Raw genomic sequence first — 144,179 nt, forward strand, 5'->3', positions numbered from 1 at the left:
TCTTAACTGTGGTCAAAACCTGTGGATTTCAATGAACTAGTTAACTATGCTAGTCAAGGGCCTTTTTAGAGGAGTTTGTGTGGAAAAAAAGAAGAGTTTAACACAATAGGTGTGATCAGAAATGCGTTAGTTTACTACCGTTGCAGTGTACTGAGGCCTGAGGATTTAAACAACAATAGTAGGAAGGAGACTATTGAAGAATACTTTTTTCCCTGCCTCACATGCAAATACTCTTAAAGGAGATACAGCTAGGATAATATATCTACCTATAGATTATAGTATCATCTATGCCAGGCACAGCACCAGCAGGAATGCTACATGAGAGGGGACAAGCCAAGAGTGACCACAGCCCAGGCAGTGCCTTCACCAGCCAAGGTGCAGTCCCACAGCAGTTAGGAGGGCAGGCTGCTGATATAAGGTTTACTGATAGTCTCAGAAAGACAAGCTGAGGTATTAAGTTGCAGGTCCATCCAGGGAGTCCCCCACTCAGGAGCAGCAGGAGATGGGGCCAAAGACAAAACTGGAAAAAAGGGCTATAACACAGGTCTGACTGGTCCCTCTAGGAGGCAGTGGCAGAGACATGACTGGAGATGGACACACTTCATCAGATACAGCCAAGGTCCATCTGGGAGACAGAATCAGGACTGGTGAAATCTACAGTATAGGCCAGACAAGGGTTGAAGGCCCAGGATGGAACTTAAATGGAGTTTCTGAGCCCATGGGCAAAGGGTAGGTGTAAGGGCCCCAGGTAAGGCTTGTCAGGAAAATTAAGATGTGTAGCCATATTTACCGTGCTGACACTATTACTACTAACTCCCTGGGACATAGAAATACAAAGAACAGACCTCAAACAATTTGATTTTCATAGTTTTTGTTCTCTTCTGTCCTTAAGACATCTGTCCTGGGTTACAGTGTAAAATGTGCCAAAAGGAAAAAAAAATATTCTATTACCATCTTCATGAGCTGTTGAGACCAGGTGGGGCGGTGCTCCCTGCCTCCCCCCTCTGGACTATCTCCTGTTACTGGGCACAACAATGCCTTATCGCCTGACCCATCGATAACTCGCTCCTGGACTATCTCCTGTTAATGGCCCATCAAGGAACTGCCTCACGACTCCCCATCCCATTGTGAGATGCTCCGCCCGGGGAGGGGGGGGGGGGGGGGAGGGGTGGAAGGAGCCAAGCAGTCCATGCCAAATAAAAACAGAGATTTTGAACACCCTAGCAGCCTTTCTTCCACTGGATTCCCAGAGGAGCTTTTCCCCCCACTGGAGTTCCAGAGGACAAGAGCTACCTACCGACCACTGGACCTTCGGAGGAAGACCAGACTCTTTTACCTGATTGCTGCTTCCACAGAACTACATCCATCACTTCAGGAGGACTGCAGCCAGCATCTTATCGGACTGCTACTGCCACCCTAACAGGGTGTCAGGTTGTATTTTCTGACTCTGTCAGTGTAAACCAGTGGGTTGTTTGTTTTTTCCCTGCCTTGTGTTATATATATATATATATATATATATATATATATATATTTATATATTAGTAAAGAACTGTTATTCCTATTCCCCATATCTTTGCCTGAAGGCCCGTTAATTTCAAAATTATAATAATTTGGAGGGAAGGGGGTTGCACTTTCCATTTCAAGGGAGGCTCCTGCCTTCCTCCACAGACACCTGTCTTTTCAAACCAAGACAACATCTCAGTCAACTCTTCAGTTTTTGTGCTCTTCATGATGTAGCTAAACTAGACACTTAGATTGCTCCCATCACTGTAGCGCTCCATTAACATAGTACTGTTGTCTTCAGGTTTCTGATTCTTCATAAGACCATGATAAGGACTCCAGTACATGTTACACCATTCTCTTGTTCACTTCAACGAGCATTATATAAGCAGATTGCTTTTGGCAACAGGTTAGCCTGTTTTCTAGTGCTTTTCACATACATCTAGGCAAAGCTTTCCTTTCATTGAGCCATATTTAGGATTTTGTGTCAGAGTCATTCTCTATTGTAAAAAAAATGGTGATGCATGTAGCTATTAAACAGTTCTTCCTCTTTTTTTTTGATTCTTCCCTTTTACTGTCAACATGTAGGAGATGAGAATAAACCCTTGACTTCAGCCATTGGTATGTTTGTATTACAGCAAAGCACTTGTGTAGACAAGGAAAACCGCATTCTGTCTCAATGAAACTAGTTCTTGCTTAAAAATAAGGTTAGGTCTATCAGTCTGAATCTTCTCAAAGGCTTACTGAGCTGCAAACACACTGGTAGCTGAAATGCAAATGAGATCAAAACATACACTGGCCTAAGAACTGTGTCCATTATCAATTACCATTTTGTCATCTTAATTTCAGTGAGGTGTATTGAATAATTTGTCTTGCCACTTTCTTTGTTTACTACCACAGAACAGTGCATCGCATCCTTCGCTTCTAGTCCCAGAGGGCATACCTTGTCTGTTTTGATACTGTGCCGAGGCAAGACCAGACTATCCACCATTTTACAAGGCAGCTTAATTTATTTTGGAAGGAATTGTGGTTATACAGTCAAGAAGGCAATTTCTATATCATCTCTGTGTGGACTATCAGGGCACTGGAACTCTTGTGATTCCCAAAAAAACTCAACACGCAAATGTAGACTTGATCCTTTCCTTCCCAAAGCGAGGGGAAGTATTCTATTGCGGGTGGTTGTTTGGTTTTTTTTTTTTTTTAATTTTACATCTATGATGCTATATTTGATCAAAGGCACAATCAGGGAAGACTGTCCTGTAGAAGAATTCAGAAAAGGGTGAAGTTTAATGCAGAGCGTAGAAGTTGTAACCCTTTATTTAAAAAGCCACATGCTTGCCTGCAAAACTGCTTTTTCAGAAAACAAGCATCATTTCTATGATGTACAACTTTGTTTTATCTGGGGTCAAGAACTCCTGACTGTTGTCTTTTGGCACTAGATAAAACTTAATTTTCTTCTAAGTTTATCTGAACTTCTCACTAATGAATGTCTCTTGGACAGTTCCTTGCTACACAAACTGTAACTATTTACCTTTATTTCCTTACATCAAAAAAAAATATAGTTTGTTAATAGAACTGTAAAAAAATTATCAAAGCATTGTCTTCATTATTGAATCATTATTCCTGGATCATTTTGCAGTGGATGAGAATTAAGTTCTAGAGGATCCATCTTTGGTTTCTCTATCAACATTAAACAAATCTACAAACCAAAGAATTTTTTTATAACCTTTCTGAGAGAAAAATACTCTAAGACACACACTCATATTTTCCTCTTCTTTTAAAATAATATCTGACAGTGAAGTTGAAATGTCAGTGACTTGTTTATGGGCAAAAATAATATATACTGCTTTTTTAAAGTGGGATAAATTTGCTATTCAAATGGCTGCTGCGATCAGTATATCTCCCAAGATATCAAGCCTGGCACATCAGCCTAATCTGAATTTTATGTCAGACTCACTATTAGAAATTGAGTAACTTAGTTTGTGAAACATTGAAATGTTGGAAAGACAGAAGGGATTCTTCTGTGTTGTTTATAAAAAGACATTGCATTGTGTTTTTCGGAGCATTTTTCACACATGCAAGATGAAAACAAATTAAATAGCAGTAGTTTGTAATACTTTTTAAAATGACAAAAAAGCTATAATGCAATAAACAGTCAAATTCCGAATGCATAGTGAAGTAACCTGGTGATATATCCCTGGGATCATGCAGGAAAATTAGATGCTTGTATTTTATTGCTTAAAATCATAATAAATCTCTGTCACTAGGCCCCCTGGGTCTTCCCTTTCCTACCTTTCAAAGCTTGGTGTCTCCCCCTCCCTTTCACCCCTCTCTGTTTAACATATATGGCTTCTGTAAAAACTTTTAGCTTTGCCCTCTACCAGCCTCGGAGCTCTGCTGGAGCCAGGCCAATTTATACCAGCTGGGGATTTGTTCTAACAGCCTTTTTGGGAGTTTCCTCACCCTTACTACCAGACCTCATACTGAGAGCCATGACTGACTGCCTGGCTATACTCTTCAGTTGTTGCAGTGAGCTCAGCTGTCTTTGTTCCACCACATTAACCACTCAGCAAATTTGACTGGGATACAATTGCTTAACACTGGATGTTGGGTATCTTCATCCCTTCAGATGCCCAGATCCTCTTGCATTCCCTGACAGTGCCAGTGAACACTCCATTGTATCCAACAGGACTAAAACGCTGCAACCAGATAAAGAAGCCACAATTCCAGTGGGCTAATAACAAAATGTGCAATGGTCTGCTTTCCTCGGGTACAAGCAATATGGATAGTAAGAACCTAGATTGCTCAAAGACGGAGTCTCAATAAATATCAAACATATTGTTCTGCTCTTGTCCCTAGTAGAGCACTGTAAATTGACTTGTCCAGTACTAACTAGGATAAGCCAGTGAAAACCCGGAGAATCCACACAATAAAATCTCAGGATACAGAAATTTTAAAAGAAACCAAGAAACAACAACAAAACTTTTACGAAGTTGTAAATATCAATGGTGCATACGGTAGATACTTCAAGTGCACTCAATTATAACACATCCGTGAACTGGCAATGGAAAAATCCGTTTCCAGCAGCAGAGATGACTTGCAGCTGCAGCTAATAGAGTGAGGGATGTGAATACAGAGAGCACTTATATGATGAAGGCAAGACCGGCAATCAGTTGTATGCTTCAAAGCAATAAAGCACAATCAATCTGACAACAGGGCCCCATTGTTAACCGTAGCTTTCTATTGAAAGGAGTTGTACAATGGAAGGGCCCTGTAAAAGAGCAGCCTTGCCCCTAAGCCCTATAACATTCTTCTATGTGTTGCGCTTTTTTTCCTGTACCCTTTTTTTCCCCTTTGCTTGTAGCTGAGATTTCCTCATTAGGGGGGCAATTCTTTAGCGTGGTTGTAAAGTTATAAATCGCCTTACCTTGCTTATATTTTGTTCTTCCTTCACATCAGTAGCTCAGGTCACAGAAATGACTCACTGAAGGCTGTGGCTGATAGCAAATAAAGCAGGTGCAACTCTGTAACATGCAATGGCATAATGCTGCCAGGGTACACTATATAATGGCCAGGTCAGCACGCAATGAAGCAGAAGACAGAAGCGTACTTTTCCTAGGTTTTGGTATGTATGGGCTGAACAGATGACTGTTCAGTTGTATTAAGAAGAATATGTTCTTTTTTACTTCCCAATCAGCAACTGTTCTGCCAAAACTCTTCCCCGTCTGTGCGCCTTCCCCCCAACCCTGTCCCATGGACAGCTAAATACTAACTTTCCTGGGGAGACCTAGCCCTTTTCAGCTAAGCTAGCTCTCCAGAATAGTCTTTTAAGTACTCTCCGTCCTGAGCAACAATGGCTACCTGACTGATACCAGCCCTCTTTTATGAAAAACCTTGACAGGTTTACATTAGTCCTGATTCCATTTTTGCAGCACATAGAGGCATGACAAACATTCCCAGAAAAATAATAATTATCTGCTAGCCCACGAGCTGAGCATCTCACTGTACAATTTAAACATGGACAGCAATACAAAGACTTGACAGGGAGAGAAAGAGCACCTAACAACCAGGGAAATGGTTACAAGAGGTTGAAATCACAACCACAAGATCAGGGTCCTTATTACATGGCCAGTGCAGTAACTTAAGTTGTGGTTCTGCTTTCACTGAAATCGATGGCAAAAATCCACAGTCTTTAATTGCAGCAGGGTGCAATGGGGGGGAAAAAAAAGGGTATATGAAAAAGGCAGTGCACACGTGAAAACAATCATAGAATAGTTTGTGTTGGAAGGGATCTTTAGAGGCCATCTAGTCCAACCCCCTGCAGTCAAGCAGGGACATCTTTAGCTAGATCAGGTTGCTCAGAGCCCCGTCCAACCTGACCTTGAATTTCCCAGGGATGGGGCTTCTACCACATCTCTGGGCAACCTGTTCCAGTGTTTCACCCTCATTGTAAAAAATTTCTTCCTTTTATCTAGCCTAAATCTGCCTAAGTTTAAGACTATTACTCCTTTTTCTACTGCAACAGGCCCTGCTAAACAGTTTGCACCCCTCTTTCTTACAGGCCCAAAGAAAAGAAAAGAATATATGAAAAAGACAGATACTACTATTCTGATTTGGGAAACTTTGTCATCTGCTTTAGACTCACTCATCTTGCAGTGTCACTGGTAGCTACACTGAATACAAAGTAAGTGAGAATTAGCTATTCACTCATACAGCAAGGACCTGAAAATGTTTGCCTTTACTGTACGTCTGGAGATGAGAAAGAGGGATTCAGTTTCTCTTTGCATTTCAGGAGCCTACGGAATTCTAAAAATCTTCATGCATCTGCCGTGAAAAAATATCCTTTAATAAGCAAGTAGTGAGGCACAGACAGCTGTAGAGATCCCCTCTGTTGTAAAATGCCCCACAAGCTCTGAAGTAGAAAGCTAAGGCAGTTTGCTTTGTTCGATGCATTATGGTAATCAAGCAGCTTATTTTCTGACCTTCAGAGATCTGGGTTCATATGAAAATGAAACTAAAAGCAATACAAATCTGTGTAAGGAGGCGGTTTCACTGAACCCCCCATGTCATGGTACAGAAGTACTAGAAGCCATGCAGACCCAGGAGGAAGGATGGATCAAGAATGGCAATGGTCATACCCATATACGTGTCTACGTATATCTCAAAACTCATCCAGCTAGGCACAAAAATTAAAGCGATTGATAGTTGATAATCTCTCTTTAGAATGGTAATTGAATAGTACAAAATGCACAGCAAAATTAAATCTTGTTATTAAAAACTTAGATTAAAAGCAAAATCTGTGAGGATACACAAGGACATATCTCTGCACGTGTCCTGTTTTATACATTGTCCCTAGACATCTGCTATCAGTCTCTGGATATGAGGACATTTGTTTTGACCCAGTAGAACCATCCTGTTTCTCTTTAGAATTTATATCGTAACGGTTTTTCCAAATCATGACTGAAAATTCGTAATTTTAATTACAATTATTTCAATCATTCTGCTCCGTGTGCCATTACAAGGACCAGACTTCAGAAATCTGTATTTATTGGCTGAACTTACAAGGACTTCGTTGCATTCATATTGAACAGAAGAATCGCTTTGGGCAAAAAGGAGGAAAAAAAAAAAAAAAGGTGTTTTCACTTAGAAAATTGTGTTAATCTAACCTTTAATCCACATATTAATATTTCCTCATTTTTGTCTTGCAAATCATATCTAATTAATTTTTTTCTTCCTTGCAGTTACTATTTTAAACTGTCAGAGAAAACCTGAATTTCTTCTGTTCAGGTAAGTGGGATTATGTTGAGTAAAATCATGGAGTCTTCAAAGTAGCATACTCCATTGGCATCTTGCATACATTATTTGCACAACTGGGCAGTTTGCATCAGTCTTCTTGTAATGTGCACCTGAACATGGTTTGTATAGACTGAAAGAAAATTGAAATTCCTGAGGAATGATTGGTGCACCATAGATCAGTTAGAGGTCATCATGTTATTTAGTATTTTTATGGTGAATAAATCAGATGCTCACTTCAAATCCCCCTTTATATGAGCTATAATACATTGAGTTCTTTATGGCAAAGGAGTGAATTTTTATGAACTGAAACTGAACCACATTATCCTGTAAAGTAATGGGGCAGCTACACATGTAATGAATAGGACATTGCTCATATTTTTTGTATTCTCTGCGTCACACTGAGAGCACAAAAATCTGAACTGAGTAGATTGCGACTCCCTCAACAGGGCACTTGAGGCAGTGAGTGAGGGTGGGAGTCTTCATATCTAGTTTGAATATCTAGATTAAGATGATTGTTTAGATTCTCTATGAAAAGAGAATCTATACAACCTTCTAAATAAAACCTGATCTAGCAATAAAGGAAGATACCACCAAAAAATGTATACTGGACCAACTTCCTAAAGAGAGGCAAGTAAATAGCTATTTACTGGCACCCAGACAACTTTCCTGTGAATGAGTATTGAGATGGTGAAGTCTTGGTCTTCGGAGCACATAGACAACATCCTTTGAATCTGGCCCTTGGCTTATGGCTCACGCTTTTCTGTTACATTCTGTGCTTAATACGCTTTGCTTTTAATTGGTGCAACTGTAAAAATATTCTATGAATATAATATATTCCAGACCAGTTATAAGTGAGTTACAGAGTAGAGTAGTCACATTAAACAGCTCGATTTGTTGTATATTTCAGCTACTACAGGCATTCATCCACAACCATCAGCTAGATACAGAGCAGCATGTGATTTATAAAAAATTTCTATAAAGTTATTAACTTGTTTGTTAGAATTTGTACCATAATTTTCCAGCTGAAATAGGTAAGAAAGGTGAGAAGGATAATTTCTTACCCCAGTTTTTGTTTATTTTACTTTAACTTTATGGTAAGATGATAAAATATTAATGAATAGATTTAATTTTTATAAGTAATATAACATTCCATAAGGTCAGGGATTATTTTTTCTCTGCTGTCTGAGATTTAGAACACCTTTTGGACTGATCCTTAAATAAATTTTGGTATGTGTTGTAAGGCAGCTATAAATGACTTGATTAATTTTCATGTGCCCATTCCAGCCTCTTATGCTTGAAGAGAATGAACATACAATTACCTTCATTAGCAATGTAACCGCTGATTGTTGCTTCAAATACGCATTTTGTTGTTGCTACTTTTCCCTGAATTTCCAGCTCTGAAGTGACAGGAAGTTAACGATACAAACTGGTCTGATGGAAAACTTCCATTTTGCAGCTTGGTCAGAAAAATTGCCAACCCTGATGCCTTCAGATTCAAAGAAGGAAGAACTAAGCTATGACTTTTTTCATAGCTTAGTGTAAAAGCAGCTAAAGGTGCAGACTAAGGGGGTGATTCACTTATCTTAAAATTCAGCTATCTGCAATTTAGGTGTCTCATCTAAAGTAGCTGTCTAGGTATCCTGCCAAGGGAATGGAAACAAATAAACAGCTCCAGAAGGCAATACATCTTATATGGGCTGAACAACGTCTTAGAATGGGCCTATTTCTCACTCTGTTCACTCAAGGCGCCGAGGCATCCGGTTAGACGCTGTGTTTAACTGGTCTTCAAAGAAAGTTACATTATTTTAGAAAACTGTAAATCTTTTACTTTCAGGCATTTAGCAGGTAATACCTAAGAAACAACTTTGGAAAAAAAATGTGGCTGCTGTAAGATTTATCACTTAGCTTTTCAGCTTTAATACTGTGTCAATGTTGGGGTTTAAAACAAACAAAAAAAAAAGATATTTTATAGATCAAATTTTGTTTTTAATATAGGCCTTAACTTGAGGCACTGTGAAAAGCAGATGAGAAATAAATGTTTTGGTCTTCTTTTATTACCCAAATTTAAAAGAAAATGTTAATGTTATTTCAGCTTCAAATAGGTTTAAATATCATTGGTGTAGAGAAAGACTTGCATCAGACCTTTAAATTAAAGTTTTCAGTTCTAAAGAGTCTTACTTGTTTTTTGCATTGTTCATTTTTTCTTTCCACTGGCTGTGTTTTAAGGATCCATCTATTAATAATATTTGCTCTTCCTTTCCACCTTATGGGAAATAGCAGGAATTAATTACATTTTGACAGAATCTTTGAGAAAAGAGAAGCATCAAAGGGCTAAAAATGTATTTCAGAGAAACAGTGCATTTAATACAAATTCGTTGCTGTATTTTTTTAAAAAAAATATTTCTGTGATTTGTATTTTTATTATTTTTACTGCAGCACCTATGTTGCTTGTATCCGTTTATGAGCTAATGTTTTAGATGTAATCTTTGCTCATTCCCAAATCAATCAAAAACCTGCGCATAACAACTCTCAATCAATGAATATAAATATTACAAAAGCAAATCAGTCAAAACAAGACAGACATAATAAAATCAAATGCATAGCAAACATATTTTTCTTAACTGGTTACTAATATTTTTCCTTACTGGATTTTCCTTGTTTTCTTATTTTGAGGGCATCAGGGAAGTGCCTTAGCATGAATGTTGAGTCCTGATTTACAGGTCTTAGTTTCTTTTAATTTCTTCAGTCTAGGTACAGGTATAGACTCTAGGATACAGGTATTGGTAGAGCCTCCTACATTAGAAATACCTGTACAAAATTGGTGGGAAGCGTTGTCATTCAGATAGTATTCACGGCCTTCCCTAGAAATTTGGTCAGATATGATAACAAGAAAGAAACTAAAGAGCAGCTGGCCTTGTAACAGTGTATGTTCAAACCTGATTTACCAATAGCACAAACAAGTTTAAAAAATGTTTGAAGACTATCATAGATAGAGGACATCAGCTGTCTCTGGCAGATATGCTGAAGTCACTGAAAGTAAAAATAAAAATATTTTTGCCTAACAGGAGCTTATAAAGGGTGACTTATGGGCTGGAGAGCAGGGGAAGAAAAGACTGAAAAATAAGTTTCAGCCTAACATGAGTAAGGACAGCAAAAATATCCAAGAACCACCAGAACCAAACTCTCCTATGGAGACCAATAAGATTGATTAAAAATACCTTCTCTGTAACTTAGCTCGTTTGTGAAAGGTGTAGAGCTAATTTGACATAAACTGTGGACTTCAATAATAAAGTCACACCTTTGATGACACAATCTGTTACAGCTTTTGTACTTTGAAGCAGTGTGGTAATCTGTAGTAGTCCCTGTAAAAGAGATTCCCCTGTCCACTACCTTTGAGGACCAGATGGTAAATGGACTAAATGGTTTCCCTCCACTAATTGAGCTTAACTTGTGAACTGGCCCTTAGCCAGCTGTAATGCACACACCAGTCACACTTTACAGTCATTTTTGGTGTATTTTCTTGGTCACCTCTGTCTCTGACATGAAAATTCTGTCAGCTGGGTCACCTCTACAGCAGCTACCACTGCTTAACCCCTGAACTCCACCTACTTGAGCAGCCTGACTTTTACTGTAGTTTAATTCTCCCAGGGCAGATTTGCTAAAGGATTACATGTAATTGACAGAAACTATGGTAAACAAGAACAGAATGTGGTCTTTTTTCCAGTAACACAAGAGGGAAAGCATTTTTAAAACCTGACTGCAATGGGTTTTGCTGTTTGATGAAAACTGCTCTGGGAGGCCCTGCCAAAATCTGTTACAGGCAAATCAGGTCCCCATCAAATTCATTGATTTGAGCTGGTGAGGTTAGGTGATGAAAATCATAGAAATCAATTTCCAGTCAGGACCCTAAAAGTATCAAAGATACTTAGTAAATCATTTTATAGTCACAGTACAAGCTACTCACAAAGAAAATTAACTTTATACCAGCCAAAACCAGTACACCCTGCTTTTGACAAATTGTGCCTCCTAACGGTGTACCAGGCCTTTGGTTTAAGATTCTGTGTTTGGTTTAAGATTTTGTTTGTGGTTTAGATGATCACCCTGATTTAACAAAACTCATCTGTCAGTCTTCATGCAACCTTGAATATTTCGGTCTAACAGATCATCTAACAAGAAACAGAGCTATACATTGAAAATAGTGTTGGCAGATTGATAGAGGCACATACAGAGATATCTTTATTTCATGAGTAGCCTAAGGGAGCACAAGTTGGTATAACTTCTGTTTTATCGAGGCCTGGAGGAAGTGCAAATTGCAGCAACTTAGATTCCTCTGATGTTACCCGCTGTGTCTAGATATAGTCCCAGCCCTTGAATATAGTGATGCCTGTGTCATGCAGAGTTGTGAGCGCTAATTGTCTGACACGATATCCAAAGACAACACTGAGCAAACATCTGTGGTGCTGTAACAGTGTTCTGATACACAGTGCCAGGCTGCTTTTCTGTGTTTGTGGGCAGGCAGCTACTGACCTCAGCAGCTGTAATGGAGGAACACATCTGAAGCATGAACATTTGAAAAGGAGGTGTAGCAAATCTTGTGTCATTGTAGTTTGTATAACTTAGAATCCTGAGATACAATTTCATACATAGCTCTGTCTTTCTGATAATTAGTGCTTCCACCAGAAGGAGAGGAAGTCTCCCATTCAGTTTATCTTCCTTAGTTCTGCTTCTCTATGACCTGCTGCTGAGCTCCCAACCTTACCTCCTGCCTTGCTCCAACTTCAGTGCTTGTTGGATCTTTCCATGAAGTCACTAGCATCCAATAAAACAAACCAGGTCTTTTTCTGGATTTAGTTTCTGCCAAATCAGTGGCATAAAGTAGCTCATAGAAGGGTTCCTTGTGTACCAGTATTTGCTGGGAGAAGGAGGGGATGGGGAGAGGGATGAATAAGAAGGAATTTCCAGTTGTGGTGATGGCGTTACTACATTGGCTCACCGTGTTTCATGGAATGACATTCTTAATGCCATCCACTTCTTGCAGTATGTATTACTCAAGCTATAACTTACAGTTTATAGCACGCTTTTTCTAGGAAGGGCAGACTCTCTCCAGCTTCTGTCTGGGTAGGAGAGCTAGTGCTGATAACCTCTTCAGGCAACAAATGCAAACATGAGCCAGAACTCACAGAACTGATGGCAATGGAGGAGTGAAACACTTGAGCTCGATGCTACCTGAGTAGGTTAAATTTATCAGTTTAGTTACAGCAGCACAGGTTTCAGTTCAGTTTATAAAACATTTCTGAAGCCCAGGATGGCTTAGTAGAGGCTGATTAGTGTGAGCTACTTGTTAGAACCTGGATTGATTATCTCTGCTTTCGACTGCAGGGTTTTCTCTGAACATGTTACAGACATCAGACATCTTCTTTGAAATGTTAGGCCAAAATTAAAGACTTTGAATTTAAACTTCATTTCACTTTGGGTACCTTACTCAAGGTTATAAATTCTGCTTTTAAACCAATAGTTAACCTTCAGACTCTCCCCAGCCAGGGACCTTAAGCTCAGTTTTTGGGATAGGTATTTTGCCCTGTTACTCTTAAAATACAGATTATTTTTTTTTTTTTAAGGGATAAGCTCTAGAAATGATGCTTAAATTTAATAGCTAGAGTTGGAAATCATTTCATATTTTGGCTTCCAAACACCTGCCAACAAAGAATTGCTTCCTACAGTATATTATGTTTTTAACTGTCAACATGAGACTCAGTGTCAGTGCCAGACAAACTGTGACACTAACTAGTCTCTTAAGTGCAAACTGGAATCCAAGTTAGGAAATTCTAAGATGAGGCTTCAAATTCACATTATAGCTTTATCCATTCATTTATTATTTAGAAAAAACAGCCTGTAATGTTTTATTTCAGCAAACAGAACTGATAGCTTTCAGCACTTCTGGAATAAATCCATACAGGGCTCAATTCCCAGTGAGTCACAAAAGATTTGCTTGATTAACATTTCCAAAGTTCTTCGTCCACCTCTTGTATTATTTAAGAAACATTCTTAAGCTAGTGATGTTTGGAGAATCTTTTAAGCAGCCTGCTCCTGCAGGTTGATGGATGTATTCACTTTCTTCTTACGTTGTCACACCTTGAGGAATCTGACAGCAGAACCACAGTAAGAAGATATGAAGAACAACTTGTAAACTAGGGAGGAGTGCTTTCAGTAGGGAAACCATGTTGCATCTTTCACTCTTCTCTACACATTTTGAGATGCTTTTATCCCCATCCTTATCTATTCACACAGGCAACAGTCAAGCCAGGTAGAGCATATGGGAGGATCTTGGTTACTTACTTATGCTTTACTGCAAAAGGAGAAGTTTCTAAACTTCTAGATAACTATTTCAGAACAGGAAGATGAAATAAAATTCTGCTTTTTTGAGCATTGAAAAAATGACACTTCTGCCTAGTTCTTAATACTGTTCATAGTAATACATCACACTTCATTGGCTTCTTTGGCTGCCTTTCCATGCTGATCCACCCGTTCTGGAAAACTTCAGTTGAAAGTTTAGCATCACGTATACATGTTAATCCCCCAGACATCTGTAGAGGTATTACTTTACTTCTAACTACATAAAACCACTTCTGCCACTTTTTTCATGAGTCACTCACTTGTATGAGGTCTTTTTGTAGTTCCTAACTCTCAGTGTGACTTTTGGTTACCAGAAAGAGATTACAAGCATCTGCAGATGTCTGTATTTCATTTTCTACCCATTTCTCTCAATCAGCAAGTTTGTTTAGACGAACAAAACTGCCTTCAACACTGTTTCCTGTGGGACACTTTATATGCCTTTTGGCTTTCCCCCATTCCTAGTTTAAATATTTTTGTAGGACCTTGCATAGGTCCGTTTGGATTGAAGATAACACTTCCTTCTCATACAGGTTCCTCAAATCCCAGGACAATTCCCAATTCATACTAAATTTAAGTTTCTCTTCACTACACCACTATCTCGTTACTGCATTGAGACTCTGGATCTCTGCCTGCCTTTAAGGCTTCATGTTTGACAGCATTGTGGAGAAAGCTAGCGTGGAGGTAATAGCAGCTTGAATATAAGTCCCAGAACTGCCCTCGTCTACTTTTCTGTTACTGATGCCAACACAGACCTCAGACACTGACTCCTACACTGCACATCTGTACAACTTATCCTGTGAGGTCTAATTCCACGTTTTCCGTCCAACAGCAGGTACATTACTATGCGGTCCTCTCACATGCCACAAATGCAGCTGTATCTGTGCACCTAATAACTGAATCTCCCATTCTTACTGCCCGCTGCTTCCTATCTCTGAAAATCCACAGCAGCAACACCCTAGGTGCAAGAGGGCACTCTGACATCAGCATGTCTTTTCTCAGACACTACATCCCCCTTTTTCAGCTGAATGCCCCCGTTCCCTGAGACTTACTGGGCTGAGTGTTTCCAGGTTTCACCAGGTAACAGCTATGGGACAAATTTTACAACAGGACACGTTTTCCTTTGCAAATAACATTTCAATTATCAGTTGGCTGTGATGCACTGCTAATACTGTGTAAGCGGTATCTTGCAAGATCAATTCCTCTTTCTCTGACAGATTGCATAGATTTCAGAAAAGAGTTTTTGTCTATCTCTATTTTAGGAAGTGTACAGCTTGCTTTAGGAGCTACCCCAAAATAGTATTTGCTCATATGCATGTGTTTACCTGTCTGCTTAGTGTTTTCCATCTCTGTGAAGGCTTTATGTGTTGTGCAGTAGCTATGGTACTTAATGCAGGTAAAGCTGATGTCTGGGGGATTAACTTATTTTTCACATAATCGCCTTCGTAGATATAGGCTAAAAAAATTTCAGCACTAAGCAACAAGAATTACAATTAGTTCTATCGGTTGAGGGCTTGTTGTATGAACGTCTGCAGCATCCAGTATATTATTAGTTTTCGTGTTATATTTCCTGACCGGTTGAAATGAATATAAAAGAGCCTTGAAGATTTCTGAACTGGAAAAATAAAATCTACATATGAAGATACAGACCTTCTTTTCAGTGTATCAATTTTGAACCAATTTTAAATCAATTTTAAATTGCTTATGCATATATTTCATATTACTTGTGAGTTTGATGTGTTATGGACTGGGCACACACAAGACAAAGAGATGATCACTTCCTGTTTAATTTGAATATGAGGTCAAGAGTCCGATAGAGTCTGACCTGATGACTCATTTGCAGAATATACTCTTAGTCCATTTTAGAACTGATGGAGAAAAACAGGCATGTGCAGGGTGTAACTGATCCTCCTACTCCCATCCAGACATGGGGTTGCATCACATAAATAAAACATAGATGGAAAACACGTGCTAAAATAATACTATATCAGGATTACATGTTACTTTGTATATGCTGATTAAATGTGGTATGAACTTGATTCATCTATATTCATATACATTCATGTACGTAGTTTTCATTTGGATTGTTGGATAATTTTTGGTAAGTTAATTTCCATTGGTTATAATTAGCTTTTTATTAAAAATTATACAGTGGGATCAAATATACCGTAGAATTTTGTCCTACAGATAAAAATTTAAGCTCCCAGTGAGTTCAATGATATTCACTTCGGATGTGTTGTAATGTAAAAGAAATTTCCACAGTCAACAGGTTGGGATGTAAAAGATGCTGTGTTCCTTATCCCAAGATAGTTAGAGTTACTAGCGTTGTCATTGTATCTCACACCTCCCTTAGTTAACACCAGGTTGTTTGCTGGTCCAGTCCATGTTATCGATATGCAGTGACACTGATAGGCCCTGTGACCATTCACCATTAAGGGCAGCTATTACTGATAAAGCTGATTGTTGCCAAAAAGATTTTAAAATAATTTCTAAGTAATTTTCCACCTTTGGGAAGTCTGAGGTTCTTCACTTTGCAGGAGGACAGAATAACCTTCAAGTCACGAGTAGCAAGAAAATCTCCCAGTATAAAAATAACTTTTGTTGTTCTGGGTGGGTTTTCCATACATGCACAGCAAGCTTTCATATGGAAAAACTTCAATTATAGATTAAGTGAATGAAAATACACAAAAGAACAAAAGTTAAATGCTCAGACACAGGCTACACCTGAAATTTAAACAAAATGTCAATGGAAATGGTCCTTATAAAAACTAATCAAACAATTATACTTAGTGGAAGTCTTAATTGACTCTGTGCATCTTTTAAAATTGTAAACCTTATCTCTTACTTTGTCTTCCTCTATTTGGTAAGTAGGTTAGCAATTAAAACACATGTATTTAAATTTTTGTACTGAGTGGCTGAAGAAAAACATTATGCACGGCATTTACTCTCTATTCAATTTTTTAAAGCCATTTTTTACTAAAAATTTTGATAAAAGAAAAAAAAGCAACAAAATTACCATTCTGAGTTGGAACAAATCATAATATTGTCTAGATGAAATCAAGCTTTGCTAATCCAATGAAAGGCTGCTATAATGGAGATTTAAAACAGAAGAAAGAAAATCTTTCCTTCTTAATATGCCCCCCCCCCCCCCCGCCCCCCCATATTTAAGCCTTTTATACAAGGTTAATTTTTTAAGAATCTGGACTCCTTCAGGCTTATAAATATATTTGTATGAAAATACATTCTAGTGGAGAATGTGTGGAATCTAGTGGATGAAGTGTCAAAATACAAATCCAGTAATTCCCATCCTGTCACTACCAGTTGTCAGTCCAAGACAGTTCATCATCTAAGATATTATCAAATCCTGTGCTCTGAATTATGATTTTTTGCCTTAGTGAAAGCCATAATATATAAATAAAAGCAAACCATTTACACCCTTGACATCGACTTTTGCTATGTGATCACAACGCATCCATCTTCATACCTCAGCCTGTGGGATCCAAATAGGATACAGCAAAAAACTTTTCTTGTCTGAGGGAAGAAACTGTATAAATTCCTACATTTTGGGAATGTTCATTGTCATTAGAAATACTTTAATACGAATAGAAATACACTATCAAACTGTGGCTGCATCGTATCCTCTGCTAAGCACCCAACACATCTCTAGGTAGAAAAAGGAGCATTCAATATCTGTTTCAGGAAAGGCTGCTGCACTTGCAAGAAACTAATTCAGGCCTTGAGGACCAGTAGACCAACGGGATGGCATGGACAGAAGCACACGAACGTATGTGCTGTAGCATATGTACAAAAAGCCATCCACTTCCTATGTGGATGTGCTTAGAGATGGCGCATGTGTGTGCTATAGACTACACAGCAACTTTGTCAGATCTCGTTGGAAAAAGATTTGTAAAGGGCTCCTCTGCACATGCAGTTGAGCATCTATAGGCAAATAGATGAAAGGGATATCTGTGACTGAATATTTAATGGCTATGTCTGTACTGATGGCTGAACTGGTCCAGTGTGTGGACTCAAACATTGGCATATTGTATAAGCCACTTAATGATTCATATTCTCTCTAGTTTTGGCTCATTCTCAGTCTCCCAAACCGCATGTGGTCACAGTCTGGTGCGCAGCACAAAACCTGCTCTCAGGCAGTCACTCTAGCTGAAGCAACCTGTTCTGGAGCGAAAGTGTTCAGCTATGTGAATGCCGTGACACTTTCTGTTAGGGCCAGAGAACAGGTAGAAAAGGAAATGACCTGTTTTAGTTTCTAGTATTGATGTAGCTAATAAATAATTGACCTCACCTTTTCTCTCACTTTTCACCCAGGGTCTTTCAGACTAGGTGTACCATTCATACAGGTTTGAACTTCAATAATGTCAGGGAAAACAAGCAATCAGTTCTAGACCACCTATATTCCATGTGTTAAATTTTCAAGGAACAATGCTACATTGTCATTAAAGTCATTAAAGCTACAGTATATGTCGGTTCTGAGACTGAACAGCATCTGAAGCAACTTCAGAAAAAGAGGCAGATCACCACTATCCCCAAACGAGTGCGTTATCTACTGTGGAGCTCATCTGCATGTCAGAAGTCTGCCTGTTTCTCAGCTGCGCCATGCTGATAAGCCTGTAGAAGTCCAAAAAAAATGGAGCCTGCTGCTTTTGTCTTTGCTTTTTAATAAAGTTAATTTAGAGAACATTTTTGACAGTTTTTGATCAGAATTATAAACCCTTGGTGATAGGAAGTTAATCAATATTAATATACTTCTCTTTGTAATGTCAGTGTCTTTCAGAAGGGAAAAGTACATGGTTAACATGTTCAGTGTACTCTTAATTCTTAGACAAATGTGAACACATACAGAACACACATGGAAATTCTGATATAGAGGTTAAACAGCCTCTATATCAAAAACTTATTAAATATACACATCCTGGAGTTACTCTTAACCCAAGCTAATGGAGAAAAATGTATTTAGAAATATTTGTATTAAATGTAAGTTAAATACTTAACCTTAAGTGTGCTTGATTTTGCATTAATGTTTTAAAGATTGGCATTTTCAGGCTGTCAATCAAAAAGCAGAGGAGAAAGTGGATAATCTCTATGGTTGAAAAGTTTAAGGAGAGAAATGCTTGCAAATCTTTTCCTATGTTAATTCTTTATTTCTGCTCTAAAATAGCACAAATGAATAAATAAACACAAAGCCACTAAAAAGTAAATTTGTGAGGAACAGACTTCCAGGTTATATTATTAAGGTCAAAAGATTAGCAATGTCCTAGAAAAGTAAGTAACTTATAGCTGTCAGCAAAAGGTATCTCAGGGGTATGAAAGCCTAATTCTTTTTGATGTAAACTGGCCACCAAAAGCTAGGAGGAAGAGGAGTTATGCCTTTATATGCTTATTCCGTAATAATTAATAGTAATTACCAAATTTTTCTGATCTTTTCATTAGATTTGAACTTGATGGACCAAATCAGAGTTCAGAGTGCTAGTCTTACACACTGTCACCTCTAAAGGTACAACTTCTGGTTTGGTTATCACCATGTATTAAGTTAGACCATCATCCTCAGCATTGTAAGAAATAGCAGTTTGAAAAGGGTTCCTTTTTTTGAAGAGTGTATTCTTCAAATAATGTATTTTACCCCCATCTTCTTATCCAAGCAGTCCCTGAGCTTTTTCCCAGTGACTGCTGGGAGGACCACTCATGATCAGGCATGATCAGGCATGTCAATGTTTATCTTCACATATTCAGAAGATTTATGTGTTCAGGAAGCATTAGATCAACTGTACATGCTCAGACTGCCTGATCACATGCATGGTAGGCCTATCCAGATCCCTGCCTGGGCAAAAATTTTCCAGGAATGATACCAAGCAATGGAGACTACTGCTAGCAGAGCTGTTCACTCTCAGTTGCCCTCTTTTCTGGTTGTTTCTCAGACCGAGTGAACCTGACGGCTCTGAGTGCACCAGCCTTTTCCTGATTGCTGTCTCCCAAAAGCTTTTCCGTGTTTTGTACCTGACCATATGAAGTGATACAGATGTCTTTTATCGTCTGTAAAACAGTGGCAGCTACTGTCCTGGCACCAAGACGTTATGTTGGAGGCTGACTTCGAAGCTTCCCAAGGAGGAAAGGCCACTTGGTTTTTGCTACAGACCAGTTGATCTACTTTCAGGCCTCTCATGAACCTTGGGCTGTAAATTAAGGAAAGTCCCCACGCTGCTGTTGTCTCTTTGGCTTACTGACACTTTAGGGACTATTAATTCTTTAAGTATCCCAGGTCTCTACTAACCCTGCAATATTTATTGGCTCACCTTCTCATCTGCTCACAAAAACTGGACTGTTCATATTGTTAAACTGTCAAATATATGTTTGACTCTGGTCACTGAGTATTCTTCCAAATGATTTCCAGAAGACTATGGGCTTTAGAAAGGACCAGAGATCACTTTCAACGGGCAGTTGGGATGCAGCCACTTTGATTTGGAGTCTGAAGAGTTCAGTAGCACAGACATAGATTGTACCATGACTGTTGCTCTGAATAACCAAAGAACAGTCCCAAAGACATTTAATTTTCTGTTACAGATGTAGCCATTGTGCATCACTGATAAACAGAACAGAACAGGAAAAATTGTCTACTGGCTTGAAGCTAAATAACCCAAGCCATGACTCTTTCTTTAACATGTATTGAATCACTCCCTTATGCAATGTCTCATGCATCTTTTAATCTACCTATAGAATAATTGCACACAAGTTGCACACAAGTTTCAGGCTGTAGTATCCACATCTATACTGTTCATGCTTTTTTATATTTTAGTGACATATTTGGGTATTTTCCTATTTTCCAGTTTGTGTGTCCTTTCTACTGAATGCCACGTATATCTTTTCTATCCAGTACCCCACAGATCTTATGAAGACCTTCATAGGTTCTTTGAACAAAAATCCACCTTTTTAGTCTAATAAGCAGCTCCTTCTCAGTTACTGGGTTAAGCTCATTATTTCAATCGAATTAAACTTCTCAACTGTTAAACTTCCATGGTACTTATTTCTCCCATGTACCTTTCCTGTTCTCTGTCTCCATCACCTACTTAAAAAATTTGGAGTAATTTTTTAGTCTGCTTTTGTGCGGTGGCTGGCCAACTGGATCTCTCTTTCTGCTTGAGCTGTATACCATATCGTAAAAAAAACCCACAAGATATCTGAGAGTGATGTTTTACAATTCTAACTCTTCAAAGAAAATGGAATTTACCAGTATTCCAGTCTTAATTGTTCTCTCTGCATTAACATTGCCCATGGCCATTTATAAGACTTCAGTGCTAATACTATTATACATTTCTTCTGGACCATGGACCTAGGAACTGCACTCCTCAGTTACGCAAGGAAATATCTGTTTACATTTTCTTGTGTCTACAGCTATGCAGTTGACTTATTTTACAGCACTGAGTTGTAAGACAGACAAGAAAGTAACAAGGGAACAATATACAAGAGACTCATATTCTGTTTAGTCCTCAAGTGTGAGATTATCTTACAGACGTTACTGAAGAGAAATCCTTGTGTAACAAATGTCCTGAAACAAACTTCCTGTGTCTCTGTATCCACTCACATATAATGTTATTACATAATCTTCTTAATAAGTACATGAAGCTTCCTTTTAAAATATTTACATTTTTTAATCAAATACTTCTGCTGTGGGACTTTTCTGGAAACTCACAGCTTCAGTGACTAGAGAGGTTTTTGTTTCAAAGTGAATGCAGTCGTGGTGAGTTTATTAATTTCTGTGCCAACACTGTTGTTTAACTTCTTTCCATATTTTTTACAGTTTATGGTTTTGTAAACCAAGTTTTACAGAAAGGCTGTGTTTTACTAAAGTTAACGAAGCAAATCCTGGTTACATCTCAGACTATTTAATGACAATTCTAGCTGTTCTTGTCTACATTCGTCTCAGTGGAGAGATTTATGATGTGAAGGAACAGGTGGGGGAAAATGTTGCAATAATCAGGATAGGAGCTGCTAATAAACTGGTTGAGAACCATACAAAATTGTATGTGGAGATGATAGGGGGATAATAACACTCAGAGCACAGGCTCAAAGGTCAAGATTATTTTATTGATATAGGGGAAGAGTACAAAAGCAGGAGAGGTAAGATAATAATTCAGTTGTTTTAGCAAATACAGAAAGTCAAGGAAGAAAAAGAGGGGGCCATAGCCAAAATCCTTCAAACACTAAAAACAGGAGAAAGAGGAAACAGAGGATTGACTGACCGAAGAGAGCTATGCTGAGGGAACTAGAGCAAACATCGCAATACAAGCAGCAATATCAAAAGAAGCAGGAAGAAGCACATGTGTTGTAAAAATAAGTCAGATAAAAATTTATAAATTATTCACTTAAAATTTTCCATATCTGTATATGAGGGATTAGGAAATGGCTTTCTGAGACATTATGGGGAGAAAAGTATAAAGCCTGTGCAAGGCAGTGCAGAATCAAAGTAAACTACCACCCCCACCCCCGCCAAGCTCTGAAATAAACCACTAGCAAAGTAAATACATTCAATAGCAAACACAGGTGTGTGGCTCTGTGCAAGCTGCACTTTGCACTAGACAGTAAATTAGTTCCCAACCAGCACACAACCAGAACGAATACAAAATAAACACAGCAGCATCCTTTTTTTATTTAAAAAAAAAAAAAAAAAAAAATCAAACTCTGAGGAAAGCACTAAAAATTCCGAGCAACACTGAGTGATAAACATCACTCCCTCTATAAATGACTGGCCCGTTGCTAATGGCAACAACTCTGTTCCTAACGTTTGCTGAGCTCTTCTAGTGGCAAATTCAGTGTCCTCATGTAACTTGCAAGATTTAGCTCATCAGTTTTGCCAGCTCCTGCAGCCATACAATGGCATTTAAGCGTAAACTTTTCCTTTCTCTTTGCATGATATTTATCAAAGAAAAACAGCTAAAGCTAGAGTCTGATTTATGGTGTCCTGAATATGTAAATGGATTCAATATTTAGTCTTGCAGTTGTGTGATGCCACCTCATCCCAAATGAAGGCTTTTTTTTTGATTTAAATAATTTCCTACAATACTCCAGGACAGATCCTTTAATTCCAAATGCAGATGGATGGAAGTAATTCATCCAAATTATGGGAAACGGCTAAAAGGGGACTTAGGACTAAACCATGTGTTGCTTAGGGTTTCAAACTGTGGTGTCTGCTGGGATGATGCGCTGGGAGAGGCAAGTATCACACTAGTTTATGGATGCAGTTTTGTAAATAGATACACACTATATCCAATCTCTGGGGTAAATGAGATGCTAAAAATAATCCCTTGTCCTGATTTCTGAGCCTTCCTTTTGGTTTCAGAGACCCTTTCATCAAAATCAATGAGGCGAACAAAAATATTTACACAAGAACTTTTTATGGCAAATTCAGAATCTGTTTTGGAAATGTCTCATGGTGTTTGGTCTTTGGTTTTAAATTCCAATAATTTAGAAAACTATGAATTATAAATAAGATGCCTAAACTGTTGTATTAAACAATGCTTTATATTTGCTTTACAAATTTTATTTTAGATTTCATTTTGAATTTTTTTTAAAAGAATGAAAAAATACATTTCAAGGAAACAGTTCTCATACAAAATTGTAGAAACAATTCATTTTCAGCCATGTGTTGGTGATAAAAAAGATAGATGGGGAAAACGTCATAAGAATCAGTTCACAACCTTTACATTATTGCATTTGCAACTTCATAAACTAAAGGGATAAACCACAAATTATTACTTTTCCTCTTTTATAGCTTTTCAAAGGAAGGCGTAATTGTCTAAAATCAACACTGACCGTCCCACAATTAAAATTATTACAATCACAACCTGAAGCACCAAAGAAAATCAGGAGCTGGTAGCATAAGGCACACAATGCACTGTAAAAGCACAGTATGTAGGCATATCTACTCAGAGCTGCACCTCACCTAAACTGATTTCAGGAAAAAAAAAAATCAACGAGCCTTATAAATCTAGGTTGGGCCCGTCTATTCCATTCTGTGCAGTTCTACGTCATAGTCATTGCAACTGTCTGGGAGTCAGGTTTGTGATGATATTTAGACACCACTTCTAGTTGCTTTTTCTGAGTGTTAGACATGTAGATGAGGGCTGGGAGGAAGGTGAATAAAATAAGTACATACTTTTTTTTTTCAGTGATTTACTGATAACAAGGGATGATGAGTTTTTCTGCTGGTTTCATACAGGCTGGGATGTCAGCACCAGGAGCTGAAAGAGCTGATGAATCAGGTCATGGGTGCTATCAAAAAAACAATCTTTCAGCTTCACAAATTTTACACCTCTTTTCTCTGAAACACTTTGTGGTTGTAACTGCATATGCAGCACTCTTCCCTGCCAGGTAAAGAGAAATCTGCTTCCTGTAATGCTTTACAAGCATTATTTGCTGCCATGAAATATAAATAAAAGCATAAAATATTGAGGAAGATACAATTTTATAGTACATTAAAAATAAAAAAATAAATTAACAAGCGTGACAGGTTAACTTTTCACAAGCATCAAAGGAGTAGGTGAATTATGGCGTTATTGGGAGCAGAACAAGCTATCTCGCGATTAGCCCTGGAGTACTTTTTTTTTCCAGACTATTTCTAATTAGAGTCTTGAAATAAGATCCTGTTAGCAAACCCCTAAATTACAGGCAGCAAAATGGGGATTCAATCCAAATATTTCTGGTGTAGTACATGACCATGAGCCCAACACACTGTGCTCCACATACAAAGCATATGACTTATATATGTACAGAATGATTATATGGAAACCTGGGTGGAAAACAAAAGTATGACTAAAAAGAAAAACAGAAAGTAACAACTCCCCGTGCAGGTGGCCTTTGTGCGTACATTTGCCAATGGAGGAATTGCCACGTTGTGTATAGGGCCAAGAAAATTTGGAGGTATTTGCCAGAAAAAAGGCTGAATTTCCACATCAGAATACTTAAGGACTTAGGTGCTCAAGATCAAGAACTAGAAAAACCACAGTCTAAAGAGGGAAAGGGAAAGGGAAGGGAAAAGGGGAAAGGGAAAAGGAAAGGTAAAGGGGAAAGGCTGACTAATAGGGAAAAAAAAAAAAAAAGCCAAAATCTTTATTGCTCCTACAAGCATGCAATAAAAACCATGAAGCCTTAAGCTGATAAAATATAAAACAGAACAATATGCAATTGCAAGCAAAAAGCAGTGTATCTTGGACAAATCTTTCTTTTTACTGACGTGTCACATAGGGTGTAAAGACACACATATACGCATATGACAAAAAAGAAAACATCTGTGTTTAGATTATGGTAAAGTAAACATTACTACAGATTCATAATACTTATTTGCTATACATGACTGAAGTATATGTTTTTTAAGTTTAAAATAAAAAAATATCAAAAATTAATTACATAAATAATCTAAAATCTAAAATTAACTAGGAGATTGAAGTAGGCTTCCCGTTAGACTGTGGCCTAAGGTTTGCTTTTAGCATTTTTATTCTCCAGCCAAAAACATCCAGAGTGTTTCTGTTTCTCCTTGAAGTTAAACCAGTCTCTTGAGTTGTCACGGAGTGAACTCACCAGAAGAGGTAAAGGAATTTATTAGATACTCCTGAAACTATATCCTTTACAGGCAGTAAATGTATAAATAAACAGAGACTCTGATCCAGGGTAATTGCTTTAGGAACCTAAAGTAGATATGGACGTGATTAAATATCAGTTTCTTAGCAGAGGACACAGGATGGAAACCAATCATCTGAAATTAGCAGCACAGGTTGCCTGTGCGGTTAGTGATGTGAAATAGGTGCTTCTGTAGGTCTCCAGGGCATTCCTTGCTTTACCTACTGACCTAGTATCTTTACAGCAAATGAATTTATTGATGCCTGTAACAACATGTAGTAGGAGCAGTACTGGGAAGAAATGGTGACTTTCACTCTCAAGATAATTTTTTTTGGAAAGTTAGTGATATTTTCCTACTATATAAAAAATTAAGGAGGACAAGAAATATTGGAGGGGAACAGGAAAAGGAAAATATGTTACTGAAAAGCTAGAACATATCATAATAGGTAGGGAGCTCATGAAGGGCAAGTTAACAACTGTGTCTTTTGTCTTATACCAGCCGAGAAACAAAATAAATAATAGACTCTAAGAGCAACCAGAAACATGAGAATATAAAGCAAGGGAAAAACTGAGGGGAAAGTTCCATGAAAATTTTGTTAACAAAGTGGTCGTTTCACTACTGGAACAGAGATGGGAAATGGTTCTTGGAACAATTTGATTTTGATATTTCGGATGTCTGGCCTTGCTGGACCCAGACAGAAGATAGAGGAAGGTTTCTACATTAAGAGGGAACAGCCCAACAACAGCAGATTCTGCTGTTTGTCAGAATTGTTTTTATAGTGGTAAGCTACATCCTGTGAAATGGCCAGAGACAGAAACAAATTGCAACAAATAGAAGCTTTTGATGCTCGTTTCATAGGCAGAAATGATAAAATATATGAAAGGGTCAAATATAAAAGGAGATTCCATGTCCAAGACAAGGCAGCTTTTGTTACCCTGATCGGTTTAACCAAACATTGGAAATATGAAATGGTAAAAGGAGACCTAGTACGGAGAAGGGTAATTGTTGGTATCAGAGACATTGATCTACTAGCACAATTTCAATTACATCTAGATCTCACTCTAGTAGAACCAGCACAAAAGAATGAAAAAGTAGCTATGTGACTCCTTTTTTTTAGTAGCAGAAAGTGAGATAATCTCAGACAATATTGATTGAATAAAGAATAAATACACAAATAAGGAAAGAGTTCTATTGAATTTACCACATTGAGAACTGAAAGACCAAAAAATTTCTGTGGGGCAGAGAGACTGAAAATCTGTGGAAGATGTAGTAAAGCAGAAAGTACAGCTGACAACTGTGTTTAACAGAAGGAGGATATAGTTCACACCAGAAGGCGGAGCACTGTACAGCAACATGCCAGTTTCCCAGAATAACAAAAATGATCTGAGGAATTTTAGCTTTAGGTAGCAGGAAATCCTTATTATACTAGAAAAAAAACAGCATGAACAGAATGTTGAAATTCTTAACCAAAAATAGTCATCATAATTTCTTATAATCAATCTAGTAATGGATATTTACAAAGGCAAATGAAAAGAGATACAGGAGTAGTTGCGTGGAATACAACATAGGATGTCTGTGGTCAGTATCAAGATGAACTGGAGAAAAATACAGTCCTTGACACTTTCCCTTAGGTGGCCAGCAAAACAAGGTCAAGGATGTATCAGTAGCAAAAAGGCAAAGTACAAAAGAGATGTTGCCACATGTCTCTATGGGGATAGTAAAGTTGCCAAGAGAATATAAAATTGAACTTGTGACCTCAGCAATTCTATCAAAGGTCTGTACCTCTGTATTTTCTTGCAGAGAAGGAAAGAAAAAAGTGAAAGAGAGTAGAAGATACAAGAGGTATTTGACAGATAAAAGTACTTAAGGACTTACATGCAATGGAAGTCCCAAAGCTCAGCAGAAAATTAGCATATATATGTGGAGAAATAAAACAAGCTGCTTATATTTAGCTTGCTTACCATTAACCAAATATTCTCAAAGTTAGAGACTTTGAAAGTCCTCTTGGCCTTTCTCCTCCCTGGCTTTTTCATGAAAGAAGCTAAGCATTAACTGTATTCATCATTATATTTGGAAGGTACTGTGTCAGCTGGCTCCCAGTCAGCATCACTCTAGCAACAGAAAATTTCTGAAAAAAAAATCTCAGATGGTTGCCAGGGTTGCTTGGCATCCTTTACCATGCAGAAGATATTGGTTTATGACAGAAATAAAACTGAGCATGATGAATTTTGAGATACTTTTCAACAAGCTGGCCTTGCTTTGTGTGAGGCTGCTACCTGTGAAAAGGAGCAGGTAAAATGTGTGCTGTTCGGTACAAAGAAATAGGAAGTTCTGGTAAGCCATCATGTTTCTGCAGTTCCAGAAAAAGCCCTGCAAAGTCTGTGAATGCGGCAAAGTTGCAAGGGTCAGAAAGACCAAGTTTTGGGAAGCAAGTAACAAAATTATTTAGCATAATTAAAGAAGTATTGATACATATACCTCTTCAGCACAATATTCTGTATTGTGCCTGTCATCCAGAGGTAGACAAGGGATGCATAGTTGTTTGGTGTGAGTATATATATCTCCATCAGAGAAAACCTGTCTGGAGACCAAAAAACCACACCCTGTTGTATTCATATCAAAACGTTACAGAGTAATCAAAAAATGTTATGTTCCAGTGTGTAAGCTGCTGAGAAAGCCATGGGAACTTGCAAAAGGCCTAGTCTTTACATACTTGGCTAGTTTGATAACACCAAAACGGTTTGTAGCATCTCTGTCATTATTGAATCCATATTCAACAAATGACCTTTTTTAGGTTCAAAGACTCTGATCAGAAATGGCGCTTTCTTTTAATCTTTGATAGCAACAAATATGCTTACGGGAAGTCTTTCTTAAGCAGAAATGCATGTAAAAGAACAGATTTTTGAGGAAGATACCCAAGTAGATATATGTTAATATTGACCTGACAATAATAATACTCTGTCAATCAATATGAATCACATTTATTAATTTTTTAATTCATTATTTATTCAACATAAACAAAATTTATTCATTGCTGCCAAAGAGGAAAGAGTCAAGGTGATGAAATTCCAACAGACGGCTTGCCACAGTAGTAAGCACAAGTTGACTTTCAGATATTTGACATTGGGATTATGGAATGAAAGCATTTATAATCCTCTCAGCCTTCAGAATAGCTGCTCTCCAAAACCCTGAACAGAGGCAAGAGCACAAACAAGGGCAGTGCATGAGTACAGCAGTTTGTAGGGTTTGACTAGGATGGCTCAAACCTAAGTAACAGCTGTGAAGAGCATAACATGGGAGGGAAAATAAGCAAACAAGAATATCTAAACAACACACTCCTCCCCAGGGAAACAGCTGCTAATATCATTAATCTCTACAAAGCTACCTGACAGGCGCTGGCAACAGACAGCAACAGCTTTATTTTTTTTTTTAATTTTGGAGAGCGCACGCATACGTTATTGTAGCTGATTATTTCTCCATGTATACTGTCCTGACTGTACTTTCATGGATGTCAGCTGTACATGTAATCTAAAACCTAAACCCAGTACTTGCAAAACGTGAAATTCCTAAGCTCTCCATAGAAGGCTGTGGGCCTTGTACTGACACCACCGATGCGTGTCATGTATTTGCTGAAAACGTTGATTTGGTTTTTTGTGACTCATACCAGAAGTCATGTTAACTCCTTAGCAAAGAGAAGGTAGAGTGGCACAAACTTTAAAAAAAAATGGTAAAACCCGTGAGATGTGTATACAACAATTATGACGTATCGATCACTCGCATGTGGATTCTCTCCAGTAGAACTATTGAAGGGAGGTATATTAAGAATGACTCTAACTGAAGCACTCATTAATCTTAAACCTCAGAAGCACAACCAGAAGGAACTGTTAGAGCAAAATCCTAAGATTTAAACTTGGCAACCATACTGATCCAGTGTACAAAGAAGGGAAAACCTCTGCTAGGAAAAAAAAAAAAGAACTTTTTTGTTTTTCCTTAAAAATCTTAGAAAACTTCTGGTGCTATTTGTCAGATGTCCTACTTATGATGACTGAAAAAGTATTTCTTCGAAGAAATGAAGTGCTACATTCATATTTCTTACTGCAGTAAAGAGAAAATAAGTAGCTCATAATGGTGACATCAGGTAAAAGCAAAGAAGGATGTCCTTTCCACAGTGACTCTCCCAGTCTCAAGGAGCAGCATGTAAAAGCATCAGGAGAATGGATCCAACCTAACCTGTGTTCAGAATTTAATTCAGATTTAATTCTATGGACTGGATGAGAAGGTATGTCAGCGGAGAAATTAGAAATGTCGAGAAATTAGAAAATGTTTCAAACTCTTGATTTAAAGAGACAGAACACATTTATGACATGGTGCAATGGGTTTGCGTGTCAAGGTTTTGATAGCGGGGGGGTTACAGGGGTGGCTTCTGTATGAATTTGCTAGAAGTTTCCCCTATGTCAGATGCAGCCAATGCCAGACAGCTCTAAGACGGACCTGCCTCTGGCCAAGGCCAAGCCCATCAGCAACAGTGGTAGCACCTCTGGGATAACGTGTTTAAGAGAGGAAAAAAGTTGTTGCAGAGCAGTAATTGCAGTGAGAGAGAGGAGTGAGAGTGTGTGAGAGAAACATCCTGCAGACACCAAGGTCAGTGCAGAAGGAGGAGAAGGAGGTGCTTCAGGTCCCAGAGCAGCGTTTCCCCTGCCTGTGGTGAAGACCACGGTGAGGCAGGCTGTGCCCCTGCAGCCCATGGGCGGTGGAGCAGATGACTGCCTACACCCCGTGGAGGGCCCCCACACCGGAGTAGTTGGATGCCTGAAGGAAGCTGTGACCCCGTGGGAAGCCTGCACCGGAGCAGGCTCCTGGCAGGACCTGTGGCCCGTGGAGAGAGAGCAGCCCCCGCTGGAGCAGGTTTGCTGCTGGTGACCCCGTGAGGGGGCTCACGTTGGAGCAGTCGGTTCCTGAAGGACTGCACCCCATGGAGGAGACCCACGTTGGAGGAGTTCATGAAGGACTGAACCCGTGGGAAGACTCACGCTGGAGAAGTCATGGAGGACTTTCTCCCATGAGGGGGACCCCACGTTGGAGCAGGGGAAACGTGTGAGGAGCCCTCCCCCTGAGGAGGAAGGAGCAGCAGAAAACAACAGTGTGATGAACTGACCCCAACCCCCATTCCCTGTTTCCCCCCCTGCACCACTCAGGGGGAGGAGGGAGAGAAATTGGGAACAAAGTTAAGCCCGGGAAAGAAGGGAGGGGTATGGGGAAGGTGTTTTAAGATTTGTTTTATTTCTCATTACTTGTCTCCGAGTTAATTGGCAATAAACTGCAGTTTTCCTCCCAAGTCAAGTCTGTTTTGCCTGTGACAGTAAATGCTCCCTGGCCTTATCTCGACCCGCAAGCCTGTTTTTATATTTTTGCTCTCCCCTGGCCAGTTGAGGAGGAGGAGTGATAGAGTGGCTTTGGTGGGCGCGTGGCATCCAGCCAGGGTCAAACCACCACACATGGTAGAAAAAAATTTTCTCAATTTACTTCCTGGGTGTGTCAGTTAATATTATCAGCGAGTTATACCAGCCATTAATTCCTTTATAAATCAAATTGCTCAGGCTTTTTCTTTTAAAGATGAGATGTAAAATAACTGCTGAAAAAACTGGCATCTTCTAAAGTAAATAGAACAGTATGCAGTTGAATTTAGAACAGAATACAAAATGTCAATCATTGAAATTAGAGATGTGTTGCATTCCAAATTTTATGCATGAAAAGAAACAATTCTGAAGCTGTGGATGAAATAAAAGCTTCCCTGCACAGTCATACAGTAAGATTTTTGTGGTTTAAACATCGTGTTTCATCTTTGTCTCTATATCTTGTTTAAGTATCTTATTCAGACTCATTCTTATGTATTCAAATGTTTCATTCTGCACTGGTTTATTAGCATCACTGTTCTGCTTCTTAGGAATTTCCTCACTGATACAAAATATACCTGCTCTCTGAAGATACTAATTTCTATTCTTTTTTATATGAGAAATTTTGTTTTATATTTTTTCCCTTAGCTTTTAGAGTGTGTAGGCATAACTTTGCACTACTCCAGGGAATTGAAGTGTTTTCCTTTGTAAATTTTGTAACTGTTGGTTTTGTCTCTTTGGGAGCAAGAAGAGGCTAAAGAGTTCTTCCAGAGAAAAAAGTTCTATTATAACTCTTGGGCATACAGAGAGATTGTTTTGCTAAACCATTTGCCTGTTTGTTAAAAAGATTTGCATCTCCTCATTTTTTACTTGCGTTCCAGCAGCACCCGCAAGTCCCAGTCCTAAAACAAGACCCTGCTGTGTTGGGCAGTGGGCAAGATCCTTTTTGCTCTCTTTTGGGGACCTGGTGTGGAGCATATTTAGTTATCATGCTGCATGACAATTTGACACTTGCCAACTAGCACTTTGCCAGTAAGTGCCCTCTCATGCCTTGTGTGATAACCCGGCCTTAGCAGCTGTTGTGAGTGAAGCCACTGTATTTAAGAAGAAGAAAACTTAGCTCTATACATCCATGTGTAATTTCCCTGAAGGCTAAAGAACAGACCACAGCTCCTGCCCTTTACTGTACTGACAGACCCCTCAAGCCCACAGTTCTTGAGCAACTGCATATTTTAGCTGAGCGCAGAGCCAGATTTATCATTGACCGGGCTCTAACTGCAGCTCCCTGCCTCAAATACACAAAATCCAGCTAAGACTGGTACTTCAGACCGGAAAGAAGGGTAAATTGGGCTAACATGGCACAGGACAGAGGTGAGTGGCTCCTACTCTGACACAGAGTAGAGCTGATGAGTTTTGGAGAAAAGCTAAGCTTGAGTGGCGTGGCTGCCCCCCGGCACATCAGAGATCACCTGTACACAGTGTGTAGCATGTACATGTACACACGTAGAACTGATGCGTCTCATGGCCTTTGGTCAAATATTTGCTTTATGCATAGTCACCGTATCATATTTACTTTTCATCATTTTCTGCTGATACGTATTTCAAAGTGCTCAACCAAGGGTTACTCTTTGCTTAGCTTGATTTTTTACACCTAATGAACACTTTATCTAGTTCTGCCTGCCTTTATAAAGCCAGGGGCTAAAGCGCTACTGCCCCTGAATTTTCAACAAGCTGCCCATCCTCCTGGGCTGAATGGATTATATTGCAGCTGGTATCAAATCAAGGTACTCACAGTATCAGGTCTTGCAGTTTTTACTCTCTGAAGTAATGGTAGACTGAGTGAAACTGGGTAGCTATAGTTCAAAAACTGCAAATGCCAGAATTGCCGAAGAAGAAATTCTCTAGCTTCCTAAAAATCCTCTATTTTGCTATAATTCAGTTTCTGTGTTTTGCTGTTTACATAAATGTGTTCTTTATGCTTTCAACATTCAATGTCTCACAGGTGGTGTTAGGGAGGAATGAGTGTTAGCTATTTTCCTGATACGGAAGGAGAAGAATTTTCTTTTTTTTCTTGACCTTGTTAGTTTAAAAGATTTATAACCAGAAGTGAAGATGAATAATTCTTCTGAACAATGTCCTGTAGCTCTGGGAAAAGATAAAAAATTCTCACTTAAGTTAATTACAATTTGGAGCTCAACATTTTTTTTTATTTTACCTGAAGCAATCCAATTGGAATTTAATTGAAGTATTGTTTAATTAAAAGTGGAAAAACGTAACAATTGCAGAATTTGTTCCAGTCTCAAAAAATATATATGTATTATGTAGCAACAAAGCCAGTGAGAGGGAGTTTCAAAAAACATCTTCCTCACATGGCTGTTTCCTCTGTGCAACTAAATGGAATAATTCACAATCAAAATTTATTCATGTCTTTGAAACTGCATCTCATTTTTCACCTCAGGTGTCTGTATGAAAAACCAGTGCCAACAATATGACATCAACAGCTGCATAATGTTATCACACACAAAACCCGATTTTCACATGCCTGCCCATTAATTACAGGCTGGCACCTACATTGGTTGGCAGATATAAATGGGGACACTGTAACGGATAAACTTTTGGGGACTCACAGTTCCTTTTATAAAAACATATGCATTTGCTATGCCTGTAAGAGGCAGTTTATGTCACAGTTCTTGCACTTTCAAAGTGCATTTAAACCTTTTCCTCATAACCTGGGGTTCTCCTGCTGGGATCCACAGCTTTAGACCTTTATTTCCTTTAGAACTTATTAGGCCTCTGCTGTTGTAGCATTGAAGCACATAATGATTTGTAATGCAGTTATCCTCCTCATGCTCTGTAAAACAGTATAATGCTCGTAGCCCCAGTTTATGGTTCTAATCTATGGTGGGAAAGTATTTTTGTGTTTATCTTCCCAATGGAATATATCTAGGCACCACAGCTTGCACTTACTGCGATTAAATGCTTTAGACATCTCCTACTGAAGCTGTGGAGATGTGGGTCACTCTTCAAAAAGACAATTACAAAGGGGGGGGAACAGCACCACATATTAATCCTTTTCTTTCAGGAAGACACACACCAAAACTAGAGTTGTTCTAGGTTTGACTCCTCCTATTGGAGGTCATTTGAATCCTTCCATCTTTCAAGTGTGTTCATTGGCAGAAGTAGAAGGAATAACCTCTTTCCTTTCTGCTGAATTTGTTCCCCTGTTTAGGAAACAATTTAAAACTAATTTTAAAGAAAAATATCAAACAGCTTCATATAAAATTATTATTTTATGTTGAAAACATATGTGGGTTAGATGGGACATCTGAGTACAAGTCTCCATTAGACATAATTCTTGAGAACAAATGGAGCCATTGGACACTTTAATATTTCTGGAAAATATATTTTCTCCCCCCTCCCTTTACTTATGTACTTTGTTATGCTTTGCTTTCACCTTTGCAGCTTCTGCAGTGATTTGTCAAAAAGGTCTCTCATCTGCTAGTCCATGCAGAATACTGATTCTGTGTTTAATGTGCTGGGCAAATAACACAGGGCAAAAGTTTTTGTGCCTCTTGCATGAAAACTGACCTTATGCTGAGCCTATGATTCCTACTGAAGAGCCCTCAGGGGACAGATTGCTGAGGGATATAAAATCCTGGAAAGAGAAAAAAAGAGAGATTGATGTTGCTATATTGTATAAAGGAGAAACTAATTAGCAAACAAAAGGCCATGAATAGATACTGAGAAGGGATATTAGCATAGAAGTGATGGAGGAGGAACTTTGACTCAGAAAGAAGTAGGCAAATGGGGAATAATTTGGATCCTATATACAAAACAATGACATTGAGGATGCTTATCTTTCTGGTGAGGTGAGGATCCAAGGGTTATCTGATGGAAGAGGACAGCTCAATTTTCTTTTTCCAAGAGAAAATTAAACTTTTACAAAAAAGAAAGTCTTAGTGGCATATGCTACAGAGATTTGTTGCCTCTTTTAGGTTTCCTGTAGATGGATGCTTTCAATGTTTTTGGAAGCCAGGGAACATCTCATCAGATGCTGAGATTATTTTGTACCTAAAATAATAGGTATGAAAGTAGCGCCTAATACAGTACAGACGTCTTTTTCACTCCTACTCTCCAAAAGGGTGGGGAAGAAGCAGTATCATGACTCCAGCCATAATGTGACTGCTCCTGTAGGCTCAAACACATTCAGCCTGCACTGCAGAGCTACTCAGCTCCAAGTGTGACTCAGATTTTAAATTAAAAGGGCTGCACATACAATGTTCAGATGGACATTTTAAAGTCAAACCAAGCCTGTAAAATGTCCACATTCATGTATTTAGAGCTGTCTTGTATCATGTACTTTCTGCTATCTTCAGTTACTCTAATAAAATTTTAATTTAAGGAAAGAAGTTGGATATAAAGCTGGATAAATTCGAGTTCTTTTTTCTTTTTAGATTATTTATTAGTGATAACAACTAATGTACTGCTTAAGGGTAATAAATCTTATTAAATGCACTTTAAATTATCTCCTAAACTAATACAAGAGTGCAGTTCCAGTGCTAAAGACCTACATAAGACTGGCAGAAGAACTAATATTTGCTTCTTATGAAAGCCTCCTTGTTGCCTCCAGCTAAATGATGTATATCCAATCAAGTTCTTGCCCCAACAGAGATGTAACATATGTAAGCAGGTTAAAACATTATGTACTACTTACGGAAGATGTCTATAGATTTCATTCAGAGAGTATGCCCACTTCACGCAACAGCTATATAACTCATTCATTGTTTGTGGCTATTTCTCAGCATGCTTAGCAGATGCTCTCAGCAAACTGAACAATTATCTAGTCCATGATACAGGTCAGGGTAATCATGCTACATCAGCATGAGTGAAGGGATTTTGTCTTCAAGGATAGACTCACTCCCTTAAGACGCAAGTTTATTTTGGAGCTGAAAGTCAGCTTTCTAAAATACAAGGAGCGTTCACACGTGGATGCTTCAAGAAAACACTATGTATTCCCCAGTTTCTCCAGCCAGTTTAGCATGGTACCTGGCTAATTGTCAGCTCCTCCTACCTTACCTTCTCTTCTTCTACCCTGCTCTCAAGCACTTGGCTTTGGCTTTAGGGAAATTTTAGATGTGACTATAGTAGGAGAACACTTGATGGGAATGTTTATTTGCATTCACTTTAGCCTGGATATCCTATCGATATTCTGTCTTTCAAACATAACACCAAGTTTGAATTTAAATGCGTCTCTATGGCTCCTATGCACTATCAAAGACGTGCTACCACAAAAAGTCAGTCTTATTTCACCTCCTGAGCATGAAAGGGAGAGAGACTTAAGGAAGGATTATTAGCAAAGAACACCGAGGAAAAAGCCTGGGACAGAATGAGAACATTAGTTGTCAGGTTTTTTATAGCCAGGAAAATCTTCCTTTCCATAATTCTGGAATGAATAATTTCTTTCATCTCCCAATACATGTGGCTGACATGTTTGACCACTGGAAGCAATGAGGTTTTTCAGCCAGCATCTCAACAGCATGGAGGTTTCCCATTACGCCTCTGACCAGAGTCAGGATATACCTGCCGCCCAAGCATCCTGTTTGATCTCCTCTGACACTGAAAAAAAATTCAGGTACTGCAAAGGAAAGGCCAAAAAAAATTGTTGAACACAAATGAAACTAACAAAAACTACATCAGTTGCAAAGAGATTCTAGAATTTTCATTTCTTCAGAGACCAGAATGTTCCAAAACTTTGGCATAATATGAAAATTTTATACCAGCTTCAAAACTAAACTAGTATCTTAGCCATATAACGCACATGTTAGCAACTCACTGTATCCATTTCAGTATTGAAATAATTTATTTCATATTAACTCCCTGAAAAATTGACTACATCTTCAAAAAGAGGGTTTTTTTTCTTTAGCTGTTTCATATAGAGTTAAAGCTCAATTCTGAATTTTACAGTTACTTCATTTTCAATTTTATGTTCTTGACCTTCTGTATAATTTCTATTCTGATTATTAAAATTAATCTTTCCCTTGAAGATTTCAGAACTAGGCTATTGTAAACATTCTTCGGAGATAGAATTAGTTGTTGGAACAATAATAAAGTTTTCTTTCTTTTCTTTAAACGTTTTTTATGTTTTTACTTTCTTGTTTTCTGTTAATATATCATATTCAAACCTCTCTTCTGAACATCTGTCATCAGCAGCCCATATATTAGTCTGGGTTTTTTTCCCCTCCTAATTAGTGCATAAGGAAATATATATGCATCTTGAGCTGTACAGCAGTACTCATTTAGAACATATTATTTAGAAATACATAGGCAAAGCAACTGGTAACTAAAGCTCTCCTATATTCATTCCTTGAAAATTCCCCACTTCATCTTGCACGATATATTTTGCACCAAATTAACAAGACTGTAAACACTTACTGTAACTACTGTGGTGTGCTGCTTTCTGAGCTGTCATGCCTGGTCAGACACAACCATACCCCTCAATTTTCATGGATTCTTGGTATTCTTGACTGTCTGCCATATAAAATTTTGTCATATAACCACTACTGTTAAATGCTTTGCAGAAACAGAGTGACTAAGACCAGAGAAGAGCATTAGACCCTCTAGAATGGCTGTTTATATAGAGAGAACAGAGCTCATATATACCCAACAATTCCACTGCAGGGCTCAGCTCTTCAGAGCTCTGTCTTAGGTGAAAACACTTCTGTGGAACCTGAACTTATAAATAAGCAAGCAAGGATGTAGTGATTTGTGGAGGTGATGGGAATGAGTAGTTTCAGCTGATTTCCAGCAGGACTTGTCCATGTTCTGCTGTTCTGAAGATCAGGTTTTATTTCATAGAATTACTTCTATGAAGAAATAGATTTCCATGCACAAAGAAATCATCAAAGGTCTGTGAAAAGTAATAGACAGGTTTTACAAAACTTTTTTTTTAAAGCAAGATAACATGTATCCACACAAAAAGTGCCAAATGAATTTGATGTCAGCATCATTAAGATATAAGAAGTTCTTTTATTTGTTGCCTGCATACACTTGCACTGAAGGGTATATCGATAATTTTGTTTTATAGTAGTGTTATCATGCAGTTGGAATAATACTAATTTATTAAGAGTATCCCTTAACTAATACAATACGTACTAGAAAATAGGAAGGTCTTCCAGATAAAGTTGTATAAAAATGTACCACAGAATTCCCCCCCCCCCCATTAATGACACAAAGGCTATGGCCTCTCATAATGATTTTATCAATAATATATCAATTAATAATTAGAGCCCCATTAATTATAAATTGGAGACTCAATTAGGTCTTTCTACAGAATATAATGACACCTTGACAGTGACAGGAATGCTAGATGGAGAATAACACTGATCAAATTGTTGAAATTGTGAAAGTGGATTAGAACAAGAAAACAAGATGCAGCATGATTGCAAGGGACTCATCTTGTAAATTGTCACCTAGTCTTTGTGCCTTGAGACAAAAATAGTGAGAATAATAAATACAGGTTTCGTTCTTCCTCAATAAGTAGGCTTATGATTCAAAATCACTTGACTTTTGTTTTTCTATACCATACTTTTTAACTCCCTTGCTACAGTGGACCAAATATTTACAATATGTTGTTACTGAAGATTTGCATATGAAATGCAAAGTGATGACTAGGAGGTTTTTAGTGTGGACAATCAAACAAATTTAATTTGATTAAATAGTAAAAGGCTTATCTTTAAATATCAAATTTGGGAACATAAAATAATTGCTAACAGTTAACAGTAAAAAGGCAGATAGATAGATAGATAGATAGATAGATAGATAGATAGATAGATTGATTGATTGATTGATTGATTGATTTTCTTTCCAGGGATAGCATCCTACATACCATATTATCAAGTTGTTTACCTTTGTCTAATTCATCAGAGGCAATGTTGCTTTCCACGAACCACTGTTAACTACCACTGTTAACTTCCACTAAGGCAGTTCATAGACTCCTCTAGCAAACACGACTAATTTTATGGATGTTTACTAATCAGAGTTTGGAGAGTGGGTAGAACAATGCAGAAGAAAACTGAATAAATATCTCCATGTAAGTTTTATAGAGCAGTTTTTTACACTTGTGGATCTTAAGCAGGATCATAATGAGACACAAAGATATTTCTGAGTCAAGATGTCTCATCTGACTAAGTAGGTAATGCCATGCAAGCTTCTGTACTCAAGGAGCGAGCTGCTGTCTGGAGGATCAGATGCCCTTTTATAGTTTGACCAACTGGAGTAGAGCTCAGTGGTCAGCAACAAGGGTTGAACTTGTGTCTGGACACACACCGTTTCTTCTGGTAGATCTGCTAGTCACTCGTGATAATATTTATGCTGAATTATTACTGTATTAGCTCTGCACACAGCGTATGTCTCACTGTTCATGGACTGGGAGGGAGCCTCAACCATTAGCTGAGACCAGATGCCTAATGCTAATGGTGATGGATAAAGAGATGAAAGCCTTGTGGAGCTCCACCGGTTGAGGAGGATTTCACTTTTTCTTTGCTATGGTTCACTCTGGACTTAGGCAAAAGAAACCCAGCAGTTCAGTGAATAGTTTTCAAAATTGGGGCCTTTCTTAGAAGTGGGTAGATAACATGTTTTGCCAAACTTATAGGAATGCTTTGAGCACCTTGCAGAAGACTTTGAACCCAGAATATAAGGCCATATTATATGCTAAGGATCCACTACGTCTGTATTTACAAGAGATAACAGCACTGTACATATACAGTGCCCTACAGGTTTTTCTCCCTTTATGAATTTAGGCAGTTTTTCAAACAAAGCATGTATTATGTATGCAGCAAGGGAAATGTCTGCTTCAGAGAGGCTGACGTCTCGAAGGTAAACATGTATAAATGTTTATACATTTTTTAACACATATTATTTACCCAGAAGAGCACAACAGCTGCTTCAGCGTTGTTCTGGTCTCAGCGGTAAATAGGTATTTTGGCAGTTGCTTGAAACAGAAATGATTCTTTGGTTCCATTCCATTCTAGGCTCTCCACCTGTTATTCTAATGATTATAGCAAAGGAGTCAGGTGTCAGAGTAGATTGATTTCACTTCACATGAGAATTCTCACAGATTAGGCTGGTATCTCCATGAAAAGCCCTGAGTAGAGGTCATCTTTTATTTTCCATTCTCTGAGTCATAATTTTGTCTCTACTTCTCCCTTGACCTTGTGATTTGCATGGCCTTCAAATGGAGATGAATTCTTTCCTATTCAGCTTCACCTGGGATTATATGTACTCTTTAATGTGTGTAGATGTTCACTAGCCAGCCTCATCCCAGCTAGCAGTAGCAATCCAATGGCAGTGGCACGGTACTCTCTAGATCTGATTACTTGCCCTAGTCACTATCCAGAACACCAGATGATGAAAGAAATCTCATTGCTGCTGTCAACACCGAGAGACAGAGAGCAAATGCTCTCACACATGCTGCAATGACTTTACTGATGGCTGTATAGACACAAATTGGCTAGACATGTTGAAGACATAACTAGATACTTCTTCAGCCTGCAAGAAAGCAGGAACTTGCCCCCTCCAACCTGCCTCTCTTAGCACTGGGATCCATGGCTCTACCCAGTGGGTAGCTCACACGTTTATTTTTACATTCAGGCCCACAGCCAATCACTAATTAGGTCCCAAGTGTATACATCATGTGCATCACTAATGCATCTGTGTGTTACATTTTGTAATTCTCCTGGCTATGCTAATTTGTCATAACATCAGCTCACTCGCTTAACTAAAATCCTTTGTAGAGCTAGAGCTGGATGTTAGCTATGGTTGGTCCTGCTGCCCTGTGCGCCGTGAAGTTTATCACGCACATCTAGTTTCTCTGGTCTGTGGTCACTGTTCCAGTTGTTTCCCCATATCCTCATGGCTCAAAACGAACCATTTGAACTAATGGGAGAGAATAGATCATACTAGCTCTATTGCCTTATGTGTTTATCTGTGCCAAATACAACTTCTTTTTTTTGTATAGAACAGTGGTTATCTGATAGTGTGCTCCGCTTCACAGACCACTACATCACTGCAAACTCATTTTCACTGTGATGGTAAGTTCAGCTACTGAACAATTAAATGCACATACATGGGGATATGTTCTCTTAGACTGTGTTAAGGGTGAGATAAACTCCAATAGATGGAGATGGGTGTGTGGAGAACTGAGGGATCTGACGTGTTAAGCTGCCACAGAAGATTCTCCAGAGCTCATCTGGAGAGTTCATCTCTGAAAATAAACATGATTCATTAAAACAAACACCAGAGTAAATGTTATGAGACGATCTATTATAGTAAACTTGCTTTCTTACATATTGGGACATAAAGGAAACAGAAATGCCACTTTATAAAAAATGCACTTTATTGCTATGTATTCATGAGCTTTACTTACAGGTGTGAATTCTGTCAGAATTTTTTTAGTATCATACTGCCTATGGCAAAGAATTAATGCAAAAAATTCATAACATTGAAGATTAGGTGGTTCACAGAATTGATGATGGGATGAAGAAGTAATCATTGTGAAATCACAGATTGAACAGAAAGTCATTAAGGATGTACTTAAGCCAACTACAGTTTCAGTATATAGTTTAAGTTATGTAGACTTCCTCTGCAGTCAATGAAGAGCACTAGTCCCCTCTGGAAAGTAATTCATCTCACCCATCACAGATATTGAGAACGGATGAATTTTGTCCCAGGAGGTGAATGCCACCCTGAAATTAGTTTTCCTATCTTATGGTTATTCAGCAGTCAGCTGCTACGAATTTAGTGTCTTCATTGTGAGTTCATGCAGTATTCTGTATTCACAAACCAACATAACATTTGCTGACAGCCTTAGATTAGATGAAAAGACAGGTCAAAGTGAACAAATGAAATATTTCTCTACTGCTAGAAGACATAGGTCAGGAGACATTAGTTTCTCTTGCTCTTAAAAGAAAGCTGTAGTCCCATATGCAGTTCTTGACAGTGTAGCGTAGGTAATAATTGTTCCTGTTAGCTAGAGAGATTAATTTATTAGTGTTGTAATTTCCCCTGCACCAGCATCACGTTTACCCACAAAACAATATTTGAAGTACTTTATTTAACTGAGTAGTTACTGGGAGTTGGCAAACAAGGGCAATGCTCATCAAATGTAAAAATGCGTGTGGGTATCTAATGACTGAACTGCATTTCAGAGAAGAATGTGATCTTTAGAAATACTGTATGTATCTGGATTCAAGTGATAAAAATCTATCTAGGAGGTGGTTTTTAGACACGAAGTGAAGGAGGTGAGGATGTCCATGTGGGAGATGTAGTAAAGTATCTGCATTTTCTGCACCATATCATCAGCACCAGTCATATAGAGATGTTATTTAGCCTGTTTATAAGCATCTTTAATTGAGATTTTGTTGCCTTTACTGTCTTATCTTAGCTTTAAATGTCTTCAGAAACTTTCTGGTGGTTTCAGATGTTTTAAATTGGAGTTCTTTTGGTGCTGTCTGTGCATCTTAGTTTCTTATGAAATCTAAAAATATTTTCCATCCACATCAAAAAGAAAACTTCCAGCTATTGCAGTCTCAGTCTACTCAAACTTGCCACACTTGACTCCTGCAAGTCACTTATCTGTTCTTTGTCTATGCCAAATATCTATGCTTCTTATGGCTATGAGAGGATCCCATTTTCCTACTAAACCCCACTCTTTTTTACAATTTTCTTTTCGTCTATCAGATCAGCCAGATGGCTGGACGTAATGCAGCGTATTAGCATATGTGTCTTCAGTGATTAATTTTCACTATGATTCTTTTCTTGCATGTCTGTACAGTTGGAATTACCAGGTGTTTTCCTAGGCAAACACTGGGTGGGACCAGTACTCTGTTTTGAGGAGAAGGCACCATTAGGTGCATTCAATCCCCTGCGCTTAAAAACTTTTTCTCTTAACCTGACTCCATTATATTACGGAAACTGAACCTTTTTCCTAGTAACTTCTGGTAGCTACCTCATACCAGTCTTATTTATCAGCCTTTCCATCAATTAATTAGTCCTAAATCTCCATCAAAATACCTAATCTTTTCTGAATTCCTTTCTAATGATCTGGGATCATAATTACTGAAAGATTTACTACAGATCTCTGACTTTTGAGTTCTTCATCCCTTCCCACACAGCTCTTTTTCTCATTTGTCACCGATTTCAGCCCGTTCTGACTCCAAGTCCCATCTTCTTTGGACCTTCTAATATGGAATTAAAAATGTTTTCATTCTTTAAATATCGCATTACCTCATTTTTCCATAAAAGATAGAAAGGAATCAAACCTTTCCTCTTTTAGAAAATTTCAAAGGAAAAAAATTGCTAATCTGTAGCTCAAATCTAATATCTGACTGTTGGTCATTGCAAATTAAAGCGAAGACACAGGCAAATTTCCCAGTAGTTAAAGAGAAGGACGGGGTATGGCTTTCTCTAGACTTTATCTTAATTCATCCCATTCATTTAATACTTGGTATTTAAATCTTGCTTTTATCCTCATAGACTTTTATAAACGTTCATCACAGAACTTCCCTGAAATAGAACTAGGCTATTTCTGCTTTACAGGAAAGGATTCATCAGAGAATTTAAACTAATAGATCAAGATAAGATCAAGATGAAAAAATCAGGTTCACCAAGATTTCCAATCTCTCCCAGTATTTAGCTATTTCTGTTCTAGCTTTATGGCCAAGACAGACACTCCTTTCTATCCTATCATGCATCTGGCAGCTGTGTTGGAAGAAAATTTAAATCTAAGCACAGCCACTGTTCCATAGTGGCTGCCGCTACTCATGTCATGGAAGAGGCTTTTGAACCTTTTCCTGACACTGTTCATTTCATTACTTATGTCATTGTGCACAAAGGTCTTCCTCTGCATGCTGAGAACCTGAGCAATGATCACAGATCGAGGCGGAGCAGATCAAGGCCATGGATACTGACAGTGCTGACACATGATCGCCTCACAGAAGAGTCAGATCAAAAGGTATCATACTGCTCAGAAATCTGGCCTATCTCATGTTCTTACTGCCCCTTCTCTTTTTCCTCCAGACTGAGTAAGTGAAAGAAGTGATGGAGCTAAATGGAAGAGAAGGCACTTCACATGCTGAGGGGCAGCAAGCAAGGATTGCTTGCTTGGTTATAGATTGAAGATATTATGGCAACTTCTGTGTAATAGGCTTCTGTTATTTGCAGCAACTTGACTTGACATGCCATGGCACTAAATTTCAGTTTTAGAACAATAATTTTTTTAAAGTTGGAGAAGCCTATTTTGATCCTCACTATTAACCTTCTGTATAATATTGATCTTCCTTTTCTCTGCTTCAACAACATGCTATCAAATGTCTGGCTTTCATTTTATGTGTGTAAGTTGCTTGACTTTCTTAAGACTGGCCTTTCTTGGAGCATCTTACTTGACTCAGTGTTGTCTATGATAAATGCAGCTAAACTGAAATAGTAAGGTGTCATGATGGGATCTCCAGTGACTATTTTATGTGTTGAGAAGAATCAATAACTTTTGAGTTTAAGACTCAGTTTTGCTCACAGATGTCCTTGAACTAATCAGTTCACCTTTGAGGAATAATCCTTCAAAGTTACAGAGCTAAAGGTACAGTTACAGCTTTTGCAGGAGTTAAGCATGACTGTGGGCAAAAATACCAGGTTTATGTCCTTTCATTTCCTTGGTATGGTTTTTCTCATTGCTTGTTTGGGCCTTAAACTCTCATTCCTTCTTTTATCATACACTCTTCTTTGGTCTTTCCTAACATAGGAAGCTACAGAGGACCCTGCCTAGGGGCCTAGAAAAGGACAGCTGGAAATGAGTGTCTAAAATGCTGATTCTTTTTGTCTCCTACCTCCCCTCAGCCCACACACCTCCCTAGTTACTTCTTTGGAAAGAACCAGTCAGAATATATGGTTGTTTCATGGAATCATTAGGACTTTGTACAACTCGCTTTTTTCATTCAATCTTTTATATCTAGCAAGACTCTTTTTTTAAGGAACGTGCTGTTGCTACGCAACTGCGAATGAACCATATAGAGAAAGGGAGCAGGCAAGGTGAAGGCAAGAGGGAGGTAAAAAAAGAAAGATGTTTTGGGGAAAGAAAGAGGGAAGTCATAAACTATGATTTGAAAACCAAAGATTGGAAAAGTTTTTTTTTCAGCTGTGTGAAGGCAAGAGGCAGAAACGAGGAAATCTCCTCCCTTGCCCTCCACTCCTTTTCTTCACCTTGTCCAACCACCTCCAGCTTGTAGTGCGTGGCCAGATGGATGAACAATTTGAGAAACAGGAGTTTATGTGGTTCAAGTGTCTGATTGGGATTCAGGAGGTGTGTCAGGTATTACTTGCTCACTAATTTTTTTTTCTGGGTCACCTGAGGCAAACTGTTTAATCTCCTGTCCTAATTTCATTCCTCTAAAATAGGGATAATGTCTCTGATTTCTGCCTTGTCAGTTTAGACTACAAAAGCTTCGTAATAAGCACTGACTTAACATCCTAGTGAGGTCTCAAGGTCTCTTTGCTTTAATAATAGCATGGAAAATAATAGTAAAATAAGGATCATCACACCTTACTCACCTTCCCACTCTGATGGTGCAAAACATCTTACAGCTCTTGATGTCGAGCTCTGGTACATTCCCATTCTATCTCACCCACAATACTTCAGGACTGTGCTTCAAATGCAAGAGGACTTAACTTCACCCCATCTAACTCCAGGCCTTTGCAAGGAAGTATTTATGTTCCTTGGGAATCCAGACCTCTTCTGTAATCAGTGGACGTATGTCTAGATCTAATTCACACTTCAGAAATGTCCATTTTGCCTTCTTCTGAACATCTTCTTCTAGCAAAAGCCAAAGGTAAATAGGTGCCAAAAATGGGTGCCTGAGTTAATTCTTTAAAGCTGAATAAAAACTGTTTAGCCCATCTCCTTTTTGTATGTGTTTTACTGTGTGGTGTTTTCGCACAGTGGAAATCTTCCCTTCCCTTCCCTTCTGAAAGGAAATTTCCAAACAGAGTAAGAAAAGCAGCAGAAGGTAGAGCAGAGCCCTGCAAGAAAACTGGCAGGATGATGATGCTTCTTTAGAATTAATTTGTTTGTGCAGTCTTGTTAAAGTAAAAGTGGCATTTTACTTGCTCTGATGAAGACAGAATTAATTTTGCTATGATTAACATTTCTGCTTCTTGGAGATATTTGCTGGCGTTCAGCTCTTTTGCCTGTGATAGAGGATTGTTTAAAAACATAATTAAGAGTAAAAGCTCCACTGTCTGTACTGACATGACAATGCTTCCAAATATTGAGTTCTTATCTACTGCTTTGAAGTTTTCTCGGGTTTTGTTTTAATAATTGCGGTGGTTGATGTGCTAGTTGCTGTCCTTTCAAAATGAGGAGCAGTTGTCATTTGCCGTGAAATAAGCTATGGATAATACTGGTGGAGATTTCTCCTCACTGTACCTTGCAGCTTATCTTCATGGGGCAAGTCAACTCTCTCTTGCATGCCTGCAATATTCTTTGTCTGTCTTGTCTATTCAGATAACAAAATCTTTGGTGGAAGAGCTCAGCCTTTACACGAAGGATTTAATAGTGGAGAATCTAAGGAATCTTAGACCAGGAGTTTAAGATTTGTTTCACATTATCCATCTATAAGCGGGTCCTAGTTAGGATGCTGGTTAACCTTAATTTTGCTAGTTCAGTGAAACACTTAGTTCTGGACAGATCTGATTAAATTGATCTTCACCGTGTGATTTCACATCCTCTATCATAGTGGAGGAATTTCACTTCCTCTGTCATAAGCATTGCTGAGCAGCTAGAAGCAGCAACAGCTGTGGAGCTGTTTGTGGCCCACTCAGCTGAGCCACTGAACCAGCAAAACCCTGTAACTTTCAGCCACTATTGATGTAGTTGAACTTTGTTCTGCTATAGCTTCAGAAAATGCTCTGTACCCCTCAACATTGCCAGGAGCCAGAAATGAATGGGAAATGTGGTATTTGCACCTGTATAGTGACTATTTTCTAATATTGTTGATTATTTCCTTTTGTTTTGTTTGTTTGTTTATTTTAGCAATACCAGCGATGAACTTCTCTTAATTTTAGCTGTTCCTACAGTTTTTCACTCTAACCTTTCCTGCACCTGAGACTTTTGGGTCTGTCCAGTGCTATGAGTCAGTAGCACAGGAGTGCTTCTCCTTGCCGACTTTCAAAGCAGTCATGTTGTTGAGTACAGCAAACCTCAATGCCTGGAGGAGCAGGAGTTTGATCTGATTAAACATACCTTCCTTCTGAGTGGCCAGCGTGAAACAAATAGGAAGGTTCCTTATTTTAACTTGTAAGGAGATATAATTAATTTTAAAGTAGTAAATAATCCTGCATGTAGAAAGCCTGATTCTTTTAGGTCATTAGCAGAGGTGGAGCATCAGCAATAAGCAGGTCATTTTAATGCAAGCTTCAGGTAGCTGATGTTAAATTTTTTATTAACTTTCAGTGATAATTAAATGTGGTCAACAGCCTTTGATTAAACAGCGTGAATCTCTGGGACTAGAACTATGATCTTCAGTTTGCATACTGTATTTTCTGCATCATGATGAGCTTTTAACACAAATTCAAAATTAGCTGTCAGGTGTACCTTGTACCTTGAAAGCATGTGATAAATCATAGGACAAGAAAAAAACGAAGAATGAAAACCCAAAAACTTTGACTTAATTTTGGATTGCCAGTTGCTTTGCTGGGCAGTGCCATGACCATAGAGTACATTTTTTAGATATAAGTTACAAGTTTTTTAAAGATATACATGCTTTTTAAAAAGAGTGAAACCCTTCCCATAAGCACTGTTAAGTGTGTCACACGTCTTACGTGATGGAAGGAAGATTGACTTGCTGCCACATTGTTGTTTAAATAACTGCCACCAGTCATATCTGCTATGAATTATCTCCACTTTTCACATCCTTCTGCAAAGACCTTGTTAGATAGAGTCTAGTCTCCAATACTGCAAAGATTTTAGCAATATCCTAGTTATGTGTTATACTGAATAATAAAAAACCCGTTCAATTCACTATATATTAGCTTTTACAAAGTGATGGACTAAGAAAATTCCCCAGTAGGTAAAACATTATGTATTTTTGATATGAAAAAGTAACTTTGATATTAAAAGAAGAAAAACTTGGCCTGTATTCCAACTATATATTTATACTGTTGAATGAAGATAGAAAGATCACAAGCAAATAATCACTGATACAACTGTTGGTTTTAAATCTGGACTGCTAAAAATTAAAACCGTGTTTGTTAATAGCCAGATAGTCTGAGAGCAATTCAACAGCAAGACTACCAAAAGTTCTTTGCAAATCAACATTCAGACTGTAGGGGAGAACTTGGTTTACATATGTCAGAGCTACAACAGTCCTGGAAAAGGCAGTGCAAAGGTGCACTTACGAAACGTGGTGGTGTCTTTTCTGTTAAATGCTGTCCTGGTTTGGCTGGGACAGAATCACAGCCCAGCCACACTAAGCAGGCCGTTAGCAGTTTCAAGTCAGCCAGGGCAGCTGCCCTGAGTTAACTACAGGTGTAGCCCATCCCATAATGTCATGGTTGTTATAAAGGGGGAAGGTTTGCTAAGGAGAGGGGAGCTCTGGCTGGGGTTTCTCCTGCTTTTTCGCTTGCTATCCTCTCCTGAGGGCTAAAATGTCTGGACATTGTAGGCTGAGTATAACTTTATTTGTTTTGCTGTTTCATTGAGCCTGTCCTTGCTTCAACCTTTGGGTCTCTTCTTGATTCCCCTTCTCAACTGGGGAGAGGTCATCAAGAGACAAAATAACTGCTATAGTTTAGCCCCTCATACAGGCTAAATGTAGATAATTGTTTAAATCCTGCGTTAGAGAAAAACTTCTAGTTTATAATTTAACTGTAATGTAATATTACTAAAGAGAAGAGTCTCTTTACAGATAGCAATACAAATATGAAACAAAAAAAAATTGCTGGGTGTTCTGCCTTTTTTTTTTCCAATCAAAATTTGTAGAAATATTTTTTTTTTAATTTAAAAATGTTTCCTGTTTTGTAAGGAGTTCTCAAAGCCATAGATAGATATGTATTTTTACCTGGAATTAATGTGGGTATTATTTGCATAGTTCTGGCATTAAAATTAAACATTGCCTGCAAGATATCTCATTATTCAAAGTAAATATTTGAAACACTTTTATGACTGATGTTGGACAAGGAACTCAATAATGATCCAAAACAAATAAAAGACGTTGAGAGAAAATATAAGAAGTTACTGAAGTCTGAAATGATCTAAGAAGGTAACTTCAACAGATCCTGCAAGCATGTGACTATAGATATAGACAGATGTTGTGTCAATAGTCAAATAGGCAGCAAAACTGTGTTATCCAAACCCAATACTTCTTCTATGGGATGCTAGTTTGGTGTTAACATCAAGAGCTGCTGTTTGTTTATGTTTTTCCAAAAGAAATATAGTGAAAATGAGGAAAGGGGCCTTACATAGGTTGCTATAAAACCTGCCAAGTAGTAGGCAGGGTTTTCTTGACTTTTTACGAACAAGGCTTTCTGCCTTCAACTCCATCAAAAGGTGCAAAGGATGTGATCATTGAAAGTACTTTCCTTTACAATCCAAATATTTGTCCCTGCCATCATGTTTGATTATATTATATACTTCCTTGTCTAATAATGCAAGTCTGCATGAAGGAGTATTCATCTTGCCTGTTATGGTGAGGACTGCATCTGCTACTCTGTAAACACTTGAAAGTCTTGGAAGCTCAAAAAACTTACTGATTTGGAAGTTCCATGCAAGAATGCTGTTGGACTCTTATTTCCTCTGTAGTGTACGGCATCTGGTGTTTCTTGAATGTTTGAGATTACAAATGTCTTTTATAAAATTTAATTGCAATTATATCATTTTACAGTAATATCTTCCTAACACTTTATGTGAAAAGTGATATCTAGCTTAGGCGCTGTCCAAGAAGGTCACTTGAACAATAATGTAATATAAAAAGCTCTCTAAGTATTTAAGGCACGGCTATTAATTGAATGAATGTGTCTAGCAGCACATTATCACTTACTCCATCAGAGTCAGAGGCTGTGTCTTATACTAGTAAATTAAACAATGACAGAGAATATTTCTGACCACTGGGACTTGAATCTTTCTACTCCTAAAATTTTAGGACATGCCTACTAGAACTTTTCCAAACAGAGAAAGTTCTCATTACTACAAAGGAAAGAGACCTTTCCCTTATGATATGCCATTTGGATATATATATCTGCCTTGTTTTGAAGTGGGGTTTTTTGTGGTTTGGTTGGGGTTTTTTTCCTCTTGTTAGGTTAAAGACTAAGAAGTAAATCTTGGGGTGAAAAAAACCCCTTTTGCCTCTCAAATAGTGTCTTTTTATAAAAAAAGAAAAGTTGTTTGGAAATCTTTGAAAGGGATTTGAACCCAGTAGGCACTGATGCAAACAGAACTGGAATGAACGCAAGAATAATTTGAAAGAGGATGTAGTAGCCTAGAAGAGTGGTGGAGTTCCCAAAAGAACACCTTGGAACTGATTTTATTTATTAATCTAAAGGGCAGGTAAGCAATGACTGAAATGAAATAAAAAAAAATGAAGTGCAATGTCCTGCATTTGGGACAGAATTAATCACATAACTTTTTCCATCCATAAGTGAAGGGTAGGATTTAGACACATGGACTGTAGTGACTGGTTTGTACACAGGCATCTGAGTCCTACCTCTAATGCATCTGTGTCATCCCGAGGGAGTTGGATAAAATAGGTCAGCTGATGAGTCCCAACTTCAAACTGCCTGTTCTGTGTGGGAACAGGGATAGTTGCTACAAGCATGTGTGAACACTGTTGCTCAAAGAACCAGTGAGGCCACATTTAGAGCATTCTTTTGTCTCCACCCTGAAGAATTTGAACTGGAAATGATTCAGAGACTGGCCACTGAGCTTCTGGCAGAGATGGAAAGACAGTTTACTAGAGAGAATTTTATTGTTGTCTTGATTAGCCCCACAAAAATAAACTGACAAATGATATGCCTAGAAACAGCAGTGGCATAAATTCCTATAAGTAAGAGAAAACTATTTAGGTTGAAAGACAAGGCTGATGAAAGAAAACAACATGTGTGATAAGACTGCTTTTAAGGGTTGAGGTGATGAGTCTGGAACAGCTTTCCAACAAGAGTAACAGAAGTAAAAAGTTTAATTACTTAAAGAAATAGATCTGGTTAAAGCACTTGAGGGTGAGATTGTCTATATTAGAAAGAACACTGGCATCCTGGAACTCAGGGAAGAAACAGAGAGCTTATGGCCTTTAGAAGATGGGGCAGGCAGCTCAGGAGGACTACAAGGATGCTGTGAGGTTATGCAGGGAGAAAATTAGAAGAGCCAAAGCCCAACTAGGACTTAATTTGCCTACTAGTGTAAAAGAAAAATATTTCTATAAATACGTAAGCTACAAAAGAAGGGCTAAGGAGAATCTTGATCCTTTATTGGATGGGGTGGGGAAACAGTGACAAAGGATAAGGAAAAGGCTGAGGTACTTAATGCCTTCTTTGCCCCAGTCTTTAATAGTAATACCAGCTGTTCCCCAGGTACCCAGCCCCCTGGGATGTAAGACAGGGATGGGGAGCAGAATGAATTCCCCACCATCCAAGGGGAAACAGTTAGCAACCTGCTACACCACTGAGATACACACAGGTCTGTGGGACTGGATGAGAATCACGCAAGGGTACTGAAGGAGCTGGCAGAAATTCTCACCAAGCCACTTTCAATCATTTATCAGCAGTCCTTGCTGACTGTGGAGGTTCTGGTTGACTGGAGGTTAGCAAATGTGATGGAAGGCAGATCTGGGGAACTACAGATCTGTCAGTCTGACCTCAGTGCCCAGGAAGGGGATGGATCAGGTCATCTTGAGCGCAATCACATGGCATGTACAGGACAACCAGGGGATTTGGTCCAGTCAGTATGGATTTATGGGTTCATGAAAGGCAGATCCTGCTTGACAAACCTAATCTCCTTCTGTGACAAGGTGACCCACTTAGGGGATGAGTGAAATTGTCTACCTAGACTTTAGTAAAGCCTTTGCCATCATTTTCCACAGCATTCTCCTGGGAAAACTGTCTGCTCATCGCTTGGACAGGTGTGCTCTTTGCTGGGTAAAAAGCTGGCTGTATGTCCAGGCCAAAAGAGGAGTGGTGAATGGAGTTAAACCCAGTTGGCGGCCAGTCACAAGTCGTGTTCCCCAGAGCTCAGTTTTGGGGCCAGTTCTCTTTAATACCTTTATCAATAACCTGAATGAGGGCATTGAGTGCTCCCTCAGTCAGTTTGCAGATGACACTGAATTGGGTGAGAGTGTTGATCTGCTGGAGGGCAGGAAGGCTCTGCAGAGGGACCTGCACAGGCTGGATCGATGGGCTGAGGCCAATGCCATGAGGGTCACCAAGTCCAAGTGCCGGGTCCTGCCCTTGGGTCACACCAACCCCAGCAGCACTACAGGCTGGGCAGGAGCGGCTGGAAAGTGCCCGGCGGGAAAGGCCCTGGGGGTGCTGGTCGGCAGCCGGCTGGACATGAGCCGGCAGTGTGCCCAGGTGGGCAAGAAGGCCAACAGCCTCCTGGCCTGTGTCAGCCATGGGGTGGCCAGCAGGAGCAGGGAGGGGATCGTGCCCCTGGACTGGGCACTGGTGAGGCTGCCCCTCGAACGGTGGGTGCAGTTTTGGGCCCCTCACTGCAAGAAGGACATTGAGGTGTTGAAGCTTGTCCAGAGAAGGACAGTGAAGCTGATGAAAGGTTTAGAGCACAAGTCTATTTTTTATCTGCTGTGTAATTTATAGTGTTTATATTTTGCTGCGGTGATCTAACGTGTAAATGTGAATGAGGATCTGGGCTGTAGTTCCACATTTTTTAATTAAATAATTAAGAAAGTTGCTTCAGTCTATTCTTAATCACCCAAATAAATGTTAAAAGTTTCAGGGACTGTGAACACTTACATCTTCCACTAATTAAACAGAACATGTTCTTGAACAGACCTTCTGAAAATCAGATCACTGAAGTGCCTAAATTTAGACAAGAAATGACTGATATGTTGTAAGTTGATTATGTCTCAAATCACCTCTTACATTTATTTTTATTTATTTATTAAAATTATTCACTAATCTGTTAAGATACCTTCATGACAGATATGACTAACCATATGATTTTGTTGCTGTCCTTCCTTAGCAGAACTTGCCACTGCCCTATTTGTTTTCTCAGTTCACTGTGTTGTACCTAAAATCAACCTAAAAATTTAGTACAATAGATTTAGTACATATATTTGGGTCCTGTGAATACTTGAAAATACTAATGCAGTGCTAATAACAAAAGTGGGTGCAGTGAAACTCAGTGAATTACTTAATGTTTACAAATTATTTTGGAATACTCAAATGGGGACTGCATTGCTGAAGTAACAATAATGTTTCTTGCAGTTATTCTATTTTTAGATATCAGTGCCCTCAAAACAATGTGATAAACTGAAGAGAGGAAAATCTATTTTTTTTAAAAAAAAAAAAAAGGCAGCAGAGGGAGACCACTCTTGTCAACTACATAAGGTTGAGGGTCAAAAATATCCACAGAATATGGTATTCAAGAAGGAACCCTACTTCAGATGCAACTAATCTACTCAAAGACAGGTCCTGCTTCCAGAGGTTGGCACACATATATAGCACCAATCAAACCCACCGTGGTCTAATGGTGCACACACTGAAACGTTACCAACTCGCCTTCCTATTTCAGGTTTGTTCAAAATTTTTGAAAAGGTACATTTGATCTAGATGGCCTTATGTGAGAGCGAGCATTGCTCTTCCCTTCTGGTCCACCTTTATGCTAAACACAGCTGTCTGCCCATGGTCAGTATAAAAGTCATATTGTGTGCTCTGGATAGAAGTGCAATCAAGTGGATCATCAGTTCAGATCAGATCTGTGCTGTGGCTGATCCAATATAGCACTACAGCTTTAGTAAGACATAATTATGAGCATAAAAAATATCTTTTTAAAATTGTGGATGATTTAGCTAAATGCAGCGGGACACAAATTATAAAATGACTGACTTTATGAGCTAATCAGGATTAATATAGTATCGTCTATGAGCTCAGTGGAGTTCCTCACATTTTTGGTAAGTGTAAAACTTTGTCCCTCTTTTAGAACTACTCGTTTGAGTAGGGGGTGATTTCTTTTACATCACCTATTGTGTAGAAAGAACGACTCCATTCCAGATATTGTAGCATAATATACATGTCGTTGTTCACATTACTCTGTGAAACAGTGACTGGAAGCATTGAGCTGCAAAATGTGTATTGTTAATCATTGGGTCATTAACCTTAACAATGTCAATGCATTCCCCTATCAGATTCAACTAAACGACTGCCCGAGGTAATAGTTAAGAGAACATTTCACACAGATGAACATATTAATGCTTTATTTGGTTCTAAATGCAGTGTGAAGGATTTAGGTAGGATCTAATATATGTGAAGAGGAAAAAGACAGATTAAGTGAAAAAAAGAAAGTTAAAACATCCCCAAAGAAAGCAAGTAGTCCCCAGCTTTCTGCAGCTGAGAACTGCATACCTGTCTCACTTTATTTTTAGTTGCAATCATTCAGATAAAAAGACTATGCTATTTTGAGGAGGACTTACATCAAAGCCCTGAGGTTTCATTAGAAGCCAGAGACTTTTTTCATCTCAAATTTCTATAGCTCGTGTGAGTTCCCTGGTCTGGTGTTTCCACGGTAAAATGCAGATGATAAGACTTCCTTTATTTGGCTGCAGCTGATGGACTTCTGGCTAAACTGTGCTCTCCCTACATCTGGCAAAGCAGGTCTTGCGCGTACCTCTGATGTGAGAAGATGCCGCCACTATCCACGAAACGTTGCGGTTGCTTGAACATATCCAGTACAGTTGATCACACATGTGTGAATCAAATACTGCACGAAACCTACGTTCACTGTTCTCTTTGTATCAGAGAAGAGCCTAGAAAGATGTCATCCAGCAATAGACTGCTGCCGGAGTGACTTACTCTGAAAGCTGATCTTTGGAGTCCTGTGTCCAAGGCACATTCCTCAGACTTAGGCTAGAACTGGGTGGCAGGCTAGGTTAATTTTCCTGGTGCTGATCCTGGATACCATCTTTTCCAGGGACCTGAAGAAAGCCTTTAGTCCTTTCTTCTGGGTCATTTCCATGTGAGTATCATCTTGTGGGGCAGCTCAGAAAGCCGGTGGCACAGAAAAACCTCTTTGTCATTGCCTGAAAAATTGGCATCATCAGCAGCTGTTTTCCAAGCTGCACTCGGGGAAAAAGGCTATAATAATGCACTGGAAACTGGTCCTGGTGATCTGAAAGTGGCCTGGAGTACAGAAAAATATTCAGATCGAAGGCCTTTTAGAAAAACTGCACCAAGCCTTTTTACTGCAAGTCCTTTCAAAAAGCCTCAGTTAGTTCCGGGGCTTTCACAGTTTGCTTGGAAGATTAAACACACAAAATGACACATTTCAAAGTCAGTTCCTATTAAGCTGTTAGATAGCCTAATAACTTACTCCTGTAAACATGTAGTGTCGAGTCACATTTGCTATTGAAACTAGTCCATTAACACGGCTTCACTTAGCAATGAGCAAGGAAGAGATGGTACTCTATAAATATCTGAGAGTATTACCAAAAAACAGGGATAGGAATTAAGGGCTCTCAAAATAGGAAGTGTGATATTGGCTGGTGGGTGTTTAGAGGATCAGGCCACTTATTTTTCCAGTTTTAATTCCATTCTCTTACTTTTAGTTGTGCTTCCCTGAAGGACCTAAAATTTCGCTCTCCTGTCCTAATACTGTTTGCAGACTGTTATCATGTTCTAAGAGTTGCCGTTTAACAAAATTACACTACTTGAAATGGCTACTGAAGTTGAAAAGTGGTAAATACTATTACACAAAGGATTCTTTGTTGTTTATGTTGTGGAAAAGTTTACCTGGTAGTTTTGTTGTTTCTCTCATATGCATGGATAGAAATCAGTTGTAATTCCTAGCGAATAAACACTGATAATTCTGCAATAGTTGGGCCTTTCTGGTTGCATGGGCTGGAAGGAACAAATTGATAGTGTGTTAATTCAAGGAAGCTTTTTAATGTCCTATTCCTTTTGGGGATTAAGGATTTGGATGTTGATGAGTGAGAGTGAGTTTTTGTCATAAATTTTAGTGAGACATTTATAATCTCTCTTGATTGTATTTAGGTTTTTTTATTGCTGCCTTTTTTTTTATTTTGCTCATTCAAGCAGTCAGTCTATGAAAGCTTTTTTTAAGTACTCCAAATCTACTCTGGTAATGAGGAAATTAATGTCAAGCAAAGCATGGTTTTCTAACTTTACAACTGATCCTCCTAGACAAGATAAAAATTGGCATGAAAAAAATATCCTTTATATGTAAAAAAAAAAAAAAAAAGACCAAGCTGAAGTTCCCCAGTTACATCCACTGGCGGATCTATAGTAAGGTGGCACTCTTAGCCACTAATAATTTGCCACAACTAATCCCAGTCATTGCATGTCACATTTGTTTACCTAAAAATGAGAAAGCATCAGTAATAATATTTTATCGGAATGAAGCTTCCCCAGCTGTTCCTAGGTCCTACAAGATTTATTAAGTCCAATGTTCTATTTCTGTACGTGTTCTCACCCTCCCATTCAACTCTCCCTCTCCAGGTAATTGGAATTTGGCCCGATGAACCTAAAGAAATGAGGAGCAACTAAGGTAGTAAGATGCAAGCCAGGAGTCTGAAAGGAGAAAGCTATCGCAGCAGCCCTAGCTTGGTATTGAACTGGTATTGTATTCTTAACATTTATGTGGATCACTGACATAAGATTTGCCCTATCTGGGACAAGCTCTATCTTTTCTTTTCTTTTGCACAGTTTTGATTTTTCATTTTCATTTTGTTTTCCAGACCAGTTCTGACTTTCATCAGCCTGACAGCATTGTGCAAACACTGTAACCTAGCTTTTATAGTAGACTTGAAAAATCACTAGGTTATACCAGGCAAATCTTTGTCCTGCTAGACACATTTTCCTCTCTTTTTGCAAGAAGGTACTCAAAGTGCTTATAAATTCTGCTTGCATTCTGGAAGGTATCATGCTCCAGGAGTGCAGCAATAACCAGGACTGACTGTTCTGGGATGACAGCAGCTTGGTCTGGGAGTACTTAGTTTTTCTTCTGTGCTGCTGTTTATCCCGCAGTGGAAACAAGCAAGCTGTTGCAGTAGATTTAAACTTGCAATCCTACTTAGCCTTGTGGATAAATCATTAGGGCCTTATTCCAAATCTGGTTTTGCTGCTGCAAATCATCAGTCTGCATGCATGGCAACTCTAGCTCTCAAAGATGATCTGAGATGTGCTCCACATGGACTATAGACACACTCAAGCAGCATGTTAAATTAGGTTGTGACTGGCAAGCGAATATGTGATACTGCGTAAGACAAGCAGCTATAGGTATATCTACTCCTGACAGAAAATGAGCCAGAGATAGCCAAGATAGTGCTTATGGGTTGATGTAAGAAGACAGCTGCATCTGCACACTCTTGGCATTGTTTTCATGGACACTGAGAAACAGAGCTTGTCATCACAGACACCAGTTGGCATCTAGCACTTTGGGTTGTTGATTAGTATCTCCTCATGATGCTGTACTGTGTCAGCCAACCATCTCAAGGCACCCATAGCTTCAGGGTCCTTACATTTTAATTTGTTCTGTAGCATAAAGATGTCCTGCATGTTCGTAACTGGGAGAATCGAAATGCCTACAATTGTGTCTTCATATAGACATTGCTTTCCCCATGGTGGAAGTATAAATATGTTTTGAATATGAAACGTCTGTCTAAAGTGTAAAATTTTTCATCAGCTTTTACATAACCTGCACGTACTTACAACTATCCTTTTTCATTGATGACACTTTATCCCTGTTTTTCTTGTAAGTAAACAATTCTGATTTTACAATTTTGGTTTCTCTGTATGAATATTTATATAGATAATGGTGTAGGAATGACACTGTAATACTTAGCTGATAATGTGCTGTGCAGTTGATTAGTTCCTACTGCTTGAGAATATCTGGGCTGACAAATTTGTACTCTAGATAGGCAGTTATTTTATTAATTTCCTTAACCTTAACTATGCATGATTCAACCTTCTTTATAAATGAGTACAACATCCAGGAAAATAAGTTGGTAAATCAATAAATGTTATTGCAATGTTTCTATAATTATCAAAGAAACAACAAAGTTCTAGGCCACACAACCAGGGTGAAAGCATTCGTCCTGTTTTTTTCAAAATATTCCTTCCACCTATAGTTACTTTCCTCTTGCAATAAGGCTCCAAAAATACAGGCTTTTCATTTTCTTTTGCTTAAGTTAGCACTTTTCTCACTGAAGGCCCTCAAGGGAAGTGGAAACTCTGAAATATGAAATATGATTTATGCTTGCCTTGTAAAATGCCAAGGAAACGACTTTAAGACCATAATAACCCTTGCTGCTCATTCCATGAACATGCCTATAGAAAATGTTAATTTAATCAACAAATTATAACTTAACACAAAGCAAGAAGTGTGGAAATACTGGCAAAGGAGCATGAAAGGTCTCTTATTTTTATGATTAATCATGAATTTGAGACTCATAAATGAAAATCTTATCCTAAATGGATTATGTTGCACTCTCTGTTCATTTTATTTCCTGATTCACATCTATATACATGTCCCATCAAAATTTGAGAACTTTTTTTTTTTTTTTTTTGCTTGTCAGAGACGTTTGAAAGGGAGATCAAACAGAGAGCTAGTACTTTCAGGGGAAACCCTGCAGTTTCTACCAGCATTTTTAGACCATGGATGCTGATCCAGGGATGCCTAACACACTAAGTGTTCCCTGGCAAATGTTGAAGCAATGAAGTTAGAAATAGGACTATTGGAATGAAAAGGAACGGAAATAGATTTCTACAAGTCAGCTTTAATCTCCACTTGCATTAGGGCAATATTACATTTTTCAAAGGCATATATTAACTGATTAGATCACATGCAAATGGAGTGTTAATTAATAATATTCATAATACAATGCAATACAATTACATTAGCAGGAAAAACTGTCAGATCTAGTGTAGCTGTGTCTTTCAGGCATTAATACTAAAGATAATGGACCAAACTCTGCTCTGTTTTTTTTTTTCTGCTTATATATGGAGTAACTCCAGTGACACAGGCTGGCTGTACCTTTATTGTGACTGAATAGTGAATTAGTCCCATTATTCTTTAATGAAAAGCTTTCTGAAAATACCTGTCAGTGAGGATACTTGGCAAGCCATCTTTTTGGTTGATAACAACTCCAAAGACAAAATACCAGGTCTCAGCTTTGCAGTTTGAGACGTACATGGAGCGAAAGACAGTGGCTTAGGATCAGTTTTATATGCCCCTAATGCTAAACTCAAGTAATCCTTACTTCAATTTAACTGATGTCCACCTACAGAAAATCTTCAGGTAAAAATTTTATACCCACAGTAGGTGTAATTCCAAGGACCAAAAGTTTAAATCCTATATATTAAATCAGTTTAGGATTCCTCAAGTACCAAAACAGCTGACACTGTAGCTTGACTCTCTCTCCAACACAGCAAAAAGAATTGTATGAAACACTATTTTGGCCCTTTGCCTTTATATTTACACCCTCTCTACCTATCGAGCTGTCTGAAGAAATTCCTTTGATTCTTGTGTTTTCACTTCCTGTGATCTGGGTGTGAAACCACTTAAAAGAGTGGATATTGCTGACTCGCTATAAAAATAATAAGAGTTTAAACATTAACTGACATAATTATCATCCTGCCTTTAAAACATATGGATTTTAACTTAGCAGCTGGAGGGGGGAAAAAAAAGCATAGTTTGTAATAATTAATTTAATTTTCAAAAATACATTAACAAATTAACGGCCAAACCAGACAATTGTCAAGATAAGATGAAACTAAAAAAATTATTCTCTAATTGCCAACAAACCATCTTCCCTGTTCAGGGATGTGCTGTCTACAGTCAACAGAGAATTATCTGGTTCTTGTGGAAAAGGAATTTCAATTCATACACCAAAGCTGAAGTCAGGTCAAAGTCCTTTGATACACAAGCTGCTGCCTTGATTGACAAAATGAGAATATAACTAGGCATATTCTTAATGAAAAACATAATTTACTGCAGCTGGGGTTTTTTAATTGAGATTGTAAAGACTCGTGCTCTCTATAACTGATACAGAAATAGATGCAATATAAGGAGAGGATCTTGTTGCAAAGCCGATGTCTGATGTCCTAACTATTACTATGCTTAGCATTTAGGTTAAAGGGCTGGAAGGAAATGGAAGATGGAATAAATCAATAAATACAGTTATTTTCCTGAAATAAGTGTGTTTAAATGCAGAATATATATATACCCTGCCTCACTCAGGACTAAGGAACCCGCAAAAGTGTTGTGAGGGTAGGAGAGGGTCAGAGGAGCGATGGGGCCAAGAGTGAGGAGGCAAGTGATAAAGTGACCAAGGGAGCAATGTCTCGTTGGCATAACTGTATAGCTTCTCACTGTCAATAGAAGATAGCGATTGTGTACCCTGGAGACTGCCGATGGCAGAAACGCTCCAGTACAAGGCAGCATTACACACTGGAACTTCTTAGTCATCAAACATTTATTCCAATACTATTCAAGATGTATAACCAACAGCACTAGTAATTAGTAGTTTTCCGATTTCTAAATTTTCATTACAACAAATGCTAATTAATTTTTGTACAGCGTATTGAGATTAATTGTCTGGCTTATGAATCCTCTTTATTAGCACCATGCCGAAGGGACAGAATGGACCTACGCTTTGCAATGCAAAGTAAGACTGTCTGTTCCCAGGAGTGTTTACAGACTAAAGCCAGACAGGCTTGGGATGATAAAGCAAGAAAAGTTAACAGTCTGATGTCAGCCAGCATCCTATTTGGTGTGGAGAGATGGGAATAGAAGAGAGAGGGAACAGGGAGTGGAAATCATGTGAAGGGTACGAAGGTAGGACATGGAGAACTGGAAAGGCACAATCCTGTGGTGAAAATACTGGGAGTGACAGAGCAGGAAGGATCAGGATAAACAACTGGTCAAGACAGGACACAAAGTCTCAAAAAATGTAGGCAGTTCTATGAAGAGTCAGAGGTCCCAAATTTGGCTATTACCCTCCTGCTCTCTGCTGGGCTATGCTCACATTAAATTTTCTGTGTAGCTCTTCCCCAGCAAGAAAGGTGTGCAATATCTCATGTTATGTGTGAAACTATTTAATTAGGAGAAAAATATGTGGGTTTTTCCTGGAAAAAAAAAAAAAAAAAACTCAAACCAAAAGAATGGATTCTTCACTCTAAATTATCTGATTAATATGTTCTGTAATCTGAGTATCTTATGACAAAACGGTTTCACTACTTGTAATGTATGCCTTGAGCACACACACTATTTCTGTGTAGGGCAATCATTTATAAGATATGTATTTTAGATGTTCATATCCACAAAGGTGTGAGAGTACAGCATAGGATAGTTTGCTTTGTTTTTCAGGGGACTTCGTAGCTCCAAGATATCTTTGGTGCTACAGCTAATTTGTGAGCAATATTAATTTAAAGATAACCAATATTAATTTATGGGTGCACCTGTATTCTACTGAAGACAGTTAACATTGTGGTTTAGACATATGGTTAGTTTCTTTAAATTACAAGCTCTGTGGTGAACTACTAGAACTACTCTAGTAATTCTCTATCCATGCCATTAGTTAGGGAATTCTTTCTTCAACAATATGTTACTCCTCCTTCTTCTCCCATTTCAGTTCTGTGGAGCATGTAGTCAATGAAGGGCATAGGGGAAATGTGATTTTTATTTACTATATGTTCCATTTTTTAATTTAAGCAGGTAGGTTGGAAGTGCCCTGAAGCAGCTCAAGATAAGCCTGAGAAAGTGAGTACCATATTGTGCTAACTCAGGCTCATGCCTGTATTAAATAGGCACTTCTCAATCTTTTTGATGTCTGAAGAGCTTTATACATATTCCTCCCTAATTTTTCCTGGAAAAAAAGAAGGAACTTTTTCCACCTCAAAAAGAAAAATAAAACAAATAAGTAAAATAAAAATGCACTTTTCCTATAGAACAATTAAAGAAACTGAATTACTGCATATGTGCTCTGACAATAACTGACATGCAACATGAGGTATTTGCTTGCATTATTTGCCCGAGGTATTTGCATGAATCCTGAGTGACCAGCTGGTAGTTGTCTCTGGCCTGGCTTCAGCTTCCTAGAACATATAACTGGTTTGCATTTGCTTAACTTACAGAAGGAAACATATTTCCTCTCGCATGAAACGAACATCAGTCCTTTGTTATTTGACAAACACATCCCACGGATCTGAAAGTGACTGTTTCTGAAGCGATTTTTAATCCACACATCTTTAGAAATCTTCCCCAGTGCTTTTACTTAGGTACCTATCTGTTTATTTATTGTCTCAAGAAAATAACCCAAAGCTTTCTCTTATACGTCCCTAAGTTTTACCAAGGGATTCCATGACAGTTCCCGCTATTACCCAGATGCTTTTCAACAACAGTTCTCAGCTTGCTTTAGTTCATTTCTTCTTTTCTTTTTCCAGTTGCCATTTTTTGTCATACCCTGTTGATCACATCACAGGTTCCCACGACAATTCTTAGCAGCGCAGCTATCCGAGTAGAGGCTGCTAGGCTGAAACTCAAGAACACAGTCTCCTCTGCAGCAAGGCATTCCTGTTGCCAGGCCCTCCGGAGGATAGATGCCAGTACTCATACTGAAACTCGGGCTTTATATTCAAACAGTTGTGGAGCTGTAAGGAGTAGTGCTGTAGTTTCATAGATCATAAAGAGGAATAAAAGGATATCTAGCAAGTGACTTAGTCTGTTCATCAACAACTGCATTATTCCCTGGGGTAGTTATTCCACGCCTTGAAGCAGCTGAGATTTAAATATCTAAGGTAAGAGGTCTTCTACCAAAACAGTTGGGAATTTCTTTTAGAGAATCACTATACCAATGTTGTTCTTAATATTAGTCTTAATTGCATTGCACTAGCCTTGATTGCTCCTGTAGCCTTAAGAGCTCTAATCAAAGGTCAGTGCTGTACAATGGAGAAAAAGCATGCTGTCTACCCGTGGTGTTTGTATTTTTTAGATCAACAAGGAGTAGCTGGTGAGTTATGCCTACGTAAAGACGGAGATGCCAAATTTCAAATGGCATTGAGGAAGTTCTGTAAAACAGGCTTTCCCTGTAGCCAGTACAGAACTGGAGGGATGGGTAGTCTGAGAAAAGGCAGGTTTTAAGAAAAGATTTAATACTGCTAATAAAATTCCTTCACAAATGTTTGACTGACTTTTTCAGCAGAGCATGTAAAGAATAGAAATGTTGATAGGAAAAGCAAATGATCAATAATAGTGCAAAGCTGACAGCTGATATCTTGTTCAAATCACAAGTTTTACAGGAATAGGGTAAAGTAAATGCCTTTCTAAAGGCTAACAATTTAAAAAAAAAGCTTGAAAGCTTGCTTCAGGTATGCAAAGGACTGAGCCACAAAGGACTGAGCCATACATCATGGATGGAATGTTGCAATCAAAGCAAGGTGCCAAAACCACTAACTTGAATACTGATGTTTGCAGGGATTGAGATCCCAGGTGGGTGGGGCAGTTGATTAGTATCAAGGTGAAGATGCAACCACACTTAGTGTGTATTTATTTTTGACTCTCAGTGTTGATATAGTAGTCAGATAACAGCAAAATTCATCAAAGTCTGACATAGGAATGACAACGTGATGAATAGAGAATGTGTGAATTTTCTAAATCCTAAATTATTCACTTATTTAAAAATATGTGTTTCTTCACAGGGCACTGTCATGATTCTGTGTCTAGCTAGTTTTGCAGGATTTAAGATCCAAAGCTCTCAATTTTCACAGTATTTGTGTGTGACAAGAATTTTGTAAATGCATGGGTGGTGTGAGGTTAAAAAGGAAGACCATCTAAGCCACAAAATACAGAGCACTACATGAAACAGGGCAATTAACTTATCCAGAAACCGTATTATGTTTGATTCCATTTAGCAGTTGTGAAAATAGGCTCAATCGACTCTGTCATCAAAATATGGACTTTTCTGAAGCAGCACAATGCATGATGCATTAGGAAGAAATGGAATATTGAGTAAACATTGAAGCAACAGCTTGGTAACTTTTAGGGTTTGTGAACTGTTAAAGCAACTACTTTAGCTAGGCTAATTCAATAGGCAAACTACTGAAAGTAATGGAACTACTGTATTGTAATTTAATATAATGAATGTAGAGAACGCTGAAGTCAACTTCTGCGTTTCATCTGGAAACTGCTGAACTCAAAAAGAAGATTTACAGAACCCAGTCCAACTTTTGAGTGAGAGCTCCAGGCCTCTTGCTCATCCTTTCTCAATAAACATCCAAAATGCTGACTGAATAAGGTTGAATTCCTACAGGGAGAGAAAAAATCACACATAGTTAAAGGCTGTATGGAGGCACAGAAGAGCAAAAAGATAGGATTCAGATTGCATAGATTGCCTTAATTTTGGCACAAGAAACGTCTGTGTATGTAACTTCAGAAGAATTACATAGTGTATGCTACTGATGTGGATATTCTAAATGGGCTTTTTTAAAAATAAAAACAAGCTAAAAAAAAACCCAAATAGTTTGATAAGCCAAACTATTTACAAGTAGCAGGCGATTACTATCTTTTATTCATGTGTGCACAATAGGATGATTTGAAAGAAATAATATTCTATTACTCAGAGAGGTGTTGATAAATGAAGGACTAAAATGAGAGCAGAATGTAGTAATATGGAAGGAATTGCTTTTCCATAGGCACAACAAGAAATAATTTCAGTGATTCAGAAATTATATGTAAGTTTTTCCTATTATTTAACTTTCTTATATTAAAAAAACCCCATAAACTTCTTGGCTGTAATAAATGACCTTCTCCATCCATCACAACTGTTAGGGGAAAAATCGGTCTTAGGCATTTTCAGAATTTTTTACCAGGTTTCAGTTATAGATTTTTTTTTCTTTTCCTCCTCATGGGAATCAACTGCACATTGTAATTTTGCGTCAAAATTGGTCCCCATAATTTTTCATTTCCAAGGCATAATTCTTTCAATACTCTTTCCAAACTAGATCTGAACAATGTGCTGTGCATGTGAGAGGAACTTCAGCTTCTTGCACAGAATTTCTCAAAGACGGCAGGCCATGCAATTGCTTTGTGAACTAAGCTTTATTGCAATTTGGGGGTTTTTGTAGAATTGCTTTAACAAGCAATTAGTGGTTATGTAATTTTGCCACCACTGAAACCTACTATGGCATCTATTTTGATAAACTGATCCACTCTCTGTTTACCTTCAGGGTTCTAGCTTTTAGATTACTGTACTATAAACACATCATTTAATTCCCAGGATCTAGTATGTAGGAAGCCAGTTAGTTTCCCTTGCTAAGAAACTGAGGAATAGGATAAATGCAAGGTATATTGAAGAGAAAAAAAAAAAAAAAAGAGGAAAAAATAAAATAATTTTAAAAATTAAAAGAAAAAAAGAAAAAAGAAAAAAGACTACTTCCTATTGATATAACCAGTTTGGCTTTTTATTAGATAAGTTTTAAGTGGGGCTAAGGCAGAGAAGAGTGATTTGATTCAGGAACAAAAGATCCTCATGTGCATCTGAATCCTGCAGTCTGGCACGGTCTGGTCAGCAGGATTCTGCATGGCCCAGGGTGGTCGGGTCACAGGGAACACGAAGATGCATCAGAAAAGAAAGCAGCATCAGTCCCAAATTTCTCAGTGAGGACTGATGACCACGCAAAGAACATCTCTTCTATTATAGTTTATATTTTATGAAAGAAATGTGGCCCTACTGCACTCTGTGAAGGACTCCCATACCATTTCATAAGGTCCAGGATATCAGCCGTGTATTCTGAGATAAGAAAGCTTAAACCCAGTGTGACAGCCTGGAAGTGCTTCTCAATACGGTAGCACCACCGCGTCGTTTGCAATGGTTGTGTGGAAACAGAGGATGGGGCTGTCACATCTGTGCTTTTCTGTACAGAATAATAAGGCTCACCTTTTTATCACTCCGGTATGCCAGCTGTAGGTATAGTTATAGGAAAGGAGGCAGCTACTCTTTTAATATTCCCTGTTGTAGAAAGGGAAGTTTTTATGACAGGTGGGAATAGGACATAGGCCTCATGATTCACCAGCCAGACTAGCTGAGCTAAGATTTTCTCTTTTAAAAGGCAAAGTAATTTACTTCTCGCTCTGAAAAAGGAAAGCTATTGCACAGGCAGCATTCTTGCTTAGCAATAATTAATTCCTCCTTTTCTTCCTGGGATGATTGCTTCTCGGGGAATACCTCCTATGAAGGTAACAGCTCCTGGTAGCTCCTATGCCACTAACCATTGCTGCCCATCTAGGTCTCATCTTGCCTAGTGCTAGACTGCTTTGGCAGTAAACAGAGACAGATCTCAACTTGCCTCAACTTTGGTGGGAGCTGAGAGTTCGTACGGGATGCCCTCAACCCCTCGCTTTCAGATCCCATTGCGTTTTTACTGCCATCAGCAGTCTCCATGGCAACCCTCGCTACAGCACAATCTCTTACACATTGCATATATGCAGCACAGGTTTTCTTTACCTGCTGCTTTTAAACACCTTATTTGGGTTTGGGGTTTGGGTTTTTTTGGTGGTTTGGTTTGGTGGTTTGTTTTTTTTTCCCTACAGAAATGACTTTAATACAGATAATGAACCCGCTCTGTTGCCAGACAAACAGCAAGGTAACTTTCTAATAGTCCTTTCTGGGTCTAAATCATGCACTGATGATCAAGTATCTTTTTCCTACACTGTTTCTCAAGGTTAGTTTATGAATGCATGCTGGTAGTGCTAATGGTACAGCACTGGTGTTTGCACTGCTAAATCTACGTACAAACAAAGGACAATTAGGATGTATGCAGTCATGCATGATCATTTTTGGAGCCATTGTACAATATTTATGCTTCTTTATGCTTCATCTGTTCTGAATTCCAAGTCTCTTTCAGCTGGAGCCCTGTTGAAAGTCTTGTGCAGAGGGTAAGGCTGTTATTGTGCAGTTTATTCAGGAGAGCATGGATTTTGCAGTATTGTTACCAGCTTCAAATCTGCATGAATACAGTTTACCCAGTACCCAGTATTCACTGTCAAGGGTTAAAAGAATATCATAGGGCAGCCTGAAGCAACCAACATCTGCTTTTAGACATCTCATATCAGCAGTGACATTGCCCACAGGAAATTGTTTCTTTTCTACTGGTGGAACTTGCTCTCTTTGGTTCCTGAGAAATGCTTTCGCAAGAGCAGAAAAGGAAAAGAAGTAGAAGCAGAAGAAAAAGAGGAAAAAGTAGAAGAAGAAAAAGAGGAAAAAAAAAGGAAAAGAAAAATACTTCAGAGGGATAAAAAGCCAATTGACAAATGACTGATGGAGAGTCCTTGGAAAGCGAATAAAAAGTTACACTGGTGTTACCACACTGCTTCCAATAGCACATTCAAAGGAACTCAATCAAAGTGTGTAGACCAAGCACTCAACCTAGCCTGACCTTCTTGAAACTAGTCCATCTCTTCCCTTCTCTGATCTCCTGATCCTGTCTGAGTGTTGAGAATATTGTTTCCAGGAACACATAAAGGGGAAGGATCCACAAGTGGGCAGTGACATTCAAGGACTTAAAAGAACTGGATATTTCCAAGCTCGCTTTGTGACGTCAAGTAAAACATTCAGTCTGTCTCATGTGGTGCCTCAATGGAAAAATTAGTTTTGAGTGTTTTACATCACAAAAATCATGCAAGGACAAAATTCATTGAACCTCATGAAGCATTCAGCTAATAGAGTCATCAGCAGGACAACTTGGAAATAGTTTAACATTACAAAATGGCATAATAATTTATTAATATTTCTAAATCATATAGGGTTTTTTGGTGAAATTTCCCAAGACAGAAAAATTCTTTCCAGTTAATTCAAAGTGAATGGTGAAAGTAGCACAAGTCTTCTCATGAGAGTGCTTCTGTGGAGAGAGGAAGCTGGAAATCTGGAAACTCTGCAGCTGAAGAAAGGCTGGAACAAATGTCTCCTGTTCCCAGATTCATAATCCAGTCTGTAAATGATACCAAATGATACGTTTGTGTGTTAAAAAAAACCCTAAATGAGTCAGTTTTGTCTAAAAGGGTGTCTTAGAAGCTTATATATGCCATGAAATTTTACACATGTGAGTTTCCAATTGATCCTGAAACTTGGGGTTATAGATAAACGCAGAGACCAACAAAAGACTGTCACAGAACCACCCCATCTCCTGGTGTTTCCTATAGCCTAAATGAGACACCCCTATAGCTTGAGTGCAGTGGGTATTGCTAAACCCATTCTTACACAAAATAATCTCATTCTCCTGAGGTACAGGATAAGGAACATAAATAACTAACTCAGGTATTTCAGTTGCACCCCAGAAATTTTGAGTCATTTTGAGGATCTGCTCTGCAATGGGTTGCCCAGTAGCTCCCAAGAAACATTGCTAGAAAAGGAGATTGAGCCCAAGTCTCTGACACCAACTGAGCTGTCACCTTCTGTTTGTACATTGTGCGGAGAAAACACACGTTCATCCTAAAGCTGCGTCAAGTGACACTGGCTGCAATCTTTACAGAGGTGTTTTCTATAGGAAGGATTTGCCAAATAAGTAAACAAAACAATAGTGTAGAAAGGTGATTTTGCTTTTAATGGAGAGTGTGAGATAAAATAGTACCTGCCAAAGAAAGATGAAAAAGGACAAAACAGTCCTTCAATTCTCATTGTTTAGCAAGACATAATACTTTGCAGAAAGTCCATATTCAGGAATTCAGTGAACTTTTTGTAAGAAATGAAGCAACAACAATGGCAGAAATATTGAAAACTCTTTTACTTTTTTGATTCTGTCTTTAAAGACAAAAGATCTTTGTACAAATTATAGATTAGCGAACATGGTATGGGAAAAAGTAAACCGTAGGTACAGAAAAACAGAAAAGATAAGTAACATATTTCCTAGAAACATGCCTCACAATTTTTCATTTTGTTTGTTTTCCTGAAAAGTCATTGTGTGCCTTATCACAGTCAAGTGACATAAATGTCTGGTTCACTGCTAAGTCCCCTGACTGTCCACACAAAATATATTTTATTTCGTTACTGGAATTTCTTTTGTAATGCACCAACCAGCTTTTTGTGAAATGAAAGCTGAGCGCAGTTCTCAGGTAGAGCACGCTGGAACTCTGCTGTACCGAAAGAAAAATTACATCACTGTCCTAAGAGGTCTTCCATGCTCAGTTTGGCAGACTGTGGCACAGCCCTCACATTATTCCAGGTATTTGAACTGGAAAAATAACTAAAATTCTCTTTTAGCAGAAACAATCCAGGGCAAAAGTCAAATGAGATCTAGGCAATACAGTGAGTGGAATCTGGAGGGTAAATCAACTGATTGAATTCAGGTAACTAGCTCAGGGTAAGCTGAAGAGATTTCAATATATTACTGACTCTATTGATTAGATCTCCACAGAATATTAACGGGAGCTTAGACAGCTACAGTGCCTGCAGATATTGGCATGCCGGTGTCTAAATACTGGCATCATTAATTTGGAGCTGAATTCCACCTAGGCGCTCTCTTCTGCAGAGCACTAGACCTCAACCAGGTGATCACAAACCACTCTGCACCTCTTAGCGGCAGGTCCTGGGTAGTGCCTGGACATGAATATGCCTTTGCCTCTGCTCCATGGTCACTGTTCCTGGAGAAGTTTTGTCATAAACACTTTGAACAGATTCAAGCTATGTTTGTTCTTACCCATCCACCTTTAAATTCTCATAATGAGAAAATTTGCTTCTTTTTCTGTTCTTCAGTGGCTTCCTATGAAAAATCAAGAGATATTATTGTGGCATGAGTGGGTTAGATCTGCAATAACATGATGAACACCTAAAGCTATGGAAGGAGACCTGTGAACTTTAATTCTGCTCCTACAATGAAAACAAGTTTTCCCTCACATCAATAACCTTTTTTAGGCAGGAGGCAGAGCTTTCTCTGCAAACTAAGGGCCATCAAAGTCATTATCACCTTGTGCTTTATGTCAAGTTAATGCCTTGGACTTCTTTCACCAACACAGCAGACTAAAGATTTTCTAAAAGAAAAGAAAATAAGAAAAGAAATGGAAATATGTGTCTTTAAACTGAACATTAGGAAACAAAGCATTCCACAATGCATGCACAATTTTTCCTGAGGAGAAAGAAGAACAAAAATGAACTGCAAATGATGTGTTTTATTCATGTTGCTATTTCTTGAGTCTTAATCCAAGGGTTTATCAAGACCAATGCTACTGTAGGAAGCAAAAAAAATGTGAAAGCATAGTGAAGAAAGTTAATCACCCCATTTAAGTAGGCTTGCTTCTACTGAATTATTTGCTACACCCTTTAAGGCTTCTTCTCTAATCAAAGAACAGAGAAAGCCTTTTTAGGTGCATGATTCAAAGCACTTACAGCAGATTTTTGCTTTGAACTGCCCTGTAAAAGAGCCTGCCTCAGTGGGTGGAAGCACAAGGAACTGGTCCTATACATGACGATCTGAGTTGGATGTCACTGGATCATACAGAGATGCCTCAGTGACAGTACGAAGTAAAACGTCCTCACTGATGAATGACACAAACCATTATCCAATTTTCCTGAGGTGAGTGGCTAATGCATTAAATTATAACACTGTTGGATATCTGCCCTGTGTGGTGCCATATATTTATTCTTTTGTTTCAAGTCAGATAGTGGAGTTACTGCAGATGGGTGAGAAGTCTTTGAGTTTAAGTGCTAGAGGCTAAAAAGATTTTGCCCGAGGATAAAATACAGGAATTATTTAAGAACTGAAAAGTATTGTAAATTTAATAACAATCATGAATAAATTAAAACAGCATAATTAAAAAATAATAAAATGATAGGTTCTGTAAGAAAAGCCTGACTGTGGAAATCGTTCTGGTATACAGAAACATTTAACTTTTCCCATCCCAGTGCCCGCCATACACATGATATCTACATCATTTTTTTCGGTTGTGCTAATGTGGTGACTTTGTTTTGCATCTTCTTCTCTCATGAAATGCCACAGTTATTTAGTTCAGTTTGAATTATGTATGTATTATACCCCATTGCTTCACCTTTATGGCAGTCAGCCAGAATCACAAAAAAAGTAGTGACAAACAAAGCCCCCCGGATTGTTTTCTGTTTCCCAGGACCTTTCTCCCTGAATGGCCACAGATGCCATTCCAGGAATTTGCTCCTGTTGTCTTATGCAACTATTTCTCCATTAATCATAATTATCTGCTCCAAACTCTGTTTCTGATTTAATCTCTTCTAGAAGCTTCTTTATTCTGTCTTGCTGAGCCATAGAGCTTCACTTTTTGTTGGGTTCATTACTCAGAATTCCTTACTGCTCTGGCAACAAGTGTAAAATGACACGTTGTTGATCATGCAGCATAATAAAGTCCAGCTGTTTGGTAGTTGAAATCCAGAGTGAGTTGCGGTTCTTTCTATACCAATATATTTGGCCACATCCTAAAATTGCATCTGGCGTTATCCTACAATTTATTTGCCTTCTAGCATGTATTTCTCATGTATCTGCTATTTACTTACATTCTGCCATCACACTTATTACATATTCATACATATTACATATTCTTGCCCAGTTTTTTATTATTAAAGTGTTCATCGTTGAAAGCACCCACATACCAACTGTGAATCAGCTGAACTTGGTGCTCCTTTCATAACGATAGTCTGCACCCAGCAGCAGCTAGACCATAACCTTCCTGCTTTCCTGTACTTGGCCCAATGTTAGAAGCAGAATTCTCTTGCCTTTCACCTGCAAATAGATTTTTACCTATCCATAGTTGCAACTTCAATGGCTTATGTCAGACTCAAGTTAATCTATGAACAATATTTATAAAGGCAGAGCAGAAATGTGAAATTTTAACATGTAACTAAAATGTTACTGCTGGCAGCCAAGATTTTAAAGTTCCAGCATGGAATTAGTTGCATAAGTTTAAAACTTATTTGATTTGTTTGTTCATTTATTTTTGTGTGCTATGTTACGTGTTTTTCTTGATGTTTATTCTTGTCTTTTTGTCTCATTCTAGGATTTCCAGAAACCTCCACTGGAAAGAAATACACATCCACATCCATATATATATATGTATTTATATATATTAATGAGTATTTTCTATGCAAGATCTTTCTTGACGAAAACAGAAAACAGCAAATAGACAAACAAAACCCAAAAAAGGAGAAGACATATTAAAAGCTTATATACAAAGAAACTGGACAGTATTTTTAAAAGATATGTGATAGCTACTTAGCTAAGAAGCTGGAAGAAAACACACATGTACTTCACACAATGAAAACTGAATAGTTTCGAACACATAAACCTCAGCGGATTTAAAATACACTGAAATCTCACATTCTGTACAAATCCATAGCGGGAAAGAAGGTACTGAAGTGAGGGAATGATTTTTGAGTTGTCTCAAGGACAAGAGGCTGTCCTCAATACTCCTCTCTACTGCTCATCCAGATGAGCGTGGGCCCTCTATACCAAAAGCCTGCTTTCCTGAAGGGCTCTCACTTGCACCAGCTCTCCGCGAAACGAACACGTGCAAGTGGAGCAGACAGTTCAACAGACTAGTAAGAAATACATTTACCATAAGATAATGTCCTCCCCGGTAAATACAACTCCGTTTTTCTTAACTATGTTAAGCTGATCACTTTGCTTATATACCAAGTATTCTGCTCCTTGGGGCTGTTTTTTATGTTATTATTTGTTATTAGCTTCATAGCTGGTATTTTTAAAAGTCATATGTTAACATATGTGCTGTTAAAAAACTCCATTTATACACACAATATATAGTTATTTAAGTAATGTCATGTCTCTCTATATATACATCTAATTTCTCCATCTATAGTTTATTCCACCCATACTGCAAAAACATAATGTTTTAACTCCTTAACCCCTTTTTGATAGGTATTTAATCCCATTACAATATGCTTTTACTGCAAAAAATGCAGTGATTAATATTTTGCTACAATAACTCCCTAATGTCATATTGCCCAAAAAAATTCTTAGTTCGTCATTTCTCTGAAACAATCACAGTCTTCCAACATGTAGGTGTACTACCGAACTGGGGCATGGTTTTTTGGCAGGATTTCTTTCTTTTCTTTCTTTCGTTTCTCACAGGCAGAGAGATGGAAGGCTGACAAGGAGCCAACTATAAATCATTCATTTTCAAAATTATTTTTTGACCAACCTCTGGAATTGAGGAAATTATTATTGCAGGCTTTGGATGAGGTCTAAATTATGCCACAGGCTATGGTTCCCTCAGTGACCATACAACACCTGAAAACTGCACATTCCTGCCATTATTTTCTTATTACTCTGATAATCCCATCTTTTCCAGCATTCCCAGGCGGAAGGTGATAGCCTGAAGGGCAGAAAGGGCAGGAGATGAGATCAGGTTTTGATTTTACAGGATTTTAGGTTTTGATTTTACAGGAATTATTAGGATCTGTGTTTTCTCCAGTCCTGTTAAAGCCACAGACATTTCTAAGTAATTTCTAACACATCCACAACAGGATGTTTCACCATTTTTTTTCCAAGACCGTTCAGAAAATATTTTTCTAGCACAACCAGAAGAACTTGTCAATGTGTCACAGGTTGAGGCTGGGCCGGCCACTAACAAATGACAGAGGGTCTCTATTAACCCCTCTCCCCTCCCAAAAGGGAAAAGGAAAGAGAACAAGGGAGAGAGACTTTATGGTTTGGAAAAGAAAACTGAAACAACTTTAATGTAACAATAACAATAAAAGAAAAGATAAGAATAAGGAAATAATGAAATATATACAATATGTACAAATATACACAAAACCAATACGGAGCCCAACTCCCCCCACCCTGATGACGATACGTCACCACCAACACTGCAGGGCTGGCACTGGGGCAGTCCCAGGCTGGACTGGGCAGCAGACAGGGACGGGACGCAGGAGCTGGACTCAGGCACTGGATTCAGGGACGCACGGATCGGGATCGACGACAGAGGAACAGACAGAGTCCTCCTCAGATGTCGGCCATCGAAGAAGAGAGAGACCCTCGTGATCCCTCAGCTTTACACTGACCATGACGTCCATGGGATGGAACACTCTGTGGGTCAGGTTTGGGTCACCTGTCCGGTTCACTCCTCCCTGCAGGGACGACCTTTTTCATGCTTGTGACCCTTTTCCCTCCCGGCACCCCAACATGGGGTATAAGATTCAGCAGTGACCTTGGTCGCCATAAGAACAAGGATAAGCCAGGGCCTCTCTGCATCCCATTCCTTGGTACGAGCTATAAACATCAGGCCTTGTCACTGCTGGGAGCAGTCACTGCCTGGAAAAACGTGCTGCTGTTTCAGAAAGTGCAGTTAAAACACTAAAACAGAATTAATTCTGGTTTAGCCCAAACCAGGACACAATGGGGATACCTTCTCCTTTTCTTGCCATAAGTTCCTCCAGGACAAGATTGCCTTAAACAATAGCAGGCAGGCAGCGATGCCGTAAGGAAAACAGTGACTTGTGCTGTTACTGACCTTTGGAAAACTGTGCCTCTGCAAAGCCAGCACCAAAGCCTACAGCAGCAAAGATCAGACTGTAGAAGGAGCTATGAAAAACTTAGTGAGCTGAATATTATTACATCCATGTGGAAGAGACAGGTACAGTCTGAGCCACTGAGGTAGCTCCAACAGTGAGACAGGAATTTGCAGGATAAGGGAAAATTATTCCCACTGATGACCCAGGCTAGTCCAAATGAGCCCTCTGGTTGTGAGATCTTGATTTGTTTTCTGTTTTTTTCATTAGATATTAACCCCCATCATTTTAGGCAGTGACACTGTCTGTGCTGAAATGCCTACAGGAGCCTGTTAAATATGTCAGCTAGCTTTATTTATTAAGTACACGCCAGGTTTTGCCAGGTTTTGCCAGGCCAGCTGCCTCCTCAGGCAGACTCCCCATCACTCCTCCCAGCTCCTGTTAACTAGCCTCAGCCTGAGTTAGTCTGATTTTAATTTCCAGTTGCTGTATTTTGTTATGCCTACGATTTTATACTGTGGAAACATTTAGTAAAAGAAGTCTTTCCCTGCCTATGTAGTTACAGATAATTGTAAATTGTCTTCCTGTCTTTTCCCGAAGCAGATTAAGTAGACTGAGCTCATGTGGTCTCTGTCTGTGAGGCATATGTTGAAGAATACAAGACAGCTTTATTCCATTTCCCAGAAATGTCTCCAATTTTTTAAAAGGTTAGATACCAGAAGTGGGCATGGTATTCCAGTAATGGCTAACTGATGCTTTCTGCAGACACGTCCCGCTTCCTAACCCGCTCCTACGGGTGCCTGTTCAAATCTTGCGCTCACATCACACATAGCACTCCCATTGAGCTCATATGCTTTAGCTGAGGCGGGACAAAATGTTAGTAAGTGTATGGAACAGGTTGCATCTGTACTGCAAAAAGCTGAATGAAATTTCTGGTATACTAATTAGTTTGATATTAATGTATTTATTCACAGGCAAGAGAGTCATGGTGGGACAGAGGTACCAAAGTCCTTCCCTCCCTCCTCACGCACATAACGGCGTAACGTTGGTGCTGCTCTGTGGAATTCAGGTAATGTATAGAGACAGCTATGCTTCATCGGTGCCTGTCATGCATTTGCATTTTGCTTGCTGTGTGGGTGATTTAAGCCACTGAATCTACCCAACAGTGGCTTAATTTGGGGTTGGAGGAGGAAGGGTTGTGGTCGGAAGCTCTCTGCTCTAAAGTAGAAGAAAGCATTTCTCTTGCAAACGAATAGGCTCAGTGAACTGGTTACGTTCCTTTCATCTAACTCATCTAACTCTGCTGCTCACCACTTCCTGTGAGAGATGTAATTACTTTGATTCTTGCTTCAGGCCACTACTGCTCTTTCAGTGCTACTCTGCAGCTGTTGAACTCCTACTGTACTTGCCCTATTATAATTTTTTTTTCTCAAATACCAGCAATGACTAGCATATTATGTTAACACTGATTTCATCTGATGGGCAGCTCAATGTGAAACACAGAAGCTCTGTAAGTCTTGCAGTCACATTTCAGCAGACACATGGATATATGTGTAATGACTTAGGTTTGTCTTATATTTACAACCTGTGAAAATGCAGGTGACAGAGACAGGAAAGAGTCTAAAGCTTGGCAAGTTTTATACAGGATTTCTATAAATTATCCACTAATTAATAATGCCACATGCAGAAAGGTCCAATATTTGTCTTTATAATGTATTCTGAAACTTAATATAACTTGCAAGGATATGTGAAGCCAACAAGGCAACACGAATTAAGCAGAAAAAAATTTAGTTTGCACATCACAAACCCACATTTAATTGTGAAAATTACTAGCTTGCTTTAAACTTCAGTACCTCTTATAATCAAGATGATCAATGATTCAGAATATCTCCTGTAATTTGCATACACTGTCCTTCACAACTCAGCAAAGACAACAACGTTGCTCACAGGATTCATGCATATGGACACAACTACCATTTCCATGGATAAAACAGTTCTACATGCAAATAATTTTGTATATGATCATATTTATATCTCTTATGGGTTGAGGTCAGGTAGAATTATTCATGAAAGCTGTTTTAGGTGGCTTTAAGTTTACCTCTTTCCATTAGCTATTCAAGGAACTTGGGTCTTCTGAAAGACACTTAAATTAATTTTCAGAAATAGCTTAAAGTAGATAAAACAAACATCCTGAATGTCAAATTTAGTTACGAATACATAGTTTGCCGGCGACATGTGGATTTTTTTAGAACTGGATCTGTGATCTGGAAGTTGAACTACCCATGCAACTCCACATTTCAGGACAATCTGTATCAGTTTTATGATTTGAATGAACCTCTGTGTTAATGGTGATTACATATTTATGAAAAAGATGCAAGCACTCAGGAACACCGTGTGCAATATATTCTGGCTGCTTCACAAAACCACAATTAACATGAAGCAATCGATAACCCAGGTAAATGTTTAGTTCGCTGTTCCTAACTGAAAGACTGCAAAGCAACCAGCGCTTCTTAAAAAAACCTCAGCACAGAGGCATGAAAATAGATAGGTCCATTTGCTATAAATCAAACATAACCTCAGGAAGGCAGGCAGCAACACTGCCTAGAGGCAGGAGACTTCTGTTCTGTTCCAATCTTTTCCCTAGCCTGAGGCAAGTCACTTCACTTGCTTGGCTTCATTTCCCATATGCAAAACACTGTAAACACGGGCTGTCTGTTTTGTTAGGAGTGAAGTCCTAAGCATGTGCCGTAGGTGCGTAAATTAGGAGGGGACTTGTGGGTGCTGTTATAAGCCCTTTGCCCTGGACTAAGACTTTAAGGAGCATGACTGCCCTCACAGTATAGGTGTGAACATATAGGTCTTCACTTAGAGTGCTTCAAGGTCAATATATGAGACGTGGTATGTGAAAGCTACATACAACTGACCTTAACTGCTATATTCTGTAATATGGGGATTAAGCCTTCTATTTCCAAAGCAACAGTCATGGATTAGGTTTACTGGCAAAACACCTGACACATTTTAAACTATTTAACACTCCGCTAAATTATCACCTCCTTATCTGACTAACAAATAACTGACCTTGTAAACTTTTAATTTTGTCCCTTTTGGTGTGAAAGAAAATACATTCTTTAAAATTTGGTTGTGTCCTCCAAGACCAAATGAGTATAGGTTGTTGCCAAATAACTGAGTAGGAATGGCTTCTTGAAACGTAGGTGATGTTTCGTACATGTATATTGCTTTAAACTCAGTTATAGTCTCATTCTCACTTTTTATATTCCTTTTTTTTTTTAAAAAAAAAAAAAAAGAGAAAGCAAAGGAATTTTATTTATTTAAAGTACACTGGTGATGTGAAGTAATCAGTAGACACCACAGTCACGTTTATAAAAGTAACTATTTAATCATCTTTGCTTCCCAGTGTATTTACTGTAAAGGAATATATTTCATTTAAAAAGAGCAAATAACTCGTGCAATCACTATATACAGTAAGTCATTGATTCTGCTCAGTGCTACATTGCTATTAGACTCTAGCTGAAGGCAGTAACTAACCCAAGGCTGACATACAACAGAGGAAGAAAATCTTTTTATTTCAGGGGAATCTGAACAACTTTCGGTTTCTGAATGATTAGAGCAAAGATGCTCACTGTAAGGAATTGACACCATTAGTCATACATTTTATTTGATTGCTTTTCTTATTAAGTCTCTTCGTAGTGCTTGAATTTCCCTTTTCTAGTGAAAGCAGAGATAATTTGGGCACAGATGTGACTCGATGTAGTTGCTGTTCATGAACACACCAATACTAATCCAACAAAATCTTGTTTATTGTACCTGACAAATCAGGCAGGAGAAATCTGTAATGCAAAACAGTGTTAAATTTTATGACTATGAAATCCTTCCATAAAAATTTAAAGGCCAAAAAATACAAGGGTCAATGAGTGTCATCAATTTTATCTTCATCTGCTGTATTGTATTGGTTAGTAATAGCAGGAAGGTCTAGCAGCTACTGACCAGAAATGAGCAGAATGAGTAGGCAGTATAAATCTTTACCTATATATGTATCTGTGAATTATAGGCTCCCTCTCCCTTTTATATAGATATACACACATTTACTCATAGGCATATAAAAGTGTCACAAAGTTTTCTCACTTAGAAATCTCCATATCTGTCACTTCAGTAAATTCAGTGCCAAAAAAAGCATCTTTTTCTCTCCTTTCGAAATCATGTTCACTGTTTCTTGGATGTTTGAGAACAACAGTCATAGCCTTCACCCAGAATCTGCATGTGTCACAAAAAAGACCTGTTGAGCAACATTCACCCACAACTCAGTCATCAGATCTCCTGTAGATTCTGTTGGTGAGAGAACAAGGACCATTTCAAAGAGGTAGGACTGCATCCTACCTGCCTAGATGTAAAAGTTCTTGCAGTGAATAAATTGCTGCCACCAGCTCAGTTATCCTGGCTACTTCTCCTCATGAAGTCTGCAGAAAGCCAAAGTCTGACAGTCCTGGGTAGGAGAGAACGAGGGTGAATTGGTTTTTTGTGTCTCTTGACTTCAGAATTTGTGGTTATTGAAACATTTGCGTTGGATGTGTATAGATGATGTGAAAGCCAATCCCACAAGTTTAGCCTCAGCCTTCCATGTTGCTTAGGCACCTCAAGCAGCAGTGTCCAACATCTGCAGATATTTTATGATGAAAAAGGGATTTGATTTCTTCTCTGTTGAGCTGGAAAGACAGTGTTTGGCTTTTCTTTTCGTTTCAGTAATGACCCTGATTACTGCTGGAAAGCTTTTTTGTGGACAAACTGTTCATTCAAAAAATGAAATGTAACTATCTCTCTTCTGTTTATTTTAATAATTATTGGGAGGAAAGTTATTTTTATCTTAGCATATAAATGTGAAGTTCTTCCCAGTTTCACGAGCCACTAGTCTTACAAACTTTCTAACTTCACTCAAATTCCATTTGAAGAATTGAAATGGTTCTTAATTGCTGGGACAGGTTCAGACACAACTTTTGAAACAAAGCGAGAGGAAAAGACAGAGTGGCTAAGCGAAAACTTGCCAGCTTTTGTGGGGTATTACGCTTTAAAATGGTATGTAGGTTATAAATTTCTTAGGACAATAAACGTACAATAGAAAGACTCGCTGAAATCTGAAACAAAAGTTAGGTCACATTATGACTTCAACCTACAGCAAGTTACACAATCAATCTCATCATTTCTTGGTGGTCCGGCAAAGAAAGACCAATGCATCATGCCTCTGCTACCTTCTTTATTGCCAGATTACCACATCTCACTTAGAGGTCAAAGCTTGCACTCCTTATGATATAATTGCCTGACATGTGAGTGTTAAGAGTCTTTACAAGCCGTTTGTTTCTCAGTATATACGTTTTGTTGGTTCCTCATCATTTGCTGCCAATCATTATGCAATTGATTATCTAAACACCTAATCAGTTGGGTTTCAATAATTTGCAGTGGCAAATCAATCACGTCTGTAAAAAGTTAACAATTCTGTTTAAATCTTAGTAGGGTTTGGATTTTAATAGCTTTTACGCAAGAAAAGACTGTTCAGATTCTATTTTCAGCTGAAAAAATATAGCACAGCCAATATACACCTCATCACTTACAATAGCCTTTAATTATGCCATGTACACTCACATTAAACAATGAAAAGTATAGGTCACATCTTCTATTAGAGTGTTACAATTTTGACTCACAGTAAGACCAGACGGAGTAGATTTTGAAGAACATATGTCTGGACGAATTTTTAAAAACTAGCCAAAGCATTCAAAGAATATTGTGATCCACTTTTGGAAGGTTGTTGGCAATTTAAAGATTCATATTATTATGGTTTTGCCAAATTTGGATAAAATATGAACATTCAAGCTTTCAGCTGAATTAGGTTTTGTTTAGAGCTAGTTAAGAACTATAGCCTGTTGTGAAACATAGTGGATCCAAAGAAATATAGATTGAAAGAAAATAACTTTGCTATAATTATCAAATCTGCCTCTAGGTTTGATTCATAAACTCTTGAGAACAAAACCTGTTTTTTCTCTCTCTGTTTGTATACAACACAGCCCAGGTTCATAACTAGACTTGTAGATAAAACTACCAGAGAAATAAAAAGATATTACTAAAGCCAAGATGAATAAATACAATTACAATATAAAGACCAGAAAATAAGTAGTAAACCCACCCTGAACAAGCTGAGCATTTTTTCACCAGTTTTATTGGATCACACCTCTTGAAATCACATTGTTAATAAAGCAGCTTTTGTCATGCACTGGCAGGAAGGATAAGCAGAATGATGGAGAACCTTCTAAGTAATTTTCAATGGAGTAATGTTACACACTTTGATGCTGCACATGACTTCCCTTAAATCCCTGCTCAAGGATAGACAGTGAGATTTTGTGGATTTTTTTTTTTTTTTGCTCAAACCCACCTCCTTTTCCCTTCAGATTGCCATCATAGTGTGATTGTCACTGACATTTTCAGTATCAATTTGAGCACCATTTACTTCACAGCAACTTCCATTAGAACGGGTTGCAAGGATTGAATGGGAAAAACTGATCGATGTCTGAAAAGTAACTGTAATTAAACTTTCCAGTCAAACTTCCAGCAGTGAAAGTTTAGAAATTCAAGGTGTGAACTTAGTATCAGTGTGCTTAGCCCTATTTTCTCACTTCAAGCCAGTATGACCATACAGAGGCTTCAGAGTTTTTCAGAGAACTTGAGTCTTTCAGAGAACTTACGTCCTTCTTCCCAGTCATGGCAACATCATTCAACTTGTGAACAGCTTGTGCTGGCACAGTGACTACAAGGTAATTGAACTCCAGCTGTAGGATGAAGCAACCCAGACTACTGAAGCTGGTATTGGTGAGGTCCAGTCTTGGTGCCTAACACGGGGCCAGGTTCCAAGATCTCCTCATTCCCTCAGTTTCCTGAGGAACGAGGTTTGTGTCTCATGACCTGCAGTCATTTAGATTTTGTTGTAGGATGAGGAAATGCAGCCATCTCTGTGCTATGCCCTGTCCATGTCTCATCGTTTCCCCTTCTGTCAGTAATAAATTATAAAACATGTGGGACTGAACCAAGGTTTGTGGAGAAGCATAAAGAGAAATTCCCTCTGCCACGCCCAAAGCCATGTACCTGTGTGTATCCATAAACATGTTGAAGTATTGATTTTGATCATATCAGCAAAGCTGGCAACTAGCCTTCAGAGTACAGGCTGACATTTCCAAGTTAGTATACCGAAGAACAACTGTTGCAGGTTAGCCTTGGCCACCAGCTAAAATTCCACCCAGCTGCTCACTCCCTTCCTCTCTCCAGTGGGACAAGGGAAGAAAATAGGGAGAGAAACAGGAACAAGAAAACTTGTGGGTCAAGATAAAGACAGGAAGATCCCTTACAAATTATTGTCATAGGCAAAACAGACTCAACATGGGTAAAATTAATTTATTTCCATTTAAAATCGATTTGGGTAGTGAGAAACAAAAAAGAAAAACATTAGAACAAGACCTTCCCCCCACTGCTCCCAAGACCAACTTCACTCCTTTACTACCAGCTCCTCCAACCCACTCCGAGCATGGAGGCAGGGAGTGGCTAGTACATAGTTATTTATCTCTTCTGCTTATTCCTTATCACACTTTTTCCTGCTCCAGTGAGAGCTCACCACAGACCGCAGTTCCTTGAGGGCACATCCACCTGCCCCAGCACGGGGTTCTTTATGGGCTTCTGTGTGGATATCTGCACCAGCGTGGTCTGTCCATGGGCTGCAGGGAATTACCTGCTCCACTGCAGTGTTTTCGGCTTTTTCGTAAGTACCTTTCCCCAGAGGTGCCACCAGATTGCCTGATTATAGGCTCAGATGTGTCCTGCGGTGGGGCCATTCTGGAGCCAACAGGACCTGGCTGGGGCTGCCCGTGTCCAGCCTGAGGCAGCCCCAGAGCTCTCCTCACAGAAGCTTCCCTCCAGACCCTGGTGTCAACTCTTTGCCACAGGCACCAAATAGAAAGATAATGAATTTCTACTGATTATTTCTAACTGCCAGTGGGTGATAGGTTCATGGGAGGTGCCAGTTCCTTCTTTAAAGTTTTCATCCTTAGCCATATATACGAAGTTGCTGAACTTGATCCAAATATTACTTGCAGTGTCAAGAAAGAAAACTTACTGCTCTTGTAGAGAAATCAGAAATAAGCAGTCATGATTATAGATCAATATATATATATATTTCTCCTAAGCTGAGTTTGTGATGAAACGTAGACTTCTTTCTGAGGTTTGGGGGAAAAGGGCTGTTTTTTCTAGTGCTGTCAGTTCATACCTTCTGTTATGTTAACATAGTCACGGCTGCAAACATTTTTCTCCGTCTCCTGGGGAGATGAGGGAAAATACTACTCTGTTTTCTAAAAGATGAATCTGTAGCCTACGTGGTCCGGAGTGGGAATACTCCACTTGCTCTGCTTGTTCATTAAATTACATCTGCATGGAGTCCCAACTTGAGTTTATCAGCTCTGCTGTCTTTGTCAACTTGGTGAGTGTTTTACACTAAAATTCCTAACTGCTGTATTCAGAAAGGACAAGTTCTCCTAAAAACTGTTTGTGTGTAGAGCGAACAGAACCTAAATCATATTCTCCCTTAAAAAAAGCAAGATTTGATTCATTGCAACCTTCAAATAAGATTTTTGGAGGCTGCTTTCACGGTTGTGTGGAAGATAAATAGTTTCTTTGATGTATAGGAGATGACTGGTTTCACTAGATTTATTAAAGGATGGGATGTAAAAAGTTGACTAAAACCAATAACTTAAGTTTCTGGTCTGGAACAAAACATGTGTCATTGGGCCTGCCTTAAAACTCTGAAGAGATGCACAGGTATTAAAGCATTTGAACTGTTTATTGACAAGAAAGCAAACAGGAACCAGTTCTGTTGAGATTGCTTGAGTTGTTTGAACACAGTATATCAGTTGCAATATATTGTCTGCGTTCCTTAGAGATGGATATTGGAGTGGGAAAAAACCCACACAACTGGTTGTTATGGGGTTCCTTAATACTTTCACTTGTAAGACTTTAAAAAAGGCTTATCATTTTCTAAAGCTTAAACTATTCAGGGTAAAGTATCCTCTGTCAGATGTCTGCTTTCCAGTACATATGATTTTGAAAGTTATTCAAATAATATAGTTCAACCTTCTCTAATAACGTGATTGGGAGAGTGAAAGATGTTTTTTAAAAGAGTGTTTTCAGTCCAATCACAGAGAAATATTAGTGTTTCCAATCTTTGAAACAGATTAAGGAGTTTGAAAGGTGTCCAGTTGCCACAGGCAGTGGTAAAGATCTTTATAATTTTGTAAATACATGTATATGTAAAACCTATTTAAAAATTAAAGGCTATACATATTCAGAGTAAGATTTGGGGAGTTTGGTAATATCTACAAACGATTCTTTCTACTCTGGATAACATCTTGTACCATGTAGACACTGATAAGTCACAACTCGTATCTACTACTTTATTACAAAGCTGAGAGGCTTTGTCAGCCCAAAGATTACTTTTGTCACAACTAACCTTCATCACAGGAATCACTGAAATTTAGAATTTGTAGTCTATTTGTAACATAAATACTTAAAAAGCATGGAGGGGGGGTGGGAAAAGCATTGACTGGCTTTCTAGGAAGTGAGGAACAGAAGAGTAATCAGGGTTGTATGGAAGTATACAGAAAATAAGAGCGAAGTAAAACCAGAAACTGGTGAGAAAGGTAATCAAGTGTTACAATGACATGGAGAATTCTGATTATTATTTTTTTTTAAAGGCAATTATAGTAAAAATAGGTGTAGCCTGAAAAAGGTATTGAAAAGGGTGGAAATGGAAGAAGAGAGATATGTTGTCATGACCAGGAAAAAGTATAAACACAGACAGTGATAGGAACTGATGCGCTGGAAGAAACTCCAGATTTCTTTTTTTTAGCCTTCATTTTTTTGTCAGTCAGCATCACTAAATTCCACTGTCAAGCTATATTTTTCTTCTTTTTCTAATCGTTGGCCATCTGATGGAAAACGACCTCCCACAGCTGTCTGTCACTGAGGCAGTTGAAGTGACAGATATTTGTTCTATGGATCTAAGGTCACCAGTCTGTCCAATGACCCAAAGTCGAACCATTCTGATGCCATGTGATGCAATAACACATTTAAAAAAAACCCCTTCAGATATTTTATGACGAAAAACTATTCTACAAGATGTTCTCTAAGGCTGCAAATCCAGGCAATTAAAGCTTACTGAACACCAAAACTGACAGCTGCCTTTGCATCTAACCCGCTGGAGTGCTCACATTATGGTAGTCTCCAAACAAAATTCCGTGACATTTTTCTCACAAGAAATTTGCTTCTATTATCTCAAAAGCTGGAAGGAAATCATTACATAGATTGTTAATACATGTTATTTAACTCACCATTTACTGTGTTGTATTTTAAAACTTACTTCCAGAACAACAACAAAAAACACTGTATGAGCTTCCCAACAATCATCTTTAAGACATTTAGTCTCATTGATTCACTTTGTTTGTACCCCTCCTTCCTTTTTTGCTCTGCTGTCTCTTCTTAAGTCTCTCACAGGTCATTCGGTATGGATAAAGAGAAACGATTACAAATGATTGAGGTACTGTGGCCTAATGAGTTACTCTGTCACCTAAGTGAAGCCTTTTCTAGTTTTCTGAATACATTAAAAAAAAAAAACCCAAACAAAACCAACCCCAAACTGTACTACCGTAGCGGCTCATGAAGACAGTATAAGCTAATACACTGCTTGTGCTTGAGATGAACTGGGTTTATGCAGCTTTGTTGCTCAATTGGTTGTGGATGTTAATGCATTTAGAAAGGAGAACTCAGATGTTGTAGAGCAACTGTCCGTCTCTCCGCACATTTCAATCTATGAGGACAAGCAGGTTAAGGGACGCAAGATCTCTCTGCAATTGTTGCTCTCTTCCCTAAATTCTGCAAACTTTCATAGCTGTTGTTCAAACAAAAGATCTACCAAATTGTATATTCTGAGCTGTATTTTTTTTTTTAAAGTCAGTTAATTACGATGACAAGAGTACATTTTTAAGAACTAAAATAGCAAAAACTCTGTGTAAAATCAAAAAGTATCCCTTGGTCACGTGTTGGTTCATACATGCTTTGTCATGAATGTATTTTTTATTATTATTATTAACAGGTTCAGGCATTTCCTACCTTATTTAGACTTTCTATGGCTCTTGTTTTTGCCACCTGTGATCTCCCCATCTCCCCTCCTGCTGCTGCTGCTGTTGCTGCTGTAACAGCTCTGGTTCTCTGTGCTGCTGAGAAGTGAACCCAGAGCAAATTCATAGCCCAAGTACCGAATCAGGGAGATCAAACAGGCAGCCCTGAGCAGATTCACATGAGTCTGACCTTCTCTGCCTCCAAGTCAGCTTTTTTCCATTTGGACATTGAAACTCAGCTTGACTTCCATACCTGGCCTCTCTCTGGGTGACTAACAGGTATTTATTACCTTGTTAAAGGATAGACACAATGGAAACGAGAGGGAGTTACACTCTGTGCAGAATAACAGATTTTTATATCCTATCAGCTGAAAGTGTTTAATGTGTTCAAGAGGGGAGATGTCATGACCTGCATCTTGGAATGAAAAAAAAAAACAAAAAAGAAATCGTGAGTCTGCTGGCAAGGATTGCTCTCATTAACAAGAGACAGTTTCATAGAAATGAAGACTAGAACATGCAGTGTCTATAAAAACATGAGAAAAAAAAAATGAGTTCTTTACTAACCTATCAATGTGATCTCAGTAGCATGGCTGTTGTTTAAAAACCTGGAAGTCCACACTTTTGACCAAAATCTGCTTCATTCGGTAATGTCATTCTAACACTCTTAGCAGCATATTTACCCATTTTGAAGTTTTTAGTGCAAAGTTTAATTGTCTTGATTGAATCAGCCTAAGAAAGAGAAAAAAAATGAACCTTATGGACTGACAATAAACCATATTGTATTAAGTATCTTTCCTCAGTATCTGATGATTTATAAAAAAAAAATAATATATCTAACCTTCCAGAAGACCTAACTTTGCAAAAAAAGGGGCTAGTTCTCTTTCTGACTTCATCAGCTCAGGAAGTAGAGCTCTGTTTTGAAGAAAGCCAGTCTACAGTCCCAGCTCAGAGCCCAGATCGCTGAGCAGGATGTACAGCTCTATGAGCAATCAGGCGGTATTGGCAGAACACAAACTTGCTATAAATGACTTGGACTACAAACAGGAACGTCTGTAACTATCAACAGAGTGAGTCGCTCTCTTTTACTGAGGTATATAAAAGGCAAACACCATAACTCATTTTAACATAAAATTTAGTAAGTTTAGGATAGAAATTGCATGGTATACTTGTCTCTAATAAAATAAAAAAAAGTGCCAGATTCGATGGAGCCAGACATCTCTTTTGCTCCTGCATAGCTTTTTCTTGATGGCAGGTGAACTGTTACAGGTCTGAATTTTGATTACTGTAAGGTAAAGTTAAAACTTCTAATGTTTTTCCAGTGGTTAACCAAGGTGTTCCAGAAGGTATCTCCACAGCACGCTTTCGTTCTTATTTTATTGCTTGGTGGTGTCTTCAAAATCATTGGGAAGTGACTGAAAAAGCAGATGTGCCATGGGAACGGAATCTTGATTTTTATGCTATTCCAGCACCTTAATCAAGAAAATATCTTTTTTCCTTGACACATTGTGGTTTTTACCCTTAAAAAACAACTCCTTGCCGGTAGAGTATATATGTATGAGTCCATCTTTGCATGTTCTTTCTCTAAGACAGTCTCTGTCCAATAAGCACAAAGCCTCCCCAGCTGTAAGAATTTGGTACCATGCTGTAGCACATGATATTATTCAACAAAGCCTTGTTTACCCTGAGTAGGAAAGTCTTTAAAGAATACAAGATTCTATTACAATTGCAAATAGCTAAGCTTATTTATATTGTCCTCACAGAAGTAGTGCATGGGTTTGCTTTAAGTACAAGCTGGGATCTCTTCTACTCATTTTAGATACTGTGTCCTTTGTGCACCTACCAAAAATTTCAGTGCCTTTTTCAGCTCCCAGAAGCAATGCACTTTGAAAGATTTTTATCAAAGCAAAGAATACCCTACAGAAAAACAGGTAAAGCAAGACCAAATCAATTCGGTTTTCTTTGTGATACCATAGAATTTAAAGCAGCTCAAGGCTTTTACTTTTATGAAAAGATTTTCATGAAAGTGTAAATTCATTCTTATTTTGTAAGTCTTGAGCAGTTTTGTGTAAGGACTTAAACAATGAGATTTGCATCAGCTGCTTTAGCCATCTAAATGTGTTGGTGCCTTAGCACAAGCTAATCTCTTAGGCTTTGAAACACCCTCTTAGGGAACCTGAAGAAGACGGCTTTATTCCAAAGATTTTGACACTAGAAGAAGTCTACATGACTAAATTATAGTAGATTCTAAATTTTATCCACCTAAAGTCAGAGGAATTGAGGAGGCCACCCAAGGCAGAGCAGTTATTTCAATTTGTGTATTTTTTAGAGCAAACCAGTGGTTTTTGCTTTTTCACCCATGAAACACTTTTTCAGGGTCTTTGACAGGTTAAGAAGAAAATCAAGCCTCATGTCTGCAAACTCATACAAGGAACTACAACTTCCTTGGGAAATGTTTGAGAGGTCAAACTTTGAAAAAAAGTAATACCGTCTACATTACCAAGACACCAAGCCTTAGTGTCATTAATCTGACAAATGAGTCAGCCACTTACTATTTACTTTCTAATTTTTGTGCCTTTGAAATATCACAGGAAATTTTCACAAGAATCCAGATATTCAGCAGCAGGGAGCACAAACACATGTTCTCATTTGTTTTCTTTGAAGTCTTTTTCACATTTTAAATTCAAAACCTCCCTAATGTTATGCCCCACCTAAAACAGCTAGTGGTATTTCAGAGTTTTTTGCTCTTAATTAATTTTCTGAAAGATATCATAATTGATTTGTTCTTTGTGACATAAGTACAAAATTGTTTAATTTGACTGGTGGCTGAGAAGAGAACACGGAGGCATTTCACAAGTCAAAGCTTTTCTATCTGATTCTGAAGATACTGTTTCTAGCTCTTGCCTTGAAACAACAAAATACTTAAAATTCAAAACTCATGTGCTTTAGAATGGGTTTGGGAATTCAGTTTGTTATCGTCTTCGATTCTTGTTAAAGTAATCTAGGAATTGAGAAACACATTAGCTTAACCCTAGGGAAATGCATATATATGCCAAAAGCTGAACGAAAGCAGAAGGCTGGAGAGATAATGAATTCACTAAAGGGCATATTTTTTTCAACTCTATCTCAAAAGTTATTTGGTACTTTGAGAAAGTAACCGTTACCAATGGTCCAGGTTACAGATTAAAATGGCCAACAGACCAATTTATTTTATGTGCAAACCTGTCAGTCATCCACTTTCTGGTACGTACTTTGTAACAGAACAAAAGGGGACTCGAAACAACTGTGTAATATTATTTCATCTATGCTAGTTGTCATACAGCTGGGAACATGGGAAAAGTAAAGCATTGCTTGTCTACATGATTTTTTAAAGACTGTTGTGCTTGTGACACCAAGAACTTGATCATTAATTTTTAACACTGTACAGGAGTGGGAATCAGACTACAACTTTCATCCAAAGGGTCTATTGATACATGAAAATTGGTCACAGAATTGTAGAATCATTAGATTGGAATAGATCTCTAAGATCACCAAGTCCACCCAACACCACCCTGCCCACTAAACCATGTCCTGAAGTGCCACTTGTACACGTTTTTTAAACACCTCCAGGGATGGTGACTCCATCACTTCCCTGGGCAGCCTGTTCCAATGTTTGACCACTCTTTCAGCAAAGAAATTTTTCTTAATGTCCAATCTAAACCTGCCCTGGTACAACTTGAGGCTATTTCCTCTTGTCATGGCCCTTCTTTTTATCTGTTGGATATCACTGAAGACAGGATTAAATGAGAAAAAAAAAAACAAACAACAACTCCAAAACAAAACCCAAAAAACCCACCTTCAGTTTGAGTGTATAAGGTGCCAAATTTGAATTTCTTTGGCATTTTACCTCCTTTCAGATTTTCAGTATGTATATGACTTGGTTATTTGTCTGTAATGACACCTCCAGTCATATTTTCTCTGTAATCATCAACTTTTACCAGACATTTAGATGATACTGTTATGAATCTTTTATACTTTTTCGTCTGTAAACACAGAATGCAGTGGCACCATAGGAAACAATTACAGCCCTGTCATAGCCTGTTATGAAATTGCCCATGTTTAGGGAACATTTCTTCTGAACCAGAAGATAAATCTTTGATTTCAGGTCAGCTTAAGGTTTCCCAGCGTTGTGGTGAAACAGCACTGATGGTGAAGTGCTAAAGCATTCTTTGTAAATTCGTACTCACATGTTTATTCTAAATATCTAAACACACTAAAAAAAATTAGGATTATGTGGCAGAAAGGTCTTTCCACCATATGATTAAAAAGGTTTGGGTTCTAGCATTAGGCTTACATAATTTGATGGAGTCATATTTGAAGCAAATGAACTGATTAAGATTTATCGTGTATGTTCTACCCAACATCAGTTTAGATAGTTGGGGTGGTTTTTAATTGTGTTTAATTTAACAAACCATCACCTTAAATCAGTGAATATTTATAAAAGTGATGCAAATTTGCAGGAAACATGAAATGGCTTCACTTGCGTTCAAACAGCTTTTTTTTTAATAAAACAGCAATACCTATTAAGATCTGTTAATGGAACAAATACCTTTCTGCGTTGTGGTTCATTCAGATTTACGTTGTTCTCTTCTGGCATGTTTTACAGAATAATCTTTCTTACTCTGTGGCTTTCCTTCCAATCTCTGTGTTACTAAGCACTAGTTATTTCAAAGCTCTAAGCCCTCAACAGTAAAGTCATTTGCTTTGGGGACAACAAATTTTCATTTAGTTTAATCATCAGTTTCTGTCTGTGACAAAATTCAACCCAGCATTTTCAGGAATAAAGTTTTGCAAATATCTGGCGAAATCCTGGCCTAGAGAAGTCAAGGGAAATCTCACTTTAACTTAAACCAGAAGAGAGTTTAATCTATTGAGTTTCAGACTAAGAACATCCATTGCCATAGCCATAACCTAGTCATACCTCAAACTGACCATGTAATTTTAGCAATTCCACACCAGTTGTGTATGGAATTAAAGCATACATTTTAAAACTGTCCAAACTTGGTGTAAAGACTTCAAGTGACAGAATCACATCCCTTGATAAACTGTTACAATAGTTAGTTACTGTCATTGTTGAAACACGTGACTGCTTGAATCTGGCAAGCTTCAGTTTTCACCCACTGAATCCTGATATGCCTTTATCTAGTACATTAAAGAGCAGTACAGGAACATGCAAGTGGTCCAGTGCATTAGTTTCCTTCTCCCTCCTTTACAGGCATTGATTGTTACCCATTAGCAGTGGCAGGATATATTGCAACAGATCTAGTTAAGTTGCTTCTGTCAGATACCTCCTATAAGGTCGTGTGAGGTCCTAATCTAAAGGAGGCTTGTGCTGTAAACTTCTTTTACCCTGTATGCTATAGGCAAAAGCAGAGATGCTCCAAGGTCACAGTAATTTTTTCACCACGGAATTTTCCTACTATACTTTCACTAACCTTGGATGGTCCTGCCACTACAGCAGTCTTACCCACTACAAAGGATTGTCTGTGTCTTTCTACCTCCTGCCTAGAGCTCCCTGTGGTGCCTTTATTTTTTTTTCCTTTTTAAAATCCTTCTTTGAACCCTTAAACTCTTCACATATCACCTCAATCCCTTTGTCCTACTCGAAGTATTTCTGGATCTCCAGTCCCTTCTTTTCAGGCAGGTAAGAAAAATTTAGTGTTCCTGGCTTGTTTCAGCTGCAGTAAATGACCAGTTAAGATTTAGTGACCAGCTATTACCACTAGTTTGACATAACATAGCACAGCCATTATCAGCAGTATTTGGCAAGTACTCGCAGGGATGTATCCAAGATTGTAATAGGCCCATATTAGCAGCTTCAGAAGACTGACCAGAATTCATTAATACAGAGTCAGGACTCTCAATTCATCATGGCAGAGCAGAAATGGGAATTTTCTCCCCTGTTGTACGACACATGGTTGGGTGAATATATGTGAGATTCTTCCAGAACAACAGCCATTCTAATTCCCTTGCAAAACCTGTCCCAGCTTTACAGCTGCAGTGACTTGGAGTTGTAAATCCTATAGCCTTGTAAAAAAAATATACTCTGTGCTTTGCTTTGGAGAACATACCACAAAAGATTGAGAGAATTGGATTTGTTTTGCCTTAAGAATGTAAGGCTAGCATGAGATCATACTGATGTCTTCAACTACACAGAATCACAGAATCAGAGAATCACAGATTGGCAGGGGTTGGAAGGGACCCCTGGAGATCATCTAGTCCAACCACCCTGCTAAAGCAGGTTCAGCTAGAGCAGGTTGCACAGGATAGCATCCAGGTGGGTTTTGAATATTTCCAGGGAAAGAGACTCCACAACCTCCCTGGGCAGCCCATTCCAGTGCTCTGTCACCCGCAATGTGAAGAAGATTTTTGTCATATTGAGGTGGAAACTCCCGTGCTCCAGTTTGTGCCCATTGCCCCTTGTCCTGTCACTGGGCACCACTGAAAAGAGCTTGACATCCACCCTTTAGATATTATAAGTGTTGATAAGGTCCCCTCTCAGTCTTCTCTTCTCCAGGCTAAAGAGCTTCAGGTCTCTCAGCCTTTCCTTGTAGGAGCGATGCTCCAATACCCTAATCATCCTCATAGCCCTCTGCTGGACTCTCTCTGGTACTTCCCTGTCCCTCTTGAACTGGGGCGTCCAGAAATAGACACAACACTCCAGATGTGGCCTTCCAGATATGGAAGATATGGAGAATAACCTCCCTTGACCTGCCTGCCACGCCCTTCTTAATGCACCCCAGGACACCACTGTGCTCCTTGGCCACAAGGGCACATTGCTGGCTCATGCTTAACTTGTTGTCTACCACAACCCCCAGGTCCTTCTCTGCAGAGCTGCTCTCCAGCAGGTCGACCCCCAGCCTGTACTGGTGCCTGGGGTTATTCCTCCCCAGGTGCAGGACCCTACACTTGCCCTTATTGAACCTCACCAGGTTCCTCTCTGCCCAGCTCTCCAGCCTGTCCAGATCTCTCTGGATGGCAGCACAGCCTTCTGGTGTGTCAGCCACTCCTCCCAGTTTAGTATCATCAGCGAACTTGTGGAGGGTGCCCTCTGTCCCTTCATCCAGGTCAGTGATGAATATGTTGAATAAGACCAGACCCAGTACTGACCCCAGGGGAACACCGCTAGTCACAGGCCTCCAGCTGGACTCGGCACCACTGATCACAACCCTCTGAGCTCTGTCCTTCAGCCAGTTCTCAACCCACCTCGCTGTCCACTCGTCTATCCCACACTTCCTAAGCTTCCCTATGAGGATGTTACGGGAGACAGTGCCAAAAGCCTTGCTGAAGTCAGGGTAGACAACATCCACTGCTCTCCCCTCATCCACCCAGCGAGTGATGCCATGATAGAGGCCTATCAGGTTGGTCAGGCATGATTTCCCCTTGATTAGTCCATGCTGACTACTCCTGATAATCTTAATTTCCTCCACATGCTTAGAGATGACATCCAGAATGATCTGTTCCACCACCTTTCCAGGGATGGAGGTGAAGCTGACTGGTCTCTACTTTCCCTGATCCTGCTTCTTGCAACTATGTGATGGGAGAATATAGATGTGACAAAGCCAGACTCTTCTTGAATGAGCACAGGGAAAAAATAAGGGACAACAGACACAAACTGAAATCCAGGAAATTGCAATTGAATATGAGGAAAAGTTTGCGGGTTTTTTAATTTTTTTTTCATATACCCTGCTAAATCCTGTTTCATTTTTTCATTTTATTTTCATATATCCTGTTAAATCTCCATCCTTTGAGATATTTAAGCTGGATTGGACAAGGTCCTGTGAAGCGTTTGGATTTCCTTTCAAGGGTATTGAAGCTGACACCTTCACAGTTCCCTTACAAACCAAATTATTCTGTGATTCCGTGATAATCTTTTTCTGAATCAGTTTTCCTATGTCATTATTTCTTTTGCATGAACTTTGTGTATTCGAGAGGAGACACAGCATTTTAAAAAAGAAAGCACCCCTGTGACTGTTGGTGGTGTGAAAAGTGCTGAGTGGGCAGCACAAGGTGCTGCTGTCCTATCTACCTACTGATGGGCTCGCTGTGAGTCCCTGTTCCCATTTCTACCTCACCTTTATTAGACTACCACCTAAAGTGGTGTACACTTACTTCAGGCTGAATATTATTAGAAATCGAAATGTAAGAGATAATCTATTTGCATTTCCCATTAATAAGTGATTTAGTTAATATGTACTAATCTATTGATGGCAAAGTAGCTTTATAGAATTTTGATTTCCCTCCAACTCTCTATTGAAAGACTCTTAATTTTAACTTATTGAACCAACCTACCAATGAATGAACCAGTAAATTTTTTTTAACCTTTTCATTCTTTCATTTAGTGTCGTGTCAAAGCGCTTTATAGAATGTTTTAATCAAATACAGAAGCTTGTATGACTCTTAAGAGTAATGGTTTTCATTTTCCAATACTGTAAGTGCCATTGTGTTAACAAACATTGAAATGTTAATTACAAAAATACATTACATGACACAGACCTTAAATATGTATTTCACTGAATAAAAATGTAGGACTTTTCCAGAATTATGAAGCAAGGGACAAAAAGACTGGACAATAAATAACCATGCACAATAATCACAAGGCATCATTTTTCATAGATTCATAGATTTTAGGTACAAAAGGGACCAATATCATTATCTCAGCTGCCCAACAGCTTAAGAGGCTTCACATTTCACCTACCGACTCTTGCATGGAACCAAAAACTAGTTGTTCAAATAAGACATATATACATTCAGAGAAGACAATATTCTCTCTTCAGAGGATATCCAGGCACTATTTCAAAAATTCACACGAAAGGAAACCAGCCATATCCCTAGGAAATTCTTCCAGTGGTTAACTGTTCTCACAATAAGAACGTAGAGGATTGTTTCATTCTTGGATGTTTGTAGCAAACCAATGAAGGGCTTGCAATAGGCGCACATCCCAAAATGGAAAATGAAGTAACACTGTCTAACTGCCTGTTACTGCATCGTCCCATCATTCTGGCACTGAGCTGGGAATGAGGGATCAAGGTTTAATATTCTCATCTTGCTGACAGTGCTCTGTTCATACAGTGAATCACAGTTTACTACAGGACACTCGCAATTTTTGCAGTCGGTGATGTTTATTAAGCCAACATGAGAGAACAAGTGAAAATAACTCCATAAATTAGGGATTAGGAACTAATCTAGGATGCCAAGACTTGAGTCCTGATTTCAATGAATATGAAAGTACCATGAAAGCAAGTGGAGCACTGTCAGTGGGATAACTTCAAAGGCAGAGCATAATCATATATTGCAAGTAAACTGGGATACGCTTATGAGCATTGAGAGATCTGGGATCGAATGTGCACAGGCAGAGAAGAAAATTTAATTACCTGCCCTACCTCTTTTTTGAGTGCCTGAAACAGTGGATTATTAACTAAAAGACAGGTGATGTTCCTTCCTCCCATGGGTCCAGTTGGTGTCCCCAGAATTTAAATCAGGTCTAGATTGCAAATTTCACTCAAAACAAGTTAGCTTCTTTTGGTAAGTAGTCAGAGCAAGAGATATTTTCCATCTTTCTATACTGAAATATGGAAGCTTTCAATATGAATCAGAAAATACAGTAAAAGCGTCTGTCTGACTGAAATTTAGACCAGGTTTGGTAGAGTATTAAAAAGTCATGTAAAGCAGATAAAATGATGATGACAACATGATCTGGGAGAGATTCTCTGCTGTATTATTGGATAAGTATGACATAATAGATTCCAGTGTGACACCATGCATTTCCCTTTCTCTCACTGATTTAATTTTAGCACAGTCCATTCCATTTCAGTTTCATACATGTGTGAGGCAAAGGCTTTCTTTGCACAGTCTTGAAAGTGCAGATGTATTAACTGTTTCTGTATTGATATGGATCTCAAAGCTCAAATATAAACTATGTAAATCATTTAGGAGAAAATCCATATGAATTGAGTATATAGTTCTTATTTATATACATGACAAGGAGAAGAACCTAAGAACACCTCTGTCTTTCAGAAATTTGTCTATTTTTAACATGTATTGTGTCTGTAAAACAGAGGGCTGAGCTGTGCTATTTCTGTTTACCAGTCTCTTTTTCCTAATTATCGTGAACATACATTAAAAATTCAATATACATTCCTGTATTTGAAAATAAAATGTTTCCACCAGAATTCATATGTCATATGGGACTAGAAGAGTATATGTTTAATGGGCTAAACAGCAATAAATAGTGAGAGTAACTAATACAATCTGCTTTTCCTTACTACTGTATAAGCTATTCAAAACTTAACAGAAGTATTCCCGACTGAAGAAGCTTTCAGCAGTGCAGTGTGATTAAAATTCATAAACAAGAAGGATTTCAAAGCTGTATAGAAGCAAAGTAAAATACCTGTGATCCACAAATATATGCTAGATACTGGGAAGTATCCCAAAATTTGGGAAGTAACACAAAATTTGACCTAATATATATAGATGCACACACACAACTCCCTCTCTCTCTGTATATGCACATATATACCAACTGAATGTAGTAAGACTGATTATCTTTCTTACCTTAACCACTCTATAGAATATGCTAATGGAAATCATAGCTCTGCTCTACAATTCTGAAAGGATTTCTTAAAAAAAAAAAAAAAAAGACTTTACACTTGAGGATTTTGGAGTACATTTTCCATAGCCTTAGTACATTTTGAAAGGGGCTAATTATTTTTTCCACAATAAGATCCTGATGTCATCAGACAAAGGCAAAGACAAGACAGACGATGGGCCACAGATTATTGTAGGATAAAAAAAACTAAAATGTGGACTTCTTTAAAAAGAAATCAAAGAAAACACATTATTTGTTTTTCATGTAACTTAAAACGCAGCGTTCTCACTTCTAATGCCAAATATAATACCAGTTGTAACTATTCATTTCCTCTGACCTTTTCACTAGTATTTAGTGACATTATCATTTTGACACATCGGGGTAGGATAATTACAAAATTAAATGTTTTTTTTACAAACAAGAATAATCTTAAATTAATTTAGCCAAAGCAAGAAAGCTGTATTCAGAACTGCAGTGACAGAAGACTGACAAGGAAGTATCTTGCCTTGAGAGATGACCCAAACATAGCACATGAAAGAAGGTAGACAGTTTCAATGGTTCTAAATTGTTATACATCCATGAGGGAAGTGGGACAAATACACAGGGATATGTTCTGCTGAACTGTAAGGTTGTTAGGTCTATCATACATTTTCTTCCTACCTGTTTGCAAATCAGTGACTATATTCCTCTACACATATGTAAGTGTAGATGTGATCCATTGACAAAAAACAGGACTTCCCCCCAAGAATTTTCGATGAAAGCTTCGGTGAACTTTAGTCGATATATCCATTTTGATTAAACCTCCAATATGAAGGATTCCACATTATGGAGGACTGAGAAGTTCCATCACCTTGCACAAGAAGGTATGATCTACTGAAAAATCATACAGACCTTGAGTGAAATACACCCTCTACCTCCTGTTGTGTCCTTGGTTTTGGTGGGGGGAATCGTTAGTGCAAATAAGTACTATGGTGAAGTTTAGAGTGGCTGAAACTATTTAAAGCAAGTCGATATCAATACGGTGTTGACATTCCCTCATATATAACTGGGAGATATTTACAGATGTACAGATACAGAGATTTGAAACCACAAGTGGATTAATTTGCTACCCCTCCACTTCACAATTCTTTTTTCCTGACATTATATGCAATGCTCCAGGTTGCTTAGTCCAGCCAGCCTGCATACGATTTGCGTTTGAAGTTTATTGTAATTATTTCTGTATAGACTCCATCAAGCAAACTTTATTTCAATATCAATATATCCTCAATTATTTTTTTCACAAAGTACCTGCCTTTTACAATTTATATACAAATGCTAAAATAAATACATTTTGAACTTACCTGATCAGTAAATTAAACCTAACTGTAACTCAAAAAAACCCAGTCTGATCAACCGATAACATTATTACTGCACCAATGCCCCAATTAATTTCTCTACACAATCTCTCATTGGAGATTGCTCTGTGGATAAATAATTTCCTTGAAAAAATAAACAGTACATATCAACAGTAGTTTGTTATAAGCAAAGAAATCTGACCATTAACTGTTACAACATTTAAAATTTAAAAAATATTTTAAAATTGCAGCTTTTTCTTTTTTTTTTGCTTAATTCAAAACTTGAAGCCTGTTTCATTTCTTAAAATTTGAAATATGTGTTTAAACATTACTGAAACTGAGTTTCTTACAAACTCCAATAATTGTTTTATAATTCAAAAATCTGTGATAATTTTAGTGAAAGAAATCCTGTCCAAATAAAGGTTATTTCTCATTCCTAGATTTTCAGCTGGTATAATTAGCTTTCACTTACTTTTGGGTCAAACACACCTTAGCAACGCAAGCCCTCAAATCTTTACATGCATGTTATAGTCACATGCACTCAACTTTGATATGTGGGCCCTTTAGGAGATGAGTTGATTTAAGTCACACTAAGGTAATTATCTACAGCTATGCATAGTTTGCAGCAAGTCCTACTCTCTTCAGTCCTCGATCTATTCAGTCTGTCTTTTTCATGCTTTTCCATGTTATGTAAAATACAAAAGACAAATACTGTAATGTCTGTGTTAAGGTGGCTAAGCACATAGGTCAGATGTCACCACAAACCTCCATATACCTCCATCCTACGATGCACTTAGTAATTCACATTCTATGTGAGTTGAGACGGGAATTACCTTTGGTTGAGTTGATAGATATACTATTTATATTTACTTCAGAGATCTTTGGAAAAAAATTTTAAAGTTTTTAAAACTGTTGGAATAATTAATCCTGCTGGTCTATCATCCTAAAATGTTGAAGAGCTGAATTATATGATCCAGTATCACTTGCATCAATGTTGAATAGAAACCTTTTCTGCTCATCTTCTCCTGGGCTTCAGAATGGGCACATGGTTTTCATCACAAGCTGCCTCATAAATAAAGAATCTCAGTTATCAAAATCTCTCAGGCATGTCACACCATCTGCCTCAGCTTGTTGAAACATCCTATACCATGGTATGTTCAAAGAACATCAGCACCCGTTGAAAACTTCAAAATGTTGCACAGCTTTGTGGTGTGTCATTCTTAAAGGTAGCCAGAATTTATTGTCCTATTACTGCTTCACTTTTCCAAAGGACAATTTTATTATTCTCATGATTTGGCACAACCATTTAAGAGGAAAACTCCCAAAGAGATTCTTAAGAGCCTTCTTTTTTTCATTGAAGCATTGAGCAACAGATGCTTTCCCCTTTTCATAAACAGCTGGATCCTGTAGCCTGTCATCATGGCCCAAACACAACAGCCTGGGCATCCCTGATTCACAGAATCACAGAATGTTAGGGGTTGTTGGAGCACAGAAGTAATCTCCCTTGGTGCACAGAGCAATTGTATTTGCTGGGCTTGTTCAGCAGCATATTACATCATGATCATACCACAAACTCCTCCACTTGCTTTTCTTCCCTGACTGAAATGCTTAGCAATTTTAGGCAATTTTGATTAATGCCTTAGAAATGACAGAAGCTTGCAGCCATTTGCTTCCTTTATTTCATAGAGTCTTTGAATTCTCAGAAGGCTATTCAATCATAGAATCATAGAATGGTTTGGGTTTGAAGGGACCTTCAAGACCTTCTAGTTCCAGCCCCCCGCTATGGGCAGTGACACCTTCCACCAGACCAGGTTGCTCCAAGACCCATTCAGCCTGACCTTGAAGACTGCGAGGGAGGGGGCAACCACAGCTTCTCTGGGCAACCTGTGCCAGTGCGTCATCACCCTCACAAGGAAGAATTTCTTCCTAATATCTCTTCTAAATTGACCCACTTTCAGTTTGAAACTATCACCCTTTGTCCCATTGCTACACTCCTTGATAAGAGTCCCTCCCCATCTTTCTTGTAGGCTGCTAGAAGGTCTGCCCAGAGCATTCTCTTCTCCACGTTCAACAACCGATCTCTCTCAGCTTGCCTTCATAGAGGAGGTGTTCCAGTGCCCTGATCATCTTTGTGACCCTCTTCTGGACCCATTTCGAGCAGGTCCATGTCTTTCTTGTACTGAGGACCCCAGAGCTGGACGCAGCACTGCAGGTGGGGTTTCCCCAGAGCAGAGTAGAGGAGGAGAATCACCTCTCTTGACCTGCTGGCCACGCTGCTCTTGATGCAGCCCAGGATGCAACTGGCTTTTTGGGCTGCAAGCACACATTGCTGGCTCAAATTCGTTTTTTCATCCACCAACAGCCCCAAACCCTTCTCTGCAGGGCTGCTGTCAATCCGCTCATCGCCCAGCCTGTACTGATACTGGGGGATTGCCCTGACCCAGGTGTAGGACCTTGCAATTGGCCTTGTTGAACGTCATGAGGATTCCTCTTGTTCAAAATCTCCCCAAGTCTGGTTTGCTTCTTGCTCTAAGTCAACCTTCAAACACCAGTCCCAAATGTAATGATAATTCAGTGGTGGAGCAGGATGCCACTCTGTATGCATTGTATGAACACAAAAATTTTGGTTAGCTTTGGGGGTACTTCGCATGGCTATCATCATTTTTGAAAATGCCTTTGCACAGCCAGTTGCTGCAGCCCAGGAACAATTTGCCAGTTAAGATCTTAACCCACACATCATCTGGCAGGAGCAGGAGGAAGACAGGACTTGGCTGTATTATCTGTGTGAACAGCTATGGAACAAGACTGCTGTCTTCACCAATAGTAGCTGTCAGCAAACTGCAAACTGGACATTATGGAGTTAAGGTGGGAAAGTGGCACAAAACCTAAAGGCAACATAAAGCTGCAGAAATTGGCTTGACCGAAATGACTGAGACGTGAGGCGGAAACCGTTCAGCAAATTGGAAATTGTGAGTCATTAATGTTGCATATTGTTCAATTTACAAATTAAAGCAATTGTGTTAAAAGTTCATGGTTGTGAGTCAAGTAATTTTTCAGAGTACGCATCATATTTAGAACCATTAAGGAATTTCTATGGATGGAAAGCGAGATGTTATTTGATGATTATGTCTCTTTCCTAAGAACCCTAAATTAAATTTTTAAAATGCCAGGCAAATTACCCGTGTGTGCATTTCTGAGGCACAAAAACCTTTTAAGGATGTTACTTCTTCATCTGGTAAGACCCGCTATGCCTGAATATACACAGCACAGTACAGCATCTGGCCTTTTAAGCATTAAAAGCTTCTGAAACTTCTCAGAGGATAAAGTCATTACGAGGTGTATTTTAAAATTAATCCAATAAATTAAGCAAGAGCTTATTCAATTCAATTTACATTTACTTTTTTTCTGGTCCATAGCTATGAAAGAAAAAAAAAACCCAACATTGCTTTTGTTCCCTGTTCATTCACTACTGCACTGCAAGAGTCTAGATGACAAGTATGTAACTTATTCTCTTAACCACTTTACTTCTTTCCAGGCATTTATTTATTGTGGGTTTTTGGTTTGTTTTTTTGGTGGTTTGTTGGGGTTTTTTTAAATAACTTTATTTTTTGCAGACCAGAACAAAGGGAATATATTCTTCGAGTGTATTAGTGCTTTACTCCTGTATTTATATTTTCTGCATGCAGGAAATAAAAGATAGGATAAAAGATCTTACTTGAGAGAAATGCATATTAGTGTGTTCTTGTTTTGTATTACATTTCACTCTGTAGTCCTGGTTGTATCAGCTCCTTTTAGGTGATGCGATGGTTTCCATTTAGAAGACGGATTTTCATCTGGAAGCTGAACAAAGCTTTCTCTCAAAGATCATCGTCTTATTTCTGCTTCGACAGTGAAATTAGCAGCCAGAGGAGTTTGTGAAATTGCTTTCACTGGAAATGTTCAGAACAAAACTCAACATTAAACTCGGGAAGTTTGCTGAGAGTGAAATCAGTTATATGATTAAGTGGCAGACACACAGGGTGATACAGGAAGTTTTCTCACAAAGGTACAGCACATAGCTGACCTCGGCTGGTGTTTTGTTATAATCCCCGAGTCACAGTCTCTATGGAAATACTCCGGTACAGAAAGGCAGTGCTGCCTTTTCTGATCTGAAGTCTGATTCTGTTCTAACCTAACTACCAGCATGCCGATGGTTCTCCACTCTTCCCTGGCCCTATAAGAAGAAGATACAGGGTAGGTTTTTTACAAGTAAAACAGAGGTAAAATCAACTTTCCATGATTAAAAAAAAAAAAAAAAAGCATCCCAGTGTGAAGAATCGTAAGGTAACTGTCAGTGGAGCAAGGTGGAACAAGAAGGACCTTTGTGGTGAGTTTTAAACACAGTCAGGATTTTTGCCTCTAAAAGCCATTAAAACCTTTTCAAATGTAGACACTTCCATGAAATTATTCAAGTTTCCTGAGCCTCCAGGAAACCCTCTGCCAATGATACCCAACATTCATGGGCCTATGGGCACTGATGTTTAGCAAAACCACTGTACTTTGATGTCCCTCAGTGTCCCTTATTATTTTTTTAATAAAAAGCTCTTTGACAGTCCTGTGTCTATGAGCAGCATTGGCCCACAAGCCATAAGACGATAACATCTAATTCTTTACTACAAAACTGGTATTTTTATCTCTGTACTAAGTGACTGTTATTCCAAAGCAAAGATTTCTCTTTCGCAGGAGTGACTTGCAGAAAACAGGTGGGTGGAAGACTATAAATATTCACTCTGAAAATGCCAGAGTATGTCTGTCTCACCAGCTTGTTTCAGAATTAAAGCATGCTGCTTGTATTGAAGAACAGAGTCCAGGATACTGGATAATGAAAGCTCCCCTCCGCTGTACTCAGAACCAGAGCTGAGCAGTCACTGTTGTCATGCCATTCTGACAGGGAAATTTAAAACTAAGGTGCTTCATTTTAAAGATATCCTAGGAATCTTTCATGTCAAAAATCACACTAGCACGTGCTAAAATATGGTGGTATTAGCTGTCACTGCATGAATAGGGTGCTAGGGTGTTATTTTTGATTCAGCCTGGCAAAGGAAAAAGACAGATACCGAGTTAATAATCTGTTCCAGGATTAAACACACTGGATGGCACATTCATGTTTTATAAATTCCTACTGTCTAGATCTGAGGAGATGTGGATTTTTTCATTTTCACCCATGTCCGTTGTGAGTAACTTAAGGGGAAGACAAAAACTTTTTTTTCCTATTTTACCTCAGGAAGTGATTGATTCATTCAAAAAGCAACAGCTATAGGCAGAATTTAACTGTAACTACTTCATAAACTGAAATAACAATTAAAATGTTTACCTTGGTGTATGTACTCCGGGTGGTTTGTACTTTTAATGCATCCACAGAAACATTTTTACAAGTGTTCCTACAGATGATAATTCTTTCCACAGAAATTAGTATCGTATTAGTATTGATTAGTAGCAAACGGAATGCCATATGCATGCAGCATGCAGATGGCTGCCAAACAGATAATTCCTCTCTCCTTTACATGATAATAACAAAAAGATAAATTTCTATAGAGTAGTGCATCACTGTTGGTGCTCCCGAGCTTTGCTGGCGTCAGCTGGATAGAAGGAACACAGAGGAGGATCTGGATATGTGGCAACTCACTGGAGTTCCCTACTCTGCAGTAGATTTCCTGGGTGATCTTGGCAGGTCATTGAGCATCTTTGGTTTCCCCTGTGTGGTGTGGTGGGAGCAGCCTTGAGGCCAGCTGTGCAGTAACACAGCTCATACAGTTGCCTTCTGTCTTATTAATACTACCTGGGGTCAATACAAATACAACAAAGGTGCATGACAGTGTTTTTCCTGTTGCTTTCCACACACTCTCAATGCCTTGTTTTTCTACAATCCAGACGAAATTTTCAGAAATCAGGATTTGGGAGCATATCCATTTTTAAAAATTGAACATGCCTATAGGAAGACAAGTGTCACAGTAGTTCAGTGATCAGTAGTTTAAATGAAAGTGCCTAGTGGCATTTGAGATGCCCTGAAGTACCCCCTCTGATCTCCAGCCGCCACTCCAGAAAGGCAGAGGAATCATGTCTGTTTACACAAGCCAGCTCCACTTAGAAAGCTCAGATTCCCTACGAACTCTTCTGTGACCCTATCAGCCATTAAGTGGGCAACAAAATGTAACCCTAACATTTCTCTTTTAACTTTCGGAACTTAAATCAGTTGCTAAGAAAAGTCCTTTAAAATGCCAGTGTCATATTTGTCAACTCCACTTAGACGGGCATAAGGTAACTTAATTAGAATTGAACATCTGTTTAGGCAACTGTCTGTCATGACAGCTTGATAAAATTTAGTAGTGGGATTCAGCTTTCTATTTTAAATGCCTGGATACAGGAATCTACATGGGGGTGCAATATGTGGGTTGGGTGATTACTACATACAGTGTATCCTGCTAGTACGCTCAGAGGGGGTTAGAGAGCTGTTCAGCTTAGCCTGGAGTAGATTTGTACATTCATTCAGTCGGATGAATTTCTCTCTACATGTCAGTGGGTAAATCAGTCAGGGGCTTGATAATATTGCTGAAACATCAGCTTCTACCTATATGCAAGATTTCCTAGAGTCCCTGAGGTGTTTTCTCAGGCTGGTAGATGTGATACCAAAAGTTGTTAATGAAAACACCTTCATTGCCTTCAGAAATAAGACTGTTAGAGTCCTGGCAAAGAAGAAAAATGGAATTTTTAGTCTCTTCATTATACCTTCATCCATATGAGTGGACATATGGAAATAGCCGTTCTCAGAGTTGATGAGACCAGAACTTAGCTCCACTGACTTCAGCTAAAAATCTCTTTTATACCAAGTAAACCCACAAAAACATTATATTCTTCTTCTGTCTCAAAGAATGTGAAACTCAGTGGAACTGAAAGATACTAAAATACAACCAAATATTTAGAAAGTTTAGAACTATGCTGTGGGTACCAGTAACACCTGGATACAATGCGAAGGATTACATGTGAAAGTGTATGGACACCAAAAAAAGCAATAGATTGCTAATGGTACTGGTCTCCCTGGTACAGGCTTAGGCCAGCCTCCTTTGAACTATCCCTGAGGACAAATTATTCTATAGCTTCAAGACAGTGTCTTCAACTCTTACTGAGGGTATAGGTACCAGGCACTGTTGGACACAGGATGTTAATTTAAGGACAGATTTCTCAAAGGTGTCTAAATTCAACTATTCTGTGAATATGCAAATGGCATAGATTTCAAAAATCACCTTTCTGCCACACTGTTTGATTCCCTCTCACTCATTCATATTGACCTTATTTATCACTACCTAAAACACTAACATGATGTGATACTCTTGGTTGAATTCACTGCTCCAACCACAGCTAGCTGTATTTCTACCTGACTGCATTAAGTAGACTTCACATTGAGTTAAATAGGTTAAGGATTTGTGTAGATGCATCTCCACTCTGCATTAATTTGATTTTCTCCTACCTGATGATGTAGACTGACTGTACCTGTGTGTAAATAACCAATCTATTCACTAGTATGCCTTATATTGCTCTTAAACCCATGTTTAAAACATTGCCTACAATTCAGTGGTGTTAGTCTGTGCACGGAACCAAAAATGTGAGGAGATCCTTGCTTCCCGGGGAGAGATGGACATACAGGAAACTCTAGGAAAGAACCAGAGGAATATAGCAATATATGAATCCATTACTAAAGGAGCAGCTGAGGAGTTTGGCCTGGAAAACAGAGCACTTCTAAGTCAAGGAGCTAAAAGTGGGTTATAATAAAGTCAACTACCAAAGGAAAAAATTGCATTTCTGGCAGCGCATCTGCCAACTACGTTTATAGTAAAGAATTTGACAGGATTCTGTCAAGATTCTGTTTCAAACTGCATTTCATTGAAGATAATGCCAAAGGCAATGAAGATATGAGTTTTCTATGATTTTCATTCTTGTTACGGTCTCTTTGAAGCACAAGAGAGCAGGAGACAGCTGGAGACACCAACTTGGAGATACCAGTTAATAACCACCGTGGAAGTCCTGTGGAAGGCACTTAAAAAAGAAAGGATTTCTCACGTGGACATTTATTTTAAGCATTTTTTAAATTTAGAGGCATAGATAACATTAGTTCCGTTGTAGTGGCTTCAGCCTTTGGGGCTAATACCAACAGAGAAGTTACTTCTCTGGGTAACCTGTCCAAAGTTTTTATTCCATTGTGATGGGCTGACCCTGGCCAGACTCCAGGTGACCATGAAGGCCACTCTATCACTTCCCTCCTCAGCTGGACAGGGGAGAGAAAATATAATGAAAGGCTCGCAGGTCAAGACAAGGACAGGGAGAGATCGCTCAGCAATTACTGTCACAGGCAAAAGAGACTCGGCTTGGGGAAATTAATTTAATTTATTGCTAATTAGAAGTCAGAGAAGGGTGATGAGAAATTAAAACAAATCTTAAAACACCTTCCTCACACCCCTCCCTTCTTCCTGGGCTCAACGTCACTCCTGAATTCTCTACCTTCTCACCCCAGCAGTGTAGGAGGACAGGGAATGGGGGTTGTGGTCAGTTCATCACAGGTTGTCTCTGTTGCTCCTTCCTCCTCAGGGGAAGGACTCCTCACACTCTTCCCCTGTTCCAGCATGGGGTCCCTCCCATCGGGGACAATATTCCATGACTTCTCCAGCGTGAGTCCTTCCCATGGGCTACAGTTCTTCATGAACTGCTCCAGCATGGGTCCCTTCCAAGGTGTGCAGTCCTTCAGGAGAAGACTGCTCCAGCGTGGGTCCCCCATGGGGGTCACAAGTCCTGCCAGCAAACCTGCTCCAGCATGGGCTCCTCTCCATGGGTTCATAGGTCCTGCCAGGAGCTTGCTCCAGTGTGGGCTTCCCACAGGGTCACAGCCTCTTTTGGACATCCACCTGCTTTGGTATGGGGTCCTCCACAGGTGCAGGTGGATATCTACTCCACCATGGACCTTCATGGGCTGCAGGGGTACAGCCTGCCTCACCATGTCTTCACCATGGTCTTCACCATGGGCTGCAGGGGAATCTTTGCTCCAGCGCCTGGAGCACCTCCTCCCCCTCCTTCCTCATTGACCTTGGTGTCTGCAAAGTTTTTTCTCTCACATATTCTCACTCTTCTCTTCTGACTGCTGCTGTGCAGCAGACGTTTTTCCCATGTTAAATATGCCACCATTATTGATTATGGGCTAGGCTCTGGCCAGCAGCATATCCAATTGGAGCCGTCTGGCATTAGCTCTACAGAACATAGGGAAAGCTTCTGGCAGCTTCTCACAGAAGCCACCCCTGTAGACTCCCCTGCTACTAAAGCGTTGCCATGCAAACCCAATACATCCATTTTTGCCCCTGTGCTCCAAACAAACATGCTGGATATCTCACCTGCAAAAAAATATTACTGCTTTGAGAATATCAGTTCATTAGCCCATCACAAGTCCAGCTAATCGACTCCATTGCACATACATCCGACATTCATTCTTCTTTCCTACTGCCCAGTATCATCTTTCACCTCTTAAGCACAACATCTCTAGGCAACATCTGGCAGCAGAGCTGTTGAGAAATCAGCCAAGGGAAAGACACAGTTTGCTTTCTGGAAACCTATCCATAGGTGTCTACTCTTCACCCCTGGACACTACCCAAGCCAGCAACATAAGTAAATAAGCAAGCTATGAAATCATATTCTCAAGTTTAAGTAGGATCCTTCTACTGCGATGTTTCAACAGCTTACCAGTGGATAAACTATGCTGAAAGCCTAGAGCTGCACAGATGAAAATATGACTGGTGTTGAAATTTTGCTGAAATGTTTGCTTAGCAGCAGTATACACTAAAATATAACGGGAAATAAATAAGATGAAGATAGAACTAGAGATAGAGAGTAATTTACACTAAATATTTGTATATTTTCACTTAAAAATAAAGAGTGGTTATGCTGAAATGTGATCAGTTATTTTTTGATGAATGCTTAAGGTAAAGTGCCTTATATAGGCTTTTTTCCAAGCAAAGAATCATAGAATCACAGAGTATCAGGTTGGAAGGGTCATCTGGTCTAACCTTTCTTTACAAAACCACAGTCTAGACAAGATAGCCCAGAACCCTGCCCAGATGAATCGTAAAAGTGTTCAATGTTGGGGAATCCACCACTTCCCTGGGGAGACTATTCCAATGGTGATTATTCTTGTCTTTGAAAAGTCACAGCAAACAGGAGAGGTGCCTGAGGACTAGAGGAAAGCCAATGTCACTCCAACCTTCAAAAAAGTCAAGAAGTAGGTCTCAGGAAACTAGAGACCAGTCAACCTCACCTCCATTCTTGGAAAGGTGATGGAACAGCTCATTCTGGATGTCATCTCTAAGCATGTAGAGAAAAAGAAGGTTATCATAGAATCATAGAATCATAGAGTCACAAGGTTGGAATAAATCTCTGAGATCAACAAGTCAAACCGTTGACCTAATACCACCATGCCCACTAAACCGTGGAACATCTATGAGTTTTTTGAAGACCTCCAGGAATAGTAACTCCACCACTTCCCTGGGCAGCCTGTTCCAACATTTGGCTACTCTTTCCATAAAGAAATTTTTCCTAGTGTCCAATCTAAACTACCCCTGGCACAACTTGAGACCATTTACTCTTGTCCTATTACTCGTTACGTGGGAGAAGAGATTGACCCCCACCTCACTACAACCTCAATTCAGGCAGTTATAGAGAGTGATAAAGTCTCCCCTCAGCCTCCCCTTCTCCAGGCTAAACACCCCCAGTTCCCTCAGCCTCTCCCCAAAAGACTTGTGCTCTAGACTCTTCACCAGTTTTGTTGCCCTGTCAACAGTAGTAAACAGGGATTCACCAAGGGGAAATCATACCTGACCAACCTGATAGGCCTCTATCATGGCATCACTGGCTGGGTGGATGAGGGGAGAGCAGTGGATGTTGTTTACCTCGACTTCAGCAAGGCTTTTGACACTGTTTCCCATAACTTCCTCACAGGTAAGCTTAGGAAGTGTGGGATAGACGAGTGGACAGCGAGGTGGGTTGAGAACTGGCTGAAGGACAGAGCTCAGAGGTTTGTGATCAGTGGTGCCGAATCCAACTGGAGGCCTGTGACTAGTGGCGTTCCCCTGGGGTCAGTACTGGGTCTGGTCTTATTCAATAAATTCATCAATGACCTGGATGAAGGGACAGAGGGCACCCTCCACAAGTTTGCTGCTGATACTAAACTGGGAGGAGTGGCTGACACACCAGAAGGCTGTGCTGCCATCCAGAGAGATCTGGACAGGCTGGAGAGCTGGGCAGAGAGGAACCTGGTGAGGTTCAATAAGGGCAAGTGTAGGGTCCTGCACCTGGGGAGGAATAACCCCATGCACCAGTACAGGCTGGGGGTCGACCTGCTGGAGAGCAGGTCTGCAGAGAAGGACCTGGGGGTTGTGGTAGACAACAAGTTAAGCATGAGCCAGCAATGTGCCCTTGTGGCCAAGGAGCACAGTGGTGTCCTGGGGTGCATTAAGAAGGGCGTGGCAGGCAGGTCAAGGGAGGTTATTCTCCATATCTTCCATATCTGGAAGGCCACATCTGGAGTGTTGTGTCTATTTCTGGACGCCCCAGTTCAAGAGGGACAGGGAAGTACCAGAGAGAGTCCAGCAGAGGGCTATGAGGATGATTAGGGTATTGGAGCATCGCTCCTACAAGGAAAGGCTGAGAGACCTGAAGCTCTTTAGCCTGGAGAAGAGAAGACTGAGAGGGGACCTTATCAACACTTATAATATCTAAAGGGTGGATGTCAAACTCTTTTCAGTGGTGCCCAGTGACAGGACAAGGGGCAACGGGCACAAACTGGAGCACGGGAGTTTCCACCTCAATATGACAAAAACCTTCTTCACATTGAGGGTGACAGAGCACTGGAACGGGCTGCCCAGGGAGGTTGTGGAGTCTCTTTCCCTGGAGATATTCAAAACCCACCTGGATGCTATCCTGTGCAACCTGCTCTAGCTGAACCTGCTTTAGTAAGGCGGTTGGACTAGATGATCTCCAGAGGTCCCTTCCAACCCCTGCCAATCTGTGATTCTGTGATTCATTGTGAAAAAATTTCCTCTAGTGTCCAATTGGAATCTCCACAGGAGTAACTTGTACCCATTACCCCCTGTCTTTTCAATATGAATCCTTGCATAAAGAGACTCTCCATCTTCTTTGTAGCCACTCTTTAAATACTGGAACATGGTGACAAGGTGTCCCCTAAGCCTTCTTTTCTCAAGGCTGAACAAACCCAGTTCCCTCAGCCTTTCCTCATATTATAACCCAAAACAACTGGGCAAGTTTCCCAGTTATTTGATCATCTTTGTGGCCTTTCTCTGGACCCTCTCAGCCTGCCCACATCTTTTTTGTACAGCAGGGACCAAAACTGAACACAGTATTCCAGGTGTGGCCTGACATGCACTGAGTACAGTGGGATAATGACTTCCTTGTCTCTGCTGGTGATGCCCTTGTTGATGCAGCCCAGCGTCCTGTTGGCTTGCTTTGCCGCTGCAGCACACTGTTCACTCCCATCGAGCTCGTTGTCCACCAGGCCCCCACGTCCCTTTCCATAGAGCTGTTCCCCAATCAGTAGATCCCAGCCTGTTCTGCACTCCTGGATTATGTTTTCTCAGGTGCAAGACCTTACGTTTGTCCTTGTTGAACATCATAAGGCTCTTGTTAGCTCACTCTTCCAGCCTCCACATAGAAGTGGAGTTCCATATAGAGTAAAAAATGTCATAAAAATAATTATGAATCATAAAAATAATTTTGAAATAGTTTGTGAAATACTCAGGAAATATATTCTTAAATTTTGATGGAATATTATGTAAAGATGAAAGAAAGTATTCCAACCACAAGTTTAATAAAATATAAGATTAATATCACAAAAATGGTCCCCATGAAATTATCTTGAAATACATCATGAACTATTTCATTATATTGCATAGAATATTAATGAAATTTTATTCCTCAAACATTATAATATTCATGAAGTTTCATAGAAATATTATCAAAATGTCAAACAAAGCATAAAGAAGTAATCACAGCCACAAAAGGAAAAAAAGACATTAAAGTCACTTTTCCATACATAAAAAATATCCTTTAAGAGTACACTTCTTAAACTCATATATAAATAGTATACTTGGATTTTCAAAGAGCTTTTGAAAACACTTCTCTTCAAAGGAAACTAAGTTGTCATGGGATAAAAAGAAAAGTCCTCCCATGGATTAACTACTGATTAATGGTAGGAAAAAAAAAAAGGAAATAATTACAGTTTTCACAATGAAGGGAAGTTGCCAACATAATCCCCAAGTATCTATGCTAAAAGCTGTGCTTTTCAATGTGTTCACAGGTAATCTAGGAAAGGATACGGACAGCGAGCTGACAAATGTTACTGATGTTTCTAACTTAACCAAAGGAGTAAAAGGGAAAATTGATGGTAAGAATGGCAGAAGGAGGTCACGGTTTTGAGTGACTGGAAAATATAAATGAAATTAGATGTTGATAAATGAAAAGCATTGTGGGAAAAAGCAAGCCCCAAATATTCAAATCAGAGTTTTATTAACACTCAAACATTTCTTAGTGTTATTTGAGATAACTCTGAGAAAATATTACTTAATATACAGTAATAAGCCAACGCCCCCCCCCCCCCAATAATGCCAGATTATGGGGAAAGAAATAGAAAATAAAAGACAAAATGTTATTAAGCCATTGTGTAGCTTCTTAAGATTGGTCACATCTTGAATACTACTTCTCCTAAAGTCAAAAACCATGACATAAAACTGGAAAAGTTATAGAAAAGATAGAATCAAATGGTCAAATGCATACAGGCATACAGCAGTGTCTGTGTGAGAGATCAGCATGACTGGAGTTTAAACTTTGATATGAAGCAATGGAAAATGTTACAGAGAAGGATCCCAAAAGTGCTGGATTTCCATGCTGGTCCTTTAATTAAGTTACGTTCATCAGGTAAGGGTTTAAATTTAGTTGAAAATAAAGACAAACTCCTTTGCAAATTGTTACTTAGGAATTTCCCTGCTTCTCTGTATCAGTGACCCTCATCATTCATTCTCATGATTATGTTCTTTTTTGCAGTTGTTAAACTGCTATCATCAGTGAAAATTTCTACATCACTTAGGTGGTCAAATTTGCTGTTTTATTTTTACCTGGAAAAAAAAATGGATTTTAAGTATTGCAACAAAATCTATAGATCCAACATCTGGTCTTTATGGATCGAGTTTGCAGAGCTGTAACTTCTGCAACGCCTCTCCTACACAGCATTCACACTATCATATAAAAAATGGATCACCTTGCGAAAAATCTTAGCACACCACTGTTTAGAATTCTCTGAACTTGGAGAAGGCAAAAGAAAGGGTAATTGCTTAGCCGATGCAACATGAGGCTCAAGGCTACAGTTATTTAAACAGTGATGCCTGCTAGCCATGCCTTCAGCTACTAAATGGGGCTGCTTTCCTTCCTTATATCAAGTAAACTTGCAAAAGACTGAATATATTAGGTACAAAAAAGTGGTTTTTTCAAATAAAGTTGTAGTTATGTAACTGATGAAAGAGTGACCTTGTTTGGAAACACTGCATACGCAGCAGAACGTTTACTCGTTATTACAAACCAACCTGAGAACAATGTTTCAGTCTTTCAGATTACTCTCCTCTATGAATTGCTTTTTTTGGTAGATTTTCCTATGTGGTGAAACTAATCATCCTTTAATCATTTTTGTGGAGCTTCACTGGACTCAATCCAGTATGTCCATATCTGTCTGGTAAGCACAGCACTGGACACAGCAACCCAGGTGTATCTCACCTGTGCTTAGTAGAGGGGAAGCATCACCTCCCCTCCCCTGCTGGCAAAGCTCTGCTAAGGTGAGTTTGTCAATTTTTAAAAAGGTTTTGTGTTATTTATCAGGATTGTTATGAATATAGAGTTTATAAATGGTTCAGGTTCATTACTTAGATGAACATTAGTGACAAAAGGCACTGTTTTCTTTAAAAAAAAAAAAGTTTATTTTCAAGTGTCTGCACTGCCAATAAACAGGTTAGCACCTAAATCTTCTGAAAATTTATTCCAAAGTGTTTTATTAATTTGTTACTTCCTCTTCTTCTTTCTTCGGTATTAATGAAGATAAACAGCACAGTACTATAATAGACCATGGAAACAGTATGAAATGCAACAATGGACTAAGAGTGAACACGGTAACATTAGATTTGCATACCTGAATTGAAATGAGTGCTGACATACAAAACCAGAAGGCTGAAAAATGCGTACTGTTCATATGTTATCATCTGTACTTTGTGTTCTGGTACCATCTAGGATTCTCATTGTGCAAGGTGCAGCCCAAATGAAAGACAAAAGAGCATTTTGTGCTCCCAGATAACACAGCTCATGTTCATTTGCAACTTATTTGAAGGCTTCACTATTTTCCAGAGGTAGTTAAAATCTGTATTTGTTAGATTTCTTGTAATACTTGTGGAATATGTAAAATCTCAATGTATGCAAAATAACTTTGATAATAAAGTCCATAAATTCTCTTTACTGTGATGTCTTTCATAATTAGAGTCAATGACTCAACAACTGTTTTGAGACAAAGGGCAAGTACTTCCAAATCTTCATAACATTTAAAGCTAAAGAAGGTAAAGGTACTATCATGACCATCTAGACTGACCTTTCTATGTTGGATGAATCGTTTCTCCCAGTGAGAGAATCCTCTACTGATTCCAAAGACTTGAGGTTAAATGAGAACATCTGTAGAAAGATACTCTGTACATAAAAATTATCTCAAAGGCCTGGATTATAATTTAAACTGTCAAAAAAGCGTGTAGTATAAACTACACAAATATAGGCTCCCTCTTACAATCAAGCTCAGTCATTTGAAAATAACGGTCTAGGCTAGATGGAACAAATCATCCCAGAAGTATTCATTTTTCTAGAAAACTAAATTTTTGAAGTCTAAAATTAGGCAAACTGCATCTCTCCAAATATGAATTTTTAGGGTTTTGTCCTCTGCACCTGTGGCAAGGTAACCAATTATCCCCATCCACTGACTGAAATGGGATAATGAATTCCCAAGGGTAACTTGGCTACTAAGATAGCCGAGGTGGAAAGGTTCTCCCATCTCTTCTCACTTAAAAGTTTTCTGAAGATCACAGGCAGAAACTTTGTCAGAGCCAGAAAGGAAACCCAGGTTTTCTTTCCTACACTCCGCTATAATACTTAAAAGTTTCCAAGGTGGCATACCAGGGTGCAGTTGTAACGTTCTCAATGGTTGGCCAGACACACCGATTGAAAAGTCAATGTACTGCTTCATAGCCAGACAACCCAATACCCATTGGGTTACCAATTTTTGGTAATTTGGCAATTGTGCTTTACAAGGCAGTCTTTCCCAGCTTACTTTCTATTTACAGACCAGGAACTGAGGCCATGATAGGATCCCCACATTAAAAGTCGCTCTTCTCCCAGCTTGCACACTCAAGGCTCCAGGATAATATGCTATGCAAAATCATCCCACAACAATTTGCAGACTTCATGCTGTTGTGCTCCAAAACTGACCACTACATATAATCAACCAGCAGGTGATATCATGTCTGTGTGAGGGAATACATTCACTGTATGAGGGTAGAAATTCAGTAAGTAGCTGTCTAACAAATGCGTGCACACAGCCAACTGAGCAATAAAAGCTACAAGTAAAGAAGGATCCACAGAACAGTTTGGGGTTGCTTAAATAGTTGTAAGAGTAGGGTGGCAGGAAAGGCACTCCAGCATCTGCAATCACTCTGGCACAGGCTATCAGAAGGAGAAAGCTATCGCATGACAGAGGAATCTTTCGAATTACTGTGGTATTTTTTGACCATATTCCTTGGTTCTTTTGTTAAATACATGCTCTACTTTCATAGTGAGTATTCAAGCTGAATACATATGAGATTTCTTAAATTGTAAGAGTTGTAGGGTAGTGCAGCAGGAGGTATGGGGCAGTTTACAGAGATGCTTTAATTAACTCCAAACTGTATCTGAAGACATTTCTTTGTCTTGCACAACTTCAGGCTTTAGTCCCTGGGATTTTTTTTTTTTTTTTTTTTTAATGCATGAAACTTAAATAGCAATAAAAATGTTAAGGAAACCTAAAGAGAAGAGTGGTTTTGTGTTATAATCACTCCACTGAACACCTGTGAACCGTTGAGTTTAATTGGGTTACAGCTGGTGCTGACTCTGTGCCTGGAGAGAGGGAGAAATGTGTGTGAGGAGGTGTTTAATGACTTATTTGCCTTGTATTTACAGTGTGATGCCTTGATTGTTTCTAGCCATGACCTCTGTTCCCAGCTTCTGCTTTCACAGCAGGAGATTAGAGCAGCCTGGACAGCAGAGTAACAATAAATTAGGTTGCATAAACATTCCCCAGTCTGCAAAATAAAGAGTTTTCTATAATAATGATGCTTATTTGTACCTTGGAAGCTGAAGCGGGTTGGGTGCCTCTGGTGGGACAAGAACAGGAGTTGAATTGCCAGGTTAATTTTCCCGAGCCTGAGGATCTCTCCAAATTGTAGCCTTCAATATTGTAATTAAGGTAAAGGGTAACATGTTTCTGCTATTCCTGTGGGACTAGACAGCATGTATATTGTTCAGGCCATATAACAAGCATGCAACAGGGAATGAGCGTAACTTCAAGTCCTGCCTGGTACTGCCCACTTCCAGAGCTATATGTTGAGTGCAGCCCTATCACACTTAATACCTTCAAACTCCTTACTCAGCTAGTGATTTCCCAGTATGTGGAAATGGATTTTATTTGGTTTTATATACACTACTCTCTAGATGTTGATCCTGAGAAAGTGCAGTCCAAGACCAGATGAATTTATTAATGCAGTTCTGAAACTGGTATGTTCTATACCTGTTCATAGTTTACTTAAATTTGCAAGTATTTCTATATATAGTTTAGCACTAGAGTAACTGCGTGCAAAAGTCAGTGCTACACAGAATGTCAGCTTAGATGATCGTCATGGACCTTTGTGATCTTAATGGAGTACTAACAAAATGTCTGCCAGAGGCTTTCAGTACGTTAGCTACGTCGAAATGTCAAGGCAATTGATACAGAAAGTCAGTAAGAAAGGGCCATCCTGAGAGGATACTGAGAGGATACCTTACATATAACCATGTATCATAGCTTTCAAAAGCCAAACCCACCATGTTCCTTGGCCAAAAATCTGAGTAATAATATGATGAAACAAGAGGTATTGGGTTGCAGCAGAGATGTAAAAAATATCTCACCATTTAACTCCTTTTATTCATAACCATGAGAGATTTCATAATGATTTGCTTTGCTAACTGTAGTATGACACAGAGAGGATTTTCTGAAATAGGCAGACCCCATGAGATGTTTAGGAAGAAAGCTGACATGCAGTCTGCTGTAGTTTCAGTTTCTAAAATCATTTGAGGTCTGAGCCATTGTATGCAGAACATACTACAGCAGAGTATCTTTCAAGTACAAGAACATTGTCACAATCTGCCAGTGTTAAAATGAAAAATAAAATGGCCCACCTGGTAACTAGATGAACATCTAACATAGATGGAATTTCAACACATGCAGGAAATAATACTTATTCCTATTCTTGTTCAGAAATAGATTAAACCCTCACTTTGTCTTTGATTGTTCCTTCTAATTTGCTGCGTCATTTCCACTTTCTCTCTCTAAAGTTTTAACTGCCATTCAATCCAGTCTCCAGCATGTGCTGAGACGAAATAGCCATAGAACAGGTTCTGATTAAATTCTTGAGCTTAATCATCAGGAGTTAAAATTATCTATTTGTAGACTTACATACCATCTGAATAGGAACTTGACATATCCAGCAGACAGGTCTTGAATAAGCCAATATAGAGGCAGTTGGCTGTGTCTTAAGCCATGCATGTTCACGAAAACTTACTTCTTCAAATGAAAATCTAGCACCTTGGAAGAGAGTGTGTCTATTTTGCAAGTCTCTTTGGATAGCCTTGAGAACATTTGCATTCAGTTTCAGAAAACATACAGCAATGAAGCCATATGTGTTGAAACACTGACATGTCTCCTTATTGAAAACAAAATCTGTGTCTTTATCCTGACACTTAGCAATCTCTAACTCTTTGTCCTTCACTACAGCATCATAGGATGATTCAGGTTGGAAGGAACTTTAGTCCAATCTCCTCCTCCAGTCTGAGCCTTTCTTGTTTCGTCTGTTGTCAGTTGTCTCCCATCTTCCTACTCTATATTCTCAATAAACTATCCACTGGTACTGGAAGGCTGAAATTAGGTCTCCCTAGAGTCATGTATTCTCCAAGCTGAACAGGCCAGTTCCCTCAGTCTTTCTTCATAGGTCTTCTTAACGCCAAAGCTACCACATGGGTAGCTGCCAAAGCTACTTTATCCTCACCCAGTTTTCCCTTCTTGCTTAATAGCAGATCCAGCTATGCATCCCTCCTGGCTGCCCCATTCTGTACTGTATTAGGAAGTTATCCTTAATTCCCCCCTGAAACCTTGACTGCTTGTGTCCTGCCATGTTGTCCTTCCACCAGATGTCACGGAAGTCAAAGTCTGCCATGAGAACAAGTTTCTGTGATTTAGAGTCTTTCTTGAGTTGTTTAAAGAAGGCTTTTGATCCCGAGCTACCAACTCTCAACAAAACTGTCATATGTGCCAAAGAGCCCCATATAGGCAACATTCAAGCCTGTCTTTCTTAAAGAGCTTGTATTCACCCATCGAAGCATTTGTGCAGGTCATCCCACTGCATCTCAGTCATTTGAACAATACCATAGCTCAGAGACCACAGGTGGAGCTCCAGATCCTCCTGCTTGCTTCTGAGGCCATGTGTCATTCAAGTACAAGAAAACACACTTGTGGAGGATCTCCTTACACCATATTTTGTCATTCCTGAGGTATCTGTTGTTCCAACCCACCTGCATCCTCTGCTTTACACCTAGACCTCTGCCACCTCACTTAAGTACAGTCATTGTCTGCCCAGAGCTGGATGGAGCACTGCAGGTGGGGTTTCACCAGAGCAGAGTAGAGGGGGAGAATCACCTCCCTCAACCTGCTGGCCATATTTCTCTTGATGCAGCCCAGGATGCTGTCAGCTTTCTGGGCTGCGAGCACACATTGCTGGCTCATATTCAGTTTTCCACCCACCAGCACCCCCTTCTCCGCAGGGCTGCTCTTGATCCACTCATGGCCCAGCCTGTACATGTGCCATGATCTTGCCAGGGACAGAGGTGAGACTGGCTGGCCTGTAGTTCTCTGGGTCTTCCTTTTTTTCTTTTTTAAAAATGGGCATGATATTTCCCCTTTCCAGTCACTGGGAACTTCACCAGTCTGCCATGACTTTTCAAATAGGATGGTAGTGGCTTAGCAACTTCATCTGCCAGTTCCCTCAGGACCTCAGACACATCCCATTAGGTCCCATGTGCTTCTGCACCTTCAGATTCCTTAGATGGTCACGTTACCAGTGAGTCATTAGAACACAGGCCCTTTTTGAAGAGTGAAGAAAAAGCAAGGATGGACAAAATAGTAAGGAGCTATGTCTAAGTATTTTTAAATCTTAAAACTGCAAACTGTCTCATTAAGTGCAGTGCACCCTGTACATTTGTACATGATGACTGCTTAGCTGAGCTGTACCCTTTCTATATATAAAAAGGCATTCTATGAACAAACACAAATTGCATTCAAATGATTGAATAGAATGACAAAGTTTCTATTTAGTCAGGAAGAGAAAAAAAAAATAGCTTTGCATTTAGACATCCATACTGATAGTAAAGCCAGCTTAGAAAAAGAAATTAGCTTACACTTCAGACAACTAATTTAGGCCAGTTGAATATGACCCTTGTCAGAGCATCTCACGTCTTTTTAATAGAGGGTACCGGTTTCATTTACATGCATAGCTCTAGTTTTAAGTGAACTCGTGATGGAAGCATGAGTGTGCTCTTGGTGTGCTCCTCTCTTCTTATGAGATGCAGGACACATTCATGACATTTCTTAACACTCAAAGGAATTGAATTGAACTTTATCCCAACGGAAAGGGATTTAGGTATTACTGAAGTAGATTAGTGCAAAGCAGGGACTATTTGAAGAAAAATCCACATCATTTACAAAGAAAATAACAGATAGTGACATTAATTGCTAGGTTCTGTTCTGCCTATTAAAAGTTGAATGAGGCAGCTTGACAGATGATTTTCTAATGTTACACATGGGATTTTTTGGTTGTGGTTTTATTTTTAATATACTCAGAATCTCATTGGCTCATTTGATTTGAACCTTTGTAGTGTGCAACATGGTATTCCAGATCAGATAACTAGACCCACCACAATAACATTTTACCAGCTGCCAACACTTAACAGTTCAAAAGAATATAAAAATTAGTGCTAACAGTGATGTAATAGTCAAACAAATCACATCACAGGCAAAGGCAAAATGGTTCCTACCTCCTGCAGCTGGAGCATGAGAAATATTTTGCTGTGGCAACTACAATAAGAAACGATCACTAGTATGCTGATAGTGTGCTGACATAACAGTCAAATATCCTGATGAGCATCCTCTGGTTGGTTATACTCACTTTCCATCTTTCTGATCTTCCAATTGTTTTCTCTTGTCCTGTACTTTGAATATGAGGTTTTTAGAGACATGGTTAATTGAATATGATAGGAAAGGATTATATTTTAAAACCCATGTTTCTTCTTTGACTGTACACAAGGCAGTTTTGAGCTTTGTTTTATGGAGCTTCTGAAAATAGGAAATTTCAGTATTAACACGTCCATAAGGAGATTTGTCCTCTGCCAAGTCATCTACAGCATGAAAAAGCTTGATGCTACGGTGGCAGGGGAGTGCAAATGCAGGGTAAAAAATGAAAACTTCTAGTTTTAGTATGATTACAATGGTTTACTAAAGTCTCTGTGCCTAGAGTTTGTTTTAGGACTTGACAAAAATCCCATTGAGGTCAGCTGCAGTCAGCATAAAAACTAAACTTGAAATAGTAACCTTGACTTTAAAATAGTTAGTTTCCATTGAAGGGGATAGATCTCACATCAGCCTAACGTGCAGATTGCCCCACTCTTCATCAGAAGCCATTAGAAAGACTTCAATGAAAAGCTTGCATGTAAAATACCGTGAAGCCCTTAAAGGAAAAAATCAACACGGAGGACAAACATATAGGAAGAGTGTATTTCAAATAACAAATCTAAAAGATTTTCTGTATGGGGCATAATTAAATGATTTAGAGGATAAAAGATTTCTGACACCAACAGTGTTCCATATGAAGCTATTTTGATATCAAAATATCTCAACACAAATGTTGTTTATGAGGAAGATTTTTAAAGTAATGATAAGAGGAGGTGTTTGCAACACATTTTATTTCCTGTCTAAAATGTTTTTAAAGATATGGTTTCTAAATGTAATGGGTTGTGGGGGAGTAAAGAAAAACAATTACTCTGGAATTCAATTTGTAAAATATTTATATTTGTTCACTTCTTTCCTAATTTTATATTATCCCTGTTTAAGTCAGTCTTTCACAATTAGAGCTCTTCACACTGCAGAAACATGGAGCTTAAAATGATCCTATAGCCAAATTAACAATTTTGAGGTTTATCCATTTGCTTGTGCTCTTGCTCCCCCAAAACATGCATTAAAAGACATGACCTCCACACAGGAAGGATTGTATGTCAAGAAAGAATTGCTTCAGGCTACCGTTTATTTAATTAGAAAACAATCAGACAAACAAAACCAGCATAAAAGCAAGCCTAACCTTGGACTGGGACAGGGACTTCAAAATTTTCCACCAAGTATCTAACTTTTTGTCTGCACAATCTCAGTGATCACAGACACAAAGACCCCTCTTTCTGGATCTCTTGCAGCCATGTTCTACTAACTTTATTTCAAGACATGGAATGAAAGAATAGATATTGAAGAAATTTATCTAAAACTTGTGCAGGGATGACACATATAGAGAAAAATAGCTTTATCAGAGTTCCTAACATCATGAGGGTTTTCCTGCATGTGCCTTCGGTGCAGAAGCTTCCAAAACAGGCACAATGAAAGTGTTCTTGGATAAAAAAGACTCAATACTCAAAATTTATACTGCTCAGGTTTTCTGCCTGCAGAGTTTTTTATCTTAGTGAAATTACCTGGATAGACAATACTACACTTGAAGGCCTTTCCTATGTACATGATACTATACGGCACTGAACTAATAAAAAATGCAAATTTGTCTCAGCTCTACCACATAGAAAAGATTCACTGAGGAAAAGTAATGTGAATTTAGTTTTGACTTCTTATCACCAGCAAGTTCACAAGTGCAATCCCTCAGACAAAGTGTGCTGTCTGCTTCCCTTAGAGGAATGTATCCCAGCAGATAGTCCAAAAGTATTTCACCCCTCAGCTTCATCTTCCTGGTTCCAGTTCCCCATATTTCTTTGTTGTCTCTGAGACATTCCTCACTAAAACCTCCATGTGAACACTACTGCACAACAATGTGAAGGAAGAAATCCAGGCATCTTCGTTCTTGAACAGGTCCTCTGTCATATCACCAGCCAGCCCTATGCAGATTTCTTGTCCACAGAGATGTTTAAAATGGCACCAGACACCTAAGCTTAGGCACCTGTGCCACTCTCTGAGTATCCTCCTTTGGCAGTCACTCATGGCACAGGTGTCCCAGCCATGAAAGAGGAAACACTAGACAAGTATGGTTTGGGATGATCTTGAGTGAGATTCACAAGTTTCTTAAAAAAGAGACTGGGTAGTTATCATAGATTCATAGAATCATTCAGGTTGGAAAAGACCTTTGAGATCATCAAGTCCAACCACCAACCCTACTCTACCAAGTACACCCCTAAACTGTATCTCCAAGCACCACATCTAAACAACCTTTAAACACATTAAGGGATGGTGACTCAACCACCTCCCTGGGCAGCCTATTCCAGTGTCTGACAACCCTTTCAGTGAAAAAATTTTTCCTAATGTCTAGCCTAAAGCTGCCCTGGTGCAGCTTGAGTCCATCCCCTCTTGTTCTATCATTAATTACCTGTGAGAACAGCACTTACCTCTCTACAATGTCCTCTCAGCCTCCTTTTCTTAAGACTAAACAGCCCCAGTTCCCTCAGCAGCTCCTCATAAGACTTATTCTCTAGACCTTTCACCTGCTTTGTTGTCCTTCTCTGCACTCTCTCCAGCACCTCAATGTCTTTCTTGTATTGAGGTGCCCAAAACTGAACACAGTACTCGAGGTGTGGCCCCACCAATGCCAAGTACTGGGGGACAATCACCTCCCTACTCCTGCTGGCCACACTATTCCTAATATAAGCCAGGATGCCATTGGATTGTTTGGCCACCTGGGCACACTGCTAACTCATGGCCAGCCTGCTGTCAACCAGCACCCCCAGATCCTTTTCCACCTGGCAGCTTTCCAGACACTCCTCCCCAGCCTGTAGCGCTGCGTGGGGTTGTTGTGACCCAAGGGCAAGACCCGGCACTTGGCCTTGTTGAAGCTCATACAGTTGGCCTCGGCCCATCGATCCAGCCTGTTCAAGTCCCTCTGTAGAGCCTCCCGCCAACTTCATGTCATCTGCAAACTTACTAAGGGTACATTCTATCCCTTTGTCAAGATCATTGATAAATACTTTAATCAGAAATGGCCCTAGTACTGACCCCTGTGAAACACCACTTGTGACCGGCCGCCAGCTGGATTTAACTCCATTGATCACCACTCTCTGGGCCCGGCCGTCGAGCCAATGTTTTATCCAGCAGAGCATATGCTCATCCAAGCCATGAGCAGCCAGTCTCTTCACTAGAGTTCAGTGGGAAACAGTGTCAAAGGGTTTACAGAGGTCGAGGGAAACAATATCCACAGCCTTTCCCTCATCCATCAGGCAGGTCCTCTTGTCATAGAAGGAGATCAGGTTTGTTAAGCAGGATCTGCCTTTCAGAATCCCATGCTGACTGGGCCTGATCACTTGGTTGTTCTGTAAATGACTGGTGATGGCACTCAAGATGATCTGCTCCAAGATCTTTCCTAGCACTGAGGTCAGACTGACAGGTCTGTAGTTTCCCAGATCCTCCTTTTGGCCTTTCTTGTAGATGGGTGTCACATTTGCTATTCTCCAGTCCGCTGGGAGCTCCCCAGTTAGCCAGGACTTCCAGTAGGTGGTGGAAAGAAGCTTGGTGAGCACATACACCAAGTCTTTCAGTACTCTTGGATGTAGCCCATCCGGCCCCATATACCATCTAAGTGGTGTAGTAGGTCATTGACCACTTCTTCTTTAAATGTGAAGGCCAATCTACAGTTCAAGGACTGAAATATGTGTTCAAGAAAAATCTGATGACAAAATATTTCAAATTCAATATTTAATCATTAGCAATTTGTGAGTTAACTACACATAACATTGCTGCAAACATGGACTTCCATTTGAATTCCCTTCAGTGCTCACTATATTTCTGCACTAATAGCATTAAGCATAATTAGTTCTGTTACCACCTGTAGTGCACTAATTTAAATTTGGTCCTATCCCAGCACCCGTCTGCTCATAAACACCAACTACAACAGCCTAAAGGCTTCTCTGTAATGTGCCAAGTTCAGGTGTATATACGGGTGTACTACAGTAGATGCAAAATAACTGATAGAGAATGCTTGTCTGTGCTAGGATGAGGTGGCCACGGTTCTACTCTGAATGAATAAAACCTTGCAAATGGAAAGCACATGGTTAAGTGGCATGTATAATCACATATAAGGTTCTATTAAACCAAAAGAAAAACTGTTGCACGACACTAAAAAATCTTGTCAAGTATGGTATGCAAAACCACCTTATTTGCACAAAAAAGCTGATGTTGAATTACAACGTAAAAGTACAAGTCAGCTTCTTGTTTTGAAAGAAGATTGAAATGTACAAGAAGAAGTGCTTTAAGGTCTCTTCACTTCTGTAAGAGATTCACTTCCAGATGAGTTCTGGAGTTTTCATATATTATTCTGTTAGACACTACGCAACAACAGCAACAAAAGATCACACTGAGAAAGGTCCCTGGTATTAATAGAAAAATGAGAGAGATGCTCTGAAATTTAATTTACATTCTACAGTGAACAAGATAAAATGAAAATATGAAACAAAACCCAGGGATGGAAATTGAGAGATGGATAATTACCCTGAAAAAGCTTGCTCTTTTTATTTGGTAGTAAAGCGCTACTGAGCAGGAGCTTTAGCTTCCTGCCAGACACATCAGAAAAAATCCAAAATCACAGCTATAAGTAGACTACCGTATCAGTATGCACACAATATTTGGTTTTATGTGTTTCTTATGTAAATGTGATTCCAACTTTATAAACAAAACTATAATCTTTCCCATTTTTTCAATAAAACCCATTTACTTTGTACTTTAAGCCTACACAATGTTTAAAGTGGAGTCAGGTGCATTTCACACACACAGCACAGCACTTCCGCAAAAGCAAAGATTTCAAGTAAGTCAGCATAGACACACAATCACTCTCTGGCTTATCTCCATATCTTAAGAACAGAGATATTTTTCTTGTTAAAGTGAAAGAATCAATTTGTCTGTGGCTAGTAGCAAGCATGAAAGGAAAGACAGAGATACTGGCAGGCATGATCTATGTCATTTTGGCAAGGGGCAATCCCCTAATGCTTGGACATACCTGTAATGTCTCAGGGAAGACACTCATGGGAGAATGAAGTAGGAATATAAAGGACACATCTTGGGCACAAAAAGTGCCATCAGTGTTTAAGTGAATTGTCATTTTTTGATACATGCAGACTGAGTTTTCACAGACACCTAGAGAGCTTAGACTTTTATGTTTTGAATTTTGAGATCCAAGCATCCTTAACCTCCTGCAAAGCTGTGAACATTTCAGAATCAATTTCCCCAATGATAACATTGTTTTATGACTCGGTTTAATAGGTTTAAATTAAAGTTACCCGTGTTTTATCTGCCAGCTTCCATTGATGTGAATTCAGTGCCATGAATTCCAGCATTAGCATTCCTTACCCGATACTCCTTGCAAGAGGCACTGAGAATCTATTTAACACGTACCATTTCTTCCTCTTCAGCAAAGCTGAACATACACACTTCCCTTGACACCATTAAAATACCCAAATGCTGGAAAGATTAGGCTCTGTTAGTTTTGTATTTTCTGAATAGGTGGTGATATATTTTTCTGGGTTTGTTTGTTTATTTAAAGCAGCACTCTGTTCAAAGGAATGGATCATGAAATCCCAGGAAGATATAATAGGATTTGTGCCTCAGCTTTAAAAGTTGACCCCATAATCTCCATTGAATTACAGAATGTTTCCAGACTTATCATGTGGAAACAGTGAAATTGCAAACCCTTGGTATATAATAAGCTGTTCACCTTCAAGATTCTCTTCATGACCAATAGCACCTTTGAGGTTTTTTTGGATCCTTCCACTGTATGATAGATGACTTGATCTCACCAAGCCTCATTAATATTTATGTTTTATAAGCGGTACAGTTAGCAGTTCACTAGATAGGATTCAATAGGAATCAATATGAATTCTCAGCCTACACAATATTATGTGTAGGGGCACAGCCTTGTTCGGAGAAATCTGTTCATCACAGATTTCAATAGTAATCTCTCTTCTCACATCTCTCAAGCCCCTGAAGCTCAGGGCAGGGACTGCGGGAATGAAGTTATAGAACTGAATATTTCAGTTGGAAGGGACCTACAGTGATCATCTAGTCCAACTGCCTGACCACTGCAGGGCTGAGCAAAAGTTAAAGCTTATTGTTAAGGGCGTTGTCCAAACGCCTCTTAAACACTGACAGGTTGGGGGCATCAACCACAAAGCTGACTGTGAGGATCAAACTCAGTGCCTTTTGGCCAGAGTCACACAACCAGGCCTCTTGCCTAACAGATTTCAATAATTTACTTCTACTTTACATCAGAGTAAATGATACATGAACGCGCATTTCCAATATATTATTGAATATTAGAGATCTTTCAAGGCCAACATAAATCTGCATTTCCAACTCCTGGAGCTTTCCTTTTTTGGTGCTGCTTGGTTGAGATTTGGATGGTTTTCTTTGCCATTAGGATTTGATTCCTGAATGCAGTCCAAGAAGATATAATTTTGGTCAGCCTCAGAACGCAAAGGTCTGTTAGGATGCATAGCTATGCTTCCTATTGATGACTTAAATAATGGTCACTGTATCTTATTTCCACAGTTATATCTTTCCTAACCTCAAATTCTTGAATGCATCTAAAATAAGTATTATACATTACGCCTTTGCTGGAGGTGAAGGGCATAGAGATCTCAGTGTCTGCATGATGCTCCTTGTCATACGGTTTAATTTTGGGTAGTGCTGAGAGCAGCAGGGAGTTGGACTCAATGATCCTTATGGGTCCCTTCCATCTTGAGATATTCTATGATTCTATGTTCCTAGTTGAGTTTTTCAAATGAGTCACGATTTTTGGGAGCAAAAATTAAAAAGCTTTTAAGTCTCTAATTCAAAAAATACCAAACATTCTGAAAAGCTAAATTTCTTGATTGAGGTTTTCTGAAGTTATTCACTGAAAAAATTAAGTGTCCAATAAATACTGGTTATTTTTCAGAACTGTGTCTTCTTACTATCTGGTGCACACTGCTGTCATCTGTTCAGATTCCTGCAGGTATCTCACTGGAAGCAGAATTAAGGCACTGGGTGGGTCTGTGCCACAGATTCAATACAAACTGAAATATTTGAGCCAAACAGAACTGCTAAGAGCCAGGCTTCATTGCATGCCACTCTCTGGGAACTATAGCGTCAGGGATACTGCAGTCTGCTGGAAGAAATCATTAAAAAACACAGAATAGTACATGGAAACTTAAAAATTTATTTCTGAAAGTGGTCAGGAGTGCATTTATGAAGCAATTTTTAAGGGGACAGAAGAAAGAATAATTTTTCCCTTCCTCATATCTCTGATTTTCTGATCTTCTGTCATTTAGCGAAACATGAATGATCTTTTTTCTGTAGTAAAGTTGTTAATGTTGTATACAAATCCTCACTTAGATTTTCTTTTGCTTCCTCTTTTGTTTGTGTCCCCACCAGGGAAATCCAGAGTAATCACATGTAAAAAGATACAAAACATCTGGATAAGCAACATGTATCCCCCTTCTTTGTAATTGGCCTCTTACATATCTTATTCCCTGTCATACATTACTTTGTTTTTCCACTCTAATCTCCTAAAAAAGAGTTTGTTTCACTTTACACATGGTAGTATACCCTAGAAGTAGGAAATGACAATATGAAAATGAATTTTTCTGCAGGACTGAACAATTACTGTTATTATCGTACTAATTCCCAGAGGTCAAGTGATAACTGAGAATTGGCATCTGTTATGAAAAGAAATCTGGTTTACAGTATACATTATTCATGTGTCCCCCTCTAAAATTATCTGGCACATACCCAGGAAGGCTAAGGTCACTAAAGAGACACTCTTTAAGACGATATGTCATTGTAGCCCTTTGCTAGCTTTGTGATAAATGTTTTAATTAAAGAGTAACATCAGACAGTCCAACATCTGGATCAGATTTAATTGTAATTCCTAATTTTCACAATTCCATATCCTCAGCTCTGAGAGAGTTGAAACACCCTCAGCTAATTATCTCTTGCTATTCAGTATTCTGCAAATGCATTATAAATAGAACTTAAATTTTTAAGATACAATGTTATATAAAAGGTAAGGGGACTGTACTGTTCAGATTATACAGCTAGCAGTGTCCTTTAAAGTAGAAAAATGCCGGATTTGTTAAAATAAAGCATGAAATAGCAAAGTAGAACATGACCTCACAATGACCTGTCTTCAGTGACATCTCACAGTCATTTGTCTGCTAAAATGCAGGTAGATACTTATTGTAGAAAGGACAATGCTGGCTCCAAAATTTGAAGCAAATTTGTTCTGATGCTTTAACTGTAAGCATTTTGGATCCATGCTGGCCTTCTTTTACATGTTTCTAAACTGTGTGGAACAATAGGGTAGCTGAAGCATCCATGATCTCTCTCAATAAATGAACCATAATATTAATATTAATTTAAGTAAGGTTGTCTTCTGATACTTAGTCATAACATTGTAAAACTTTACTCTTTTGCATCAACTTTCCATATATAATATCAAGGAATTTTTTGGGAAACCTGGAGCAGAAAGGTCAGTCTTTGAGTAGATTTCGGTGATTTTTTTAAGCCAGTTGTACATTAAAAAATGGAAAAACCTCGACAACAGTAAACACCACATTCTTTATCTTACATAAAGCGCAGTCAACTGTTTGCCTTGATACCTGACATAGAATGGTCACTTCAGGAAGTGAGAATTTCTCAGTGAAATTTGGCTTTAATATCATTGGCCGTGCTTTTGTAAAGCTTTTTGGGTTTTCATCTGGGAAAGATATGTGTGTGTATGTTCTCTTAGATTATGCTGAATTACAGGCGAGCTTATCCACATATAATGCAATGAACCAAAATGCAAGTTTTTCAGGAAACCGAGTGTCTTCCAGTGCTTTTTGGTGGCCTTCAGCAGTCACAATATGTCAATATAAGGACAGGTGTCCGATCACTTTCACATTGATAATGTGGAATGAAATTATTACAATGAACTGGCTACATCCCTTTCATCTCAACAAACTAGACCCCAGATAGATCTTGTCAATCACTACCATCACCACCCCAGTTTTACACCTTGTACAGAAGATGACACTTCCAGCAGCATTTTAGGGCTGCACCATAGAGCAGAGGATGTGGTTCGGTAAACTGACACTGACTCAATACCTGAAAAAGTATGAAGGCAAAATTAAACAATGGGAAAAAATGCCACAGAAACATTTTGTTCTAACACAATAATCACATGATAATGATCTGACCCTCCCGCTTGCCTTCTGTATCAGGAAAAAGGCAACATTATCTGTTGCACTGTGGTGTGCTTGGCTCAGCTCTCTCTTGTTTTGTTTTAGACATTAAGTATGTCTCCTACTAAGAAAGTAGGTTACTTCTAGTTTTATAATGAAAAGACAGCACATCTTTCAGGGCAGTTACATAAATGGTAGACAAGCATTGGTCTAGCAGCAGTGTGGGGGCAAAGTTTTGTGAGCACAGACTTTATTAATCAGAAATTGTTAATGTGCAAAATATTTTTAGTTTAGGGAGTGGGAAGGGAGAAGAAACTGAGTCTGATAGAAAATTTAAACATATCTAATAGTTTCTTTTAACATCTTGTTTTTACTGTGAAATGACATGCCATTCAGAAATGTGCAGAATCTGATTTAAAAAACTCAAACAGAAAACAATAACCTGAAGACCTGAATAAAATTGTGGTGTATATAAGATAAATCACAGAGACCACAGATTTTAGTGCAGAAGGTTTTACTCAGGAAAACAATCACACTAGAATTATCTTGAACTCTTTATTGGCAGAACCAACTGATATACCATCTAGCTGACACTAGCCCCTCATTTTTTGCGAAGGCCTTCACAGACTAAATGGAATTGTTTTTGTTGAAATGACTTCTTACTTTCTACCAACCTGATAGACTAAACAAGAACTTTATTCTCCAGAATTGTCAATCCAATAGTCTTCTCCAGGACTAAAACATCACTTGATGTTTTAAGGCTAAGGCATGAGTAGGAGGGCTGAGGGAAATTGTATTATTTGAAAGTTCTGCTTTTGCGTGTGTTTTTCAGTCTCTTCTACCAAAGCACTCTGGCACTTAATACTTACAGTTATCTAAAAGAATGTAATTAGTTTCCTTATTCTAATTTCTTTCCTTGCTCCCATCCTTTTTATAATTAATAAATACATGCTTTTTTTTTCCCACCCTGTTCCTCCTACAATTGTTTTCAAATACATGCACTCCGCCACCAGTGTAGATGGAGCTACTCCTTTTCCACTGTGTCCTGGGTTACAGTGTAAAATGTGCCAAAAGAAAAAAATATTCTATTACCATCTTCAGGAGCTGTTGAGACCAGGTGGGGCGGTGCTCCCTGCCTCCCCCCTCGGGACTATCTCCTGTTACTGGGCACAACAATGCCTTATCGCCTGACCCATCGGTAACTCGCTCCTGGACTATCTCCTGTTCATGGCCCATCAAGGAACTGCCTCACGACTCCCCATCCCAGTGTGAGACGCTTCGCCCTAGGAGGGGGGGGAAGGAGCCAAGCAGTCCATGCCAAATAAAAACGGAGATTTTGAACACCCTGGCAGCCTTTCTTCCACTGGATTCCCAGAGGAGCTTTTCCCCCCACTGGAGTTCCAGAGGACAAGAGCTACCTACCTGCCACTGGACCTTCGGAGGAAGACCAGACCCTTTTACCTGATCGCTGCTTCAACAGAACCACACCCCTCGCTTCAGGAGGACTGCAGCCAGCATCTTATCGGACTGCTACTGCCACCCTAACAGGGTGTCAGGTTGTATTCCTGACTCTGTCAGTGTAAACCAGGGGGTTGTTTGTTTTTCCCTGCCTTGTGTTATATATATATATATATTAGTAAAGAACTGTTATTCCTATTCCCCATATCTTTGCCTGAAGGCCCGTTAATTTCAAAATTATAATAATTTGGAGGGAAGGGGGTTGCACTCTCCATTTCAAGGGAGGCTCCTGCCTTCCTCCGCAGACGCCTGTCTTTTCAAACCAAGACAACTGTCATCTCTTCTGAGCATTCAATGAGCTTCATTTCACAAGCAGACTCTAATATTTATTGATTTTTATGGTAACATCAATGTATATCATTATATTGGTCCAAATGAAGGTCAGTGACCAAAGGGATATCAGTAATGTCCAAATGGAGATCAGGAGCAAGTGGTGTCCCTCAGGGATCTGTACGGGGACCAGTACTGTTAAATATCATAGAATCATAGAATCACAGAATGATTTGGGTGGGAAGGGATCTTAAAGATCATCTAGTTCCAGCCCCCCTGCCCTGGGCAGGGACACCTCCCACCAGACCAGGTCGCTCCCAGCCCCATCCAGCCTGGCCTTGAGCCCTGCCAGGGAGGGGGCAGCCACAGCTGCTCTGGGCAGCCTGGGCCAGTGTCTCACCACTCTCACAGTGAAGAACTTCTTCCTAGGATCTAACTTAAATCTACCCTTTTTCAGTGTGAAACCATTACCCCTCATCCTATCACCACACTCCCTGATAATGTGTCCTTCCCCTTTTTTACTGTAGGTCCCCTTTAATTACTGGAAAGCCATTACAAAGTCTTCTTCTTCTCCAGGCTGAACAAGCCCAAGTCTCTCAGCCTGTCCTCATAGGAGAGGTGTTCTAGTCCCCTGATCATCTTTGTGGCCCTCCTCTGGACCTGCTCAAGCAGGCCCAAATATTTCTTAACGCTGGGGGCTGCAGAGCTGAATATGAGCCAGCAATGTGCGCTCACAGCCCAGAAAGCCAATCGCATCCAGGGCTATATCAAAAGCAGCGTGGCCAGCGGGTCGAGGGAGGTGATTCTCCCCCTCTACTCTGCTCTGGTGAGACCCCACCTGGAGTGCTGCACCCAGCGCTGGGGCACCCAGCACAAGAGAGACATGGACCTGTTAGAGCCGGTTGATAAGAGGGCCACAAAAATGGACAGGGGGCTGGAACACCTTTCCCATTAAGAAAAGCTGAGACAATTGGGGCTGTTCAGCCTAGAGAAGAGAAGGCTCTGGGGAGACCTTATTGTGGCCTGTCAATACTTCAAAGGTCTTATAAGAGAGTTGGAGAGAGACTTTTTTACCACAGCCTGTAGTGATATGACAACGAGTAACAGTTTTAAATTAAAAGAAGCTGGATTTAGATTAGATATAAGGAAGAAATTCTTTACTATGAGAGCTATGAGATACTGGAACAGGTTGCCAATGGAGATGTTGTGGATTCTCCATTCCTGGAAACACTCAAGTTCAGGCTGGACAGGGCTCTGAGCAACCTGATCCAGCTAAAGACGTCCCTGATCATTGCAGGGGGCTTGGACTGGATGACTTTTAAAGGTCCCTTCCCAGACTCTTCTGTGATTCTATGATTCTATGATCTGCCATCTGATACCTTTGAAAGAGGTTCTGTATGCTCTTCTAGTTATTCCAAGAGAAAAGGGAAAGGCTTTGGTAATTTCAGTAAACCACACTAAAGCTGCTAAAAAATCATATTTATTCTTATTACAAAAACCAGTAAGGCTGTCCTTCCTCTTTCTTTATGGGTTTCCTTTACATACTTCAGAACTCTTTGAAAATTTTTAAAAAGTGGAAGGGATAGAAGGGAAGGAATAAAAAATCCCAGTGTTTCAAATGAAAACTTAACTGATTATCTGATTTAGACCAACGTGACATAAAAATATTTTTACTGAAAGTTATGAGGAGAGGTTTAGATCTTTAGAAGACATATTTTGTTTACCTACTAAATGCAAGTATGTAATGTATTGTACTACATCCAGTAGGTTCATATCTGCATTCTTTAAAAAAGCAAAAACAATTTTAAATTTATGTCCTACCTTGAAGTCCCTGGAGCCTGTCAGTTTAACTCCTAAGAAATTTAAGCTTTCTCTGGCATTTCTAAATAAGGAGAACCAAGGCTTGTTAGTAATGTAGGCTAAAAGGATGTTCAAAGGGATGCAAAAGAGAAAGAAATTCTTTATCCTTTTTAATATGCCAAAAAAAAAAAAAAAAAAAAGAAAAATCCTCTTTCTTCCTCTATCACTTCGTGTTTTTCTATCATGTTTCCTCATAGAGCTCAGGAAAACTGGTTGATTAGTGAAAGAAAGCACACCAGAAAAGTAAAGCGTGAGCAGATGAGAGGGAAAGATTTCCTTATTATTTTATATGGCTATAGACCAGGTGACTTTCTGCTCTGTGTTCAAGTTAGAATGAGAAAAAGAACAACAATGAGAACACAAGATGGAATAGATAATAGCCTGGAGAAGAGGAGGCTGAGGGGAGACCTTATCACTCTCTGCAACTACCTGAAAGGAGGCTGTAGTGAGGTGGGGGTTGGTCTGTTCTCCAAAGTAACAACCAATAGGACAAGAGCAAATGGCCTCTAATTGCTCCAGGGGAGGTTTAGATTGGACATTACAAAAAATTTCTTCACCAAAAGGGTTGTCAAGCACTGGAACAGGCTGTCGAGGTGAGTGGTGGAGCCATCATCCCTGGAGGTATTTAAGATGTGCAGATGTGGTGCTGAGGGGCATGGTTTAGTGGTGGAGGTGGCAGTGCTGGGTTAACGGTTGGACTTGATGATCTTAAAGGTCTTTTCCAACCTGAATGATTCTATGATTCTATAATACAACACTAGAGTTTGTGCTTTTACCATGTTGTGTGAATCTTGAATGGGGAAGGTTTAGAGACGTGCCTGGTGTTCTTGCTATACTCCAGCTTATGGAATTAGGTTGGAAATTCTTCTTACCCAGCTTTTAAATGATGGATTTGTTACTAATTTCTGATGGATGTTTATCCCAGAAGTAGCTGCATTTTATATTTTCATTAAAAACTCATTGGAAAATATCTCAGGAGACTTTGGGACAGAACAGGAGATATAAACGGAATATCCTATTAATATTCCATTAAGTTAATAATATCTGTCCAACTGGATCACAGTTATATTTCCTACCAGCTTTTAAATGCAGTTTATTTTATTTTGGTGTTTAAATTCCCATTGTGTAGAGCTGTGCTAGTTTCTATGTGCTTTTTTTTTTGCTGTTTATCTTGTGTCCTTCTAAATGTGTGATGGATAAATTATTGAGCTGGAGGCAGAGGTATAAGAAACAGAAGAGTCTAAAGCAAAATAATGATTTTGACATTGTGTCCAAAGCATAACCACATGTCTCAGTGAATTCCAGACTCTATCTGATTACACATTCACACACTGCTGAATGGTTGTTTATCTGCTTTGACAGTGGGTCCAAAGGAGTGTTCGATGAGCCTTAATTGCGTTAATTTATATAGATTGGGGGGCCTTTCTGGGATTACATTTCTCATCAGGTTCCAGCCAGACCTTTTCACGCTGATCACTTTACATTTGTACAAAGTATGTGCTGCTTCGTCAGATACTCCACCAGGTTTGAAGAGGCGAATAATTACGAAGACTAATAAGAGGGGATCCAATTGCTTCCAACTATAAATAAAATAGAAAAAACCATAGCTGTGGTAGAAACCTGGAGAAGGTCAGGCAATTAATGTTATCGGGTTTTCTTGGGCTTTTTAAATGATTATTTTCACTATTGTTATTATTAAATGCAGATACTTTCACTCTAGGTTTTCCATGGGAACTATTCCCTTTTTTACAGATGTACAAGAAAAACATCTAAGCTAACATTTCAGAGATTCCTTGTGGACCTATGGGCCACATGTCTTTGTTTCTGATCCCCATGTAAGTCTGTAGGTATTTTTTAAAGACAAATTGGAAGAAAAGTAGTCTTGGTATCTTCATTTTGGATCAGCTTTCCTACTTTTCTGGCCATAATTTCAGTGTTACCCAGGAATTTTCCTGATATCAATAACTGATTTTTGCCTAAGTAAGATCAAAATTAAATCTGCATAGATTAACAGACCGACGCCTAGAAAAGGAATGACAGAAATTATGATAAAAGTTCATTGCATGAGGTGACACTGATAGTAATGGTATTTTATAAACATCATAGAAGAAATGTAAAATGAAAAGCCAGAAGCCCTGCAGGAAAGGGGAAAGTAGGTATCAATTGCTTCAGAAAGAAAAAGAGAGAGATTCAAGAATCAAGTAAGCAGGTGGACAAATTGGGTATGAGAGCAGAACAGAAGTGTATGAACAAAGTAGTGGTTGCTCTTCTTCCCCAAGTAGCTCATCAGTTCTTTGCTGTGCTTGTTTCTGTAAGTCAATAATGTATATATTACCCACATATACCATCTCTTTTTTTTTTTTTTTACTTCAGTCAATGATCTCCAGCTGGAAACCTTAATGTTAAAAATACAGAGTATTGTGTAGTTATGAATCACTGAAAGCAGTAAAAGCAGATGGAGCTTCCAAAGTAAACCTAGTACTAACCTACAGATGGTAAGCACTGTGCAGACAGCAGGATTTCAGCTCCTGAGCGGTACTTCCTACTGAAAGCACTTTGCTCTGGTGTCTCTGCTAAGTTTCCAGGGAAACTAATGGCTAAACTGAGTAGGTACAGACTGTTCTCTGAGGTGTAGACATTATTTTCATCGATTCACAGCTCCAGCTAAAATTTCCCAGAGGACAAGTGAGCCAGAACAGAAAAGCTTAGATGCTTACGTTGGGATTTCAGTGGCTTATGTTAGCGTAATTTCTACCTTTGCCAGCTCACCTGTCTCACAGTAGAATAATCTAAAGAGTTTGATGCTATACTTTATTATCTGGGATCTCTAATACGAGAGATCTAAAAGTTTTTTTTAAAAAAAAAGATAAAAGATATGCCTGCGTTTAAAAGGCACTTTAGCATTGTAGAGGTCATCATTGTAGAGAAAGCGTTGAAGGACGGCATTACTGCCATCTATTCTTCAATTTTGATGTCAGGTAACATAAGCTTCAAAGGGCCATGTCTCTGCCAAAATCCACAGACATCACTCTGTTCTTCTTGAAATCTTAAGTCTTATTTTCATAACTGATATTTTAAAGAGTTCATGGAGATCTTGTTCAGAAGCACTTGTTGGTGCTCAAGAACATACAGATAATACCTCATTCAACAGATTCTTTCCAGTCATAATATTAGTCCTGAAGTGTCATTTTAATCACACCAAAAGTTTTGAAAAGTTTATTTTACAGTAATTCTTCCAATGTACCTCAATAATTGTGCTACACTGTCATGCTAGCATTGTTTGCTTGATAACATAAAGAAACTTCAGTTATTCTGCACAGTCAAAGTAGTTCAGTAAAGGAAATTCAAAGATATTTACCTCCTGACACACAGGAATAGCTCATTTACTGATGATTGGAAAAAACTTGAATGTAGTAGAAGTTATGGCATTTGAGTCCCTGGGCAGTCAAAAAATCAATAAATACACCTCCCGCATGAGATTTCATTCCCGTAATTCCTGGCAGTAATGACAAGCATAACAAATCTCAGTTTGTGATTCTGAGAGGGATTAGGCATCCAACAGATGCAAAAGATCAGTTTTATCAAGAAGAAGATGAGTTTAGAAATACTCCAAAGGAAATCTGTGACTCCTGGGGAACCTCTGCATCACGAGTCACGTTGCCTGCAGATCTTCAGTTTAGGAAACACAGGGGAAGAATGTCATAGAGAGATGTGGATATCTCAGTTTGGGGTTTATGTCTTGAATGCAAGAGTCAGACTTGACACTTTAATTTCCTTTATGGATTCAACCCTAAATAACTCCCTTTTATGATTAAGCTGTTTGCTCACAGGAATCTTCTTGCAAAGCAGCAAATTTGACATAACACGCAGGTAGTAATCTACAGAGGGGACTATCTCTCCTTGTCAAGGATGCTGAATACATTAAAAAAAAAAAAAAAAAAGAGAGAAAAAAAAATGTTCACTTATAATGAAAAAGCTAATTTAGCTTCCTGCCAGAAAGGCCATAACATATGACATGAAATTACTGACAGCAGTGAAGCAACTTATGGTCAGTTTATTACTGATTTAGAATTAACACTGCCCTTCAGAATTAAAAAGAAAAAAGAAAAAAAAAAAAGAAAAAAAAAACAGTGTACAAATACTGCCTGAGCCAAAATTCTCCCCTCTCTGTGATTCTCCCACCCTTTAGTCCTGTGTTTGGGATTTTGGGATGTTTTGGAGAGACTTGAATATTTTATGAGACCTGTGTTTAGTCCTGCACTCTTTTTTTTTTTTTTTTTGTGGCTGCAATTTACTCTAATGATATTCCAGTATCACTGACCCTGAGTCTGTAGGCCAGAATGTAGATCGAATCGGCAACTGTCTGTTCAGAACAACAAAGTTATTAAGGTTAAGAACAGATTCACAGAAGCCAAGCTAAAAGCAGAACGTAAATTGCCACTGGATGTACCATACTTGGCAACTTGCTTAAGAAAAAAATTAATACATTAACCTGCTTTGAGTATAAAATTACCATCAGCAATTGTCACTGCTAAAAAGCATTACTTAGGAAATGGGAATTTAAACCAAAGTGACTGAAGTCTAGTTCAAAAGCATGACAGAAAGAGAGGAGATGGATATAATTTAATCACTCTGTAAAGTCAATATCTATCTGCAGGAACATTTGCTGTTTACTGTAATTTCCATAGGCCTCACAGAATTTTCATTTTTAAATGGAGACTTGCATAGCTTTTCTTATGCATAAAGTTTGTGAAATAGGTGCTGTAAAACAGCACAGAAGCTAATAGGACAGCTAAATATAAGAATACACATATGGAGAACAAGTATGAGAATTTATGTTGCCATTCTTAAAATTATGCAGGGTAGCTAAGATTTTTGAATAGACACACTCAAACTTTACCACAAGAGAAAGCAATAAAATAGGAAGATAAGTTTTTGGACTTAATGCTTTCCAAATTTATGGTCCATGAAATGTATGAAAGAGTTTGTCATATCTTCAGGTGATTTAAATTGATAAAGTTCGAGGAAAAGGAAGAAATCTGTGCCGAATTCCACAGTCTCAGGATCCACCTCACGCAGAGATGACAAGTTTCCTTCTACACATTGCTATCATAGGTCACACACAGGGAAAGAAGCTGACTTTCCTGCAAAAATCAGATTATACAAGGAAGCTGATCTGAGCTGACATGATTTGATTTGGGCTAGAAGATTAATCCAGACTTCAGCTGCCAGAGGCTTTTAGATAAATAGCATTTAGCCCACTTACACCAAATGGATTTTTTTTTTTAAAGGACTGATTATTAATTAGAATAGCAGTTACACGAAGTGTAAGAAATCTGCAAAGACTTAGGATTCGTGTGACAAAGGCTATGATGTATTGCTGTCTTCAAAGATTATTGTATTGATGTTCAAAATGGGATATACGTTTCTACGATCTGTTTAGTGACTGTACTTGTGACTCATCTGATGAGGAAAACAGTGCAGTATCTGAAAACACTGAGGAGAAAACAACATAGTCCAGCCTGATTCGAAAGGACTATGAAGACAAAAGTTTTAAAACTATTTCAAATGCCAGTCCTGACCTGAGGCTGAGTAAAACATTAATCCAAGATAGGACAAGCATCATGACAACCTAACATTTCAGTGCACTAGACTAGTGACATACATTTCATGTTGACAGCAGTCAGATGTGCTCCTTCTACATGTGTTTCCTTCTGCTATACCCTCTCTGAAATATTTTTTGTTTTGAACATGTCATTACCCAAGTCTCTTGTTAGAGCTGGTTGCTCCCTAGATAGCAGAATCTTCTGGTAGAGTCCCCCTAAATTAAAACTAACAGTCCAAAAAAAAGGTAAGTTATTGCAATTTGGAGAAGTCTGCAGTTTAACATCTTTGGTTTGGAGGGGCAGAGCATGGGATTTTATTCCAAGAAAAAGGACTAAGTAAAAATTTAATTTGGAGAAGGATATCTCCAAATATTGGCCACAAAAATGATCAGATGATCAGAGGGCTGGAACACCTCCCATCTATGAGGACAGGCTGAGAGAGCTGGGGTTGTTCAGCCTGGAGAAGAGAAGGCTGCGGGAAGTCTTTATTGCGGTCCTTCAAGAAGGCTTGTAAGAAAGACAGGGACAGACTTTTTAGCAGGGCCTTTTGAATAGGACAAGGGGTAATGGTTTTAAACTGAAAAAGGTAGATTCAGACTAGGTATAAGGAAGAATTTTGTTTACAATGAGGGTGGTGAAGCACTGGAACAGGCTGCCCAGAGAGACGGTAGATGCCCCATCCCTGGAAACATTCTATGATTGTAAGATTCTAAGAAGGTCTCAGAGGAGGTCAGAGGGAAAGAACAGAGATACAGCTGAAACAGCTTGTGACACAACCCCAAAGAGTGAACTGGAATTCCTAGTTAATTGTTAACCCCACAGTAATGCTCTAAGGCTGTGATGACTGTCAAAATCCACTGTGGTAAACTCTGAACAAACACAATTCTGTTCATATATTCTAAAAAGACACAGCGCAGCCAAGAGCAATGTAGGGGCTTTATTCCTATTGATAACAGAAACTAATTGCATTTTCTAGTGTCATGCAACAAATCTGTGGCAGAACATGAATTTTGGTTTTCTAAAGCTCGGTTAACAGCCCATCCATAAAATGCTGAATGATTAATTAATGTTCTTTGGGATTTCCGAAAGAGGTTATATTAAAACATTGTTAAAAAAGATAAAATTGCTGGAAATTTCTGTAGAACTGAGGACACTGACACCTAGCTTCATTTTGCCCAAATGTCAAGAGTTTAGTCTAAGGTAATACTAAGAGCTCCCTGTAGAAAGTCACTGGAGACAGGTAACTCAAGGACATGCACCCATCCTAAGTGTGTATGATAGGTAAGCAGATGTGAATGTGTGAAAAATGTCCAATATAACTGTCAAACCTCTTTCTAGTTATTTTTAAATCCTACCTAATATCTGAAACTGAACTTGGACACTGAAACTGAACCACCCACAATGAAATTACGGTGTTTAGCTAGCTTGTGGTAATGCTGTATAGATACAGGTATACACACTGACACCATGGTTGAACAGTAAGTGTAAGCGAATGGAAGTTCCATTGACTCAAAAAGCCTTGCATAATCCACTGGTCAGGATTAATTAGGTATATTCTCTCAGGCTGTCACTATCCAATGGAGAAAGTCTGCAAAAACTTGTAGCTACAAACCTCTTTAGAAGTCTTTAGAAATTTAAATTTTAAATTCTGTAAGATATTTGGTTGATTCACTATCTGTCAGCCAAGAAAGCCAGACATTTCTAAAAGTGAAAAACCTTTTGGAATAAAAATTCCTGAAAGCCATATTTAGGCAGGCAGAAGAAGAATCCTTTCCAACACGAATTATTCTGTGAGTCTAAGAGTTAAGTTTCATGCTTTACTGTCCAGGCCTTGAATTAAGTTTACATGAACAAGCGTTGTCCAGCTCTTAGGACATCTGATTCATTTTGTGAATTCGAATAGGTCCTATCCCACTTGTTTGTGTTGTCTTATTCTCTTTATGCATGGTCATGAACAAAGAATTTACTTCAGTAAATTCAGGTTTTGTAACTGCATATACTCCTTTCCATCTTATACTTGCTCAGTATTTAATTACTCCTACCACTTGCTATGGGAAGGAAGGGAAGATTTCAGTCCCTTTTGAATTACCAAGTGGCATAATTCAAGCAACTAGTTCCTAACATACTGGCTTATTTCATCTCAATAGTTATTTATAGCATTAAAGTAGCGATCATACTATCAATTCATTGTTCTAGTGAAAACTAAAAACTCATTAGCTACTGCAAAGGCAGAAATACAGAGATTACACACTAATTTTTATTAATATCAAAGAAAGTCTAATATTAATAGAACTTTGACGAGACGTGCAAGCTCAAAAATCCCCCCTTTGCGAAAAATGTCTCTAATGACTTAATGGCAACAGAAAAAATACAAAGAAAGTTTCTTCACTGATAGTCTGATACCTCTCAAACTCATTTCAAAGATGGCTTAGATAAGACTGAGTCCTGGGTATGTCTGCAGCTATTCTGAACCACAAGTCAGTCAGGGAAAGGTGAGAAAATAATGGAAGCATAAGTGACACTATACTTGTGGATGAAATTTGGAACATTGGGGAGATAGGATTTCTCAACTAAAAGTTTTCTGAAAACTCAACTCCTTGCCCAATGAGTAAATCCCTTCTAGAGAGAACAAATTATTGTGTAACAAACTTGCAAAGCCGAAATGTACTTTACATGCATTAGGATGGTGTGTTATGGATTCTTCAAAGCTGACATGGAAGAATTAATCTTTTTCATACCTTTCAAGTTTCTAGATTCTAATTTTGTAGATACTGCTTTATCTATGTAAATATACATGTACACATTTGAGAGAGGTTTATATGTTACACACACGTATGTATATATATACATATGAGTGTGTGGTTGGGTGTATATATATAACAGCATAGGTGATATATTTTTGTTATCTATTGATAAAAAGATCTTGGATAAGAAATATATAACAGCATTTCCTGTCCATAATCCTATTTTCAGTAGATAATCCCATTCACACTCATTCTGCCTACAGAATAAAATTTCAGCCATAACATCCCATGATTTACTGCTTAATTAAATTGCAGTTAGGTATTTTTTCGTTAGAATTTACATGTGAAAGAAACATTTAAAATTTCCTTTCTTTTTTTTTTTTTAATTTTTTTTTTTCCTGAAGAAGAGTAAGTTTATTACAGAAAGCATACGCTATGCCCTTTTTTTCCCTCAAGAAAAATGGCTGTGGAACTAATAGTTAAGTTTTAAAGTACAAATATCTTTAAAGCCAACAAAATTAAGTTTTTGGAAATTACTTTTGGAATAGCTGTTGAGTTATGACAAGCTCTTTCTGAAAGCTCTGGCAGACAGCCTCACACATTTTCTTTTTAAGGTGGTTTATGATTAGAGCTCTGTGTGTAAATCAAGGAAAAAAGGTGACAATTGTCACTGGCTAGAGACAGTGAATATAATCAAGCTTCTCTGTGGTCTGCCAAGATAAATACATAGGTAAGAAATCTGTTAAACTGCACATTTTCACTATTAACAGTAATTTGACATTTTCAAGCAATAGAAGATAAATGAAAACAGAAATCTGTGGTGTTCTTCACTGTAAGAATAAGTCAGGAAATAATATAAAAGTTTTACCGATCTCCTGTCTGATGTGTTTATAATAATATTCAGCTACTACCTAGTGTGCTTTTCATCAGTAACCTTCAAAGTATTTTTCAAAGCAGGTAATCTTCAGAAAAAAATCTAGCTAAAACATGTTTTCATCAGGTTTTGCATAAGAAGGAAAAATAAAACAATTCAATTTCCACCAAGACATCAGGTAGGTTTTTCACAGAAAGTACAAACTGCATTTCAGTTTTATATATTGTGATGCTTTGTGTTGGCACAAACATTACAATTCCTGAAACACTGTTTGAGAAGGAATTTGCAATTTGTTTAATACTTCTTTAAAATATTAATCCAACAAAATCATATGGAAATAACTTGGTTTTGAAATAATCAATATATGGTTGTAAATCAGGTGCTTTACATGTATTGTTTGTATTTACAAATATTCTCTGACTGCAGATCACAGTGATTAATATAGGGAAAGATAGAGGGGCACGCCCAAGTCACAAAACAGCTTAGAGAGGCTAAAGAAAGGTCACTATCAGGTCCCATGGGTAAGAGGGGAATAAAATTTCTAACAAGAAGCTATTGAAAAGGCAAAACCACCTCAGTTCTTAGATGCTCATGTAGATCCCAACGCATGGACAGTTCTAGTGGCAGGGTTTTCCTGCAATTTGTGAAATTCTGTTTCTGTATTTAAAATCTGAATATTTTAATATTCCATATCAGGGAGCTGAAAGGTGGAAAAAAAAAAAAAACAAACTAAAGCCATTCACTAGGGTCCCGGCAGAAGCTTTTTCACTGACCAATCTGATCACTGAAGAGGATTATTGTCAAGCAAGGAGAAGGAACAATAGCCCGCCTCTTTAAGAGAAAGGTTTTCAATGCATAAAAAGAGACTTTTTTGTGTGTGATATGGATGCAGAATGCAGCGTTTGATGACCCCAGAGATGCCCTCTCCTCCTAAGATATATGACACTGTCTCTTACACTTGTCCTAATGGACTAAAGGACTATATTTCTGCTGAGAGCTTGCACTGCAGAGAGGAGATATATTAGTGATGGTGGCTTCAGCGCTGACTATGTGTTGCAAATAGGAACTGAACCGAAATCTCCATATTCATTTCACAAAGGTCAGTGAACAGATATCATTGCAATACATCTTTTAAGCCTGAGGGATCTGATTCAACGTTGTATCATTTTAAGTTCACGTCAGTTTAACTTCTCTGAAATCAGGCCGACACTGAAATTGGTGGAGTCAGAAATGGCATAAAGCTGGAAGAAAGGAGGGGTGAGTCATGGGTTTTTATTTTCAAATACAGGAGCCAAGTGTTTATGGTGGTTTCAGCATGAAGCCAGAATAAATGTGGAGGTTTGGAGTGGGTTTTGATGACTTGTCTGGACCTGTAACTCAGAAGGCATGAATCCACATAAACCAAAATTAAAACACGTGCATGCACACATCCCATTGAACAAAACTTGCTGACTTTCACATAGATTTAGCTGCAAACTCACATTCGTTTGGCATTTTTTCCTTGATGAATTGTTCAAGAAAATCTGCAAGTAGTCAGATACTGTTTGCAGGGAAAAATGGCTTCATAGAAAGAATGAGATCAGAACAGATTTGCTGGTATATACAGCAGCTAAAAAGAAAACAAGTTAAAAAAATACCCTGAAAACAAAAATAGTATTCTTTTCACTTATCTGTGATTTTACAAATTGAGAACTCAACTGCCCACCTTCAAGCCTGACCTCCTTCTGTAGATTGTTGTCTTTCTGAATTAGTGGCAAAATCTCCAGACTCTATGCATTGACTTCTTACATTTAGGAATGTGCAGTCAAGCATCCCATTTCTTTACAATACAGCCTACAGCTATTGTTCCCTTATCAGTCATCCAGGTACTGATTTAGGGCTGAATACCAGTAAGTACCGAGTCAATATCCCCCCTATGAGTATTGTGGTACTACCTTATTACTTGCAGAGTGATGAAATTACAAGCCTTTCTTGACTCCTCTGAAATATAGCTAGGTCCTGGCCTTAAAGCGCTGCAGTAAAAGAGTGTAAGGGTTGGCATGATATACCATATACTCAGCCAATTTGTGAACACTAAGTGTGTTTTAAAGATTGTGCACTACTTTTAACCATTGCAGTAAATCTGAATCAATAAAGATAAAAACCTTCTACGTTTTTTTTTGGAGAAAAAAACCCACTTTTTTGTGCATTTCTAGATGGAAACCCTCTTGCTTTCCTTTTCCCCTCATACACCCAATGCACAGAGTTAATTTCAATAAAAAGCAACTTATATGATAGTAATCTTTGCCTTCTAGCTTATCTATAGTTAGTGACTTAGACTTGATCTACTCTCCACCATCTTAAGACTGGGAAATATTTTATATAGGTGTATTTTTACCATAGAACTGTTCTACCTCAATACTATTGTCACTGTTTTACAAAGGCAGAAACTGGGGAGCAAATCTTTCTTGAAGCCATAGAAGAAGACTGAGGCAGAGATGGTCAGAGAATCAAATTACAGCCCCACTCTTTTTACCTTTGAAACCACGCAACGAAAATAGTGAAGTCGAGCAATACCACCAAGAGAATAATTTGAAAGCTGTGAAGGCTGCAGGTATGGCTGAATACCATCTGCGACACAGAACTTGACCATGTGAGAGAATTTTTTAAACATTCAGGTAGTCCCATTGTCACCTACGTGGACTTTAGTAAATCTTTTGACACCGTCTCCCACAGCACCCTCCTAAGAAAGCTGGTGGCTCATGGCCTAGAGAGGTGTACACTAAGCTGGGTTAAAAACTGGCTGGACGGCTGAGCACAGAGTGGTGGTGAATGGAATTAAATCCAGT

Source organism: Leptosomus discolor, chromosome 4 (genome assembly GCF_034619465.1).
Source record: "Leptosomus discolor isolate bLepDis1 chromosome 4, bLepDis1.hap2, whole genome shotgun sequence".
In the NCBI taxonomy this organism is placed as follows: domain Eukaryota; kingdom Metazoa; phylum Chordata; class Aves; order Leptosomiformes; family Leptosomidae; genus Leptosomus; species Leptosomus discolor.